Genomic DNA, 141,807 nt, shown 5'->3' on the forward strand with positions numbered 1-141,807 from the left:
TGCGCCTGGGACCCAAATCCTGGACGACCTGCGTTTGCGGGAGGCGTGGGGGGCGCACAGCCCTGGGCCAGGAGGCCCCTGGCTCTTGTCCTCCGTACCTGGAAAGGTGCCAGAGCGTCCTAAAGAAATGTCGTTAGGTCCTCCGGGCTCTCTGTCGAGGGTCTAGCTAATTCCTTTCCCTTCCTAGGCTGTCGGTGGCCTGGGACTCTGTGGACCCGCATTCCCAACGGGCCCACATGTGCCGCCACCTGGTGGCCCCTCTCCCACATTGCAGCTGTGATGGAAGCTGGCGGAGGCAGGAGTTGGCGGAGGCTGGGTCTTTGATGCAGGGGAAAGGGGTGGCCAGCATGTTAATACCTGAGCGCAGACCCTGATCGGGTGAGGTTAGTCAAGGGATGGGAAAAAGGAAAGGGAATGGTAAGAGTTGAAGAAACCACTTGGAAGGGAAACAACACAAAAGCCCCCAGTGTGTGTGGGGGGGGGAGGGCAGGAGAGGGAGCGAAAGAAATCCGACTGGGTGCCCTGGGGGCGGAGGGGGGGCTCACAGTTTTGCCGGCATCTCCTTCTCTCCCCACAACTTTAACAAGAGTTGACATCTCAGGGCTCATTTACCCCTCAAGCCTGTGTCTAGGGTAGGTGCCCCATCACCCAGACTTTATCCACAAGGAGCTCGGGCACAGAGAGGTTCAGGGACATGCTCAAGCTCACACAGCTAAGTAGGAACGCAGGCTGCCCGGCTCCAGGACACCTGTGTTCCTCTCCGCACCCTCCTGCCGCCGAGGCCTCTTTTCCAAGGGTCACGACAGACAAACTTCCCACATCAGCCTGGGAGACGTCCCCCGGGGAGGCAGCAGAGTGACAGGGAACCCCGCGTCTGCAGAGGGAACACCTGTTTTGAGCCCCACTCTGCCCTCTGCACCTGTTTGCAAACATGAAAACCGGGGAACCACACACCAGCCCTTTCGGACTGCTGTGAGAATTCAAGTTCACGCCTAGCACGGCGTTGTGCGAGCTGACACAATTTCAGACCAATTTTACCTTATAGAACGCCGATGCTGGATTTCTGGACTATCCACAGAATTGGAGATTTGTGCCAACTTTGGATCGAACTTGGGAGCCATCCACGGATGTCCCTGCTTATTGGGAAAAGATGAGCCATACCTCGGCCCACCCTGGGCCCCTGCCACCGCTATCTCCTCCAGCCACGGCTTGACATGGCTGCCACAGATCCCCTCCGGCGGGCCTCCTGAGTTATTTTTATCCTTGCCTCACACCTGCTCTGACAGCTGGTGTTGTGTCCATTTACCAGATGGGGCAGCTGAGGTTAAGGGAGGTTAGGTGACTCGCCACAGTTGCACAGCAGCGAGTCACAGATGCATTTGAGAGGCTAACGCTCTGCTTCCTGAACCTCTGGGCACTCGGCGGGCAGACACTGAGCCAGGAGACACCCCCCCCCCCCCGCAGGTGAACCATCGGGGCTTTTTTAGTACTGAGCATGACCCCTTCCCAGAAGACGTGGGGGGGGGGGGCACAGGAAGGCGTGGCCGCCATAGAAACACAACAAACACACCCGAACGAGAAAAATAGCTTTTTGTTTTAATTCACTTTGATTTGGATCATTGGAAATGTTCAACAATAAATAAAACAGAGCAGAGGCTGAGGAAGGCAGACTCTCGCTAACTTCCTTCAAAACGCACCCCGGTCGGCCCTCAGCTACAGAACAAACACAGGAGCGAGGCAGGAGGGAAAAGAAAGCAAAGTTTACACCACCAACAAGGAATCAGACGCGGTCACAAGGAACAGAAAGTGCTCGAGAAACTTTGGCTTGGACGTGAATTCAGTGATGTGCTGGCGCGGCGGGGGTGGGGTGGGGGGCACGTTCATGTCCTGGGGGAGGGGAGGCAGGGTAAAGCTGGCCTCGGGCTCTCGGCCATCCACAGGTGGACACAGACGGAGTTCTGCCCAGGGAGAGAGGCTGAGCCAGGCAGGGGGTCAAGTTCAACACCAGTGCAGATCTCATGGGCCGAGAAGGAAAGCCGGGGGTGGGCTGGCCGCAGGGGGCCGGGAGCAGACGGCCGCTTGTAGGAAGCACATTGCTACTCATCTGGCGAGAAGCCGCTAATGCCCGGATGCCAGCACACCGTGTGCGCCGCCCTGCGGGTCTCTGCAGTTCCTCCACATCCCCTGCTCCTCTCTGTCCCCCAGAGGCGGCGGGCCGGTCTTCGGGACGAGCAAGAGGAAGGCTGACTCCATCTCAAGACCTGTGAGCCCAGACCACAGGGGAGGCTGACCAAGCGGGGGCCTGTGGGCACGTCTGCTTCCAACCAGATGTCCATGAGGGGCACAGCGATAACCCCGGGTGTGTGTGTGTGTGTGTGTGTGTGTGTGTGTGCACAAGGACAGCAGCTGGCTGACAGCACATGTCGAGCAACCGGCCATCTCGCGCTGGACAGCGGCCCCTCAGGGCTTACCCTTCCCTGGAGAGAGCATTTTTGGTGACACCCACATGGGTTCTTTTCTGTTTCCTGTTTTAGTGCTCAGGCTGCCTTGACGAGAACAGTTAAAGCAGACGTCAAGGTTCTAAGCATTCTCTGCGACTCAACTGCGGCCTGGACCCAGATGCCCAGTCCTCTGGCCCCCAGCACTTTACAAGCATCGCCCTCCCCGCCTTCGTGTCTGGCTTCCCTATTTTAAGTCCTGCTTTCTTGTACCCGGTTCTCCCGCTAAGCGCAGCCCGTGGGGCTCGCTGGGCCACACCTGCTGAGGCCAGAGTCTCAAAAGGCATCAGTTTAAGAATTTTCTTTTCTGCCTGATGATGGCTCTGGGGGCCAGGAGCTACAAGCCCATCCCGCTTTCTGCCCTAACTGGGGGGGGGGAGGAGGGGAGCAGGGCTCCGGGGGCATGTGAAAGCGGTGCTGGTTTTGCAGGACGTGACTGCGGCTCAAGAAAATCAGCGTCCTGGCTCTCTGGGGCCTGGAGAGGGTGCTGAGATCGCTCTCCCTCCTCAGCCCTGCTATTTCTGGCTTTAGGCTCTGCACTGATGAGCGCAGCAGGGACACCTCTGCTCCGTGCCCGGGGCCCAGGGCTGGCCTCCAAGGAGCCGAGGCTGGGAGCCCCACGGTGAGCGGTGAGAGCAGTGGACACTCTCGAGAGCTGGCTGGGTGCTTCGCGTTACCCACCCACAGAACACTGAGCGTGCCGATTCTCAGCCATCCTTACCCTCTGGGGTATAGACACTAACTGGCTTAAGCCAATCAGTGCATTCAGTCCCAGTCACAGTGACTGGAGCATATTGGGTCTGCCAAGCCAGTGACCGCAAATGTGTGCAGGGCGCTGGGAAAAGCAAGGTTTCTCCTCTGCTGGAGGGAGGGTGGCAGAAGGCGGGCCCCACCACGGGCAGCCTGAGAACGAGGCCGGTGGGGAGGAGGCAAAGACCCCCCCCTCCCCCGTCACTGTTCTCAGAGATGCTGGATGCAGCCCAGCTGGGAAAGCCCACCTCAGGGTGTTTGAAACAGAGCCAATGACGTCCTGTTTTTGCTCAAAGTGTTTGAGTCGGGCTGTCATAATTCTTGGTTCACTTTGGCAACTCGCTTCCCTCCTCTGGGCCCTGCTTCTCTGATCGGCCTCCCGGAAGGGAGAGACGGCCAGGACCGGGCAGCCTGCACCCACTGCCTCCCTGCAGGCACCTGTTCTGACTGGGCGATGCCTGGGAGCGGACTGGGTGCCCTGAGTCCGTCATTCCGGTACGGACTCGGGAAGAGCTCAGGAGTCCCCTCTGCCCGGTCTCAGCGGCCGCTGTCCTCGAGGGCTGTCCCCGAGACCAGTCAGCCAGCCGACAGCATTTATGATAAGGACGACGACCTCACGGTGGTTTATGAGCCTTCAACAGTCACGAGAGTCTTAGGTTCCGGGGGACTTTAAAGCTAGAACACGTTCTCTGTTGTTATTTTATAGACTACATTCCGGATTCTGAATCTCTGAGACTACTAAAGGCTAAGGAATCTGTCCCCACGACAATGCTCACATGCACAGGCTTGGGACCACTTCTGGGGACCCTTGTGACCTGCCTACCGCCACCTGCGGCCCTGAGCTCCCCACGTGCCTCCCTCCCTGTTTGTAGAGGGAGAGGCTGCAGCGGGGAGGGCAGGGAACAGGCGTGGCTTCTGAGACTGGCATGTCTCACACCCCCTCCAGGAAACAGTCGCACCTCCTCAAGGTAGCAGCTGCCTGTTAGCAAATGCTCTCAACAGGAAAAGTGGTTTTTCTGATGAAGAGTCAGTAACTGGAGCTCACAATCACTCCTCTTACACCCGTGACTCCACTCCCCACCTGGCCCCAAGGAAGTCCCGCTGAGCTTTGAGCTTTGGAGATTCTTAGCCCCAGCCAATCCACAATGACAGGAAGGGAGGTGGGGCCGAAGGGAAGGAGGGGCAGAGCACTCCGCACACCTACCAGCCTGAAATCTGCCCACCCGCAAGCCCCCAAGCCCTAGATACCCCACCGCCCAGCGCCCCGAATCTGAAGAGCCCTGCGAACCTAGATTCAAGCTCCTCCACGCCCCGGCTGCCAGGTGAAGCAAGAGCAGGCTCCACTCAGCGATCAGGACCGGCCACAGCGCCACAAAGTGCACACAACGTCCGCTGAACTAAAAGAATAAATCAATAAATAATCAGGAAGGCTGATGAGGAAAGATCAGAGCAGCCTGGGAGGGAGAGAATGAGGTATGTCTTCTCCGGCTCTGAAGGTGATGTTCCCGGGACGGTCCTACAACCCTAAGGAAAGTGCTGGCTGGTGGAGGTTACATGCGTGGCCTTGGAAGGTCATGGGCACCACATCCGACAGTCCGTGAACGCAAGTTAAGATGGTGTCCCGCCTTGGGACAGCACTGTCACCAGAGCTTTGCTCCCGCTCAGGCACCGCCTCAGGAAACTAGGAAAGACGTCCCGAGCCGCAGAGCAAGGGGGCAGCATTGCTGGGGGTCCCCTCTCCTGAGCCAAGGCTTTCGCCTTGTTTCAGTCGATGCGCGCGTCTCTCCCCCAAACACAAAGGCACACGGAAGCAGTCAGATCTGCTCTCAATCACGGTTACAGCCGCAGGGATCCGTCACTCAGGGACATCGCCTAGGAGAAGACACGTGCTGGAGTCTGAAACACCCACCAGGGTCTGGGAAGCCCTTCGGGGCGGGGCGCCTCTCCAGCCACCACAAAGGAGCTTTGGGAAGACAGAGAGGGGTGGGGGTGGGGGTTGTGGAGCCAAGTGAGGGAGGGGCCAGGCATCGTGCAGAGAAAGGCGCCATCTGGCCCCCAGGTCCACATGGTCCATCGTGGCTCTGTCCTGAGGCCGTCCCTGGGTCCCCGGGCAGAGTCCATCCTGGAAAACTGTCCTTTACTTTAGAATACAGAGTCCCAAGTGTCCGCCCCCTCCCCGGAAGCCAACGTGACCTCAGTGTTTGGAGACCGGACCCCCTGACCCCCTGCCCGCCGCGTCTCCCCACCTTCCTCTGGCTCCAGAACAGCAGGGAGGGGCTCTCCATGGAAGCCCAGTTGGGACACTTACTCCGCAGGCCCGGGGCTCGGGCACCTTGCCGAGGAGACGCTGCCACATGTTGGCGGGCAGGGGCTGCACCCCACCCCCCACCCCCGAGGCTGGCCCTCGAAGCTCCCGGGACAGAACGGCCCCGGCGAGAAGCGGGGGCTGGACGCGGAGAGGCGAGCCTCAGTCCTCCTTTGCAGCGTCATCTCCCCTTGAATATCCGGATTTTATTGATGGATGCCAAGGTGGCCGTCACGTTGGACTCGAAGTCCCCGTCGTGCACCCCGGTCTTGCGGAAAGCCCCCGCCGAAGGGTTGTTCTCCCAGTAGTGATGCCAGTTCCCCTTGCTGTCTGCCCCGAAGCCGTACAGGTCCACCTGCGGGGGAGAAGCGGAGGTCGGGACCGGACACCAGGCTTCGGGCAGAGCCTCTAAGAAGGGCAGGCACCCCCGACTCTCCAAACAACGCTTCCAAAGACACCCAGAGCCCCTTCCCTGTGGAACCCGCCCAGTTCCTCACTGGGACTCCCAGGGGCTCCGTGAAGCAAAAGCAACGTATGTAAAAAGTCAAGGCTAAGGTCAGAAGGCACGCTAGGAGGCTGGCACGTGGGTGGCCCTGAGGCTGCCGGGGGCAGGACAGCTTCCTCTCCTGGGAGGGAGGCTCCTGGGGCTGGGGGGGGGGGGGGGGGGGGGGGGGGAGGGGACAGCAGGGCTCCCAGCTCTGCCACCTGCTGGTGGAGCCAGGGAGCGCCAAACCACTATTCTGAGCCTCACTTTTCTCATCCGGAAAATGGGCCAAGAGGAATGACCACGTTGAGGCAGGTGGTAGATGCTGACTTTTTTCTTCCCTTAAGCTAATATCCATGTGGCCCAGGGGCCCTCACCGGCCAGTGGGTGGGGGGCCATTCCCACATGTGACAAGCGTGTACTGAGCACTTCCTCCGTGCCAAGCAGTGCGATAAATACATCCAGGTTCCTCAACAGGGCCAGGCATCAGGTGTCACAGACCTCGGAGCCTGTGACTCACCCACGAGCACCGGTGAGGACGGGGGCTCACATCAGGGCTCCCGCGGCACAGAGGACGGCAGGGCCAATGACTCAAGGGACCTGAGACGGCAGGTGACATTTGAACTGGGCCTCGGGAGAGGAGTGGAAGATGTCCAGGAAGGAATATGCCCTCCGGGAGAGGAAATGCTATCTGGGCCGCAGCAGCGCTGAGGGCAGATTTGGGAGGGGGGGGCAGGAGACAGCTCTGTGGCCCGCTGTCCTGAAGGCCAGCAGGGTAGCAGCGGCCTGGGGGCAGGAGGCAAGGGGAGGGGGCAGGCAGCCAGGTGAGGCGAGGAGGAGAGGCAGCTTTGGGAGACCCCAGGCTTCTGGGGACAGTGCGGGGTGGGGGAGAGGGCGGTGACAGAAGGCCCCTCTCCCTCCCTGGATTTCACCCAGAAGCCAGGAGGGGGGGCCGGGGATGGTTGCCCCACCTGACGCAGGGGCCAGGGAGGAAGTAGGTGTTGTGGGCCCCTCTCCTCTGCCCAGGGTGGCAGGGAGCACCCCACATCAGGCACGGGCAGGGCCTGGCGGACGGTCAGGCAGGTCCACAGAGGAAAACACAAAACACGCTGGGCATGATCACTGGTTCTCAGCCTCAGTGAATAGTGGAACCCCTGGGTGCCTGGTCCCCACAGTCAGAAATCCTGGTGAACACGGGCGGAGTGTGGTGTTGGTGCTGAGATTTAGCTCTGGGGATGATTCTAATAGCGGCCTAGATTGAGACCCCAGCCCTCCCCCCTTCCAATCTGCTCCATCACTCTGGCCCCTACTCCGAGCCTCCACCCACGGCCTGTGACTCGGCCTCCGGAGCCCACACAGAGCGAGGAGGAACTCTCGCCCCAGAATCTTCTCGTGAATGCCCAGAGCAGCGCTGCAAGGCCCAGCGCAGAGATGAGGGACCGGAGTTTCCGGAAGGAGAGCTACGCGGGGCCAGGGGTGGGGCTGGAGGTCAGCCCGACGGCAGCCATGCTCGCTGATGCTCTCAGAAATGTGGAACGGGGTGGGGGGTCCCCTGAGTGGGGGCGGCCCCAACGCTCTCAGAAACGTGGAACGGGGGGCGGCCTGGCAGGCACGGGGTGGGGGGCGTACCTCATCGCAGATGTGCAGCGAGAAGATGACAGACAGGATGCCGGTGGACGGGTACCGCCCGTGGCCCTGCAGCCAGCTGTCAAAGACGTACTTGATGAAGGCCGGGTGATAGATCAGGATCTGAAGGAAGACAGAGGCCCCCGTGAGCACCTGTCAGGTGCCCCGCACCACTGTGCCGCGGGGGACAGGGCGGCGAACGGAGCCCGCACCCCTGCGCTCGGGGGCCTTCCGTCTAGTGGGAAGGGCGGCTAACCACGGAGGCAAAGAGTGCTGGCGCACAGCTGCGGAGCCGGGGAGGGAAATCCAGCAGAGAGGCAATAAAGTACAGGGGTGGGGAGACGGCTGGCTGAGAAGGGGACATCGGGTGACCTTCAAATCGGGCCAGGGAGGTTCCAGGGAACGGCGTGTGGTGGGGACAGGGACGCCCGTCACAGGGCAGAACACGGGCGCCGAGCCACCCACCCATCCTGCCGAGTGTGGGTCTGAGTGACCTCGGTCTACATGTCTACAACACGACCCTGTTTGCTGGCTTTCCCTCTCCTCGTGGGAAGTGCTCAGAGAGGCTCCGTGATGGGCCTGGTATCACACAGTCAGGTGGCCAAGCCAGGAGGTGTCTGGTATCAGCCCTGCCCTGGACTCCACCGCCACGGCTGCCGTGAGGACAGCGAAGGGTACTTCTCAAGGCGGTAGAGGGAATGCGTGTCCAGGAAGCCCAGCGCCGGCCCGCAGGAATGGACTGGAGCCCAGGACCATGCAGGTCTGTGGTCATCATTCAGCCGGGCCTCAAGGTACTGCCATTCACCCACTGGGCCCTACAGGGATGCCATATGGCTTCCCCCCGACCCCCACCCCTGCTCCCTGGTCAGTGCACCCAGTGCTGGGAGGGCTCCAATTCCAGCCATACCACCAGCAGGCTGTGTGTTTCTAAGCAAGTTACTCAGCCTCTCTGATCCTGACTCACCATCTAAAAAGGACAGCACATGCAAAGGACCAGTAGAACGGACGCTTCATTTCTTTCATGTTCCCGCCCTTTGCCCATGTCTCCGCCAAGCCCGTACCAGGGGCACCCTGGGGACAATGGAGCTATGGGGCCGGGAGGTGAGGTCTGGCTTGGAGAAGCGCACGCACACCACGGAGGCCTGGTTCTCAAAGAGCGGCCGGCGTCAGCAGCGCTGGCGGGCTGGTAAAAGCCCGGATTGCTGGGCCACCGCCTTCTCCTAGAGCTTCTGACTCAGCAGGTCTGGGGCGGGCCTGCACCCTGGCATCTGTGACAGGGTCCCTGCAATGCTGCTGGTCCGGGGCCCCCACTCGGGAGGACTTTCCCAGTGTTTCGAGCAGGGAGGCTGAGCGGAGGCCCAAGGGGTCTCTGCAGCCAGGGTCTGCGCAGGGGAGAGGGGTGCTCTCTGCAGCGTACAGAGCCTTCCAAGGGGCCGAGCCCGACTCACCTTATTCTTTTTCACTTTGATCTTCGCGGGGACAGGAACGTAGGTGCTGCCAGGGAGAAAGAGGAGGTGTTACTGTGCTGGTGGGTGGGGAGGGTCAAGGCCGCCTGCACAGGGCTGGGGGCTCCGGATGGGAGACACTGGAGAGGGAGGGAGGGACGGCCTCCCTGCCTCAGCCCTGCCCTCCTGTAGCAGTGGCCTGCTGTAGACACTAGAGGGCGCTCTTGGCTAATCCAAGAACTTTAAAATGCTGCTTTCCCCCAGGAAAATCAAGGGGTGAGGGGAGAGGGGCGACTTGCTCCAAGTCAGAAGGAGCACAGCAGAGGCCGGAGCCAGGAGCACCCATTCCCGCTGCCGCGGCGCTGGCTGATGAGCCCCACGAACGCCCCCTTTCCATCTGCAAGGTTACATGTGCCCTAAGGTGAAGGGGCCTCCCCCGCGCCCAGCGGACTCACTGAGAGATGGTGCCCGTGGTGGTGGCACTGACCACCCACTCCAGGTCGGTGGTCTTGAAGGGGACCAGGACCATGCTGACGTTCTCCCCCAGCTCCCTGAAGCTCTCGGGGTACACCAGGTGGTGCGTGGTCTTGCTCCCCACGTCGGCCTCAAAGCCCGCTGTGGGCGCCTTGTTCATCCTGGGGGACAAGGGACAGAGGGTCACGCACCGCATCACACGGGCACGGCTGCGGAGGCTCCGCGAGCCTGTGAGGCCACCGCGAGTGCGGCGCCCTCCGAGGCGGGGCCCCAGCTTCCTCAGCTTCAGACACAGCACAAAAGCTGGCGCCGTCTGTCTCCTCTCCTACGATCCGAAGTGAGCCCGACCGTGGGCTCTGCAGACGACCTACGACGCACAGGAACCGTCCTGCCCTAGTGACACACCTGGCTAACACCTCGGTGACAACGGCACCTGGCAGGTGTTCCGTGGCCCTACTTTGCGGTGGAAGAAGTCTGCACGCAGAGAATTTGTCCCAGGACAGAGCCACCGAGTGTCAGCCTTGAAGGCACGTTTGTCTGACCAGCTCACCCTCACCGCGGACATTCCTGCTGCCCGCCGGGGACACTGAGGCTCCCAGAAGCCAGGCGAGTGGTCTACAGACAAACGCAGAGACCACAGAAACAGGAGACTGTTCTAGAAGGCGCCTGGGGAGCAGCAGCCCCACTGCTGCCTGTCCTGGCGCTGAGGCGCTTGCGAGCCCGGGAGCCGAGGGAAGGGCGTGATGTAGGTTATCAGGGACACCCAGGACACATGACTTGCTGGAGGATGTCTCACTTGGCAACGGGGAAACGATTTACGTTAAAAACGTATCATTTTATTGTGGCCTGGATTGTAAAACGAAACTGAATTCTATTTTTTTTTTTAACGTTTTATTTATTTCTAAGAGAGAGAGAGAGGCAGCGTGAGCAGGGGAGGGTCAGAGAGAGAGGGAGATACAGAATCCGAAATAGGCTCCAAGCTCTGAGCTGTCAGCACAGAGCCGGACCCGGGGCTCAAACCCACAAACCGTGAGATCATGACCTGAGCCGAAGTCGGACGCCCAACCGACTGAGCCACCCAGGCGCCCCAAGATGGGACTGAATTTTAAAGATTAAACGAGACTCTTCAAATAGATCGTGCCCTCTCGCCAGGCACCTCCCGTGCCCACTGGCTGCCTCCCTCGCATCGTTTCCCGTCTGGGTCCAAAGAGATGTTGCGAGCCCAGTTCCTTCCTACAACGCACGGCTGGGGAAACCGAGGCCCTCGGGAGGTAGTGGGGGGGGCGCTGGGGTCCGCAGGGAAGCCTGTCCAGGCCAGGACAGGGGCCCCGACCTCCAGACCCTGAGCCAAGGCGCCACTGAGCTCCGAGGGGCAGGTGCTCACCTCAGCACGAAGTCGTGGCCGTCTATCTGGGGCCCGTACCAGGACGCCCTCAGGTTCCCAGAGTTGCCCACGACGGCGCAGCGCCGGCAGCCCCCCAACTTCTTCTCCAGCAGGGGGTCCACGTCCCCAGGCACCACCTGGAACAGCTCCTTGATGGTGTCGTTCAGGTTAGTGGGTTGTTTCTCCCGCTGGAGCCTCTGCGGGGGGAGGACGGAAGGAGAAGGTGAGTCCCCCTCTGCTGCCTCTGGGGGGTCTGCTCAGCCACCCGGCTGCCGGCCCGAGCCCCTGACTTGTGCTCACTGGGCCCCAAGCCCCCCCTTCATGTTCACTGGGCCCCAAACCCCACCTCGTGCTCACTGGGCCCCAAGCCTCCCCACCAGTGCTCACTGGGTCCCGAGCCCCCCCCAATGCTCACCGGGCCCCTGCCCCCCGCCCCCCGCCATGCTCATTGGACCCCTCCCTGGCACCTTCCTTTTTGCTGCACACCTGGAGGCTGAGGAAGCACAGACAGCCACCCCCGCTCCGGAAGCCCAGGGGCCCCTCTAGGAGATGGAAAGAGATCCCTCACTCCCTCCGCAGATGTTTTCTGAGCACCTACTGTGTGCTAGCGACTCTGCCAGCCACTGAGGCATTGAGACGGGATAACATGAGAAAGCCACAGGAGAGAAGGGTCAAGTGACCCTCCATGCCCACCACCCCCGCCTCTGCTCCCTTCATCCTCCTGCCCATCCCCCCACTCCTCCGCCCCCACCTCCACCAGGGACCACTGGGCCCCAGCCCTCTGCTGGACGCATCAAGGCCTCCGTGTCTGCCTAGCAAATTGCTTTCACCTCTAAGACCCAGCTCAGCACTTCCGACCCCCTCACTCCTGGTAGAACCCGGTGGCGTTTCCTAAGGAGCACTCCCTCCGGCCCTGTCGCCATGCCACCATGTATACACCACACCGCACTACACCGTGTATACACCACACCGCACCGGGCACACACCGCACCACACTGGGTATACGCCGCACCACACCACACCGGGTATACACCACACCACACCGCGTACACACCACACCACACCGGGTACACACCCCACCACACCGGGTATACACCACACCGCACCAGAACTGCAAGCGGGTAGGGTATTCTGGGGCCCAGGCTGGTGGAATCAACATGCCCCAAATTCCAATCAGGATTTGAACCCAGGCTTTTAAAATCCGAATGTAAAGTCTCTCCCACAACAGGGCCCCGGCCTCAGACCCTTGGGAAAGCCCGGCCGCTGGAACGGCAGGGGCCCGGAGGAGGTGGCTGTGGGGTGAGTCCCAGCACCTCTCGGGGCACTAGGCAGGGGCAGTGGCTGGGCAACAAAGGAGAGGCTAGAGCTTGCTTTGGCTGGACATCAGTGGCGGCGCAGATGGGGACACACGCAGTCCCCCACCGCCCCGTGACGGGGCAATCGCGTCTCCACAGGAGAGGCCTGACGGTAAGCCCAGGCGGTGTCCTCGCACCTGTCACGGGAGCGCCGCGGGCAGTAGGTCCTGGGCCGCTCAGCTCACCCGCTCGGAGGTTATGAGACATAAAAACGAGGGAGAGAGAGAACGACAGCGGCTGGTGAGCAGAGGGAGAAACCGGAGCCCGCGTACGCTGTTGGTGGGGATGTAAAACAGCGCGGCCGCCACGTAAGACAAACACAGAGCCACCGTGTGAGCCGGCAGCTCTGCCCCGAAGCACATCCTCGCCAGCGGAAAGCCGGGTCCCCAACAGGACCTTGTCCTTCACGTTCGCAGCAGCCGCGAAGCGGAAGCAAGTCGGATTTGCACAGACAAGTGAGCGCACGGGACAGGTGTGGAATATCACGCGGGCATAAAAAAGAAGGAAAGTGATAGATGCTACGGCGTGGCAGGGCCTTGGAAACACGCTTCGTGAGGTAGGGCAGGAAGACAAATACTGAGGGGTCCCTCTTCTGCGAGGTCCCTAGAGGCGTCAGACTCATAGAGACAGAAGGTGGAATGGTGGCTTCCGGGGGGCGTGGGGTGGAGGGAGGGGAATTAGCATGTATCAGGTGCAGGGGTTGGGGACATGACGAAAAAACGCTGGCCTTAGACGGTGGTGAAGGTCACGCAACAGCGCGAATGTACTTAATGCCACTGAGATGGCCAATCCTGTACATTTGACACAGTGACACAGAACAATCCCCTGCCTAACACCTGCTCCTGACAGCACCTCCCGGGAGCTCCGAGTGGGGAGTCACTGAGGACTTTGCCGGGACTCAGGGAGAGGACTCAGTAGGGCTGGAAAGGGCCCAAGAACCTGCATTTCCAACAGCTCCCGGGCGATGCTGGCACAGGCAGAGGGCCCCATCCAGATAGCAGGCGTCCCCAGAGATGGCCCCACCCGGGAAGGGCCCCTGTGCACCCAGAAGACGTGCTCAGGACCAGTGTCTTCACACTGTGTCATCACCTCAGAGCCCGACACCGTCTGTAGGATTAAGGGCAGCGTGGCACTCTCTAATCCAGCGCTCAGCAATATTTACTGAGCTCCTAGCGTATCACACGTGTGTGCGCTTTGCCTTGGGGGCCCCGGGGTTTGATGCCAACAGAAGACGGGACTCAGGAGCACAGCCCCACATCGCCTCACCCGGCTGTTACTACCTGACTCCTCACTGATAGCTCATCGCAGAAACAGAAAAAGAAAAAAAAAAAAAAACAAGTTCATCTTAAAGGGAAATCTCACATCCCCACCACAAATGGAAAGCAAGGATTACTTGGTAGAAAAAAAAAAAGTAATTGCAGAGAACAATGTAAACAAAGTAATGTTTCATTCCGGCTCCGACGGTGGCTTGCCCGGGCAAGCTGCCCACCCTCCGTCAGAAGGAAGAGTTAGAAGGAAGACGGGCAGGTGCTGAAGTGCATCAGGGAACATCGGGTCAAGTTAAAGTCCTTGCAAATGCAGACACCGCAAGACAACGACAGCGGCCTCATCTGACGCCCTCACGTCACCTAGAATCACGCTGCCGGCCACGCAAGGTGGCACGTGGCCCCACATCAGCAATTCGGGGTCTGCTGTGGTGCTTTACTGGAGACCCCGAGGCCCAGAGAGGGGAAGGGGCGAGGCCTCCGGGCACCGGCATCAACATGGCAGCAGCTAAGCCCAGAAGAACCTGGGTAGGAAAGACGGGCTGTGTTCCTGCAGATTAGAATCCGAAATCGCCCCCCCTGCCCCCCCGCTCACCCCCCCCCCCGCCAGCTGGCTTGGTCTGGGCAGGGCCCTCAGTGCCACATCCCTGCCCTGTCCTCCTCGGGAAGGAATATCCCCATTTCCCTGCCTTTCATAAGTAACAGTAAGAGCACTACCAGGCTGCCGAGTCAAGCATCGGAGAGAATGTTGAGCTCAAAGTTCAAAGGCCCCCTCCCCTTCTCACTGGTCCTGAGGAGTTTTCCAGGACCCCGGTCTGCCTCCAGCCCCTGCCCCAGAGGTGCCGACTGGGGCCCGGCTCCTCGAGGACGCACTGCATCTTAGGGCACGGCCAGGAAGCAGAGGCCAAGTCCAGGATGTGGGTGAGTGGGGCCGGCGCTGTCTGCAGCCAGGGAGGGCGGGGACATGGTGTCCCATGCGGGGTCCCCCTCAGCGGGCTGAGACAGGGAGGCGCATGCCCTGGGCACGCTCTCGCTCAGAGCACAGCCTGGGAAGAGCCTCGCTCAGTGCACCTGCCCTTGCGCTTGACCCCACGGGAGTCCTGGGGGCGGGAAGTGTAGCACAGACTGTCCAGCCTGGAGGCCTGATGTCTGGCCTCCAGAGCCCCTGTGGCCACCCATGCGTGTGCTGCAGAGTGGCACCCTCTCCGCCCACCCTTCCTTCCTTCTCCGTCCAGGAAACCCTGCCCTTCCTTCCTGATCCAGCCTGCCATGCGGCGGCAGGAGAGCCTCCCCAAACCCCCCAATACTGATCTTTGACTTAAGCACGTGCCCAGACCTCAGGGCCCTGAGCACGGGCGTAGTGTGACCCACAGCTGCTGAGGGCTTGCCTGCCGGCCCCCTCGGAATCCGAGCCACAAGCACAGGCGTGACATACAGCAGCCTGCTCCCTGTGTGTTTGCTGGGCTTGCTGAGGAAGTGAATGACCTCTACCAGAGCCGACACACACTCACACACCCGTGGGACCCATCGCTGCTGAGCCCCCCATCATGTGCTCGATGCCGTGTGACCTGGGCAGGTTAGAGCAGGGACTTGCTGGACTTTGAAAGCTCATTGTCGGTGAGAGTGTGCCTTCTTGCTTTTTTTTTTTTTTAAGTTTATCTATTTATCTATCTATCTATCTATCTATCTATCTATCTATCTATCGGGAGAGAGACAAAGAGTGAGCAAGCGAGTGAGGGAATCCCAAGCAGACTCTGCACCGCCAGCACAGAGCCTGACGCGGGGCCAGAACTCACAAACTGCGGGATCATCACCTGAGCCGAAACCAAGAGTCGGACACTTCACATACCGAGCAGCCCAGGCGCCTCATCCCTTCTGTGGTTCTTCTTACAGACCAGGCCCTGCGCTAAGAACGTCGTAGGCATTTTTTCATTTATTTCCTATAACCAGCCTATGAGAAAGGTGGTATGAGGCACCCATTTTACAGGTGAGAAAACTGAGGTGCAGAGGGGTGGAGTGGGTTCCCCAGGGTCCCCAAGATATGAATAGCCGGCCCTGACTCCACAGCATGTCCTTGCACTAGAATGTGATCCCACGGTGCCCCTCACCAGTGAAGAACGGAGGTGAGACGGCCTCACCGTGAAGGGGTGTGGTGTGGCGAAGCCCGGGGGTGGGCAGGCAGTGCCTGGAAACCTTGGCCCGAGTGGCACGTGGCACCGGATGGGGGCTACTATTGTCAAGTGCACTGAGCACGATGCTTGGGGCAGGAAGAGGTCTTCTGTGGTCGGGGCAGGAGCCGGAGGGTCCCACTGTGTGTGGCCTGTGTCAGGAGTGGAAATGTGGCGGGGACACAGGGGACCCTGCCCTGGGCCTGGGACAGAGACGGGAGGAGAAGGTCAGCAGGCTGATGGGGGGCGGGCACCGAGCCCAAGCGGGACCCTATGTGATGGCCTCTGTCTTCTGCTGCCTTCAGGGCTACGTCTGCCTTGTGTTTTCCACCTGCCGGGAGGCCCCGGAGACCCACGGGGACCTTGAAGCTCAGAGACGCGGGACCCCACAGTTCTGGCCTCAGACTCCTCCTGGCTCAGCCGGTCGGCCCTGGGCCCTGACACTTGCGTTCTCCCGAGTTTCCCACAGCCCTGGGAGAGGACGGATGAAGGCTCTGTGGGCCCAGCTCCCCCGTGACGGCTGAGTGGCCTTGGCCAGGACCGGCTGGGCGTCCCCGGCACAGACGAAGCCGGGAAATGCCGACTCAGCCGTCTGCTCCACACCCAGGCTCCCAGGGGTCTGGGGCGCCCTGAGCGTGGGGAGAGTCTGGGGCTGCATCCTCTGTCATATGGCACGAGCCACCTTCCGCTGGCTTCTGCTGGAAGCTCTAGGCCCGGCTCCTTTCTATTGATTTCTATCGTGGAGGGCTCTCTCTTCCCAGCGCCGGCCTCTTCCAAGTGGCCACCAAGGGCTGAGCTCCAGAAAAAGAAGGGCTGCAGATAAGAGCTGGGGGTGGGAACGTGGGCGGACAAGTTGATAAACGCGAACAGTCACTTGGCAAAACGATCAGCCTTGGGAAGTGCTGGGGAAGAAAAAAAGCAAATTCAGTACTACTTGCCCATTCGGCCAGCGAAACGAAATAGAAACGTGAGAGGCTGATGTTCGCAGCGTTGGAGAGAACGTGGCGCGGCGGCTGGGATACCCTCAAGCCGAGACTCCGCATGACGAAGAGGTTCACCGGGAAGCACTCCTGATAAGATCCAGAAAGTCAGGAGCAGAATCCGGGGACCCCGATGCCGGGTCCTAATTTCTAAGTGCGGAAGGCACAGAGCACGCTCTGAGACGATACAGACATTACAGCAACACACTGGTTTGCTTTTTTGTACCTCTTTATACATTCTGGGCTCCGCCAGCCTGAGAGTTTTAGAAACTGCCCTCCCTGAGGGCCTTAGGGAAGGAGGTAGCTGAATACTGTCCCGGCCCTCCACTCTAGAAGTTTCTCACCAGTATTTCTAGGTAATGAGGGCTGGATCGGAATGCGCTGTTGTGCGCAAGTCGCTCTTCTTTTCTGAGCTTTCTCTTCTCTACCCCAGTGGTCTCAGGGGCAATTCTGCAGCCCCTGCCCCTGTCGGGGTCATCTGAGAGCACCTGGAGACATTCGGGTTCTCGCGGCTGGGGGCTGGGTGACACCAGCAGTTAGCGGCTAGAGACCTGGGATACTGCTAACCATCTTGTGATGTGCGGGGCGGTCTCTGAAACAAAGGGGTGTCCAGCCCCACATGTCAAGAGTGTGAGGGTGAAGCCCTGCCCTAATCCTGGCCACTCTTTGGTCCACTGCCTCCCAGCGCTCCTTATGCTCGCTGCTGCCACGACTATGGCACATGCTCCGGATCCTTCCATGGCCAGTGCCTTCCTTACCTGGGTCTTAGCTCTAGCCCTGCCTCCTCAAGGACCTTCCCCGACGACCCCACTACAGAGGCCCCTGCCCCCAGCTTCTCTCACAAACCTCATGAGACCTTCCCACGGCATTTCCACCTGTGCCTGCCTTCTCCGCTTCGGATCTGTCTCTCTCGGCCAGAACAGAGTTCCAGGAGAGGCAGGACCTCGCATCTCGACATCCAGCAGGTGGAAGAGCAGCCCTGCATGAACGTACATCCACATCCTAACTCCCGGACGCGTGAATGGGACCTTGTGGAAAAGGGTCTTCACGGCGGGCATTAAGGATCCTCCCAGATTTAGGGGCGCCTGGGTGGCTTAGTCGGTTAAGCGTCCGACTTTCCGACTTTCGCTTAGGTCATGATCTCGCGGTTTGTGGGTTCGAGCCCCGCGTCGGGCTCTGTGCTGACTGCCAGCTCGGAGCCTGGAGCCTGTTTCAGTCTGTGACTCCCTCTCTCTCTGACCCTCCCCTGCTCACGCTGTCTCTCTCTCCTAGAAATAAATAAAAAACACTAAAAAAAAATAAATTAAAAAAAAAGGATCCTCCCGGATTTAGAGGCCCCTGAACTGAGGAGCAGGTGGCTTTATAGAGAAGGGTAGAGAGAGACTGGAGACCTGGAGCGACTCAGAAGAGGGGTCGTGTGAAGATGGGGTGCAGAGCCTGGCGTGATGTGTCTGCTGCTTTAAACCAGCTTGTGGCAATCGGCTACGGCAGACACAGGAAACTAACACAGAGCGCGCTGCTCTGATTTACACGCAGCGGATCCTCGATAAACAGCAGTCGGGGGAACGGAGGAGAGCCGGGCGGGGCCCCGGGTGCCCAGCCCCGCGCAGCCCCAGGCCCACACCCCGTCCCGGCACTCACCAGCCACCAGCTGTAGGTGTCTTCCTCCAGGAGCGCGTTCTGGGCAGTGAGCAACGGCTGCATGGACCGGTTGAACCTCTCATCGAACCAGGGCGAGACCTTCTGCTGCCCGATGCAGCGGGCGCAGGTGCACGGCCGGTGGGCGTACTTCATGAACTTCTTGAAGTTCTCGGACAGCTCAACGACCATCTGCTTGGGAAACCAGGTGGTGCTCACCATGGTGTGGGAGTAGTTGAGGAAGAAGGAGGTGAGGAAGATGAAGAGAACGAGGAGGGTGAGCCCTTTGAGAGTCCTTTTCCTCATGGTCACCATTTCTGCTCTCCAGAGGGGGCGCCTCCCAGGGATGCGCCGGAGGAAATCACGCCCGGGAGCCGAGTGGGGAACGTGGGAGGAAAATCCCAGAGACAGAGGCTCGATCACAAGGCAAGGTGGGGATTCCCAGGGCGACTACGGCCGACCTGGCTCCCGCTGGGCAGTGGCCGCCCCTGTGCGCCGGACATCACCCTGTGAGGGTCGGAGGCTAAGTGACCACTCGTGGAGGGGACGCAGGGGTTGACTCCTCTTGCATATAATCTGTCTTTTCAGGAAATAAGCAGGCTGCTTCGTCAGCAGCCCTTAAACAGCCGATAATGTCTCTTGAAGCTTTAATCAAACTTAATAATATGATTTCCGTTCCCATCCAAAGGGGTTGAGGGGTAGTTAATCTTTGTGACAGGTGCGGGGACTCTCGGAGGGGGGTGGTGAGGACCTCGAAGGAAGGGTCACGGTGCAGGACAGGGGGAAGCTGTCTTTGCCACCATCCTCCGGAAGGGATGCTGTGTGATGATACTTAATTAGAGCCCGGTTTTTCCCATGCTGTCACCATTAAGCAGCCTGCTTGATGAAGGCACGGAGGGCTGTCTGTCATCTGCACAGAAAAGGAGGAAGCAAACAGGATGAAATCCTATTAGCTTGTTATAGAAAACGACTTCTTTCTCCTCACCTCCTCCAGGATGAGCTCCATTACCTCCTGCTGTGTTGTTAAGCCAAAGAGATGGGAGGCTACAGACGATTTATTTACCTCCTCGAGCCTCGGGGTGTGCATGTGGGTAACGGGGATGGTAACGCCTATTCTGCTAGGGGACACGGAAACTGCCCCGCCCATCCTTCCTGCAACCAGAGCCTGGGACATTCGAGCATTCAACCGAAGTCTGTGGAATGAGTCAACGATGCACGTACAGTGCCACACACACACACAGAGACGCTAGGTACGTGTAAGTACATGCTGCCTTCTCGCTCCTTCACCCTCTCGTTCATATTCTGAATGTAACCACAATTCTCTGCTTCTGCACACCTCGGCATTCGACCTCCGCCAGTCGGCCCCAGTCCTATAAAGTAGGCTTTCGATGGCCCAGGTTCAAGTTCTGGTTTACCAGCCCTGTGGCCTTGGGAAGTCAGGCAGTCTTCCTGCCCTCTGTTTCTTCCTCTGGAAAATGGGAGAACAACATTGCCACTTAGGAATGGTTATAAAGAGGGGCGCCTGGGTGGCTCAGTCAGTTGCATCCAACTCAGCTTAGGTCACGATCTCATGGTTCGTGGGTTCGAGCCCCACGTCGGGCTCTGTGCTGACAGCTCAGAGCCTGGAGCCTGTTTCAGATTCTGTGTCTCCCTCTCCCTCTCTACCCCTCCCCCACTTGTGCTCTGTCTCTCTGACTCAAAAATAAGTTAACTATAAAAAAAAAGAAGTGGTTATAAAGATAAGATAAAGTGACACATGCTGAGCCTCTGGGATCTATTAGGTGATTGCTAAACTTTCACTTTCCTCTTTCCGTGCGTGACTGAATGAATATTCTTGGACGGTCCACTAAAAGCTGGACATGACGGTCAATCGTTCTTATGTATCTATTTCCTCCAAGAGTCATCAAAGTGTACTGCCAGCCAGACAGGGGCTCCCCATTTTGATCTCAGAATAAACTAAGATTCAAAGAGACTACATGCCTTTCTCAAGGTCATGGGGAAAGGAGGAAGCAGAGCCTGATCCAAATCCACGTCCCTCTGAATCCATGCATGTGGAGGGGCGCTGGGGGGCCGAGAGTCCATGCGGACTCTGGTCTCTGCTTAGAATGTGTCCCCTGCCCCAGTCCTAATCTCTGTCTGGTCAATTTGTCCCCATCCTTAATATGTAGACGCCACAGGACACATTTTTCTAGAAAAGTAACAGCTGAAGAGCTATTACCATTTGGTAGAAAAAGGGTGGGGGAGGGTCAAAAATCAAATTAAATCCATCGTGCGTTCCTGGAGACACCAGGGTTCATATGTGCTTCAGCCTTCTACAACCTTCTCCACTCTTCACTCAGGGGGCAGGGCCATCTTGCTTTGCCTGGTGCACCATTTCTCACGGTTCAAGACAAGCTCACGCATACTGGTAATCTACTGGTGCCCAGAGCGGTCCCCTCCACCCCTCCACCTCCCGCCCTTCCAGAAAGAGGCAGCTCTGTCACCTGAGTTAGATTAACGTGCTTAGTGTCAAGGGCAGGCTCCACTCTAACTCGGCTGACACAGGTCCAGCCCTCCTGGCCCATGGATGTCCAGAATGTGTGCTAATTCCCCCAATCAGACCAAACCCCCTGACTGGGAGGGGGGGAAGAAACCTGATTTTGCTCTGGCTGTTTGATTTTTGGACATAAAAGTCAAGCACTGGGTGTTATATGGAAACCAACTTGACAATAAACTATTAAACAAAAAAAAAAGTCAAGGTCATGCTGGCCAGCTTAGACGAAGCGAGGGCTGAACAGGACTGAGGCAAGCATGCTGAGTCTGGTCCAGCCATACCTGCAATCCACCCTAAGCCGTGATATTTTAGGGACACGAGATAGATCACAAATCCCCTTGATTTTGTAAAGCAGATGCTTCTAACTCGAAGCAACGTGACCGATCCACAGGTCACAGCAGGTCCTGCCTCTGGGCTCCCGCCTGGGCTGGTCCCACGGTGCACAAAGTCCACCCTGCCCTGCTTAACTCTTACTCTTTCCTCGGAATCGCCGGGTGCTGACTCCTGGAGGAAGGCCCGCCCACTCCCGGCAGGAACTGAGTCCTGTCCAGGCTTCCACAGCCTTGGCTCTGCTCTGTGTGTGCTGTTTCCTCATCCGCCTCCTCCCTGGGCGGGAGGGCTCCATGAGGGTAGGGACTCAGTCTCACTCACTGTTGGGCCCCATGCCCTGGGGCGCGAAGGCTGGGAAAGGCCAACATTTTAGAGGGGAGATCCGAGCAGAACAGCACAGACTGAGAATCAGAGGATTCTGACACCCACTGGGCTGTACCACCCCCTTGCTGTGTGACTGTGAACAGTCACCCGCCCTCTCTGAACCGTTTCTTCAACTGGAAAATGGGGCTGGTATCCCAGATGGTTTCCACTTTGCCAGGCTGTCACCCCGTCAGGGCCTGTCCAGCCACCGGAGTCACTCACTACGTATTTTCTAGGGTCTGTGATGTGCCAGGCTCTGGGGCAGGTGGTAGGGACGTATCGTGACGGAGTCCAAGGCAGGAGCTCGCCAGGCAGCTGCACCTGGATCGATGACAAGGAGAGGAACAGGCACGTGTGAGGGCGGGCCGGAGAGCACGGGGCTGCGGAAGCCACTAGAAAGACTAAGTTCGCTCAGAGTGACAGGGAACCCACCGGAGGGTCTGAGCAGAGGAGCAACCGGGTCTCACCGCAGGGTCTTGGCAACGAGCAGGGTGCCAAACGCCCCCACGGACTCTATGCTGATGCCAGGGACAGAGACAGGGCCATTCAGATCGGTGACTGCTGAACTTCGTGGAGCAAATGACCTTCTGAATGAGCAGTCCAGGTCCCTACAGAGTCCTGGCTCCGTGGGAGAGAGATTCATGTCCTAAGCTGGTGCTGGGGCGCAGTGAGTGCGGGGAGCAGAGGGCAGGCTGGGCTGCAGGAGCTGGGGAGCCCGGCCACCCTCCTCCCGTGCACCCACCACATCCCGGTAGCCGTGTCCCCAAGGCCCAAGTGGTGGCTCGGATCCCGCTACCTGCACTGGTGCGAGTTAATCTTCCCAAAGCCTTCACATGCGCTGCAGTGGAAAAGCAGGAACACCCTTCCGCCCAGGCCCCAGGGAAGAAACAAGGAATGCGCGACTTCCCTGTACTCCAGTAAGTGACACATCTGTCACACACAGGCGAATGCCAGCCCTGGCTCCCGGCCATGGGACCCGGAGCAAGATGCCCCAGGCCCAAGATCTCTGCGCGCCAAACATGTGGCAGGGGGAGGGGGAGGCACCCACACCTCCCTCGGGAAATGGCGCCCCAGCCTGCCGGCAGAATGCCGGCCACCTCACGGCCACGTGCAGGACAGGCACGCCTCGTTCAGTCGCACTTTGCAGATTCGGCGCCTTTTACAACTCGGACCGCGGCGTCCGCGTGCCTCGCGGTCTGTCAGTGCTATTTTCCCAACCGCGTGTGCTCACTTCGCATCTCTGGGCGACACTTTGCTAAGCCTCGAAGTATTTCAAATGTTTTTGTTATGAGATTCGTTACAATGACCTGTGACGAGTGATGACAGTGGGCCGAAAGCTCTGTTGATGGTTAGCATTTTTTAGCAGGAAAGCAGGAAGGTATGTATCTTGTTTCTTAAGACATAACACCACTGCACACATAATAGACTCCTATGGTATAACTTCGTACGCACTGGGAAGCCAGAACACTCATCTGACTCACTTTGTGATGAATCCACTTCATCGCGGAGGTCTGGAACGGAACCCACGATATCCCCGCGGGATGCCTGTACAGGCGAAGCCACGGAGAACGTGTACCTGACGGTCTAAAGGGGTCACTGGAACAAAGGTGACACACATTAGTACCTTCTGAAGGATCCAGAAAGCCAAGATTTCCCTAAGGAAGGTCCTTAGCAAAGATGAGCCCGTCTGGGGACAGCAAGATGCTGGCAAGGACCAGCCCTGACGGAAGAGCTGTTTTAAATGCTTGGAAAACCAGGTGACCGAACAGCACAGCTTTCTGACGGTTTTGTTCAAGCCTGCCACTAGTGCATGGTGCCCCTGAGGCTGGGATGCCCCCTGGCTCTCTGCGTCGCCCCCTGCATGAGGGGTGCAGTGAAGTGACCAGGTGAACAATGAGTCGATGGTTGGGTCCATCAGCACATTTGATGACGAGGCTCTGCACTGTCTACCGTGTGACCCCACATCAACTGGGCCAAATGGATAATCACACTTATTTCCCTGATGTGGGAAACTGAGGTTCAGAGAAGACAAGTGACTTGTCTAAAGTCACACAGCAGGATGGTGGCAGAGGCGGGGCTCTGCCCCAGGCTTCTGCCTCCTTCTGGATCTTCCTCTATTGCCATAGTGACTCCTCTGTGTCATCGATACCTGCTTGCATCTTCATTATCTCCTTTCTTGTCATTTCTTTGGGCTCAAAATCCATCATCTTTCCAATTTCTTGAGACAGGTACTACGTCATCCACGCCCACTTCCTCTATGACTAATGTCTTCGACATTAGGGACCGCATTCACGTCACTTACTGTACTTTTCAGTTCTGGAATTTCCATCTGAGCCAAATTTTTATAGGCTCTTATTTTCTTCAGGTGAAATTCCCCCATCTTGTCCATATTCTTGCAATTATTCATCACAGCTGTTTTAAAGATCGTGTCTGTGCCTCGTGACACCCGGATAACGTGCGGGTCTACTTCTACTGTCTATTTTTTCTATTTCTCTTTGGTCATTTGGTTCTGTCTCCTGGCAGCCCGGTAACTGTGCGTGCCAAACGCGCCGAGGCCCTGGGGCAGGCTGTCCTTACTCAGAGCGGAACTGGGCGGGGAGGGGGAGGGGGGGGAATGGGACTCCGTTCCAGCTGGTGACCGGGATGACTGGGACCACCCTCTAGTTTTCACAGTGACTGGTTATTTCTGGTTTGCCGTCACTTGAGGCCACAGCCCTTCTCAGAGGACGGGGGGATGCCTACCAAGGCGCCACCTCCTTGCCCGCTCTCACCTCGGATTTCCGTCTCCCCTGAACTGTGAGGTTTTAAAAAGCGGGGTCCCGCCTTTCAGTCTCTCAGCTGCCGTTCTCAGCTTGGCTTTTCAGGCTCTGACGTCATGCAGCCGAAGTGCTGTGAATGCCTCGGAGGGAAGAGGAGGTGCAGGATAAGCCCTCTTTTCTCTGTGGTTCCTTCAGCTCTGGGTCCTTGGTCGCTGAGGGGTGGGCTGCCATGCTGGTCCTGGGTTCCAGTTTTCATTTAGCCAGTTTGACTCCCAGCCTTGTGAGACTGGACCGTTGTCCCCTGCTTGCCTCTGGAGCCTCAAGAGCCAGCCCGTCCCTCATGCAGGAAGGCAGCAGGGATGTCAGGCTCACGCCCTCCATCTCCCTTCTCTCACGGGTCTCTCAAGCCCTGGCTGTTCTCTTACTACCTTCAACAAGCTGGATTTCTTTTTTATTGTGTGTGTAATTTTTTAAAATGTTTATTTATATTTGATATACTTGGGGGGACACACAGAATCCGAACCAGACTCCAGGCTCTGAGCTGTCAGCAGAGCTCGATGCGGGGCTCGAACTCACCAGCTGTGAGATCATGACCTGAACCAAAGTCAGACGCTTAACTGACTGAGCCACCCAGGCGCCCCTGAAAGAGCTGGATTTCTAGCCCATCCGGCTTTTAGAGTTCTCGGTGGGAGAAATGGCCTGCAAGCTTCTGCCACAGCTAGCAACAGAGGCCACAGTGCCTTTCTTCTGCCTCCCAGGTGCCTGGTGCCTGGCATGGCTTCCTGGTGCCTTGGAAGATCTGGAGGAGAGGGTGGGGCCCAGAGCACCCCCAGAGGTGCCACACTAATCAAATAGCCTCACACCAGCGGAGCAGGCAGATGGCGGGTGCGGGGTCGTAGCGGCATCTTCCGTCGGCCGCCAGCACCCCGGCTCCGTCTGCCTTCACTTCCCCTCCACGCACACCAGCTTCAAGAGGCTCAGCGAGAAGGACTTTCCGGCCCCACCCATCCTGACAACATGACGAGCAGTTACAAGGAATGAGCGCCCACGAAGCTTCTGATCACTGGAACCCGGGTCCCACTACGTCCTGGCCTTTGGCGTCCCGGCTGCTTCGCACGGTGGCCCGGGGTGGCGTGAAATAACAACCAGCCGGGGAGGGGCCCCGAGCCTCCCATCAAAGAAGCTCCCTTCTTCCCTGAACCGCTGTCCCTCCTGGCCCCGTACACTGGACACTGGGGATCCGCCTGGTCTGAGTCTGTGAGGCACCTGCTGGTGACGCACGGCCAATAGCTGTCCGAGGAATGACACGGGCAGACCCAGGTTCAAACCCTGATCCCTCCCATTCCCAGTCGTGTGCGCAAGGGAAAGGCTCTGGAACTGGTTTCTGGATCCACGAAGCGGGACCCCTGGTGCCCACTAAGAGGGCTGCGGGAGACTGAAGGACGTGCGCAGAAGCGATCAGCCGGTCTCCGGCACAGTTGGTGCCTCATAAACATCAATTCTCTGTCCTCCCTCAGGTTCAGTTCTTCATTTATTTAACAACAACAACAAAAATCTAACAGAGCCCCTGGCCTGCCCTCGCGGCAGCGTTATTTAAAAGAACAAATGAAATCAGACGTGAAAGAACAACCCCAGGGGCTTCATGAAAATGAAGGTTCCAACTTGCTGGGTTCTGCCTTCCCTTCCTGGAGAGGCTGCTCCCTATGCTGGTGGCCGTGACCTCTGAGGACCTGCAGGGAAGGCGTCCCAGAGCAATGGAGAGGCAGGGGCTAGGTATCTGCAGCCCACACGGCCCAAATTCTCCGTGCAGAGGTGAGTTCACAGAGCATCAACCTTGTCTACAAGCGAGGGCGTCAGGGCGTCCTGTTTCTTGCCGTCCACACGGCCCGCAAGGCGGGGTCCGATCTACTGAGTGAGGACTCGTTCCTCCCGCCCCGGTACCCTCTCCCCTACTGCAGGGCCTAAAAGTCTGGGAACCACATTTCTCAGCTTCCCCTGCCCGGAGGGCTCCGGATGCACTTGAGATTCAGGCCAGTAGTAGTGGGACAGGCAGGGCCACCCTCCCTCACGGCGACAGACGCCGCTTCGCCGTCAGAACGTTGGGCCCAGAACCATCTGCCTCCCTCGCTTCCGGGCTGCAGACTTTGCGCTGGATTCCTGTAGTTTCCTGGCCTCTGGCCCTCCGCCTGGAGCAGTCGGGCCAAAATACCCAAGGGCTCTCTGCTCCTGACACCTTTCCAACAACTTCTCAGGCACCAGGTCTCCCAAATCCAACCCATCTGCTTAAAGCCTCCGCCTCAAGGGGTGCACCTACCTCACAGGGCTGGGCCGAGGAAACCAAGAGTCAAGGGCAGGTCACCTGCTTAGAGCAGCGCAAGGGCACATCCCGGGCGCCACCTGGTGTCAGGCTTTATTACTGCAGCGGGTGCTGTTTTCTCGCACAGGGTACACAGCCCACCTTACATCCTGGCCCCATTTCTTCTGACAGATGTAGGGGCTGAGCTCACAGAGGGGAAATGACTCGTCCGGTGACACACAGCAATGGCGCCAGAGCTCAGAGGAGAACCAGGCCCCAGGGTCCAAGACATGCCTGCTGCGCTGGTGTGGCTTCCACCCGTCTCAGGGAAGGAGCTCAGAAGGCGGCACGGGCTGAACCCAAGCAGAGAATGAGGCAGAGGAGGCCCGGGGGGAGGTCTGGGAGCCGGTCCAGCTGCCGCAGCCAGGGGCCCGGCCCTGCAGGGAAGTCCGAACCTGAGCCCCTCGACGCGGTGACCCCAGGGACAGTACGTGGGCTTCCTGAGCCTCAGGTCTGCCATCCACAAATGGGGGGTAAAGTCCACCCCTGCCTCTGAGGTGCTTAACAGGAAGGAGGCATTCTCTCTGCCAGAGCCTCTCCTAAGCAGGAGAGTGGACCACACTGCCCGAGCCCACCACAGCCCTGCTGCTGGGACCGGGTATTACCTCCATCTTCCGCAGCGGGGACAGAGGCTCGCAGCAGTCAGGTTACCTGCCCGAGGCCGTCCACTGGTAGGTGGGGAAGGGGGTGCAGGCAGAGCCCAGCGGGTGGCGTCCGGGGTCTGTCCTGCCCTGAGCCTGGCGCCAGGGCTGCGGGAGAGGGAGAGGGGCCCCGCCAGGCAGCGTGGGGCCCAGCTTTGCACCCAGTGCGGGGTGAGCGCAAGACCTCCCTGCTTGTTTGGTTCTCTCCGTGGGGGGCTCACCCCAGCTCCTCCCCGCCTGCTCTGTGTCAGCCACAAAGCTGGCAGCGATATACCCACAGCCCAGCCCGGGCCTGGCCCGGCTCCCCACCTCTCCCCACCCGGGGCTGGAAGGACCAGCCAAGCTCTGATCGTTCCCTACACAAACTATTCCCCCAGGGGAACCTGACCACAGTGAGGGGGCCCTGAGAGGGGGCCCCGGGCACACAGAAGTAAATGAGGGTGACAGGCTCCCCAACACCGCGGAGTGGGGGTGGCTGCTTCTCCCTTTCCAGAGTAAAACCCAGGTTTCCCAATTAACCCGGCCAGCAGCTGTGCTGACCTTGAGGCCTCTCTCCCTCCTATGATTCCCAGAGACAGCACCCTCCCCCCCCGCCCCCCGCTGTGGCAGGAGCCCTGCAGTGCGGCAGGGACACTGAGTCACCTCACGACTTCAGGCCAGTCCACACCGCTGGCGCTCAGTGCCTCATCTGTACAATGGGACAGTCATGCCAGACCCTGCACATCCCAGACTCCGTTAAGAGAAAAAAATAATGCGTAGGAGGTTAGTGGGGACAGTCACTTCCTAAAGGGATGCGCTGCCCCCGCGTTATAAAATGTTACCCAGAACACTGAATATTTACTAGGCGTCAGAATCCATGCTGAGGGTGTAAGGACATAGAAAGTGTCCAGAACAATCCTGACCCTCAGTAAATGCTAATCGTTATCAACATTAATATTAGGGAAGTTTCACCTTGCCCTGGGGCCATCGTAAGTTTGAGAAGCTAAGAAGGGATGCGTTGTGGAGGATGGGGGAGGGTTCAGACTGAAGGAGCGCCCTGTGCGAAGCTGAATATTTAACACACACAGTTTCTGTGCACCAGACGCCCCCTCCGATTTGCCCCCCGCCACCCACTTTGCAGATCCCCTCTCCCCCTCAGATTCTCTCATGCAACAATTACTGGGCACCTGCTATATGCCCGCTGCTCTGTTATGTGCCTCACAAAACAATGGTTGAGAAAGCAAATGTCCTTCTACCCTGCCCTCCTGAAACTTAACATTACGGAGTGGGGCGGAGGCTGCGATTACCAAAATATCACACAAAGAACTGGGAAAGGTGGTGGTGGCTCAATTCTACGAGTCGGCTCAGCTAGGCCATGGCGCCCAGTTGTTCGGTCCAAACCCTAGCCTAGGTGGTGCTGTAAGGGCAGTTTAGAGATGTGGTTGCCATCTATAATCTGCTGACTTTAAATAAAGAAGATTAGCCTCCAAAATGGGGGTGGGCCTCATCTAATCAGTTGTAGCCTCCAAAATGGGGGTGGGCCTCATCTAATCAGTTGAAGGCCTTCGGTGCAAAACCTGAGGCTTCCCGGAGAAGGAATATCGTCTCAAATCTGTAACACAGAGAGGCGCCTGGGTGGCTCAGTCCATTCAGCGTCCAACTCCTGACTTCAGCTCAGGTCACAATCCCAGGGCCGTGGGACTAAGCCCCACATAGGGGCTCAGTGCAGAGCGTGCTTAAGATTCTCCCTCTCTCTCTCTCTCTCTCTCTCTCTCTTGGCCCTTCTCCACCACTCTTGCTCTAAATAAATAAGTAAAATATAGTTTAAAAACACCTGTAACAGGCTGAATCCACAGGCTGCTGGCCTGCCCTACAGAGTTGCAAGTTGCCAGTTCCAAAATACATCAGCCAGTTCCTGAAAATGAATCCCTTCATATGCTTACACCTATTCTCTATTGGTTGTTTCCCTAGAGAAGCCTGACCGATACATCGGCCTTCAAGGGCTATAGAGGAGCCAGCGTGGGGCGGAGCCGGCGGGTGTCCCTAGGAAGTGGTAATGGCCTGAAGCCTCCATGACAGATGGGTAGCTAGGCGGCTGGGGAAGCTGCAGGTGCGAAACCTCTCTCACGGAGAGCAGGGGGGTCTGGGGGAACTGAGAGAGAGAAGGCCAAGCAGGGAGAAACCCAGAGAGCAAGAGGGAGCTGGAGGGCGGGCGTGGGGCCAGGCCCAAGGGCTGGGGCGGCCCTGGAGTCCCAGGAAGCCCTTGCAGGGTCGGACACAGTGAGGTTCCCAGCCCAGGCCCAGGAGGTGACGGGCTGCCCAAGCCCCGCTGCTTGGAGGCTAGGTCAGGGCTGACGGAAGGGCAGCTCCCACGCTCAGGGAGCGCGGAAGGTGTGCACCCAGGCCTTCTGGGGATTCCGGCCTGGGGCTGGGCCTCTGGGCTTTAGCTCCACCTTCCCCACAGGCTCTGCTCCGGGGCGCTGGCCTCAGGGCCCGCATCATGGGCTCCTGCTCTGTGGATGTGGCCCATGGGAACGGACACAGGCAGGAGGCTGGAGAAGCAGGGGAAGACTGGGGGCACACCAGCTCTGCCTCGGGGTCTCAGCGACATCTCCGTCCTCGACCTCTCACCCCCTCAGCCCTAGAGCTGGAAACACCCCATTGCTTCTGTCCCTGGGGACGCTACCGCTCTGTGGTCCCTCTGCCCCAGACCACGTCCTGCTAAATAACCCTTCCCTCAGGCTGCCCTCCGCGGCCCACGCTGAGTGCACTGCGTCCTGCTGGCGGGTGCAGCCCCCTCCCACTCCCCGGCCGGTCCTGGCGGGTGCACCCTGGGAGGGGCCCCCCACGGGCAGCCCTGCTCCCCACTTCTAGGAGCAGCCCTGGCAGCCTCAGAGGATTCCCGTGAAAAGCTGGTTGGGGCCAGCTGGATGCCCAGAGCTTTGGCCACCCTCCTACCTCGGGAAGCTGATCTTTCTGGAATCTTCCCAAGCCCGCTCCCACTGCTGCCCAGGAACTCCGCCAGGGAGATGGCAAAGACCAGTACCCCCCCAGGCTCACTTCAGGTTCCAGGTCCCACTAGGGGGCACTCTAACCCACTCCGGGCCCAGTGGACTCCCCAACACTGCCTCCTACAGAAGACGTGGCCACTGCGGGCAAGCCACAGGGTCAGGCCCTGCCAGCCCAAGGCCGCTCCAGGTGGCTTGTCCCCTACCCATTCCGGAGCCCTTCCCTGCCACTAATTCGCCTGCCCCCCCATCCGCTGCCCCCCCACTTCTGTTAGACCCCAAAGTCAAGCTCTCAGAATCCTCATTGTTTTGCCAGAGGAGCACCTCTAACCAGCTCTGTGGCCACCAGGAGGGTCTCTTCTATATCTCGGGATCGGCTTGGCCGCCCCAGCCGCCTCCCCCTCGGACCCACGCACAGTCAGCCCATCATCAGGCCGTGTCCACATCTGACTCGTCTTCCTGCGGGACCCCTGGGGCAGGTACCCTTCACTCCGCTCTGCAGGGATGGAGGTAGTGAGGCTCTGAGCGGCTACGCTTTCCCAAGTCTCCATGGCTCCTCAGGGACAGGCATGTGCGAGAGGGAGTGCGGGCCCCACGGGGAAGGCGGTACTATCAGTACCATTTCACAGATGGGAACGCTGAGGCCCTTAGGGTACTTTCTCAAGGTCACATGGCCTGGAAGGGCCGGGCTGATGCCGGAGCCTGCTCCTCAGCGCTGCCCAGCCTCTCACCTGGCCTCGGACCTCACCTGTGGGGACGCCTGTACTCAACTGCCCACACCAGGGGGTGCGCTCCCCTTCACCCGGAGACAGGGAGGCCAGACTGGGCCAATGCGTGGCAGTTCACACATGTAACTCTCTGCTCATGAGGGACCAGCACCTCCAAGGGCCCCAGTGACTCGGAAGTAGTGGACTGATGGCAACTGGAAAAAGAGGGGAGGCTCCGTGGAGGAGGTGACCGTGGAGACTCAGGAGGGCGAAGAGGTGGGGTCCTAAAAAGCGCGTGGCGGCGGCAGCGGTGGTGGCGGTGATGATGGGGGCATCTTGCGGTTACGGAAACCAGGGTGCCTTTCTGGGTGGCTGCGGTGGGCGGGGGGGAGGGAGTCATTCGGAATGTGGACTTTGAGATAAAGGCATTGGGAGCTGCTGATGGTTTGTGAGCCGCTCACAGCAGTGATGCCAGTGGCATATGGAGACGAGACTGATGGGGCGCACAGAGCCCCCGGAGTCTGAAGACCGGCCCTGTCTCCATCTTGGTGCCTTTGGAAGCCTCAGTTTCCCCACTCCTTCCTGCGCAGACTCAACCGTTCGCCCAGGCCCCCCACACGCGGGGGGCTGCAGACAGGTTGAGAGTGCACCCTTCTTGCGCTTGGAAATCCTCCAGCCATTATCCCAGTACATCTCGCCCACTCCTTTGCTGGGGTGGCGGGGGCGGTTGGGGGGTAAACACAGATTCTCTGGGACACAAATGGTGGTTCAGAACATGGGGCTGGAGAAGCACCCGAGAGAAATACGATTAAGCAGGATTAGGGTCATGTGAGAAGGAGTAGATGTATTTTCATATTTTGAGCCGCACAAAAGGAATTTAAATCCGCAAATCTTCTTATGGGTGTAGACTGAGCAGTGCTAAATTCAGAGTCCGAAGATACCTGTGCAGCATGCAGAGGTGTGTGGTGGCCGGGGCTGCGGATGCACGTCGAGGCTCACACGCGCCCCCAGGAAAGAAGAGATCTCCCCGGTCTAGGTGGTGCAGAAGTCACAACGAAGGAAGAACCATTGAGAACTCTGAGGGCCCCACCCCAGCCCGGCTTCAGGGGCCTGTCGTTGCTTCTCAAGGGCTCCTGGATGTGACAGGTGGAGTCCTGGGGGCTGGTGGGAAGGTTTAGATAGCTGACAGGTAGGTAGCTTGAAGAGAGAACGTCCCTCCCAGGCCCCGACTTCCAAGGAGAGATTATGGCGAGAGGAGCCCAGCACCCACTGGAGTTCAGAGACGGGCAGGAGCCCCAGATAAAAGCACGAGTCTGGCACGAACTATCCCTAGAAACTAAGGTTGAGGGGTATCCCGGCGGCCAGTGGGGTCACTGGGATACAGCTGTCCTGTCTTAGCCCCCCAGGGCCCCACTTCGGAGGAGAGGAAGGGCAGCAGCATCAGGAAGAGCTGCCTGTTCAACTCCACGGCACGCTGGGCCCAAGTCACCTGTGTGGCTCCCCCTCCCCCTGGGCCCACACGGGGGAAAGGAGGGACATCCTGTCCTGCTGACGAGGGGCTTCAGAGCACCCACGGGGAGGACTGGGAACATGGGTGCCTGGAGCAGGTGGGAAAGGATCACATCACGGGCCGGAGAGCTTTCGGACCAGGTGAAACCAGACAGTGCCGGTGAGGCTCAAGGGAAGGTGCGGGGGGCGTCCCCAGAGCTGGGAGCAGCCAAGGCGAAGCGGGACTTGGAGCCAGGGCAGAGAATGAGGTCACGGAGAAATCCACGCAAACATGCTGGGCTTCTTCCCAGGCACAGATGCCTGTACCTAATGGCCACAACCATGTCCCAGTCCCCGCCGGACCTCATTCCATCCTCACCCCAGCTCTACAAAGGGACAATGCTTCACCTCTCTCAGTGAAGGCGAAGGGCAGCACGTGCTCAAGGGCACCCAGCAAAGGACGGCTCCTGATTCAACCCGGGGTCAAGGCCTGCGCTGTGTGTGCCGTACCTGCAGTGAAGCCGTACACGGCGGTGTTTGTGTCTTCAACCACGTAGGGAGATGCCACGACTGGGGACACCCAGCCAGCTCCCTCCCCTTAGATGGCTTCCTGCCTGGTGTCCTGAGCCATGATGGCGATGATGAACCGTCATGAACCATGATGAGGATGGTTTGAAAATGCCTCCTCAGTAGCACTTATGGGCCACAGGGGCCCAGACAGCTTAGAGGACCTACTCAGGGCCACTCCCCCCAACAAACAGCGGGCAGACCCCACGACCTCAGCTCTAGATGCCACGTGGGATGCAGTTCCAAAGCCTGATCAGATGCATGACCTTGGACGAGCCACTTGGCCACACTCTGCCCTCGTGTGCAAAACCAAAACAGCAACAGCACATGCCTTTTGACTTCTTAGGGAACCTGCACGGAGGTGATGGCCCATCTGATTGCTTCTCCGGATCGATCCTCTTGAGAGCAGCCCCTGACTTTGTGCCAAGTGCAGGTCTAAGAGTCCTTTCCCTGTTAACTCATCGAATCCATTCAGATGTCCGTATGTCCGTTTTACAGATGAGAAAACGGAGGCCCAGGGGGGTTAAGCCGCTTGGCCCAGAGTCACCCATTTCATACATGTGAAGCTCAACGGTGATCCGGGCAAGCACAGCTACAAACCCGGAGCTTCTCAAGCTAAGTATCTGCACTTCGGGCGATAGAGCCCATCACCTCCCTGAGGGTGCGTCCACACAGGCAGGGGGACTTATGCCCCTTCTCCCCCCACGAGGTGCACACAACTGCGACTCACCCTCAACCAACGGGGGAGGCAGGCAGAGCAGGAGAGAGGGGACGAGCGAGCCTCAGTGGACCACAGGACAGAGAATGCCCTGGAGACCGGGGCGCCAAGCGGGCACTCGACACTGGGAGTGTCCCGCCCACCCCCACCTGCATCTCTGCTGCGCGCTGGGGCTGGGAGACCGCACGGCTGGTCCCCAGCCGCCCATCAGAGGTCTTCCCCCTCCGGGAACACGGCACCTTCTGCAGCACCTTCTTGCTGTGCCCAGTTTGCTTTAAAGCAGGTGTCCTTCTATCTCCTCCCGTGCAGTGGGGAGAGGCGGACTTTGAAAAGGCTGGCTGTCAGCCCGGAGTCTCAGAGAGACCAAGGCTGGACAGGGTGGCCTTGGCCCGACGCTGGGCGCAGCAGAGCGCACACGGCACAGGGCAGGAATGGCGACCCGAGTGCCAGCGTGCCTATTTTACAGCTGTGGGACCTCAGGAAGTCTTTCTTGCCTTGGGGTGTTCTGGGCTCACACAGGGACCTCATGGCTTTGTGGGGGGGTCGCCCACTTAAGCTGCCTTTCTCTCCAGGTGTGTAGCGTGGGGTGGGACGAGAGGCCAGATCTGGAGATGGACTGTCCCACAGGCTTCCTTTCTCATACTTTTCTTTTGCCTTCTGGGGTCCTGACCCTATACACCTTCTCCTTCCCTCCAGTGAGGGACCACACCATCCCTTACTGGGGAAGACGGTGCCAGGCGGGTTTTGCATTGGTGTCCATGTGTGTGCGCGCGTGCACGCTGTGGACCAGAGCTACATAGTAAACATTTCTATGATCCACGGAGAAAAGGAATAATCATCAAAAAACTGGAAAGACGAGAGCGATGAGGATGAGTTTGCTTCCTCTTTGCGGTGTGTTGGTTTGTGATAACTTCAAGTCCACCTCTTTATATGATTGCAGCAAAGCTGTTTGGATCTCGGAGTGAGCTGGCTGTGAGGACGCGGTCATTACCATCTGCTGTCCGTAAGCACACGGGAGCTCAAGCAGTGGCCAAGCAGCAGGGGACTTGGAGATAAAACATATGCAGCAGCGACTATGACATAACGGACATTTAAACTTTAAATACCAGAGGGCGCCTGGCTGGCTCAGTGGGCTGAGCGTCCGACTTCAGCTCAGGTCATGATCTCGCGGTTTGTGGGATGCACAAGCCCTGCATCAGGCTCTGTGCTGACAGTTCAGAGCCTGGAGCCTGCTTTGGATTCTGTGTCTCCCTCTCTGTCTGCCTCTCCCCTGCTCACACTCTGTCTCTCTCTTAAAAATAAACATTAAAAAAAGCATTAAACTTTAAATACCAAGAATTGTGAGGACTCACTGAGTGTTTGGCTGGGCAAAGGCTCCTCTTTGCTGACCTAAATAGCTCTCCAAAGATTCTGAGACACTTGCTCCTGCCTTGGTCGGGCCATTCCCGGTCGGCAGTGGCGTTAAACCGGGCAGGCATCTCCGGATGAGAAGGGACATCTGTTTCTGCCTTGGCGAGGCTCTCCGCGTGGACAGGGGCGTGACCCGCCTGACAGTCCCTAGGGCACTAAACTTCGGAACCGCCCACCTCACCCGTCAACACTGGTGCCGTCACCCCCTAGCTACGTGCCCCGGCATTGAGGGACCCAAGCCGGCAGCTCTTACTCGAAAGGTATGACTCCACAGGCAACCAGCTTCTAGAAAGGTGCGCCTCAACTGAACCTGGACTTTACTCCTCCTATCACCCCTTTGCCTGGAACAGCGGTGTAATCGATCACCGGTTTGGAGTGTGTTGCTTCTTTAATAGCTTATTAAGAGACATTATTCCCTATCCTACTGGCTTGTGAAATATTACGTTAATAAATTATAACTCCCGCAGTGAGGCTGTGTTAAATTATTGGCAGAGACAATCTCAGTATTGGAGAAGAACTTGCCTCGAATACAATATTCTTGCTAACGCAGATAATAAGCACATGGTCTTCAGATTCAACTTCTATTTACGAGGCTCTCACACTATGCCTGGCTGCCAGTCCTCTCCCTCTTTTACAGATGGGCAGCCAGGCCTAGTGACATAAGGGCCTTCTGATAAGCCTCGACCTGGACCCAGCACCCAGAACCTTCACTCTCTCCTGTTAGGGGAGCCCAGCACTGACTGAGCTATAGACTGCGAGCACTGAATGAGCTATCATCTTCCCCCAAATTCAGAAGGGGTCACTCTGAGCCCAGGCTCTGGGCAGGGAAGGTGTGAGGTCTTCCCCATTCCTAACAGGCCCCCGTCCACACCCAGGAGCCTCACGGCACCTGCCGGGATCCACGGAACACTAACAGGCTAGCTTCTCAGTTAACAAGAGGAGATTAAAAGCAAAGCCCAGACCGAACATGCTTTCCCGCTCCTCCAGCCCCTCGGTGCCTGCGGGATCCTCCTAGAACTGGTCCTTGCCTACTTTCCGACTCCGCTCTCCACGCCTTCTCTTTGCTCGCTCTGCTCACCGGCCCCGTGCCCGGCTGTAAGATGACGAGCCCAGGACCTGGGCACAGGCTGTGTACCCTGCCCAGGTGCCCCACCCACAGGCGGGCCCGACGTCCGTCACTTAACTCAGGATGCTGGGTCCCGTGTCAAGTTACCGACAGACTCTCCCTGAACATTCTACCACACTCTGCGTCTCGCCCATCTGCCTTCCAACCTTACATACTTATGAATAGCTAAAAAGGTTCTCCGTGCAACGAGGTTCCTTGAGTGCACTCTCTTTCATTCCTCGTCATGGTACTAAAACAGTGATCTTACATCGCCTTGAATAATCACCTGGAAGGCAGCTATTATCCCATTTTACAGATAATAAACTGAGGTTAAAAGACATTGAGCGACTGCAATTTACACGATCTCACCGTTGGTAGGTATCCGACCTAGGATCAAACCCAGACTTTTTCTGTGCCAACTTATTGTCAAGAGACACTACTCCAAAGGCCTCGTGCATTCCCACGTGACTCACTGGGTGGGTTAAGAATGCCAGGCCCTGACTGGCCCTCCACCTGGATTATTTTTCAGGGTTATGTTTGTAGTGACCCATTGCAAAGCAGGAGGTAGCCTGGGACCAAAAGACGGCTTGCTTATTGTTTGCTACGAAACGATGAACTTTATAATCAGTATAATGCCCTTGTTGACGGAGCAACTTTCTGGCTCGTGCCTCCCCCAGCTGGTGAACTTCGTGCCTCGAGTACCACCGGCCCGGGAACCTTACCCCAGTTCCCCCCACTTCCCATCCCCACAAAATTCACGTGAGACAAGGATGTGCTGGAAGGAAGGAACCAAAAGAAAATCTGATTTGACTGAAGGCCAAGCCGGTGAATCTGGGGCAGACGTTGTGGAAAAGAGAAAACACAGAGAGGTGAGAGTGTCTCAAATGTTTATACATTTCTGTGACCTTGAGAGTCAGCTCGGCCATGAACTCTCTGGAGGTTGACTGAATGAAGAAAGCGCTCAGGTCAGTCTGAGCCTGAACTGGTCCCTGCCAGAGAGTGTGCATCCCTGGCACTGTACCCATCTGGGGGCCTGTTTAATGGGCAGATGGACAGAGGGATGAGCCAATGACGCTGAACGTTAATAGGCTGGCTGGGCGACTCCCGCTCTGACTGCTCCTTGGGGAGGAAGCAGGAAGGGCTGGGCTCTCTTACGTATAGGAGCTTTCAGTTTTGTTGTTTTTTTAAAGTAAAAAAAAGTAAATTTTTTTTAATTAAAAAAATTTTTTTTTCATTTAAATTTTTTTAAAATTTAAAGTAAATAACACTTATCTAGAGGAAGAGAGAGAGCACAGGGGAGGGGCAGAGAGACAGGGAGAGAGAAAACCCCAAGCAGGCTCCGGACTGTCAGCACACAGCACGAGGTGGGGCTCGATCCCACAGACCACGAGACCACGATCTGAGCCGAAATCGAGAGTCAGATGCTGGAGCGGCTGAGCCACCCAGCTGCCCCCACACAGGGGCTTGGTGAGCGTCCCTCTTGGGAAACATCCAAGGAGCCCACAGCCTCGTAACCGGGCAGAACCACTTTCTGATTATCCTTTTTCCAGCTGAATGGGCTCCGGTTAATGGAACACTTCCTAAGACCTTCTGGGCCCCGGGAAAGACGGATGTCCTCTCGCTCTGAGAAATGCATTTCTGGCACCATGGCCACAGGGCGCACGTCAGAGAAGGCAAGGACTGCTCGAAGCTCTCATCTGAACGCCCGAGGCAGGATCGCCGAGGCCACGTCCCCTACACGGGACGTCCCTCCAGGGACAGCTCCAGGCTTGCAGAATCTAAGGGGAGCTGCTGGAAGGCTCTGTCCCGAGGCCTGAGGCTGCCCGCCTCGGAGGCGAAGGCATGTGGCCTTTCAGGATCACTGAGGAGCCTAGGGAGGACCCCACCTCTCTGCTTCCTTTTCCAGGCAGGGAAACCAAGGCTCAGGGGCATGACTGGTGCAAGGCTGCGTGTGCGTCCGCGGTGGCGGCAAGCCCGGACCTGTGGTCCCTGACTCCAGACACGTCCCTTCAGGCACACCCCGCCCGTGAGCTGCCCCAGCCGGTGCCTGACACGTGTCAGCATCAATAAAGACGGCGGAAGGACCAGCCTCCAGCAGGACCTGGGTCTGCCCCGCGCCACAGGCTGCCAGCGGCCGTGCCCGGCCAGTCTTGTGTCCACCTCTGCCCCTCCCCCCCGAATATGATGCTATTTCAAATGTCAACCAAGAACGAACTATACAAGATGGATTAAGGAATAAGATGAGAAGTTTCCTATTAGACTTACACCTTCCTTCTGCCCCATTCATTCTGTTCGATTTTTTTTTTTTTTTTTTTTTTTGCTACACAGCCATGACCCCCTACCTCACCCCTGCAGACACTTAGAGGTGACAGATGGAAGAGACAATAAAAATCAGTAGCTGTGTTGGTGGGAGAGTGGGGAGCCAAACATACAGAGAATCAAAGGGTTTTCTGGTATAACAGTCATGTTCCCTAGCCCAGGGCCTTTGCACATGCTGCCCCTCCTCCCCGGCCTGGAAAATCCTTACCCTACAATCCACACAGCTTGCTCCCTGGCTGCATTCATGCTTCTGCCCAAATCCCCTCCTTGGGGGGGCCTTCTCTGGTCCCTCTAAAATAGCATCGCTGTCAGTGTTCCCTGGCCCAGCTTACATTTCCCTTCGAAGACTCAATCACAAAAGGACACCTCATTGTACATGGAATTCCTTCTCTATTTGTCTGTCTTCCCCCACCAGGGGACCCGGGACCTCACCTGTGTCCTTTACCACTGTGTCCCCCATGCTGAGAACAGCGGAGGGCCCTCAACATGCGTGGGCCGGAAGCAGGGTGCAAAGTGCTCAGAGAGCAGAGGTCCGTTTGGGTTTGGGTTTAGTGGGAGGCGGTGGGGGAAGGGGGAGGTCTTGGTCATTTCTGGGCCTCAGTGTCCTCCCATGGAAAATGGGCTGCTGACAGTGACACCCTCAAAGAGGGTGGCCCACAGACGGCCCAGGGGAGTGACCCAAGCTCTGTTTGCCCGGAACCGGGCAGACCAGTCACCTTCGGGGAGGGGCGGCAGAGCACGGCCTACAGACTTCCTCTGGCTTTTACAAAAACAACAGAGCCAAAAATACTACAAAACCACACCGTGCATCTGTGCAGCCACCGAGAGCTGTGGCAAGCAAATGTGCATCCTGGCCACTGGGGTCCTCTGTGGCGAGGCAGGATGTGGGGCTCACAGCATGTGACAGGCACCCGGCTCGGCCCTGGGGCCCCGGGGGCTGGTTCCCAGAGAGCCTGCAGCCTCTGAGTGACTTCCATGGAATACCGGAATGTCGGACAGAGGGGGGCTCACCCCTCCTGGAGTGAATGTGACTCTGGGTTTGTCCCAACCAGGGCCCCCGTGCACAGTGGGGTTGTTTTTATCAAAATACCACCCCCTTCTCAGTCAGGTCCCTGCCCTGACGACTTTTCCTTGTCAACGCAGGAGCAGAAGTGCCGGCATGAGCATCATCAAAGTCTCACTGCTGCTCTGGCCGGGAAACCATAGCCGAGGATCCCATTGTACGGATGGACAAACTGAGGCCCAGTGAAGGTAAAGGACTTGGCCAAACTCACACAGTGTGACGTGGCAGAGCCAGACCCAGAATTTTCCAGACTTCTGGACGAGGACATTAGTGAGCTCGTGGTTTCCAAATTTTCTTTAAACTAGAACCTTCCCCAGGCAGAAACTAGCTATTGAAACAGCATTTCCAGTTGAGGCGGGGGTGGGGCCCCCAGCCCAGGTGCTGGGGGCTCACTGCCACCCCCCCCCCCGAAAGATGGCTTGAAACCCAACGCCACACCCACCTCTACCCCGACTCTAGAGTTTTCTCAGCGGACTCAGGAGACCAAATCAGGCAGTTCATCTGCTGTCATGTTACTAAGTGGGGCTTGCTCATTCTCAAAAGATTTTCAGAAGCAGATTCTAGGAAATCTGAAAACAAGTGAGTGAGGGCCTCGAGGGTGAGGAAACGGGCCTCTCGGTGACGGGAGAGGGGAAGCGTGCCAAGCAGCAAGACCAGAAAACGGCGACGGTCCGAGTCATAGTCAGGGTGCAGAAAAGGCTGCTGCAGGTTAGCCCCTGGCCAGGCGCCGGCTTCAATGTGGAAGGAGGGCGCTGGGGGCCTGGGCTGGTGCCAGCCCCGGGCTGGACCCCACCTCGGCCACCTGCCCCACCTCCTTCCCACCGCGAGGTCAAGGATCCTACTTTCCGAATCACAAAAGGCATATCCACTGTGTAAATGGTCTATAGGTACAGTCTGCCCACGAAATGTATGACACACTTTAGGACGGGTCACACAATGCATTTCTCAGGCTGCATGCGCTGGTGACTTGATGCGTTTAAATGTAGCAGAAAGGGGAAACCCTTGATGAACCAGAACTTTCCAATGATTTGAGGAACATCCCATTCCCTGAGCGCGGCCCAAACACATGGGATTAGGTGCCTTCAGGGCACCTGGGGGGCTCAGTCAGTTGAGCGTCCGACTTCGGCTCAGGTCATGATCTCACGGTTCGTGGGTTCGAGCCCCGTGTCGGGCTCTGTGCTGACAGCTCGGAGCGTAGGGCCTGTTTTAGATTCTGTGTCTCCCTCTCTCTCTGACCCTCCCCTGCTCACGCTGGCTCTCTCTCTCTCAGAAATAATTTTTTTAAAAAAAATTTTTAAAAAGAAAGAAAGGACCGCCTTCAAAACATCCTGTATGTCTAGGGAGCCGACTGTGTCCCGGGCAGTTGGAGGCACCAGGAGAGGCACGCACGAACTGGGTCACGGGTCCCCCACACGTGGCTGGCGGGGGACAACCCTTTCAACGCAGTTTAAGGCAGAGAAAATAAGCAATTAGGAGCACAGGATCTGGAGGGGTGCCTGGGTGGCTTAGTCGGTTAAGCGTCCGACTTTCCCTTAGGTCATGATCTCGCGGTTCGTGGGTTCGAGCCCCGCGTCAGGCTCTGTGCTGACTGCCAGCTCGGAGCCTGGAGCCTGTTTCAGTCTGTGTAACACCCACTCACTATGACCCAACCCTGCTCACGCTGTCTCTCTCTCTCTCCTAGAAATAAATAAAACATTAAAAAAAAAAAAAAAAGGAGCACAGGATCTGGAGTCACAGAGAGCTGGGTTCAAATTCCAGCCACTTACCAGCTGTGTGGTCTTGGGGAAGTTCCTTAACCTCTCTGAGCCTCAGTTTCTTCATCTGAAAGACAGAAAAAAAAAAATACTCAGACCTACTGCAGGGAGAAGGCATGAAGATCTCTCCAGACTATGCCAGCAGCAAGCTAAGCTCACATACCCAGTGTTCACAGGAAGCACTATTTTGACGGCAGAGGCCCATCTGGCCAACAGAAAGAGAACAGTCACCTTCAGAGCGCGGGGTCAGGGCAGGGGAACTGAGTGGGGAGGCTGTGTGCTCCAAACTGCGGGCGAGAGCTGTGTACCGCCCGATCTGAGACCACTTCCTGCCCCAGATCAAAGACCAGGGGCCAGAGGGCGCCTCGTTCGGAGATCTCTGGTGCGCCTGGCTGGGTCCACACGTGCTGTGCAACCCCATGGCAGTCAGTCCCCAAGGCAGCTCTGGCCTCCCGTCAGACTGGGGACGGGGGTGGGGGGGAGAAACTGAGGCTCAGACACACAGAGTGGCTTGGTGAGGCCACAGGAGCAGTGAGGGGCAGCGCGGGGCCGGAGGCTGTTCTTCCCTCATGATGGAAGACAGGCCGGGGCAGGAGGCATCTGCAACTGGGCTGGTGGTGAGTCCAGGATCATGTGGTGGCAGGGGAGGGTCTGCCTCTGGAACATTCTAACTGGCAGGAATCAGACAGCAGGGCATTTTGTGAAGGGCGATGTTACTTGAATCTGAGAATCAGGAAGTATTATTATTATTCTGGATTTTTTCCTAAATGCTCAGTGGAGGGGGGGCCCTCCCGAAACAGGACTAAGGGCAGATGAACCCCCCCCCACCATGGTACTGATAATAAGCCCTCATTTGCAGTAGCTTTGGCCACATGCCGTCGCGGCCCGTCACCTGTGAGGCATGCGAAATGCTTTCCCTCTAGGAGTGGGGATGAAGAGAAAGTTCTACGTCGTTCTAATTTTAATATGCATGCTGCCAAGGCAAGAAAAGGACTTTCTGGGTAGTCAAGACCACCTGGGCTTTCTTCACTCCCTCTCACCTGAGTGAACCCGTGCCCACGTGCCTGCGCTCGCTGACCTCTGCACGTCAATAATGGATGGCCCAGGGGCGCCCGGGTGGCTCAGTCGGTTAAGCGTCCAGCTTCGGCTCAGGTCATGATCTAACAGCTTGTGGGTTCGAGCCCCATGTCGGGCTCTGCGCTGACAGCTCAGAGCCTGGAGCCTGTTTCAGATTCTGTGTCTCCCTCTCTCGCTGCCCCTTCCCTACTTGCTCTGTCTCTGACTCTCAAAAATAAATAAAAAACATTAAAAAAAAATGGATGGCCAAGAGGCCCAGGTCTTAGTGTTACAGAGCAGCCACCTTGGCCGGCAGGAGGGAGTCAGGGCGCAGGACGGGCTGGCCTGCCTCTGACTCTCCACGGAAGCAACACGAAAGGAGACATTTTTTAAAAAGTATAAAATAGTTTAATTTGAAGTAATTTACTTTCCAGGATAATCAACGTTGTGTTCTTTGCACCCTTTCTCCTGCCACAGGTCGGGGAGCATTGGGCAGGGGACATGGCCTTGCATAACAAACACTGGGTGAGCCTCAAGGCCATCAAGGCAGTGCATCTTTCAGTGAGTCACTTTTCCACTGTGCCTCAGTTTCCTTACCTGTAATATAGGGAGAATGATAGTGTCTGGTTTCTGGGTTGCTGAAAAAGATTACGAAGGCCAACATATGTGAAGAGTTTAAACAATGGCTGGTATACAGGGAGTCCTCTCCATGGGAAAAGCTGCCATCGTCATCATCCTCATCACCATCTCCCATCTCCATCAGCACCACCATCACCATCATCATCATCACCATCATCACCATCATATCAATCGCAGTAGCATCACCATTATATCTTCATCATTATCGTATCATCACCATCATCATCACCATCACCATCATCATCTCCACCAACATCATCACCATCTCCATCATCTCCATCAACATCATCATCTCCATCAACATCATCAACATCTCCATCTCCATCATCATTTCCATCAACATCATCTCCATCATTATCTCCATCAACATCTCCATCTCTATCATCATTTCCATCAACATCATCATCTCCATCATCATCTCCATCAACATCTCCATCTCCATCATCATCTCCATCAACATCATCATTACCAACACTATCACCATCATCTCCATCACCATCACCATCTACTCTGTGCCAGATGCGAAACATCTTATGGAAAGTGTCATTGCTCCCATTTTCCAGACGAGAAAATTGAGCCTGCGAGAGTCAAAATGCACAGACTTAGTCATTGTGCCAATAATTAATTAGCAGTGAGCTGGGAAGAGGCACATGGTGCCATCCACCCACACTGCTGAGCTGAGCCGCACCACATCAACTGGAAGACTCAGAAACGCAGGCTGTCCCTATGTCCTTTGCTGGTGTTTTCCCACTGGTGGATCCCTCTGCCAACCGCACAGCCTTAGATACATCCCTCCCTAAGCAAGGCCACAAATGCATTAGAAGAAGAGACACACGTGGAGTCTGGAGTGTTCCCACTGAATCCCAATAGGTGACTCTAAGCCTGGTGGTGCTGGAGTGGCCACTCAGCATAAAAACCCAAACCCATAAACAAAACCCAGAAACTTCCGTGGACACAAAGTGGCGAGAGTGAGTTCTCCTGAGGCCCACTCACACCCAGCCCTGTTGGGCAGGGTCACTATGGTGCTTTCTTGGTGGGCACAGTAGCTGTGGCAGGGGGGCTGGAGAATCACTGCAACTTTGGAGTTTACAACAGCATCTTTGTAAAAGGAAATCTCTCGGAGTCCATCCTGGTTCTGGATGTTGCCCAGTTACCTTGGCATGGGCGCAAAAGGCCATGAGAAAATGAAAATCTGCTGAGATTTGGCTGGCGAAACCTTTGGCCATTTTCTTATTTTTTTCTAAATTCCAGTAGAGTTAACATACAGTATTATATTCGTCTCAGGTGTACAACGTAGTGATTCAACAATTCTATATGTTACTCAGCACAGCGTCATTTACAACAGCTGAATCACGGAAGTGGCCATAGGGGCCATCAACAGCTGAACAGGTAAAGCAGGTATGGTGTGTATACACAACAGAATAGTATTCAGCCATGAAAAAGGAATGAAGTCTGGCTATTTGTATAACATTTGTCTTGATGGTGGGTCCTGGTTGCCTAAGACAGTGACACACCTCAAGTCGCAGCAGGTTAGTGACACCCAGGGCTCCCCCAAACCTGGCTGGCTCCCATTAACTCCCTCCTGCTTCACTGTGGGAAAACAATAATGTATTTTCTGAGCACCTAGTTTGTGCCAGGAATTGGGAGAGGTGACAAGGACCTAAGTAAGGATAAACGGAATGAGGAATCACCACTGAAGGAAATGCCCCATCAGTACCCTTCGGGCCAAGCCACCACCAAGCATGAAGAGTAACCTGGCTCCTATTCAGTGTTTCCTTGTGAGGCCCTACGCCTCTGCGGGACGGTCCTTGGAGAGAGGGCCTATGGGTAGGTGACTAAGGTCAGGTGCAGTCACACACCCACAGACCAACGTCCTTGTAAGGAAAGGAAGAGCCGCTGAAGAGCACGCACAGCGCAACCACTACAGAAAGACCAGTGAGGGCACGACAGAAAGATGGCTGCCTACAAGCCAGGAAGAGAAGTTTCCCAAGACACCACCCTTGACGGCAACTTCACCTTGGACTTCTAGCCTCCAGAAAGTGAGAAAATAAGTTTTTGTTGTTTACATCACCCAGTTGTAGAACGTGGTTATGACAGCCCCAGGAGATTCATGCAGGGCTAGAATTTCCATCCCCATTTTACAGATAAGGAAGTTGAGGCATGAGGAGAAATACCTTCCTGAAGGCCACCCAGCTACTAAATGACAGAGCCAGGGGTCAGACCTATGCATGTGGCTGCAGAGGTCGGCAGTTTATGGCCAACTGCATGACACGAGTATGTATTTCCTGACTCCTTGCCCCCTACCTTTCACTGTGAGGAGACTGTACCTCCCCACTTCTTTGATGTTCGGTTTGGCCAGCTCTCTTGCTTTGGCCACTAGGATGTCAACAGATAGGATGTGTGCCATCTATAAGCAGAAGGCTTAAATTTGATTATGGGGGTGGGGGCACCTGAGTGGCTCAGTCAGTTGAGCATCCGACTCTTGGTTTCAGCTCAGATCATGGTCCCAGGGCCATGGGATCAAGCCCCATGTTGGGCTCTGCACTGAGCATGGAAAATGCTTGAGATTCTCTCTCTCTCCCTCTGCCCCTCTCCCCCACTCACATTCTCTCTGTAAAAAAAAAAAAAAAAAAAAAAAAACATATATATAATATAATAAACTTGATTATCATTTTTGTTTTTTTTTCAGTTCTAGCATGAGTCTGGCATGTCCTAGATAATGACTACCTTTGGCCCAGGCCTTAGAGAAAACTCAAGGCACATTGTTGAGCCACAGCCACCCTGCAACTGACCCATCGTTTACTGGTAATATGAACAAGAAACAAATATTTGTTGGACGTCACTGAGCCTATTTGGGGACTATTTGTTATGCAGCAAAGCTGACACATGTAGGGCTCATTCTGCAATTATTCAATCTCAAACCAACCAACATTCACTTTGTAAGAATGGAGTAGGAGCGGGGTGCCTGGGTGGCTTAGTCGGTTAAGCGTCCGACTTTCGCTTAGGTCATGATCTCGCGGTTCATGGGTTCGAGCCCCACGTCAGGCTCTGTGCTGACTGCCAGCTCGGAGCCTGGAGCCTGTTTCGGAGTCTGTGACTCCCTCTCTCTCTGACCCTCCCCTGCTCACGCTGTCTCTCTCTCTCCTAGAAATAAATAAAACACACACACACACAAAAAAGAATGGAGTAGATGCTGAGGAGATCTGACTTCCAGCTCTGCCATTCACTTCTCTGTGCCTCAATATCCTCAGCTGCAAAATAGGGATAATAACAGTACCGGCATCCGGAGGCTGATGCAAAGAGTCTGCAAGAGATGATATCAAGTTCTCAGCATAGCGCCTCACCTAGTGAGGGCTTGCTGTGGTTGTCAAGGATGATGTGTGATGTGTTAAAGCTGGAGAAACATGGCTGGGGTCAAATCAAGTGCTCCTCTTTCAGCACATCCTTACAGCTGGTGCTCCCTTGGCCAACCAGCATGGAGGTCTACATCCTTACAGGAGGAGGCCCAGAGGCCGGTCCTCCTCAGGAAGACAGCAGAAAGTAGGATAAGGAAGGAACAGGGAGGCACTTGGGTCTTGTGAAGGGAAAGCAGGGCTCTCCCAGGCTCAGAGTTGTTGTGGAAGCATGGGGTGGAAAGAAGGGTAGAAAGGTACCTTGAAGGGCTGGTTCCTTTTCCCCCTCTCCAGTCCCACATCACAGATGAGAAATTAAGGCTCAGAAAGAGGAGTGTCTTCCCCAAGGTCACACAGCTGGTTAGCATCAGAACTTGGACTAGAACCTTGGTCTCCTGAGATCAGCTCAGGCATCATTCCGCCGCCTCCGGCTCACTTAGGAAGAAACGAGGCTCATTCTTCATGCCGGCTTGGGAGGCAAATGTCAAGTTTCTCTACTCTCGTGGGTGGATTTACCAAAACTCAACCGCATTTCAACAAGCTTTCCTTTGAGTCACTTCAAAACACCCCCTTCTCTTTCTGGGAAAGTCAAGCCTATTCACAGACACCAGATCCTGGAACGGGCAGTGGGGAAGTCAACTGTGAATACACGTCAGAGTGTGCAATAGGAGTTGGTGTTGCCAGATCTGTTCTTTTGAGGGTCCCTGTTCACTGGTCTGCATTACCCCAAGCCTCACAACAGGCACTGTTGGGGGAAAGCTTAGGATGATAAAGTTCTCCTGAGCTGCCAGTCAAGAGCATGAGACTCGGGGCTCTGTGTCAGAGAAGAAATAGACAGTGCTGGGCAGGGAGGGCTTCAGGGAAGAGGCAACCCTGGCCCTGGATCTAGAGAGTTGGGAAGAACGTGATAAGGCAGAAGATGAAAAGAATTCCAGAGTCTTGTAGGGCCAAGTTTTGAAAGGGAGCAAGGAGAATAAATGTATCAAGTTTTTGCTTTTGGTTTTCTTTTGTGGGGTAGGTGGGGGGTGGGGAGGTTGATGTGCAGAGCTGACAATGAGTACAAGGCAGAAGAGTCCACAATTGGAACTTTCCAGGGAGGGGAACTCAAGTGAGCTTCAGTTTATTCTGAAAAATGGGGAAACTGAGGCCAACTGCATAGGCTCCTGGAGGGTAGCGAATAATAGAACACACATGGAGTATCTGGGTGTAGGCAGGCGGGTGGTTTACAGCTGCACCCCCAACACAGCAGGCCCTGCTGAGAAACAGCCCCCATCTATGGGCCTTAGAAGCAGAATTACCGGCTGCTTCTGTGCTGGGCTATCTTTTCAAGGATGTATAGAGAATGGAAGGTGGGGTAGTGTGTCCATCTGGAGCAGTATCATAATGTCCCCCTCCAAGGGGAAAAGTTGGGGAGGTTTGCTTGCAGCCCATTATAAAAGACCAAGGCTCCTCAGCTGTGAAGCAAAGCCACGGGGCTTGGAGAGCAAGTGGAAATGAAGCAAACACAAAGCTCAGGCTGTGGGCCGTGCTGTGAGCAACAAAGTCCTTTGTCTCTGATCCAGGAAACTCATGTCTTCTGCCGGCATCTGGCGTCAAGCTAAGGTCTTAACTAGCAGGTACAGTAACACCTCCAGGTTTCCTCAGTCCTTCACAGCCACTGGCCACAGGTGGCTACTTTCCATTAAAATTAAATACAACGTACAATGTAGTTCCTCAGTTGCATTGCCAAATACCCGGCACTCCATGGCCTCATGTGGTTGGTGGCCACTGGACTGGACCATTCCTGTTGCTGGGACAGTTCTCTTGGCGAGCACTGGTCTAGTAGAGAAGAGAGCAGGGTTTGGGGTTCGATCCCTGATTCTATTACTTGCTGGCTATGAGAATTTGAGCCAGTTACTTCACCTCTTGGGTTTCTCTTTCTTCATTTACGAGGCCAGAGAAACAGGGCTGACTTCATGGATTCTCGCAACTATTTGACAAGACAACCCACACAAGGTATACCCAGCCTGCGCCTACCATGAGGGCTCCCTACCCGAGAGCTAACACGTTTAGGCCTTGAGTGAATGCCAGTTCCCCCCTCACACCACAGCTGGGGGTAGTGGCAGGTGACAGGTGACATGAGGGATGCGACAGAACAGGAGGGAAGGTGGCAAAACCCCGGGGGGCCTTGGAAGCCAGGCCCAGAGGCCTGGCCTTACTCTAAAGGCAAGTGGGAGCCTTAGAAGATTATATACAGAGGGATGCCTCTTCTCCCCCAACCCAAGCTAACAGAGACAATATGGAGAGAAGAGAGGTCACAGGTTTGGGCCCAGAAGATGTGGGTGAGATCCTACCACTGCTACCCACCAGCTGCGAGGCCTCGGGCAAGGTGTTTTACCCCAAGAGCCAGGGCTTACGCCACAGCGGCATTACAGGACCCACACCGCAGGGTTACTAAGTTAAGAGAAAACACTTGCCCACGGTAGGGACGGGAAGACCAGAAAACCCGTGACTTTTCTCCTCTCTGGGCTGGCCTAGGGGACAAGAAGGAAACCTGAGTGGCACAGAGGGGCAGGAGCTGGTAACCAGGAGCTGCCAGTGACCTCCGGAGTCCCTTCGCCTGGGAAGGCAGGTTTCAGGTTTTCACTTTCTCAGCCAGGGTCAGGCTACTTAGAAGGCTCCGTGTCCCTACAGAGCAGATGCCATTGGCTCCGAGCCTGCATGGTCACTCCCCGCCCCACCCCCTTCTGTGGCCATCGACTCCTCTGCCCAACTAGGCAGGAGCTGCCTTCCACACCTGGTCCCCTTCCCCCGGGGCAGCCCCCGACAATGACTGAGGTGCCTGGGGTTACAGGATGCTGGTGTCCTTTGTCTCAGCATTGAGTCAATCCTGCGGTGGGTGGGTGGGTGCACTTCGTGCCCAGGGTTCCCATGGAGTCAGCTAAGGGTTGACTACAGCTTTTCTCCTCCCCACTGCTCTGTCCTGTTCCCCTCCCCCCTCCCCCTTCTCCTGCAGCACCTCCTTTGTAATCCACACACACCGGAATGCCTGCCTCAGGCTCTGCTGGGACAGGACTGAGTTCCCTGCATCCAGCTGGTCTGAGCCGTACCGTCAGTAAGAGGAAGCCTCACGAGGCCAATGTTCTGTAGTTCAGAGAACTTTGCAACCGCCTGGTCCAAACCCTTGGCTTCATACGGAGCAACCAGAAGCCACCACTCATTTAGCAAAGCCTCACAGGGGCCCGGAATGTGCCAGGCTCTGTTTTGGATGCTGGAGATTCAATGGTGAACAAGGCCAAGGCTCTGTCTTCTTGAAGCTCATGGATCAAATCAAACAGCAGGCCACAGCGAGCACGGCCGCAGCCCCCCAGGCCGGCACCACCTTTCACCCCGGATATCTTAACAAGCGCCAGCTCCGCTTTCCAGACGCTTCTCTGGGCTTTCCTGGGAAGGCGCCCGTCAGCCACAAGGCCGATAAATATTTCATCATCCTTCCATTTCATCCCACATCAGATGAAACACGCTGCGGGAGGCGTGGGGGAGACCTGCTGGGCGCCATCGGAGATGGGCTGAGGCAGAGGGAGGGCTTTCGGAGGGGCTCGCTGCTCTCAGATGTGGGTTCTGCCGCTTGCCTGCCAGCCAGCCTGACACCAGTACTGAAAGCACCTGGAGCCTCAGTCTCTTCGTCTGGAAAATGGGCACGTCGGTAGCCGCGACACAGTGGAGTGAGGGTGGATCACAGACTCGCACGCAGGGCACAGGCGTCTGATCTCATCACCACTGACAGCGCTGTGTGCTTGGACTTGGGGGGAGAGGGGGTTCTCCTCTGCTCGGGGGCAGCCACCACAGCCTGGGGACGAAGGGTGAAATCGCTCAGGAGGGATGGATGACGGGATGGAGTCGGGAGTCTGGGGAGGCCAGCCTCCAGTTCTTTCTTCCTAAGTCCTCACTCTGTGAAATTCCCAGTAATAACCAGTGACTTTTCCGATAGGAATTTAAGTTATCAACAGAGGTGCTCATGGCCACAGCCGACAGAGGGCAGAGAGGATGGAAACCCTCGCCATTCCCGGCGTTATTATCCAGTGCCCGAATTAAATCCTTCTGATACACCTGCGCATCGTGGCAGTAAGTACTCATCTCAGGGGGTTTTAAAAGATCAGCAGACACATCCTGAAAATTCTCATCAAGCCAAAGCCTGTTAAACACAGAGAAGCAAAGTTACGCGGGCTCGGGGCTGTCATTAGCCGCGTGCGGGGAGGTAGATACGCAGGGAATCTCTAAGTCCCTGAGGAAGTAGTGAAGATGAATACAATGGAAACGTTCTGGCACATCTAACAACACAGGACCTACTAGGTGTCCCACACTTTACATATACAGCAGCTAACACTAACTACTCACGTGTGAACTGCTTCAAACACTCGAGGTGGGTTAAGCCATTTCATCCTCCAAACAACCTAGGATTAGGGGCCCTGTGTTCCTCCCTCGTTAGGCAAGTACAGAGAGGTGAAGTCACTTGTCCAAGGTCACACAGCCAGTAGATGGCAATGTCAGTCGCTGAATCCAGGCTGCCAGGCCCAGGGCTGGCGCTGATGGTGGCATCACAGTGACTTAGAAGTCACCTCCCCTTCCCCTTGGCTACAGACCACAGACCTTGTTACAGTCACACCCACTCTTTTTTGTTTGTTTGTTTTAGCTTTTCTTTCAAAAAAATGTGACATATTTATTTTGAGAGAGAGGGAGAGACAGCATGAATGTCAGAGGGGCAGAGAGAGAGAGAGAATCCCAAACAGGCTCTGGGCCATCAGTGCAGAGCTCGAGCTCACAAACCACGAGATCATGACCTGAGCCGAAATCAAGAGTCTGACGCTTAACTGACTGAGCCACCCGGGCACCCCGATCACTTCCATTCTTAAGGGGCATCCGTCAAGGTGCAGAAAGGTAAAGGGTCTCTCTCTGTGAGTGCACTTGGAGAGCCCAACCCAGCCACGGTCAGCAGGGGAGGCAGGCCGGGAGGGAAGGAGAAGAGCCAAGGGACCCCGCAAATCCAGAGAAGCAAACGCATCTCCCCATTTGCCCCCTGCAAAACCTGCTGGGGTTTTTGAGTTTCTCATTAAGATTTTGGACAGCCAAGCTGTCGCCTACGTGCAGCACCGGGTGTAAGAATACCCGCAAGAAAGGATCAGAAGAAATGTCTAGAGGAGTCTCCTCAGGCATGGTGTGAAATTCACGTGTGATTCTTTAACATCAGGCTGACAACTCAGTCCACAGAAGGGCCCAGATTTGGGGGGAGGAGAGGGAGCAGTGGCTTCTGGGGAAGCTGGGGATCCTCACATGGGGTCCCTTCGGGGCTACCTGGGACTGCACACGCTTTTCTAGTGTCCTGAGAACACATTTTCCAAGGTTGGCAGTGAGAACAAAGGCCAGAAGGGAGGGCACAGGACACAGGCAACCCCGAGAACCTTCCTCCACTCTGGCCCCCCCTGCTCGGGTCTCCACGCCTCTGGCCTTGACCCCGTCCTGGGCCCCTGTCTACAGCAGCGCCCTCCCTCACTTCCCCTGGGGACTCGGGACGGCCAATGTACAGGCTCGTGCCAGCATATCTAGCATGCCTGGTCCAGAACCAAGTCACAGAACGAATCACTCACGGGGCATCCTGCTCACACCACCTCTGAGTACTTGTTTCTTATTCTAATCCCCCACCCCCAACTCAGTCTTGAAGCGGGGAGGCTCTCTGTTGAGCATAAAATTCCATATTTACACAAAGGAAAAGACGGAGCACGTTAGAAACGGAAACTGTCCTAAGGCAGCTGAAGGTGAACTATGGTCTGGCTCTCTGTTTTTGTAAATAAAGTTTTATTGGAACAAGGTTGTACACATTTATTTCCATGTTGCCTGTGATGGCTTTTGTGCTCCAGTGGCAGGTAAGAAGCAATGACAGAAGGCTACTGCTCTCAAAACCTAAAATATTTACTGTCTGGCCCTTGAAAGAAAAATAAAAGACTGTCTATGGGGTTAAATGCCCCAAACAACAGTGAAAACTAGAGGTAAACCAGGAAGCACATTTGCAGCACCTGGCTAATCTTCACAATGTATAAAGAGCTCTTAACGAGATAAGAACACACACACAGGACTAGTTTTTACAAGTGGGGAAAGAACGAGAAAGGCAAACCAGCCCGGGAGAAATGCACGCAACCTATCAGCTCTAAAGAGAAGTGAGCTCTAGTTCACGGACAGAGTGATACAAACAGCAAAGACGTGTTATTTCTTACACACCAGAATCACAGGACTCGAGAACGAATAACCGGGCTGACCAAGCCCTAGTTCATTCTCGGCAGGACCCTCTCCCGTGGCGTGCACCATGCTCCCAGGCAACAGGGCATTCGTGTGTTTTGCTGTGGTTTCGGGGTCACTAATGAGGCCAGGGTGCCCCGGAGCCACACTCACCAGCCCTCCATTGAGATCCCCCCCTACCCGCCACGGCACACAGGGTGGATGCGTGCTGGGCAAGAGAAGCAAATGGCCAGGGGTCACCGTGGCTGCCCTTCTTCCTCTAACAGCTGTGCAGTCTCCTTCTGGGGAGTCCCTGCCTTCCCGCATGTGCCTGCTCTGTGGGACTGTAACCATAGTGCCTTCTCCCGGCAGAAGCGAAGGGACCGCGGGAGGCTCCTGACTTGGGCATTCTCCGGCAGCGAGATTCTGCCCTGGGGCTGGGACCTCTGAGGCTAGAAGGAATGGTGGGGTGGGGTGTCCTATGTCCTCAGGGCCCAGATGGAGACGCAGGGCACAGGCAGAGCCCAGGTATGACTTGGGTCTATCCTGCTAAGACCCTCAAGGTCCGCTGGGTTCCCGGCCTTGCCAGTGCAGGGCTGTTGGCCGTAGGAGGCTCACCTACAGCTTCCGCAGAGAGGGAAGGAAGCCTCCCGATTTCCGCACAGGCCCCACCGCCAACCCCAAGCCCTACCTGGGAAATCTATCTCCCTCCTCACCATCCAGCCAAGCCCTACTTACACCTCCCATACCAGATGACCCACCCCGACTCCTCGCTGTCTTTCGGTGGGATCCTCCTCCCCGGCCATACTGTTTCCCCCCGCCATTTTCTGGACCCTCTCTGTTCTCCCTCCCAGGCCTCAGCAGAAAGGTGTGCCTCAGACGGTGGTCAGGAGCTCGCCTTCCCATGCGATGCCAGCCAGCTGGCCCTCCCTCCAGGGACCTCCCCTACTTCCTGACAGCCGTGGGTCACCTCCTTCTGCTTTGCCTTACACACTCTCCCCTGATCTCTCTGGTCCAGTCCTGCTAACTCCATATCTGTTCTTGGATTCTCCAAGTTCATTCCTGCCTTGGGGCCACTGCACCTGCCGAATGCTCTGACTCCTCCCTATTATTCCCACCCGGGCTCAAAAGGAATTTGAGGCCAAATATAATTTACCGTTCCTCTAGCATTTTCTTTGGCAATCTGGATCCATCGGCTGGACCGTACTCTCACAATAAATAGTTCTGTGATGTCAGCAGGGCGACAATTATGGAAATGGCCAGCCGGTGTCAGAGCCAGGACGCAGTGAACTAGCACTGGATCATTACTCTCATAATTGCAAGGCCAGGTTCATTTTCCTAGGCCACGGGGCTGACCACAAAGGAGGATAAACACCTCCCACTCTGTCTGAGACTTCAAGGGCAGACTCTTAAGAATGCCAGCTCAGGGCAAGGGCACGTTCTTCGATCAGACTCCAGGCACTTGGTTGCACAGACCTACCGAAGAGGCCAGAGGTATTCTCTGCACTGTCAGGGCGGAGTCTGTTAGCTCCACACGTCTACAAACTACCCGCGAACTGCCCTCCCCGGGCAGCCACAGTCCCTTGCCATTACTGCCCACGGGCGGGCCAGCCGCTGACTGCTGACTGTTAGCTGCTCAGAACGTGCCCCGTGCCAAGCTCCTGGCCAGACTTTTGCCAAAACCATTCCAGGGTCCTCTCTGGCAGCGCGGTGGCCAGACAGGACCATACGGGTTCAGAAGGCTCCGACTCTGCCATTACAAAGCTGTGTGACTCAGAGAAAGTCCCTTTGCTTCTCTGGGCTTCAGTTCCTGCCTTGGGGAAAGGTAGCATCGAGGAGTCCGTCAGGGTGGTGGGCAACATGCCAACACTAAGCCACAAAGGGCTGTGCTTTACATCCCTCAGGGTCCCCACCTGAGGGAACCTCTGGCCAGTTCCCAAATCCTGAGCCTCAGTTTCCCAGTCTGTCAAATCTTGTGTTAAATCAGAGGGTATGGAAACTGCTGCCTCATGGCATGTTTCATCTGGGCCATACAGCAATCGACGAGATTTTGAGTGAGCTGAATTTTTTTTTTTAAGTTTATTTGTTTGGGGAGAGGGAAAGGGCAGGGAGAGAGGGAGAGAGACAATCCTAAGCAGGCTCTGCAAGGCCAGCACAGAGCCCGACACAGGCTCAAGCCCACATACCGAGAGGAGAGATCACCACCTGAGCTGAAATCGATATGGACGCTCAACAAACTAAGCCACCCAAGTGCCCCTGAATTAGCTATAACTTTAAAAAAATTTTTTTTAATGTTTATTTATTTTTGAGAGAGAGGCAGAGTGCAAGTGGGGGAGGGGCAGAGAGAGAGGGAGACACAGAATCTGGAGCAGGCTCCAGGCTCCGATCTGTCAGCACAGAGCCCGACCTGGGGCTCAAACTCAGGAACTGTGAGATCACGACCTGAGCCGAACTCGGACATTTTCAACCGACTGAGCCACCCAAGTGCCCCTAGCGATAACTTTTAAAAGTCAGAAAACTTCCCATAAAAGTCTGCCTGTTTGTCACCAACCCCCACTACTCCCTACCGCCCACCCGGGCCTCTTTATCCACCTGTGTTATCCCCGTGACCCCCCGTGGGCCTAGGAGACTGTGACCCCAGGACTGGACGTTCCAAAGGCCTCCACGACTCCTGCTTTCCAGGACTTTCCTGATCTTCACGCGCCCCCAGATGCCGCCCTCCAGCCCCCCGGGGAAGGGAGTTGGGGACCGCCAGCTTCCGGCTGGGTCCTGCACCGCTGCCTCTCGCGGTCCTGGGAAGGGACAGGCCCCGCCTTTGCCAGAATTCCAGCCGCCGTTAGCGGAAAGAGGACAGCCCCAGACACGCACCAGGCGGCCGTCAGGCACCAGGGCTCCCGCCGCTGTCCCAGCCTCTGTAATTACCCGCAGTGTGTAATAAAGCCCCACCGAGAAACCTTAGGAAGGAGAGTTTCCTCTGATCGCAGAATTTCAGGGCAGGAAGGGACTTTAAAATGGCATCTAGACCAACCCATCATTACTGTCTTGCTGTTTGCCCAGCACCGTCGGGAGCTGAAAATGTTAAGAGGCAGCGAGAGCAGCCCCGCCCCGGGCGTCCTCTCAGGCTGCGGCGGCCAGTCGAGTCAACAGGTAATGACCATGCAGGATGACCAGGGCTCCAGTCCCCAACAGCCACCCGGCACTCAGCTAAATGAGCTGCCAAACACCGCGTGTAAATAATACCTCCGAGTTCTCAAGAACGCCCTCCCAGGAGGTGCTGTTTTTAACACCTGGTTTGCAAGGGAGGACTCAGGCTCAGAGAGGTTAAGACCCTCGGTGGAGGTTGCACAGCCTGTACAGGGATCCAGCGGTGTGAGAGCCCTGAGCTGCATTTGTAAACGTGACCTCATCCTACTTTTCTGGAAGGCCAGCGTGGGGAGCATTCAGGAGGGGCCTGGGACCAGAGCCCAGTGAAGGGGCAAATGTCTATCCTTACCTCCAAGGACAAGCAGGCGAGAGAGTGATCCTGGGGGTTTGGGGGGTGGTGAGCGGCCAGGCCGAGGGCAGGGAGGGCCCGGAAGTCCGGGGCCTCGTTAACCATCCAAGAAATGCAGATGCAGGCAGGGTGAGGCATCCCTGGCCACCTACCAGCCTGGCAAAAATCAGGCAAGCGTCTGTGGTGAGTGCAGACACAGGGCCTCACGGCCGGGAGAGGGAGGGCGCACTGGTCGGCCACCCTCCGGACCACCCGGCAGTCCTGGGCAAGCTGCATCCAGGCATGCTCTCTGCCCCCGCAATTCCACTCCAAGGTGGAATTACTGAGCTGGCCAGAGTATGGCGGAGACCATTAAGCATGTTCCAGAATGTTCTCACATGTGTTAGAGGGAGAAAAAATCTGGTGCCTAGAAATTTTAAAAAAGGAAAACCTGAGGGAAATGTATCTGCGATAATATCAAGGTGGCAAAAGTCGGAAACAGGACGATGACAGAACTACCTCGTAGGGTGACCCGGGAGGCGTCCGGGAATGGAGGCCAGGCACACGTTAAGATTCTAATACATGAGGGCGCCTGGACGGCTCAGTCGGTTAAGCGCCCAACTTTAGTGCAGGTTATGACTCACGGTTCCTGAGTTCGAGACCCGAGTCGGGCTCTGTGCCGACAGCCCGGAGCCTGGGGCCTGCTTCGGACTCTGTGTCTCCCTCTCTCTCTAAATAAACATTTAAAATAAAGAATCTAATAAATGAATGTGGCCAAATGCCGTGGCTCAGGCTCCCTTGAGAAGGTCTGTACACTCCCTCCCACTCACCATTCGCTCATTCACTTCCTGGGCACTGAAGGCGGGCTGTGTGCCATGGAACATTCCAGGTGGTGTGACCACAGCATGGGAGCAGAGTGCGTGGAGCAGCTCAGATCCCAGGGGCTCCAAAGACTCCACCAAGAAGGAAAGGCATTCTGGGTCAGAGGCGCAGAGGCCAGCGATGAAGGAAGCCCGGGCCCCGCAAGGCGCATGCGCAAACCACGTGAGCGCGGGCATTCCCAGGCCAATGACGACGAAGATGGAAGACCGGACCCCGCAAGGCGCATGCGCACATCACGTGGGCGCGGGCATTCCCAGGCCGATGACGACGAAGACGGAAGAGCGGGGCCCCGCAAGGCGCAGGCGCCGTGTGGGTGTGGGCGTGCTGTGCACGTTCCTCCATCTTGCTCGGGACAAACCTATTCCAGCTTACCAGAACCTTCTGTGTCCTGCCGCTTCCGGCTTCCAAGTGCTGCTAGTCATTCCAGCGTCAAGGAACTGAACCTAGACCATCATGGCTCCTTAGAGCTGCTGCAAGAACAGGTGTGGAGCCTGGCCCACCCGGGACCTTCCCTGGGAGTCGGGAGTGCATGGGTAGGAACCCCCTTCGGGGGCAACGCGCGCCCCCTGCGAGGAGGCTGTGTTCCCACTACCTTTGCCAGACGTCCACGGGGCATTCATGTGGGTCACCAGAGGCCCCCAAAAGCGCTCTTCCTTCCGCTCTGTAATTCTCCTCCACTGGTTTGACGTGCAGTTTTGTGCCCAAAGAGGTTTATCACCATGTTATTTTTTAAAAAATTTTAACATTTATTCATTTTTGAAGGACAGAGACAGTATGTGTGGGGGAGGGGACAAGGAGACGGAGACACAGAATCAGAAGCAGGCTCCAGGCTCTGAGCTGCTAGCGCAGGGCCCGACACGGGGCTCGAACTCACGAACCCTGAGATCATCACCTGAGCCGAAGTGAGACGCTCAACCTCCTGACCAGGCTCCCCACCATGTTATTTTTAAGAGCAAAATTCCAGAGAGTTCCAACGTGCTCCACCTTAAGGAAAGTATTAAGCGCAACGTGGAATGTTCAAATACCCATTATATGATGGAAAAGTCTGCGTCATTAATAATGTTCAAGAAGAATTCAAAATAACACAGAGAAACATCTGCTATGCTCTTAAATAGGAAAAAAACAAAAAACAAAAGAAACCGTATCAGAATCAGAATTACGGCCTTACCAATACAGGAGCCAAAAATACAGAGAAGGAAAATACTCTAAAATGCTAAAGTAGGTACTTTCTGGGAGGGGTGGCCCTACAGGTTATCCACCCCTGCCCCCTGGGCCACTCCACTTTTCTCTACTTTCACGATTTTCTTCACCAGTCATGGCTACTTTTATAAGAGTACCAAAAACAAAACAAAACAAACCGTGAAAAAGAATGGCACCTTTAAACCCAATGCTGGGCTGGAGTTTCCCCAGAACCTTGACCTAGAGCTGTCCCAGAGGCTGGATTTAACAAGGAAGCCTTCCAGGATTTGGGATTTCATTTCCAGAGGCTTAGGCCCAAAGCAAAGGGGGAAAAATAGGAAGCAATAAAGAATGCCAGCAAGGGACAGAAGGTAATGCATGTGTGACAATGCAGACCCAGAAAAATTTTTTAAATTAAAAAATAATAGGTAAAGTACAAATGGCTCCCAGGAATGAGGGCACGGGGAGACTGTCCCCAACTCCCATGCTCCCCAGGGCTCCACTCAACCCCACATTCCCCAGCTGAAGAGCCTGTAGACTAGTGCCACTGCGGAACGCAGACGGGTCCTTCCTGGACTTGGGAAGCTTCGACACAGGCTCACTGTGGTTGGATCTCTACCCTCCCTGTGGGAATGTGTCGCATCACATACCATAGGTCATAGCTGAAGGTCTGGCTCAGAGAGGTCATCCCACTTGCACGAGGCTGGTCTGGGACAGAGCAGGAAACGGGACTCAGGCTTTCTGGTCTCAAGTGCTTGACCCCACGGCACAGCTGGCGCAGGGTCCAAGCACTGTCATCCACAAACCTGGGCTCAAGTCCTTGCCAGGGAGTCACTCGGTGGCTGTGTGTCTTGCCCGCCAGCCCCTACCAGGAAATCAAGTTTCATGTGCAAACCGGAGGTCGCCCAGTTCCAGCATGGCCAAGGTGCTGGGAAAATGGGCGTTAGAGCATAGAGACCAAGAGACCAGGACGGAACTCAGGAGAGCTGGCTCGGCTTCGATATTCTGCAGAATGCTTCCAAACTGCTTTCTGGCCAAAGAGAACCGGCATTCTGGCCAACTGTGCTCAATGGCTGTCTGATTCCAAACAGATGCGTCTGTGCCGTGCCCTCATTCCTCTGTGGTCTCCCACCCCCACCCCTGTCTTCTCCCCTTCTCCCCCCAATCTGGGGCCTTCTGCCTCTGGACAGACTAAAGGGGGCTGCACAGAGTGGGGGGGGTATGGTGCAGCACAGCTCTTCCTGAGGGATTGCTAGGTCTTCCTAACACCACAGAGGCAGACTCTGGGTTCTAGACCTGCATTCGCCAAAAGACTAACAGACCCTGCTCTGAGGCACGCCTCTGTCACAGCACGCATCAGGTCACAACCCAGACAGGTGCGAGACCGTGTCTCCCCATATGCCCAGAGGCTCAAGCCAGGGGCCTGAGCGCGTGGAGTCAGGGCCAAGATGCCTGAGTCTGATCCTGTCTGCCAAATCTTTGCTGGGACCACTGGCCAAGTATCTCGGCATCTCTGTGCCCTTTCCCTCCTCTGAAGCAGGGCTGGTGATGCTGAACCTAACACCCGCCTCAAAGCCGCATCTCGGTGGGCCGAGAGTTTACGCAAAACACTTAGAAGAGACGGGCCATCGACGGCAATCCACAGCCAGCCACCCTTCCTGCTCTGTGTCAAATGCACAGTCCGCTCTCATGGGATTCCTGGGACTTCCCTAAGGCCTGCAGGGGGCCCGGCACTCTCCCCAGATAATGGATGGTTGACCACTCAAAAAATAACTCTTTCTAACGGGAGTTGAACAAGTCTTAATCATCCCAATTTTTCAGATGCAAATCTGCAGCACAGAGAGGTTAAGACTTGTCCGAGGTCGCCCAGCCTGTAAGTGGCACAGCCGGGACACAAATCCAGGGGGCACCCCCCTCAGACAGAGCTCTTCTGCACCAGTCAGCACTCCCACGTGCAGCGGGCATCACCCTTCCGCAGGTGAACGGGTCCGGCTGCTTCTCCCAAAGGTGGCATTGAGTTGGAAGGCTGGCCTGGGTTTCTGAGCTGACGGCCATCCCCAGCCCTGGTGTCTCCTGGACACCAGACAACTCCCCAGCCTGTGCTGTTCGCTCTCCCATCATTCACTCCCCAACCAGCACCCAGGGTCTGGGTTCCTGCAGATTGTTCCAGAAGACAGAGTTGATGAAGACTTACAGCCTCCGTAGAAAAAGGCATCCACTGAGGAGCCAGGAGCCTAATTGCTGTGGGTTCCTGATATATAATTCCATGTCAGAGAGAAATGGAGAGAATACTGGGGCTCTGGGGCACAGAGAAACCACTGTAAAAGCCTGCAATTATAGGGCAAGAACAAAAAAGTGAGCAGCCCCGGGCACCGGGGTGGGAACAGCCCGACATGGTTTCCTGAGGTCACAGTGGTGGCTCCCAGGCAGTCAAGAGGCTGGAGTTTTGCAGCTGAATGCAGCGGGCGGGCTGTGCTGCACTCCTGGTGCAGAGCGGGTGACGGGGCTTCGGGGGTAAGTGAGCAAGTGGCTGCATTTGCCGGGAATGGAGGCCTTGGTGACGCTGGACACCCGGACACATGGTTGTACTCAATTCGCAGAACACCTCAGCCAAGGTGGGCCTTGCCGCCCCAGGTGCCAGATGAGAAAACAGGTCAGAGAGCAAGCGGACTTGCCCAAGCCCACCTGAGTGCTCGTTCTTGACCCCAGATCAGGCTGATCCCAGGCCCAGGACACCCATCCTGGCCAACTCAGGTGCACGTCTGCATAGTCACCCCCCAGGAGAAGGGGCTGCTTCTCAGCAAAGGATGTGGCGAGAGGTCGTTTTACCCCAGGTGGAGGGAGGGACCTTGCCTCTGTTGATTACAGGTGAAAAGCCCAAGGGGTTTGGACCTGTGGATAAAGCGCTGGATGAGAAACCGAATCCCCCACCTTTAAATCTTGCCTCTAATACAAAGGCTGTGTGGTCCCGGGCAGATCACTGTGGTTCTCTGTGGCAGGGTGTCCGCAGCTGCAGCGGTAGCTTCCCTCCCTCCCTGGATCCTGTCTCTTGCACGTTAGCTTGGCATGGGGGTTATGGGCAGAGGCCCCAGCGTCAAGTTGCTAAATTCAAATCCCAATTCTGCCCCTGGGTTATGTGAGCTTAGGCAAGTCACTTTTCTGTGACCTGGTCTGCCTTGTATAAAATGTGGATGATACTACCCAGGGCAGAGGCTGGTATGACGATTAAATGAGACCATGTGTGTGGGGCACAGCAGGCTCTGCCTCAGCGTATGGGGAGACTCATGCAGGAAACGGCTTGCCCGCTGGTGGGTCTCACAGCTCAGTGCCTCCTTTCCAGGGACCAGTGGCAGATGGGAAGCTCTACCTGCCCCAGCCCCCCATCACAGCTCCGCGGACAGCTCAATCCAGGTGGCCCTGGTCAAGGCTGGACAAATCTGTGGGTCTGTCCACTGGCTTCCAGAAGAGAGGCATTCCCAGATGTCAGAGTCTAGAGGGCTGAATGGACGCCTCCCAGGGTGGCCTCCGGAGGTGCCCTCCCCACCCAGAGCTCAATAAAATCATTCCAGAAATGGTGTGCACCTAAAGGAGGTGCTTTACTTTAGGGAGGGGGTGGGGGGGCCCGGCTTAGACACCCGGAAGGAAGGGGTGGGCCTAGCCCAGAGGACTAGGCTCAGTACCTGTGGAACCATCAACCCTCACTCACTGAGGCACTTGCGTGTCCTGGCTCCCTGCCCTGTGCCAGGCACAAGGCTAGGCACAGAGGGTGCAAAGCTTAGTTCGACCCAGCCCGTGTTCCCAAAGAGCCCAGATGCAGAAGCGGGGACAGAGGAATCAGCACACAGTGCAACGCACGGGCTAATCCAGCTGTTCTCTCCACAGCCTAGACGGGGTGGAGACCAAGGGTCAGTAAACCACAGACCCTGGCTCAAGCCTGGCTTCCGTTTGTGTAAATGAAGTCTTAAACTAGAACACAACACCCATTCCCGTATGCACGCCTGTGGCCCCCTTTTGTTCTATAGGGGCCAAATCAGAGCAGTTACACCAGAGATCATCTGGCTCACAAAGCCGAAAATATTTACCATCTGCTTTTTTTTTTTTAATTTTTAAAATTTTTTTTAAAATTTATTTCTGTGTGAGAGAGAGACAGCGTGAGCAGGGGAGGGTCAGAGAGAGAGGGAGACACAGAATCTGAAGCAGACTCCAGGCTCTGAACTAGCTGTCAGCACAGAGCCCGACGCGGGGATCGAACCCACAAACCGTGAGATCATGACCTGAGCTGAAGTCGGACACTTAACCGACTGAGCCACCCAGGTGCCCCTCATCTGGCCCTTTAAAGACAGAATTCCCTGTCCCTGCAAGCGTGGGGCCACATGGATCCTCCTGGCCCATTAGCGGTTCGGTCCACCGTGGTGAGATGGCAGCGGGCCGCGGGGAACAGGCTGACGGGCAGAGGCCAGCACTAAAGCACACGGGGCATCAGTGTCAGTTTCCCAAGGACATGGTCCTGCTGTTGATGGTAAGGGCTGGGCAGACACACTTGCCAAGTGAAGAAACGGGGGGACCCTCCTGGCAGAGGACGCACAGACCTTGCAGGTGCTGAGCTGCTCGTACATGCAGGGCAGGTGGAAGGGGCAGTCGATGCTCAGGAATGAGGCACCAAAGCCTCTGAGCAACCGGTCCCTCCTGACGGGCCGAGCAGGCAGCCAGCGAAGGACTCCCCAGCTCTCCGGCCGCAGCACACCACACCATGGCGTGCAGGCCACCCTTTCAGAAGTGAACCCCGTCCTGCCCCGTAGAATTTAGCATCTTCCAGGGGAATCTGACAGGCAAATGCCAGGCAGCACATGCTGAGCGTCAGGGAGGAGCGGAGGGAGAGCGCGAGCCGGGTTCTGGAGCAGGAGGGGACGAGTCCACTTGAAGACAGGATGGGAAGGGTCCCGGAGGAGAGCCAGCATTCGAGGAGGGCCCTAAGGGCCTCCGATGTTGGGGGGCTGGTGGTGCTCCTGAACAGAGGCAGGCGGTCATGCAATTCAGGACCGCTTGGCGGGGAGAAAACTGAAAAGACCCAGCTGATGGGGAGACCTGATTAACTTGCATCTGCAATTGGGGGGAGGGCAGGAGGCCCACATGGGAGGTCATGGGCACCCAGAGGAGGGGTCGGGGCCCAGAGGTGGGTGCACGGGTGCTTTCCCAGAGGCAAGGTTGCGATTTGAGGAGCTTCGGGGATTAGCCATAGGAGGTCACTGCGGTCCCTCAAGAGGCATGGTGTCACACTTGGGAGATGCTGGTCACCCACAGGCCAAGGACGCCACAACGACAGGCCTCCCTCCCTGACCATCTGCCAGCCGCTCACTTGCTCTGCAGGGGCTCCCCAGGGTGTCTGCTGCTCAGAGTCCCCAGGGATGCCCCTGCCCCCTTAGGGTTTGGCAGTGACCGTTCCTCGGGCTCCATGTGGACAAGGCTCTCTCCTCGAAGCGTCCTGAGTGTGGCCAGCCCCAGCCACCGTCCATGGGCAGCATTCCAGTGATTCTCGCTGAGTACTTCACACCCTCCTACAAACACAAGACTCCATTTCCCAACTTCGGAGTTTTAGCAGAAGTCCCCTCTGCCAGAATGTACATTTCACAAGGGATCGCTTGTTTGCTGAGGCATCCCCAGCTCTCTGAAGTCTGCCTGGCACAGGCAAGCACCCGGTGGACACTCGGTAATTGAACTAATGAAGAAGCCAGGGCAGCAGTCTACATGAGAAGCAGGTGGAAGAGGCTTCAGGGCGAGATTTCCCTGATTCCTTCACACAAGTGTGATGCAACAGGGACATAATCCACACCAACCGTGTATCTTTTCATTTTTTGAACCTATGTGTTTACTTCCAAAGGCTAAAGGGATGTATGTGTCTCTGTAATGCTCACACCTGCGAGCTTCCAGACAAAACTATTTCGGGACAAGACTCCCAGCATGCGAGGCGCCCCGGACTGAGCACAGCAGGGCGCAGGGGGAGGGGGTTTCAGGAAATCCTTGGGCCCTGGAACCGCAGGCTCTTTCTTTGATTTCTGCCCTGCCCAGCGGCCAGATGTTCTCGGTTGGGCGGCCAAATGAAGACGGTCACGTCACCAGCAAACAGACGAAGAGAAGATGAGGCATACAGGCAGAAGTTGTCACCAAGCCCTGCGCTGGTTTCCAGGGAAGCAAGGAGGGGAGCAGTCTGCCGGCCCCTGGGGCTGCACAGCTGACCGCTCATCCAAATCCTGCACTTACGGTTCTGCTCTGTGGGGCACTCCCTGTGCACAACCATGGCTGTGCCCAAAAGGTCCCGCGCCCCGGTAAGGGGACCGAAATACTGCCTAAAGAAATGGCGGTGTTTAAAATTCTGATTCTTAGAAATGATGCAAAATGGGTGAGTTTTGGGGCACCTGGGTGGCTCGGTGGGTTAAGTGTCCGACTTCAGCTCAGGTCATGATCTCACAGTTCATGGGTTCAAGGCCCGCGTCGGGCTCTGGAGCCTGCTTCGGATTCTGTGTCTCCCTCTCTCTCTCTGCCCCTCCCCGACTTGTGCTCTGTCTCTCTCTCTCTCTCTCTCTCTCTCTCAAAAATAAATCAACATTAAAGAAAAATTTGAAATGCATGACTTTTGTGGTATTATCTTTAAAAATACTTTATTGGCTTCAGTGTATATATAGTACGTGTTATATACAGTACACACGCATGTATGCATATTCACGTACAGTACATACATATACACACACATATAGCATGTATATGTATATGTGTGCCTAGACATATAGCCCACACAGCATTTAATATGTGCCTGGCACTGCTTAATTTCCATACCAATCCTCTGAAGCGGGCCCTATTATCCCATTTTATAGAGGATGGAAGTGAGGCACAGAAAAGTCAAATACATTCTTTAAGGTCACTTAACTGGTCCCAGATGGACCTGGCATTCGAGGACCCCTCCTCCCACAGGCAGCCTGCTTGAAAGGCCACACTCTTAACCACACTTCTACTTTTAAATTTTTTTTAATGTTTTATTTATTTCTGAGAGAGAGAGAGAGAGACAGCATGAGCAGGGGAGGGTCAGAGAGAGAGGGAGACACAGAATCCGAAAAAAGCTCCATGCTCTGAGCTAGCTGTCAGCACAGAGCCCAATGCGAGGCTCGAACCCATGAACCGCGAGTTCATGACCTGAGCCGAAGTTGGACACTTCACCGACTGAGCCACCCAGGAGTCCCCATTAACCACACTTCTTAAATTATGTTCCCGGAACCACTGGGCATCACCAAGGCCCTTCCAGAGAGTTCATGACGTCAAACCATTTTCACAACAACACTAAGCTTCATTTCCTTTTTCGTCTCTCACACGTACAGGGGGGTCTCCCAGAGGCAAGTGACAAGGGATTTTACCATAGATTAAGTGCAGAAGCAGACAGGAGAACCAGTTGCTTCCGTTTAAGCCAGACATTGAAGAGATTTGTAAACCAATACCAATCTTCTTGCTAATTTTCTGTCTAGGAAAGTAGTTGTTTTTCATTATATTTGTGTTACCATGTGATTAATTTATTACTGTTATTTTCATTTTATCTATGTATTTGGTTTTTGGGTTGTTGTTTTTTTTTTTTTTTTTGAGAGAGAGAGAGAAAGGGAGAGAACAGAGCACAAGCAGGGGAAGGGCAGAGAGAGAGGGAGACACAGAATTGCAAACAGGCTCCAGGCTCGGAGCTGTCAGCACAGAGCCCGATGTGCTGCTCGAACTCACAAACCATGAGATCATGACCCAAGCTGAAGTCAGATGCTTCACCCACTGAGCAACCCAGGCGCCCCATTAATGATATTTTTAAATGAAGGAATACATATGAAAAGTACTTCTCAACTTTAGTAACATGGTACATATGAAGTGACATAAGCTGTGTTGGGGCACCCGGGGGTCTCAGTTGGTTAAGTGCCCGATTCTTGATCTTGGCTCAGGTCATGATCTCATGGTTCCTGAGATCGATCCCAGCATTGGGTTTCTACGCTGCCAGCTCAGGACCTGCTTGGGATTCTCTTCCTCTCTCTCCCTGCCCCTCCCCTGCTTGTGCACTCTGTCTCCCAAATAAATAAATAAAAACTAAAAAAAAAACAAAAAAACAAATATAAGCCACATAAACAAATGCTATTTGGGACCACCAATAATGTTTAAAGAGTCCTTAATGAAAAGGAGTCTGAACACAAGCAGCTTGTGAACCATGGACACTGTGTCACACTCCCCACGTGGCATCCGCGTCCCACAGGGTCCTGGGGAGGCCGCACCGGGCAGCGTGCACAGACCGACCCTTCCTGCCCACATGTCCCCATGTGTCCCCGTGTGTGTGGCCGAGCAGCACAGCTCTGAAAGGATATCTTCTCTTCACTCCCTCACTCACTCTCATATCCATTCATTGACACCACCAAGGAACCAGGCTCAGCCGCTTTAGATTAATTTGTCTTTCTTGACTGTTTTTATCTCAGAGAGATGACTTTGGAGCCAGAGCTCTCTGGATTCCCATGGGTAGCTGGAATTCCAGGACCCCCTCCCTGGGTCTCCATGGGATGTGGGCATTCTGTGCCCCTCCCAGTCCAGTGGCACTCCGAGCTTCAAGACCTGTGGAACCTTCAAACCCTGGAGTTCTGGAAACTTCCTGAGGCCCAGAGTGCCCAGGAGCCAGAGCAAAGGGTTTGCGGGTGTTGCAGACACCAGAGTGCCGGCATCTCTGTTTATGCAGCAGGAATACAGGTCTCCCTGTGATTCACTGACACCCCAGTGGTACAAATGAACGGGCACCTTGCAGGTTCCAGGCTCACCTGCGCACGGCTCAGAGCGCCCTCCCTTCCTGCATCACGGGGCTCACCGCTCCCAAGAACGGAGGCGTCCCGGGACCGAGGCTCTCTCCTACCAGATGCAGGTTTCTCTGTTCAGACTTCCTGTCCCTCATCTGCATCTCCTCCCCTCCCCCCTTCCTCGGGGACCTGGACACAGAGCCCAGCGGGAAGCAGACCCCCTTGCCAACCCCAGACCCCACTGCTGCTGCCTCCAGGCCCTGGTCTCCCCTAGTCCCAGCTGGGATGCACTTTCACCTCCTGTCCCCCAGTCTGCCTTCCCTGCCTTGTTCCGCAGCAAAGTCACAAATGGCAACAGGTGGTAAAACCATTTTCAGGATCTTTGTCCTGGGAACTTATCTCAAGAGTACAGTTCAAATGAAGGAAAATGCTAAAAGCATAAAGATGTTCAACAAAGTACTATTTATAGGGATGATGAGGATATATGTTATACGCATCTGTTACACAGAAACATGCAGTAACAGGAATGCTCAGGGCGCCTGGGTGGCTCAGTCGGTTAAACGTCCGAATCTTGATTTCGGCTCAGGTCATGATCTCAGGGTTCGTGAGACAGAGCCCCAGGTCGGCAAGGAGCCTGCATGGGGCTCTCCCCTCTCCCACGGGCACGCATGCTCACTCTCTCTCTCTAAATATAAATACATAAATATTAAAAAACAGAAATGGTTAAGCCATACAGTACTACCACTTGATGACACACCACACAACCACACAATGCGACGATTGTTCACGTCCACTCCAGAAGCGCTCCCTGAGAGACCCCCACCCCCACCCAGGTACTGAGGACGCAGCAGGGAAGGACATGGCCCCTTGCCCTCAAGGAGGGTCCAGTTAAGTGGCTGTCCATCTGCTTTGCTTTTGAAGTGCAGGGAGCCAACTCCATTCTATTCAACCAATAGAAGGAGCCAATCCATCTCTCCTGCCCCAAAGCCTTCCCTTCCTCTTTTTCTGATGGCCAGTCCCCCAACACAGAGGATATTTTTAGCACCTGTGAGAAAGTGCTTACATGAAGACCATTGAGCAATATGGTGGCATGGCCCTGGGACACACATGGTATGCAAGACGGTGTTTGCCAAATGGATTTCAGACAGGCTGGCTTTGATTCCTTCCTATGTGCTTCTTCCTCCTCCCCATTACCCAGATCAGAAAGTGCGGTTGGCTATTGTGGTTGCTGTGTTTGCTTAACTTAACCTTGCGCATGCACATCTGTAAATAGCAGGTATTTGGCTAGCACACCGGCCGAGCTGTGGGCAGCACAGAAATAGTGGCTAATCCCGAGGTCAAAGGACCATGAGCCTCCAGATGTGGGATCCCTCGTTTCCAGGTCTGATCAAACCAGCAGCCGGGGCTGGTCCTATGCAGCCGGGACAAGCGGTCCCCTGTGCCTGCCTTCATGTATCTGCTCTCAGCCCTGCCAATGCAGAGACATACCCGGCATGGGCGGGGTTTCACTAAGTCCCCGTGAAGAGCAAATGACAGCCCTGCTCCCCAAGGGGCTGCTGGAGTCTGACGGGGAAAGCACACACAGGCCATGCGCTGCAGGCCGTGTGGTCAAGACACACACAGGGGTGTCCCTGAGAATCCCCGGGGGGTGGATGGGGGACAGGCTGGCGGGAAGGATTCCCAGAAGCGGCGATACTTGATTTCTGAAGAGGGAGGATTTAAGCAAAAGATACAAAGAGAAGGGTGTTCTAGGTGGAGGGATGTGTGTATTCAAACCGCATGTTCCAAGTCCTGGAGACTGAATTTAGAGTGAACGTTATTTATGATAAACATAGAATATATCTGTATCCACAAAGGTGTATCTATAGCCATAGCCACATCTGTACCTATTATCTGTAGTTGAAATACTTGACAATTAGCTTTTTCGATTGTGATGTAGATAAACACCTGTAGTTAAGCTTTGGATTGCCCGAACACGCTTTAAAGTCATCCATCTCAAAACAATGCATCACCAGCTATAGAACTTGATAAACAGAGGCCGCCCCACCCATCAAGTTCCCCTTTGAGAAAGCCCAGGGTGACTATAGAACTGAAGGCTCTAGTGACCCCACTTTTCCCCTCCCATGCCCTAATTCCTGCTTTTATGTTTAAGTTCACCAATAAAGAGTAAAGCTGCAAAAAGTGGCACCAACCTCCAACCCCCAACCCCCATCCCCCATAAAAGCAGAAGCCCAGTCCCTCTCTCTGTCCCTCTGTCCTTGTGACCTTGCTGTGCGGCCCCAGGCGTGCTGTGTACCCTCAAGAATTGGTAAGGAATGAACCTTGTTTCTCAAAGTTTCCTGACAGTGGATGCTATCAGATGGGGTGTCTGCAGTCACAGGGAGAGCCACATGGGCTGGCTTGGCCGCAGCAGGGACTCTGGTCAGGGCCAATGTCCCGGGGGTCCACTACAAGCAGCAGTACCCCGGGCAGTCTGAGAGCGAAGACCGACACAGAGCGGTACCTGATTCACAGCACCGGCAGTTAGGGCTGCTGTGTGTCCAGAGGGGGCCTAAGCATTTTTACACAGAGTGACATATTTAATCCTCACAACACCCTATGAGGTTGGCACCATTGTCATCTACTGTGTCCATTTTGCAGATGGGGAAATGGAGATCAAGATAGGTTAAGTGGCTTGCCCGACATGGGGCAGGGTGCAACAGAAGTGTGATGTGAACTCAGGGTAGCTTAACGGTCTACATTCTTGGGCATCTGGTTGGCTCAGTTGAGCATCCGACGTCAGCTCAGGTCATGATCTCAGGGTTCGTGAGTTCAAGCCCCGCACTGGGCTCGATGCTGTCAGTGCAGAGCCCGCTTCAGATCTTCTGTGCCCCTCTCTCTGTGTTCCTTCCCTGCTTGCGCACTCTCTCTCTCAAAAATAAGTAAATCTTTAAAAAAAAAAAAAACCGTCTGGGGCGCCTGGGCACTCAGTCAGTTAAGCATCCAACTTCAGGCTCAGGTTATGATCTCACAGCTCGTGAGTTTGAGCCCCGCGTCGGGTTCTGTGCTGACAGCTGGGAGCCTGGAACCTGCTCTGGATTCTGTATCTCCCTCTCTCTCTGCCCCTCCCCTGCTTGCACTCTGATTCTCTCTCTCAAAAATAAATGAACATTTTTAAAAAACAGTCTAATACTCTTAATATTATTCTTAAAATTACTGTGTGGTTCGCAGAAGGTGGGGCGGGGCGGTGATAAAGCCCGGGTCCCAGGTGGGGGCCCAGGTCATGGTGAAGCTTGTCTGTCCTGCTGTGGAATCTGGATTCTGTCCCAAGGCCATTAGGGACACGGCGACTGAAAAGAGGAAGGACGTGACTGAGTGCCCTATAGGAACAAAGGTTATTGGTCAATGTCCACGTGCTTATCATCCAGGCATGACTGGAATAAAAGTCAGTCGTTGGAGGCCGACTTGATCTGTGGGCTTGGCTTCCAGAAGCACATAGGAAATGTCCATGCTTCTGGTGGCCCCCCTTCTTGTGGCATGAGCATTGTCAAGGCCTAGGGGCCCGGCCGCAGCGGTTACCCCAGCGTGTCCATCCTCCCGTGGAAAAAATTCCGCTGCAGCCAAACACCCGCCCCGGAGCCGACCTCGAGGGAGGCCAGGCGACAGCCTCAGGGCTCCCCCGCGGCCCACCGCTCAGGCCCCGCTGTGAGTAATAGCGCAGGTGCAGTGTCAGCACTGACCAGGGGCCAGGCACCGCGCCCCGCTCTGCGCGCACAGGCCTCCCCCTACGGACCCTCCCGCTGTCTTCCTGACCTGACACATGGGGATCCGGGTCACAGAGCCCCAACCCGAGGGAGGAGTGGCCAGGCCCATGTCACCCTGAGATCTAGCCTAGTGAACCCTCAGAGCTTGCATACCCTCGCTGGGCCCCGCCCCTCTGTGGGCCCCGCCTCCCCGTGGCCCCGCCTCCCCTGTGGGCCCCGCCTCCCCCGTGGGCCCCGCCTCCCATGCTGGGCGGGGCCAGCAGCATCATATCAAGGGAAGGAGGCTCAGGAGGTTAAGGACCGGCTGCTGGCAAAGGCCAAGTCACAGTGAGCTTGTGGTGAGGCCTGTGGCTGGTTGCTTTCCTCCTTCCAGCCTGACTGTCGACTAGAGCACCCAGGGAGGCCTCGCACTGCTGCCAACTGCCCTGGTCCCAGCTGTGGATGCCTGACTTTTCTGGAAGATACTAACGATGCCTGCACAGTATGCCTGCAAAGCCTCCCTCAACAACTGTGAAGAGCGAGCTCCCGGAAGTCCCAAGGGTCTGTGGGTCCCCTGCTCCGTGTTACAAACGAGGGAACAGGTGCAGGGAGGCACCAGTCCGAGGGCACCAGCACCACCGAGGGAGCTAGGAAGACTGCAGGAAGCTACAGCGTGCAGTGTGCTGGGAGCAAGCAGAACTGCCCTGTAAGGGGTATGAGAGCAAAAACCGGGTCCTGGCTCCTCACCACTGGGTCTCTAGTGTTCGACACTCAGAAACTAGCTGCAAATGGTTATGTGGACAAATAAGCCTGTCCAGGAAGGGGTGTGGGGGGAGGCTGGGAGGGAGTTCCAAGCATTGTTAACACGCAGTTAACATTTACTCGTTTTCCATATGTCCCACCTCAGCACCTGCAATCGAGCGCTATGATGTGCGGCTAAAGTCCCCTGTGTGGACAATCCACAATTTACGGAGTTCTGGGACTGTACTTTAGCCCTTCTCCCAACCTTGCCTGCTCGTGGGGTTTCTGACGCGCTGCTATGAAAGAATCAGGCAGCGAGGATCTTGGACAGGCAGCACAGCAGGCGGACTGGGCTCCAGGCAGACCATGTGGCCCGAAGCCCAGCTCTGCACTTACTGCCAGCTGTGCATCGGCGGCTAAGTTACCTAGCTACTCTGGGCCTCGGTCCCATCACTGGTGAAACACAGAGAATGACAGGAGCGTGCCCTCAGGGTGGCTACGGGGGTGGGGGTTAAATATGTCAGTGCTCTGGGCTCTTAGAAGAGCATGTGACCCACCGGCAGACCTTCTGGCAGACACTCTGCCAGCACTTATACTCGCGAAGTTCGGGTGATTCCTTAGAACACAGTCCTGGAAGTAGGATCATAAGGAGATCGCTTGTAGAATGGCAAGGAAAGTGCCTTTGAAAGTCCCGGCAGCACTAAGAAGAAAAAGGTCTTTAGCTCTAACAGATTAGCCCTAGAACAAGGGCTTTGGAGGACCTGGAAGGTGAGGAATTCCCACCACCAGCCTTCCTGGGAGCTCTGTTCAGCCTCCTGCTGTGAGGCATCCCCTGTGGCCCCCCCATGAGACAGCACTCTCACCCCACCCCACACCGTGGGAGGTCCTGCCCCAGGGAAGTCCCTGGTAGCACCCCACTTAGCTGGGGCTTGTCTTTCATTTGAAACTCATAATTTGTATCATTATTTCTTTCTTTTTTTTTAATACTTTTATTTATTTCTAGGAGAGAGAGAGAGAGACAGCGTGAGCAGGGGAAGGTCAGACAGAGAGGGAGACACAGACTCTGAAACAGGCTCCAGGCTCTGAGCTGGCAGTCAGCACAGAGCCCGACGCGGGGCTCGAACCCACGAACCGCGAGATCATGACCTAAGTGAAAGTTGGACGCTTAACCAACTAAGCCACCCAGGCTCCCCTGTATCATTATTTCTTAAAGAGAACTCACAGATTGTATTAGCTTCAGGCCTCACCAAGCTCCAAACTGAAACTGTATACACCACTGATTTGTGCATTTGTCTGTTCCTCCCATTAAAGTATTAATATCTCGAGGGACAGAGCTCTTGTCTTCCTGTTTTATCCTCCCTCCTTCCCCCCACCCCCGCCCAGGTTCTAGGCACAGTGCCAGGGACCCAGAGGGTCTGCTGCATGAATGAATGAATGAATGAATGCATGGGAGGGAAGGAAGGAACAATGCAGCCTGAACCAAAACCTCTCTACTAATTCCACTCACTCCTGGATGTCCTCCTTAAAATCGTCCCGTACAAGGTGCTTGCCACTTCTTCAGAAGGTCAAAGCCGGCCCCCAGGGCTCCTCTCTTCCACGGAATCAGCCCCCGTTCCCGAAACTCTTGCTTTTCTCTTAAAGGTTATCAGCAGTAGAAATTCCACCTGGGTCTCACTGCTGCCCATTTCAGGACCTCTGACGACCAGGACCATCTCTTACCTAGTGAGGCCGCCTTGGCCTCCAGTCCACTTCTGGGCCCGCTGATAACATTTATTTTTTCAGAGCAAATGCTTAAGTCCTGAGGGACAATGCCCAGTACACAGCTCTTTGAGCCTGAAAAGATACCCTGGAGCAAACGGGCCTGGCTTTCCAGGGCAAACGCAGATGATGGGTCCCCGTATGTCCTCTGCCTGGCAGCCTGGCTTCCTCACCCTCACGGTCGTGCTCTGCCTGGGCAGTGTCGCTGGGTTCCAACAGCTCCTCGGAGTGCCCCTCCTGGACCAGCATGCTACATGTGCTCTCCGCCTGTCCCCACCCCCCCAACCCCCATCCCCCACTCTGCCCTCTGCATAGTTATGTCCCTGCTTACCGTCAGTCTCTTCCCCTTCCCCACTCTCTGCTAGGATGTGAGCTCCCTCTGTCTGCCCGGGACAGTGCCTGGCACATAGAAACAGCTCAGAAATAGATGTTCCTGTGCACGAATGACACTCAACAAAATCACAACCTACAAACGTTCTGCTGGGAGCCAGGGAAACGAACGTGTTTAAGTTAAAGCCTCTGTGCTTAAGCAACTCGGCCAGGGATACCACACTGCAAGAGAGGAAGTGCCCTCTCCCCAGAGAGGCCCACTTCCCCATTCAAGCCCTCAACCTGATCAAGGTCTGTGCCAGCCCCAGACAGCAGCCACACACCGCCCCTCCCCCCACGAAAACGTGCATGCGCACATACATACAGGCCCCCGCGGATGCACAGCCCTGCACCCCCACGTGCCTCTCTGCACACCCATTGTGTGTTTCACCCCTCCATCAGAGCCACCGCCTGTAAACAATCCTGGGGAGTGAAGGAAGTGACCACCACCAAGCTGTCGCCTTCCTGCTACTATGAATGTCAGTGCCTGCTGCTATGGGCGTCAGTGATCTCGGGGCCACGGGGACAAACACTTCCTCCGCCTTGGCCTCTGGTTTTCTTCTGGGACGGCAGTATCTCCCCAGGTCATCTGATCAAATGCCAGCAGGCAAACAAGCACTTGCTGTAAACTTGCCACATTTACTAGCTGCGTAACTTCGCGTAAGCTAATTACCTTCTGGGAGTCTTGCTTCGTCATCCATACTTGGGTCACTGGGTTGTTACCAGAGGTAACGGTAAGGGAAGAGTTTGGAACAGGGCCCAACCCATAGTTTAATAAAAGTGGTGGCCTGTGGTATTGGCAGTGGGGCTGGGTGACTGTTCAGCGTCATTAAGACAGATGTCAATGTCGAATGTTGTAGCCAGTGTCTCCAGTGTGGACTCGTGGTGGTCTTAATATATCAGTTGATTTAGAAATAGTCTAGATGATGTACCTATGTGTGTAGATTCACATATATATGACGTATATGGATGTATATGCTGATGTGTATACATATGTCTATAAATACAGAGGCGTGTATATGTGTGTGTATGTATGCACGAATCTATAAGCACACACACACACACACACACACACACTGCCCATTTCCCAGCTCTGTCTGCTTAGAGGCCCTAGAGGCAATGCCACGTCAGTAGCAGTGGACACACCTTGTGACTAGATCCCATTCTCCACCGAAAGGATCCAAGGCTCCTTGACCAACTGCTGATCCCATCATTAACCAAGTGATAAAGCCAGCATCGCGGGAGGCAGTGGGATGGACGAGCCTCCGCCTTCCCATGTGAGGCACTCAGGACCCGACAGGAATTCTGTGGGAAGCCCGGCGAAAGAAGAAAATCTAAATCTAATCACGGGGGAGCATCCGACACTGAGGGAGATTCCGGAAAATAATTGGCTTCAATGTGTCAAAAACGCTAATGTCACGAAATACAAGACTAAGGACGTTTTCCAAGCAGGACACACACCAAATGGGTTTTCTTTTGCTATGAAGGACTTCCCTGAAGGCAACTGGTGAAGTCTGAATAAGGTCTGAGGATTAGATACTAGTGGCAAGTCAATGTTCAGTTTCTGACTTAGTTGTATTGTGGTGACAAGAATTTTCTGATTTCGGGAAAAAATAGAGGAAAGGATAGAGCAAAAATAGTACAACGTTAACACTTAAGGAATCCGAGTGAAGGGTACCTGGGAATTTGTGTGGCTGTTTTTGCCACTTATCTGTAAATTTGCAATTATATCAAAATAAAGTAATTGAAAAAAATCTTTAATTGAAAAGAATACTCGGGGTTCATATACTGAGAAAAAGTGACTACAGCGTTTAGCACAATAATCTGAAGCTATTATCATAATAATTATCGTTACCAGAACGGTGCACCCAGCACATAATAAGCTTAAAATGTATAGATGGTATTATCACTGTTAACATCAGCACCATCACCACTGTTTTCCCTGGTGTGCTTGATACTAAGTGCTAAAAACTCAATACCCTTTCTTACTGTGACTTCTAATTACTTCACATCTGCCTTAAACTCCATTGTCTGAAGGTCCGTTATGGAAACACATGTTTCAGGTGCTTCCAGTACTCACCTGCAATGGTGATGACCTTGAAGACCAACTGAGAGAAGAGGCAGCACCCATTCGGATCTACATGTATGGACACACATCAGCTCAATCTTTTTCCATCACCCAAATCTCTGCTTTGTGCTTGCTAGTTCCTGGGCAACCCAAGGTCAACTAAGCCCAGTTCTTCAAGACACAACCTAGGGCCTCTGCCTATAGACCTCCTAGATACCTAGAGTTTCTTCTCTGTTCTCTCTTCAGACCCCTCCATAAACACCATGTATCCCAGGGATTGGGCCTCTTATTCTGCAATGCACACTGCCTCATTCGACAAGAAGAACCTCCTATTATACCCCCAGTTCTGACCCATCCAAGATGGCGGGACCATGGCCAACCCCAAGCTTCTCCCATGGGTCTTCTGTGCTCAGGAACCAGTTCTGAGATGTGGTAACAGTCCCAATCATCATCAATGTGTTTAACATGTTCTTGGAAAGTAAACCCACAGTCCCTTCCCTATTACCTTTTGTCTCCATAATTCCTCATTCTTCCAAGACTCAAAAAAATCATATATTGGGATCATTTTCTCCCTCTCTTTGTTTCTTATCTCCCTTGGCCCTGTCTTCAGCCAATGGAGACACTGGCCATTGCTTCTTCCCCTTTGCAGGAGGCCTCATACTCTGTGTGACCTTCCTACGACCACAGAAAGGCTCATATTTGTATCAACTTATTCGTATATATAAAACTGATAAATCCCAAGGTCCAAGTGGCTTAGTTTTCACATGGAAATATATACAGCAACCACAGGTCGGCTGTCCAAAGAAATTTTAAAAGTAATTCCATTTTTATAGATAAGTAGGTAGACACATATATAGACGCCCTCACCAAGAACCATAAAGGACAGTTATGCACGCACACATACGAGCACCAACCTTCTTCCACAGTGCTTGCAATTATTTCCAAGCTGAGTTAGACACTGGCAGAGTGAAGAGAGACATGCCAGGGTGATCAAAGTTTACCCAAGCCAGCCTTCCTCACTGATGGAAACATTCTCAATGTCCACAGTCCAAAATGGTAGCCATGGGTCCCATGTGGCTACTGGGCACTTGAAATGTGGTGAGCATGAGGGCTGAATTCTTAATTTTGTTTAATTGTCATGACTTAACATTTAAGTAGCCACATATGGAGTGGCCAGATGTGGACAGCTTAACTCTAGCCCGGGGCCTGGCACACGTCTTCCATTAAGGACCAGACTGTAAATATTTCAGGCTTTCAGGCCACACAGCCTCCGTCACCACTGCTGTTGTGATGTGACAGCAACCACAGACATATTTGGATGGAGGAGTGTGGCTGGGTACCAATAAAACTTTATTTACAAAAACCGGCCAGGCCAGTTTTGCCCTGTGGGTCATAGTTGTGGGCTGACAGGCACTCTAGCACAGAGTCATTCCAGACCTTCTTTGGGACACCAGACACTGGTCATACAAGGCTGTTCCCAATCCGGTTTGTAAGTATTGCTTACTGAAAACACAGAGGGCTCTCCTTTTAAGAAAAAGACATTACTTGATGTTCTAATGGCCCCACATCTTTCCCTTTAGGAGGAAGCGGTCCCTCTTAATGGAAGATCCCCGGAAGAGGAGGCCAAATTATAAAGGGAACAAGACAAAACATCTTTCCTCCGCTACTCAAATTCATCTGTGGAAGAAACCAGAAAGGACAATACCTCTCACTCGTGCGAGGGGAAGAGCACAGTCACTTACCTAAGTAGGCTGAGGTGGGGGACCGTCCACTTCCGGTCCTCAAATGAAACTGTCCTGGCCACAAAGCTCAAAATGTCTGCTCACCACGGCCCCTCGCGATGATAGTTACTTCTGGCATTTCCAGGTCAGAAAGGTTGAGTCTGAAAATGGTCCCAACTGAAAGGGAAGACGAAGAGGAGGAAAGCTTAAGTCATTTTTGACATTTTGCTCATCCGCGGTCTTTTGAAAATGACTCAGGACGATTAAAAGGCACTCACCATTGCTCCACTCCCCCGCCCGGTGATTTATACATCAAGTATTTGTTTTTTGAAATAAACACCTATCCTGTTCAGTGCACGCAGCCAAGTACCAGAGACAGAAAGGTGAGTAAACCTTTAAGAAGCTCAGGCTGGTGGAGAAAACAGAAAAATAAATACCTCACGGCAACACCATACGAGGGTGCGAACGATATCTGGGAGAGCGACGGGAGAAGAAATGACCGACTCGGGTTGAGAAGAGCAGATGGACAGTTTTAGCTGCTTCTTGCTCAAGTGAAATGCCATTTGGCAAAAAGAAAAGGTTTGGGGAAAGTGTCCCTGAGGAAGAAGATAAAGAAAACTGTGAGTTCGGGATTAGGATGCCCCAGGTGGGCCGGGTGGGAGACGGTTTTGGAAGGCCTCACCGAAGAGGAAGAACAGAGGCCCTCAATTGAGTTCTTACTGTGTCCCAAGCACTGAGGGCCGCAGAGACCACACATTTTCTCACGAAATCCCTGGGGTGGCCTCTGTGATTATTCCCATTTTATGGATGGGCAACTGGAGCTCGGAGAGCTCCTGTGAGCAGCCCTGAGCAGGATGCCAAAGGCAGTAAGTGGTAGAGAGCAGCCCCCAGTGGGCCACCCCCATTCTGTCTACTTCCATAGTCCTCCTCCCAGCCATCAGGACGTTTGCTTGGCATTTGCTTGGGTCCCCGTGTACACACGCTCCTTTGCAGTGTGGTTTTGCTCTCTCTCCCCCCAGGAACTGAGGTCCATTTCTCCACCCTCTGAATCTGAACTTGGCCTTGTAACTTGCTTTGGCCAATGAGCCTTATAACAAAAGACAAAAAGCTTAAAAAGTGCTTGTCCACAAAACTTCCCCTTTCTCAACTGCTAGGAATCATTCTGGGGCCATGTTAACCCCCGAGCTCGTCCCCTGGAGGAAGGCAAGCACCACGGGAGAGGCCCCAGGCAACCCAGCCAGCCCGGCTGAGCCCCCAAGTGCGTGGACCATGCCACTGAGCCCCAGCCAAGCTGCCGAGACCACAAAAAGTGTCCAATCAACCCACAGAATCAGGAGAAATGACAACAGTTTGTTGCTTAAGGCACTAAGGTTTGGAGCTGTTTGTTACGCAGGGAAGGCTCACTGATACAATTACCAAGTAATCTTTACACTGCCGGCAATGGTGATAACACGCGATAAGCTTGCAACTTAGAAGGAAAGATCAATGGGTGATGGGCATTGAGGAGGGCACTTGTAGGGATGAGCACTGGGTGCTATATGTTAAGTGACGAATCACTAAATTCAACTCCTGAAGTCAGTATTACACTGTATATCAACTAACTTGGATTTAAATTTTTAAAAATAATGATAATAAAAAAGAAAAATCGGCCTGTGTTTGTGATTGCCCAGGGAAGAGGAAGGCCAGAACTAAGGCATGGCTGTGGGATAAAGGAGAGGTGGAAGATTCAAGAGCTATTTTAGATGTAAGGTCAACAGGATTTAGCTACAGACTTACCCACTATCTGTCTAAAGGCGTCTGGTGTCGACAATAAATAGACTCTATTTGGAGCTCGCTGAGGGGATGGGATATTTCCACGGAAGACACGCAAAGTAGCCTGAGCCAGAGCAGTCCGGGTCAGTGTCACAGAAAATGGAAGCACCCAGAATAAAACTTTCTTGCGAGCCCCTGTTGTCTGAAAGAGGAATTAAGGTGGGGAGGGGGTGCTCTCCGCCCCAGCCTCTTGACCGGACCTGCCATTCCCACCTCCTCAGATGCCAGTCCTACTCTGAGCAGCCCCCAGAGGGATCCGTGTAAATTGTAACCTAGACCTTCCTCCCCCCATCACCAGCTGACACTGTCCTTTATCCCTCTGTGCTGTCCACATACTCTTCAGATTTCAGTACCAACGGCCCTTCCCAGGGACATCTCTGCCGGCTGCCTTGACAGGCCAGGCACCGCCACTGCCCAGAATCCCCTGCGCTCCCAGACGGCATGTGCCACTGGCCTGAGAACTCCCTGGGCTCACAAGTATGCCCATCCTACACACCACTCTACCACCACCACCGGGCACACCGCTTGCCCCATGGGAGAAAGCCAGTGCCTATTTCCTGAACAAGAGAATGAACAAAACCATTAATGTGTCACATGCTCAGGAGGCTTTCTTTAACATACTCCCCTCCACACTCCAGGCTGGGTCACCTCCAGGCACCCATGGCTTCCTGTGCTTATCTTCATTCGTGTGCACCGGATGCCCGGCCCCAACAGGCGAGCTTGCAACTGCAGGGCTTTTATAAACCACAGCTGTTCCTCAGGCGTCGCCCACCTTCCTCGGCCTCTGTTCTCAGCTCCTGACGCAGCACTGGGGCGCTGAATATGCCAGGCAGGTAGTTACCCTGCTCTGCACCTGCTGGGCCCGGGCGCAGCCTCGTTCCGTAATGAGAACCTCCTTGCCTTTGCTTTTCAACACGCACCCCGAAAACCTCTTCCGAAATGGCTCTCTTCCCATAGCACCCTGCCCTCCAGCATCACCCTATAATTCCACGTGCTTCCCTATCCTTCCTCTCCCAGGCCATTCACCCCTTCATTTCTATCTGTCCAACTGGCAGCCACTAGGCACTGGCCCAGACCCTCGGCGGCCAGCTGCTGGGTTTAAACCGGGAGACTGGGAAGCGAGAAACACGCCCACCAACTTTACCTGCCCCGCGGGAGATTAGGGCCCATAAATCATTCCTTGTTTACCCCTCACAGGGCGTCACCACTGGCAAGCCCCCTGACGTTCTTTCCCGTCATGCAATAAAACATGATAAATCTCGTAAGGGGGTTTGTTCTCGTTTCTTTGGGGAGCAGAGGAGGGGACTGGAAGCCAAACTCTACGTCCCCAGGAGTGTGGCTGGTCTGCTTAGTAAATCACGGCTTTCTCCTCCACGCGAGAAGTGATAATCTGGGGAACTGTGAACACTGGACCCGGCTGAATAAAATCCCTGCCCTTTTAACATACAGGCATCTTCTCCCGGAGGCCGGTGGCCATGTCATACTCAAAAGTGATGGCAGACAAACAGTCTTTCTCTGAAAGGTCTTTCTCTGAAACGGTGTTTTTCTTAGTTTGCCCCTCGGGAAAACGGACGCTATACCTGCTTCAACTGCTTTGCAAGGCTGTGCTGATAAACATGCGGGTAAAAACCAACGTGACATCACTTTAGTAACAATAATGATCAAGTAAAACCCGTAGTAGTAATAGTGGCAGAGACCACCTGAACTGGCTTAGGGGCACTTTCCCAAACCAAGCCCTTGGTTCTCAAACGCTCTGCTAATCTTCACAAGGATGTGATATGAACTATTATCGGCATCATTTTGCCGACGGGTAAGCGGAGGCTTGAGGAGGTTAAGCAACTTGCTCAAGATCATGGTCAAGACTGGAGCCTGAGTGATAAACCAACTCCTACCTGGACCGGCACGGTGTACTTCACACGGGTACTCACTGAGCCTCAGGTGCGCCCGGCGGGCTCGGTGCCCAGCCCTGGCAGGGACAGCAGCACACCCCCGGGTTCTGCCTGTGAGGAGCCCACCATGGGGGGGGGGGCACACCGCCTGCAGCCACGACACCCTGCACCCCCGGGGGGGAGCCGGTCAGTGCACGAGTGGGTGGTTTCTTAATATGAATTTCCGTCCGGAACACAATGACCGTGACCGTGGAGAGCGAGATCAACACAGAGACTGTCTGGCGGATCTGTCTGCAAAAGGGACAGGTGACCCAGATGTAGGCAGGTGCAGGGACAGATCAGAAGCTGGCAGTGAGATGACCCAGACACGCCTGGAGTAGGAGCTGGGTACCCGGGCCGACTAGAGGCTGGAGGAGCCAAGTGGCCCCCCTCTTCCTGACGCAGCCACGTCTCCCCTTTCTCGGCCCAGGGGCTGACATGAAGGGCACTGCACCCAGCCAGAAAGAAGCATGCATGCTTGTCCCCTCCCCCCAGGGCAGGGCTCCAGCTGAGGGCGAGTCTCGGACTGAGTGGATTTCTGAATCCGGAGCCTAGGTGCTGGTCGGCTTGCTTGAGAGACACATTATTATTCCCCACAGTGAGTGGGTGGGTGCAGACGACGAGGTGCTAAGCAGCCTGTGAGCGTGATTTCATCTGGTCTGCACAGCAGTCCTCTGGTGGCGGGGGGGGGGGGGGGGGGGGGGCAGGCTGATCCCCATTTCACAGATGTGGAAACCAAGGCTCCGAAAGCGCTATGCCGTTTGCCCAAGGCTGGCTGGGCTCTAGAGGGTGGTCTCCCCAGCTCACACCCCACAGACCTGTAAGTGGCGGGGGCTCACTGGCTTGCACCTCCTCTCTGGGCTCCCTAACAGTCAGCGGCTCCCAGCTCTCTGCAGCGGCTTCAGCTTCTGGCTCCTAGCACCGAGTGTGGTCTATTCTCCAAGCCCAGAGAGATAAAGACAGGAGTACCTCTCCCGGGGGCAGACACCCCAAACACGGCTGGCGATGGGGCTCAGGCCACACCCTCCCATCCACCGCAAGCCTCAGCCTGTTGGTTTTCCAAGAACACGGGTATGGCCACACCTCTTTCTAGAAGCAGGTAAAGAAACCTCAGTTGCATCTTGTTACAAAAAAATGAAGGTTGCTCAGAACCCCCACACCACAGCCTTGCCATTTCCCTCCCTTACACCCACTTCCTCCAAGCACGTGAAGGGGAGGTGCCTTGCTTCTGTCTCGGGGTTCCTCCACGGGGCCCCCTGGGCACTGGCTCTCTGCCCCCTCACTGCCGCTGTCACCAGGTCCCCACCATCTTCCAGCCTGAAGGCGGTCTGTTCTCTGGGGCTTTCCCCCATCCTCTCCTGCCCTATTTATCCCAACCTCCAGCCCGGAAGATGGGTATTGCTACTGCAGAGCCTCAGTGGGAAGACTGAGGCTCGGACCTGGAAGCCACCTGCCTGGGTCTCAGAGATGGCAAACAGTGGCCCCGGAGCTCTGCCCCGGAGCCCGTGTTCTCCCGGCCCTAGCCGCCCCCTCCGCCCCCAGGCCCCCCAGACAGGAGGTGCTCCCTCGGCTTCCCTTGCTGGGGAGCCTGAATTCGCCTTCAGAGCAGGTAGACACTGGAGGCCGAGAAGCCTCCTCTGGGCCCCCGGGCTTCTCCGCGCCGCCCAGCGTGGCGCTCTGAGCTCGGAGGGACTGTGAAATACGACGCCCAAAGTCTGTTTTCCAGGCAACCCCGGCCTCATTAAGGAGGCGCAACTCGGTCCTTCTAAACAACAGTTTGTGGACGAGGGGAAAGGAGGAGGGAGGAAAGAAAGAAAAAGGGAAGGAAGTGAAGAAAGAAAAGTTCTGCTGACCATGGAAACCTTGAGCCAGAGGACACGGCTTGCGTCACTCGGAGTCCGTCCGCGCTGAATGTGACCCGGAGCGCCACCATCAGCCATCCTATTTACAGCCCTTTGAAATATGGCTGGGGGGGGGGGGTGCTTTGTTCTTCTGGCCTCTTATCTGATTCTCAGGAACAACGTGGAGGCGGGTGGGAGGCGGGTTGGCAGGGGTGTGTTAGTGCGGGCGGCCAGACCAGACACACCGGACCCAGGATGGGTTTTTTAGGGCAGAATCCGGTGATGTGCGAGGGGGGGGATAGAACAGCCCCCCAATATGCGATGCAACCTGGGGGACCTTAGGTCAAACGGCCAACCTCAACGAACCTCCGCCTTCCCAACTGTCAAAGCACTGATAACAACAGCAGCCGCAGAGCCCTGGTCAGAACGTGACATGAGCCCGAAACGTCCAGAACACAGTATCTCCTGGGCAGAAACTCTGGAAGGGGAAAAGCGCCGCCAGCCGCCAGAATTCACAACACTCAGCCCAGACCTGCTCAGAGGGAGGTCTACGGGAGCCCGCGGGCAGGGGTGGTCCGGGAGACTGTGGGTCTAAGCACGATGCCAGCAGGCCAGCAGCGGGGGCTCGGGGCAGCGGCTCACACAGGAGAGCCGGCCGCTGGGGTCCCTGGCCGCGGGCCTGGGGGGGACAAGGGAGGCTCGCTCTCTAGGACACCCTGAGCTTCCCCAGTCGGGCGGAAACGCGGCGGTAGAGGCAGGACTCGGCAGCGGCAAACTGCGGGCTGGCTTCCCGCGCTGGCTCTGCCCGCTCGCGGGCTGAGGAATCACACAGGCCGGCCCTCTGCCGGAGCGGCCTGCTTCGCCGTGAATGTCTAAACTGGCACATCCAAGTCTTAGGAGCCCAGGGTCCAGTGCCACACCCAGGCTTCAGAAGCCAGGCCCGCTTCTCAGCCTTAAATTCAGACAGCCCCAGAGCTGCAACCCTACTGCCTCCTCCGGGAAGCCCTCCACGGTTGGAAGTTATGTGTGGCAAAGAGCTTCCTAATCCACGGAGGTGTCCAGAGGCCCAAGGGCCGCGTGTGGGGCACAGATCTCGCGATCACTAGCAGTGTTCAAGCAGACACAGAACCACCACGTGGGAGAGTGGAAGTGAGAAAGCAATTCATGGGACCCTGAGCAAGGGGTTTCTCCTCTTGAACAAGGATCGTGATCAAAGCACATACTTAGTAAGCACTTCGAGTGGGTGCTCTGCAGGGCACCGTTCTGAACCCTTTCGAAGTACCAACTCATTTAGTACCTACTGGGAGGTGGGTACTATTACCCGTATTTTATCGATGAGGAATGGAGGCACAGAGAGGTTAAGCAACTCGCTCAAGGTCACACAGCTACGAAGCAGCAGGGCCAGTACTTTCATTGAGTGAATCAATGAGTGACTCAGTAGATGAATAATTGAAATCTTGGAATAGGGGAAGGTTAAACAAGGGCACCGCTAAGCCTCTGCAAATGCTGCAATCTTACAATTCCTTCTTGTTTCATGCTCTATAAACGTGCAACCTCTGTAACGCGTTATCACTCAATCTACTCAAACACACCTTCCTCCCACCGGCTCCGGAAACTGTCACGGCTTCTGACACCGCGGCTCACGCTCAGAGAAAAAGAGAAACCTCCTTTACTTCACCCCAGGGCAGACTCCCAAGGACGCGGAGATATTCCGATATTCAACACTGTGTCCGGGGCCAGTAAATTTGTTCACCTTCTTTAGACGTTTGGCCTGGTTTCGACATCAGTTTAATGTTTATGATCCTGGAGTTCACAGATCGCTTTTGCTTAGTTCCGTTTGTTCCCTGTCATAGGTAGAGACAGAAATATAGCAGCAGACCTTATGTCAGAACCGATGCTTCACACCCCTCTGAAAGGCGTGTTTTTCAGTCGAAATTTCTAGTAGGCGGTGGAGCGCAACCTCGCTGGCTTCTCATCTCCCCCTTTTCATTTTACTTTCCTTTTTGGCCAGAAGACTGAGGTTTCAGATTTAAGATTTTGCCTTAGGAACAACCAGGAATACCCCCCACGAGGACATTCTTGTTTGTGGCGGCTCGTATGTTTCCCAAGCAAAGGTCTTTATTCATCAGACTCTCCACCAGGTAGTAGGATTAACAGTGTTTTCAAGGAAGAACAGCTGCCCTTTCTCTCCATTGTGAAGATGTTATTAAAAAGGAATTTTCCAGTGTTGCAACAGCAACTTCTACTAATCATTTTCCTTGGAGCAGGTGGCTCAAGAGGCACCTTCCCTGGGAGCTGGGTGGGTCTGCACGCCTGACGACAAACTGTATGCTAAGCCTCTCTGCTCACAGTCCAGTCTCCGACCCGCGGCCCCCAGACCCTCCTCCATCCCGGGCACCATGCAGATCTCTGAATTCAGTCTATGACTACGAACCAAAGGATGAGTGCTTGTGATCAGCAACACAGGGTCCGAGCGGAGGCATAAAGATCCAGCAAGTCTATCAGATTAGCTCAATGCACCCATCCAACCGGAGCCAAATGGTGAAGCAGAGAAGAGCCTTAGAGACCCGCCCAGTGGGATGCATGCGGGGGACAATCAGGACCTCCCTCCCTCCAGAGAAGACGCCACAGACCTGGGTGCCGTTGCCACGGCCATTGGGTGGGATGGTACGCAGCATGGGTGGGCCTGGGGACAGACAGGCAGTCTGATGTGTTCTATATCCGCACCTCTTAGGGGGGCTATTTCCACCCTTCCCAGCCATCCCCTCCCCCGGATGTAGAGATGCGGGGTGATTCTGGGAATGACAGCATGGTGCCTGAGATCTTGGATTCCGGGCAGAAACGAAGCAACTAGGAATGGCCATTTTTCTAGCTATGGGACTTTGGGCAAGCAGCTTAACTTCTCTGTGCCTCAGGACTTTGGGCAAGTGGCTTAACTTCTCTGTGCCTCAGTTTCCACTTCTGTAAAATGGGATCGGGGGAAAATACAAGCAGTGGGTTTACAGGGCTGTTATAAAGACGAGTAAAGTAACATTAAAGGAAGGGTCAGGTCTGCTGATGGAATGTTTGCGTCCTGGCCCGGCCCCTGCGGAGGTGCTAACAGTGGAGGCGCTGACGGAAGGCATGTGGGAACCCAAGACCGCCATCGTGTAGGTTCCGCAGGTAAACTCTTGGGGTTTTGTAGAAAACCCATCAACTGGAATTACGTTCTTTGAAATCCTCAAGGACAGAAGGCACACAGTAACCTCTTTGCTGCCAGGCAGTCACGCAGTTTACCCGGCAAAAGATGCATAAGCAGGACTCCTAATTCCCAGGCTCCTCCGGTGGTTTCTCTCCCTTGTTCTTAAAGATCCTGGTCAGGCCTTTGTTCCCTGACTTTGACGTGACATGCTTGCTGACTCCCTCCCCTTGACGAAATTATTTACATGCAAAATAACTACACGGTTGGGAAATCACCCAACTAAATGCCTGAGTTATTTGTGGACAGCTTCTTTCTGGAAGTTCCACTAAGATGTCCCTACCTGAATCTCACCAGCAGAACCTTGCCCGGGCCCCTCCCCCAGATCCCCGCCCCCTGCACCTTCGTGATGGGGCATTCTGGCTTCCTAACGCCAAAGCTCGTTCTCGGCCAAGTCTGGTTCGGGTTCCTCTGCACCCTCTTTGCGTGAACTGTAAATGGCAGCCGTGCCCGCTGTCTTAACGGTATACGGTCCTACGGTGCCTTGCGCTGTGTCGTGTTATGATGATGATAAAGGTCGGGTCCCTTAAGTGGACTCGAAGATCGAATCAGGAGACTGAGACTGCGGTTATGCTCCTTTGCGGCTGTTCTCAGACTCAGCCAAGCCGAGGCAGGCGGAGCGCAGGGTGAGGTGGCGAGAGCCAGGCCCCGAGGGACAGGATGAAGGGTCAGAGCGGTGCCATGTGTCTGTTCCCAAGCACGTGTCCTTGTGTCGACCAGGTCCCCCGACTCCTCTGTACCGTTCAAGGTGGGGGTTAGGGGGTCGGGGCATTGAGGGATGAGCTGAGCTGGATGAGGGATGGGGCGGCGAGGCCACCGTCTTGTGCGTGCGGTCGTGTGTCGGAAGCACGGGCTTATGACTTCCCGGGGGTGACCCACTCTGCCCCTGGGTAACTGCGGGCACACGGAAGATCTGCGTGCAGAGACCGTGTGACCTTGGGGAAGTCACTTCCTCGGCCACACGGGGAGAACCTTAGCCCCAGGGTAGCAGCCAAACAGGGTCAGGGCTACAGATGCCAATGGCCGTGAACCAGAGGTCGGGGGTTTTAAGAGGTATTTTAGCCCTCAGACAGCTGGCAGGTCTATTAGTGCGTTTCTGCAATAGCACAATAAAGAAAGGGAGGGGGACACGGCCTGCATCACTGGGCCAAGCAATGTGAGGCGTTTATTTTGGGCTCCAGTCTAGCCTTCCAAGGAAAGAGGTTTTCTTTTCTTCTTTCCTTTCCTTTTCTTTCCACTGAGCCTTTTATTTCTGAAAAGGTAAATGCCCAATTAGATGGATTTTCGTTTTTCCTGTGGAGTTGTTTTAGGCTTTTTGAGCATGAAACAATATTTTGGAGTCATTCCACCTTCTCAGAGAAGAAGCTGGGTTTGCTTTGGTTGGGTTTTTTGTTTTTTGTTTTTTTTCTTGGTTGGGTTTTTCTCAAGAGCCCTCTGCTAAGTAAATATTCATGAAGGGAATTTTTAGCCACTCTGGTCTATTAGTTCAATGTGGACTCAAATGGGTTTGTTGTTTTTTTTTTAATGTAGCAAAATCTATCGCAATGATATCTATTTGGGTTTGATTTCTTTTATCAAGGTAGCTGGTCAAATTAAAAAAAAAAAAAGGATTTTTTTTGGCATACCCAAATGTGGACCTACCAAAAGTCATTCACAACCCCCTTTTTAATTCCATCAAATACTCTGGAACTAACATTCTTTCCTTCTCAACTACTCTGAATTGCTGAAATTGTTTAATTTGAATTTATATTCTCTTAAGGGCTCCAGAATCAGGCTTTGTTAGGTAACTTACATATTTTACGTGAGAAAAATAAATATACACATATATACGTACGGAGTCAGAAGAAATGGTCCAAACATCCCCAGATGCTTTTGGAAGGAAAAAACTTTTAAGGTAAAAATATTCAAATAGTATTAGCTGAATATCACACAGGCTAAAAGGACAGAAGGGAACACTACCGTCCCCCACACCGCATGTCTGAACCCCGACCCTCAAGGACAAAGGCTAACATTTGTTGAGTGGTCCTTTCACATCAACCCTAGGGAGTATCCTCCCCATGACAGAAGAGGAAACTGAGACCCAGAAAAGGCAAATAACGTGATCACCTAGAAATATGTGATAAGCCTCAGACCAAAGCCTTAATTCCGAGGCTACTCTGCTTCTCAGAGATGCTACTGAAGGCCTAAAGGTCTTCATAATAATATTTTGCAAAAAAAAAAAAAAATGTTTACTTATTTTTGAAAGAGAGGGACAGAGAGAGATTAAGAAAATGTTTTCTTATTTTTTGAAAGAGAGAGAGAACAGGGGAAGCACAGAGAGATGGAGACAGAAGATCTGAAGTGGGATTTGTGACGCGGGGCTCGAACTCACGAACCAGAGGTCATGATGAACCCAAGTCAGATGCTTAACCCACTAAGCCACCCGGGTGCCCCAAAAGAATCTCACACTTGACCTTTCTATCTTACTAGGGGAAGGGAGCACAGCGGTTAAAACCTGCGCTTCCCCCAGAGATACAGCCTGGAGCCGGGGAGTTCCCTCCTGCCTCCAGCATCCGTCCTTTGGAAATCACAGCAGAATCAAATAAGAAGGCAGGTGAGTGCGGGATGGCCTCCAGGGCGGCTCTGCCCCCGAGAGGCTGCAGCAGGGAGCTCTCTGGCCTCTGTCTGCAGCTTGGGCTCAGCTCCCGGGCCCCAAGGATTGCAGAAGGCAGGGAGGACACAGCAAAATGACAACGTTATCTCCCAGGCTCCTCCCTGCCAGGTTGCGGAGAGAGGCTTTCTTCAGAGCTTTCTAGCAGCTCCCAGTGCCCCTCACCCAGCCCCCCGTTGGCCTCTTGGATTGGGGGCGGGTAGGAGATCGTAGGGGGTGGTAACTGGGCCCAGGTACTGCTATATCCTCTGCTGACTTCCTAAATGCTGCTCCTGGCTGTGTAGACATTGCCCTTCTTAAACTCTCCGCTCAGTCTGTGAGTGCGTGTTTCCTACTGGGACCCAGAAGGCTTCAATGTTTAAAATGCCTGCCTCTGTGCTGGGCAAACCCTAAGTGCTTACTAAAAAGCAGATGCTCTTCTATTATCAATAAGGCAAGTTCACGGCCTCCTCCTATGGGCCCCTCCCAACTCTCCCACGCAGGGTGGGAGTTCTACACCGCCATCTACCAGTTGAGGAAATGGGAGACCCCAAGAGGTTCAGTGATGCACCCCAGTCCTCGGCCAGGGGCTGCCCTGCCTGGATCCACCTGACTCAGTAGGAAACATCCTGACACCAAAGTCCCCTCTCTAATACTCGTCCCAGCATTAACCCTGACAAACTGAGTCCACTTCCGCATGTGTCCAACTTTGACACAGGTCACACCTGTCGCTGAGCCTGTCAGAACACAGGAGGGGCTCAGGCATGGAGCACCCTCACCCATGCACGTCCCTGCCGGGCACCCCCCTCCCCCCATTCCTCCTCCTGGGAATTCCCCATGTCAAGCCCTGGGGATAAAAAAGAAAGCTTTCAAAGTTTTTTTTTCCGCAACCCACAGGAATGAGAAAAGCATGCTGTTACTGTATAACCCCGTCATTTGGCCTCGCTTCTCCCAGTGGGGGCTATTAACAAACATTTAACATCAACACCAGCCTTGTGTGTCAAGTGTTTTTCCATAAGCTTTCCAGAACTTTCCGCCTTCAGTCACCTCTTCTATTTCCCCCATGCTCTGTTTGATTTCGGCGCCTCCAGCAAGAAGTACTTCCAGTGCTCGCCCGCCCGCACAGGCTCTTAGCTGGGGTACCCGGCACTCTCCCACGCAGGACCTTTCGTCCACACCGTGCAGCCCGAGATAAGCCACTTGCGCTTGAACTCTAGCCCCCAGGGCCTGCCTGAGCTCACACAGGGAGACGTGGTCGTGTACCTGAAAACCTGGGCACTGCCCCCCACCCGCTGCCTGCCCTGCCTTTAAAAACCCCCTCTCCCGAAGCAGCCATTTAACCCTGACATCAAGTTTAAGGACAAGGATGAAAGATAAAGCACAGAATTTTATTTTCTTGAAGAGAAAGCAAGGCAGCTACTGTCTGTTTGACACACCATCACCGCAATGCCCATAACCCCTGGGAGATAGCAATTCAGGTACCTGCACTCTGGCTGGGCAGCAACGATGAATCCCACCCGAGCAAACCAGAAATCAACACCTCCTGCGGGAACAGGGCCAAATCACTGAAGCCCTGAAATCCCAGTTCCCTCACCTCTGCAGAACCACGCAGAACAGACCTACATCCAGTCTGTGATTTCATTTTACTTTATTTTTCTTGGGCACGCTGGGCGCGCACCACTTTAATTAAATACCAGTCCTATGTAGTCAAGAAAATACCTTCGCTTTTCCTGTGGTGTGACTCCCCTAGTTATTCAGGCTTTGTCGCCTCTGAATTCAGGCAGGTCCCTTCTCTGTCCCAGCCCTCTCTCAGTACAGGCAGGCTCTTAGCCTGTACAAACCACACTATAACGGACTCTTCAAGTGCGCCCGTGCGCCTCCCCTCCATGCCGTGACCTCTGGGGGATGGTAAGGGACATGGATCGATCACATGTCCTTCCAACTCTGTATTTCCAGCATCGTGCATGGTGACCAGAGCCTAAAAAGTTCCTAATAAATGCTGATCAACTGAAATCAAAATAATCCATCCGACAACAAGATCCGAGAAACAATCAAACCCCAGGCTTCCCAAGGAATGTTAGTTTCCAATAAAGAAAGAGAGACTTGAGTGTAGGGAAAAGAATGGAAGTATGGGGAAGGAGAAACACAGCACACCTGTTTATTTGGAGATTATGAGACCAGCCGCTATTCTAGATCACCTCTGTCACTCGGGGTCCCCTGGCTTCCCCTCTGGGCTTCAGTATTTTTTAATTAATATGAAACAGTTAACATGATTTCTATGAATATTTTCAGCTCCTGGAGAGGAAACCCCAGTCCTGGTGAAGCCGTCAAGGTTCCTGCTTGCTATACACATCATTGGGACTCCCCAAAAACGTCACCTCGGCTCTGCCCAGTTGCAGACCCCCGGAGTCTGAAACTTCTGGGGCGTCTTCTCAATGTCCAGTGCCGAGAAGTGCTGGCGAATGACTTCACCAAGCAGGCGTGGGCTCTGGGAGTCGGAACATTCTCTGCGAGGAAGGGAAGGGAGGCCTCATTGAACGGGGTGGCCTTGTTGTCTTGTGAGGCCAAGAAGGCCTGGAAGCTTCTGAGGATGGAGCGGGAGCAAAAACAAGTAGGGCGCAGACTGTCTTCTCCATGAAAGGCTTTACCGGCCCCAAGGCCATGTCAGCAGAACTCCAAGCCTCTCATTTTGCAGAGAGTGAAACTGAGACCAGAGCGCAGAACGAATAGGTGCCAAATTACAAAGCAATTGCGCACTGGCTCTGGGACTTCCTCTGGGGCCCAAAGTTGGGCTCCGGTGCCCAAATCCGAGAAGACAGCTCTCAGATCCTTGGGACTGCAAGGTGGGGGGTGAGGGGGAGCGGGGAGTAAAGGTTACACATGCATTCCACAACTGAACAAAGTGCATGTGAGCCTGATTCTAGAATTCTCTGTGACCAGGCCAGCTCTTCCACTGGTGGGTGGTGCTCGTCCTTTGTGCTATAGGATTTACTGTGAAGCAGGATAAGATAACTGATGGATTTGTTTTACTTCACCGTGGTTGGTTTTCCTGGTGTGGGAAGGAGCCTGGGGAGAGGGTTAAGGTTTAGATCCCATAAGGCAAAGCCCTGTCCAAATATAACTCCTCTGAGTCAGCAGCCTGCCACACAGACCGAGGGACTCGAGCGAGGTGAGCTGACCAGGAGGTTCAAAGACACCCCTTCCTGGGGGTGAGGGAGGGGTGCTGCTGAGAACTTGTCTGCAGGAGACATGCTGGCCTGGGGGTTGCCTTGGGCAGAGGGGAGACAGAGCCCCTCCAACCCCTGAGGCTCCAGGATCTGCAAGGACCCCCTCACTGCTGGACCCCACCACACCTAGGGGACCAAAGGCTCCAGACAGCCAGTCCTGTGGCCTTCCCTGACTTCGGGGGGTTGCTGACATGCCCAGCTGGGGGCATGCCTGGCCTGCCCCTGGCGCTGGAGCACAGGCCTGAGGTCAGCAAGCAGGCTACTCAGAAGTCAGCTTCCGCTGCGGGGGCAGAGCCCACGGAGGGTAATCCACACCCCCTAAAAAAAAACCCTCTGCCATTTCTTCTGGCAACACTTCCTGTTTTCTCCGTCAGCCCCAGGGCTCAAGAGGCCTCCCCTGGCCTGGCCTGCCTGCTGAGTGAGGTGAGGGGAAGATCCTGCTCTGGCCCAGGCCCTCGCCTGGCCCCAGTGGTAAAGCCTGGACAGCAAATGCGAGATTGGCAAAACTCAGGGACGGTACACCGCCAGGCTTGCGGGGTTGTTCAAAGGCGGAGGAAGGGACCCCCCTACTCATTCTGTTATTTATTGATTTGTTCGGCAAAAATAAATTTTTTGGAACAGGAGATTCCTTTCCCCAGACTTGAAGTTGCTGTATGTGAACATGCGCATATAGCACGAATGTGTACATCCATGTGTGCACACATATTTGCACAATTTTATGTAACACTCTGTGCAACACATTTGTATGGTAATAGTAACGACCCCATTTTACAGATCTGAAAACTGAGATTCTGAGAGTTCAAGTCTCACACTCCAAGGTCAGAGAGAGATGATGAAAAACCCGGATCTGTGGGGAGGGTGGGGGTGTGCTTGAATGGTGAACTCCGGTCGATCTTTTCAGCCAGCTACGGGATTTCAGAAAATGGCCAGGCCATGGCTATTGGGGAAGGAAGAGGAGGTGCAGGAAGGTACCTCCAAGGAGCCCAGGCAAGGTGCCACAGCCTGCGCCCCTTCCCCACCTCGGACCGAGGCCGCAGTTCCCATAACAGCCTGCAGGGGGCAGTGCGCCTTGCCTTTTGAGAACCTCCTGGGCGCGCTTACGCAGCTCCGGGGAAGGGACACCAGGCGGCTCCGCCCTCCACTTCTGAACAGTCCAGTTTTTACCCGGCACATAGTAGGTGCTCAAAGCACGCCTAGAAGCCGAAAAGGCCTCGATTAGGGGAATGAACGTAAATTCGGTAGTAGAAACGGGGAGAAGCAGAGAGGGGAAGTCCCGGCCCCTGCCAGCGCATTTCCATCTGGAGGCCTTTTCAAACAGCCTTAGTCCCTACTGTGTGTCAGGCGGAGTGGCGACCACTCCTGGACCACCTGGTTCTCTGCTAATCTCGTTCTCCCCTCCCCCCCCACCCCCCCCCCAGCCAAATACACACCGCGGGCGCTCGCTGTCTCGCTAGGGGACCATCTCGGCCCAGATCCGCGTGGCGAAGGGACCCCAGAAGGAGCGAGGAGTCTCTGGAGGTGGGCACGTGAACGCCAGGCGGACGCCTGATAACGGCCCCGCGGCAGAGGTCGCTGCCCTCGGGGACCAAGCCCTCTCCCTCTGCGGGACGCGCGCAGCCCGTGAGACGCAGTGACCCGCCCAGCCCCCACCGCTCGCGCACTTCGGGGCGCGCACGTGTCCGCCCGCCGAGCGCCCCCACCGAGCCCTGCGAGAGGCAGGCGCCGGCCAGGACCTTCGGGGAGCAGGCTGCAAGGACTCGGGGCTCCAGCCGCTGCAGACGCGGGTCCCCGGAGGCCCGGCCGCGGGCGCACGGAGAGGCCAGCCCGCGCGCAGCCTCAACCCCCGTCTCAAGTTCAGCCGCGCTTCCTCCCGCAAGGTCACGCTCAAACACACTCACGCTCAGCGAAAGGAGCAGCCCAAAGTTGCGCCGCGGTCCCGATTCCGAATCCGCGCGCTCTGCCCCGGGGTCACCGCTGCCCGGGCCCCGCGCGCGCTCTCCCCAACAGCGGCCCCTGCCCCGCGCAGGTCACACACCCGCGAGACGCAGACAAGTTGCTAACTTTTGTCAGATTATGTCGCTGCCGCTGCGGCGCCTAACGGGGCTGGGGCGGACCCAAGAGTTTCGAGTTGCCACCAGCGCCACCCCCGCCACGCTCCCCTGCGCCCACCCCATACCTCCCTGCCCACCGCGCCACGTCCAGCTGCCGCGTTCCGGGCGCCAACTTCTCCGTCGTCTCCGGAGCAACGTGGGCCGGTGGCGTCCCCGGGGGCGACGGCCAACTCCCGGATGTCCTCCCGCTCGCAGCGGATCTGGAGGCTCGATCCGTACACTGTCCCGCCGCAGCTCGACCCGGATCACCCGCAGCCTCCGCGCGCCCCCTGCGCCCCTCGCCCCACTCGAGAGCTCCGGGGTCGGCCACCCCGAGGGGACTCATCCCACCCGCGGGCCCCCCGGCCGCTTCGCCCTCTGGCGGCCCGGACCAGGGAGATTCCAGCCTGGCGCCGGTGCAATGTCACTGGGGCCACCCCGGGGACCGCTGCCTCGGACCTGGCGCAGGCTCCCCGCTGAGGTCCCAGCAGCAAAAGACCCCGGAGCCTCGGACTCCTCCTCCGAAGCACCTCGGTGACGCCGTGGCGAGGGACGGGGTCTCCCTACGCGTATCTTCCTCCGGGAGCCCGGGGTCTACAGTCCCACTTCCACTGTCAAGCCCTCCTAGACCCCTCCCCACCACTTCTGTTCCCGGCTCCCGACTATCCCCCCTCCACTTGGAGAACACACTCGAAACTGCCAGAGCCCCAACTCGGGCGGACGCAGCCCCCCGCGCACCCCGGGGCTGCGCTGGGCTCGGCGCGCTCACTCACCGCAGCTGGAGACACGCTGGAGTTTCCGCGGCTTCGGGGATGAGGGGCTCCGAGGAGACTACGGGGGGGGTGGTGTCCCGAACACTGGCCCCCTTCCCGGCTCACATCGCCCCGTCCCCCTCTCCCCCCTCCTCCCTCCTCTTCCTCCTCTTCCTCCTCCTTCTGGTCTTTGTCTTTGCAAAGTGTCGAAACTGTCTGGCATAGTGGAGCTCCGCCGGCGGAGGCTGGAGCCGGGGCAGCGGGGAGGCGGGGTGAGGCTGGGAGCGGCCTCGGGAACACCTTCCCCCGGGTGTAACGGGAGGGGCGCGCTGGCGGCCGGGGAGGGGCCGCGTCCCTGGCCGGCCGGGGCCGGGAGCCGGGCGCGCCGGAGCGGGGCGGGCGCCGGGGCCGCGCGCGGCCCTCCCCTTCCTCCGCCCAGTGCCCGCCCCCTGGGCCCGCTCCCCCCCACCCCGCCCCCCGCGCCCCCTCCGCCCTCGCTCGGCTCGGCTTTCGGCTCGCTCGGGGCTGCCTGCGAGCTCCGGAGCCACGTGGGCCGCGGCCGCGCGGCGGGGGCCGGGCTGGGGAGACGCCGGCGGCGGCGCGGGGCGCGGATGGCCGCCCCGGGAGGGCCCTGCGGGGACCGCTCCGCGCCGAGGCCGCCGCCCGCAGGCTGGAAGGACTGGGGAAGAACCGCTAGGAGACGCGTGGGGTCAACCCCGGGGAGGAAGGCGGCGGGCGCCCACCGAGCGGACGCGGCGGCGCCCCGAGGAGCCCAAGTCGGGCGCACCGTAGAAAAGAAGGGGTCGACACCCTCTTGGCGACGGGGCAGAGCCTTGGACTTCCTTTAAGGGCGCGGGACTCGAGGTGGGATTCAGGGAGGGGGAGGGGGGCGCGCGGCGGGGCTGGGGCCCTGGGAAGGCCGGAGCCTGGGCCCTGTTCGGAGCCGCAGAGCGGCCACCGCGGCGCGGCCCCCGCCCCGGCCCGCCTGCCCGCCGCAGTTTTGTCCTCCCGGCCGCGGAGGCTGCATCGCGGTCCGGAGCAGGGTGAGCGCCAGGCCCGGAGACGCCAGGCAGGCGCAGGTCCCGGGGCGGCCTGGGGCTGGGGCTTCTGGGACCGGACCCCCTTTGGGGCTCAAGTTTGCAGGGGGGGGGGGGGGGGGGTGTTGCCCTTTCTCCTTCACAGGGAAGTGGGAGCAGTGGAAACATCCTGCCCAATGGCCGACTGGCAGCCTTAGAGGCATTAAAAACGTGTGGTTGTACAGCTTTTATTCCCTTACAGGGGCTTTACCTCTTTTGGAACTTTTCTAAGCAATGCTAAGAGGAAAGAAGAACAGCGTGGCTTAGGGGGCACTTAATTTCTTCAAGCTTCCATTTCTTCCCTTGGAGAGGTCAGCCTTTTGCAGTGGAAGGGAAAATAGCTCCCTAGCACGTCATTCATCCGAGTGTGCTTCAGACCAGGCCAGCTGGGTGGGACTTGCACCCATTGGCTGTGTGATCTTAGGCTGGTTACAGAATATAAGCTTAGGTAGCCCTGTGCCTCAGTTTCCTCTTCTGTGAAAATGGGCCTGATAACTGTATCCCATAAGGTTGTTCTAATAATCTAGTGAATCCATCCATGTTGAATCCTTAACGATGCTTGTCATATAGTAAATGCCCAATGAACGTGGGCTTTCCATGGATGGAGCCCTCTGGCCTGGGCTCCTACCCATAATGTGGGGACGCCCCCCCTCCGGGGGGGGGCCATGGGTAAAGGCTGGACCAGGAGGCTTCTCAGCCTTGAAGGAGGAAAAGGGGAGCTATTCAGAGCAGAGAGGCGTAGAAAAGGAGCAGATTGGAAAAGAGGAGGCGAGAGTCCGAAAGTTCATCACTAGAAAAATTAAGGAATTCGTCATTAAGACTGCACCATTTTATCCTAAGTGAGTCTGGCGAGAAGGCCACATTGGGCAAGTAAATGTTCCCCAACACCGAGCTGCTGGTTCCACTTTGCAGCCAAGAACCAAAGAAGGCTCTTAATTTCAGCCCTGGGTTCTTGGCAGTTACCGTAGGTGACTCCACAGTGAAATGGAAATGCCTAATTAAGTGACTGTATAGTGAAGCATGCATAAATCATCACGTTATCTACAAAAAAGATTTACATCAGAGACACCTTTTTCCAGTCTTGGATGGGTTAACCTGGCCAGGCTCTTCGTTGCCTGCTTCTGTTCTGTTTACAATGTATTTCTTACCAGGTAACAAGAGAGGGCCTCCCCCCTCAACCCCCCTTCTCAGGTTTGTGCTAGAGTTGTGATATTCCATGGACGCAGCACTTCGAGGCCCCTGGACCTTTCCGGGAGCCCACATCCTCCAGGGCTGTGTGTCGGGGGGGGAGGGGGGGTTGGTGGGTTGGTGTGAGGGCATTCCTCATTGTCATCCTGAGCGTGTCTGCCTACGTGCCCTGCCCAGTACAGCAGCCAGAGTCATTACTGGGAGTGTCTGCACAGTGAGTGCCTCCAGGGAGCCCTGACATTGATTTAATGCTCACCCCCCCCCCCATGTGTTCAGAGCAACTGCAAAGCTCTGGGTAATAATGGCAAAGGAAATTGATTTCATCCTCTCCCCACCCCCATTCTTCACACATCAGAATGGAAGGATCCTAATGGGCCCTCATGCTATCTGGGTGATTGGGCAGAAAAGGGCCGCCTTGCTTATCAGCGGTGAGTTCAGAGCTGCCGGGCACGGACCGGGTGGTTTGTTGTGCGCAGCACTCTGCTTGCCGCGGTTTGGGGGCCCCAACTTTCCTTAGGTAAAAAGATGTAATAGGGGGATGTACTGTCAGAAGCTAGAAGGAGAAAGACAGCCAGGCTTCCCGGCTCTGGCTCTCTTCCCTCCCTCCCTCCTCCTGCCCCCCCTCTCTGTTCCTTCCCTGCCCACAGTCTCCTTCTACTAAGTCCTGGGGTTTGCCCTAAATGTTTCTTGGTGTCTGCGGCTCCAGCCCCTCTGTACGGCACGTGGCAACTGTCTAAACAGCCCTTCTAGTTTCACAGTTTCCCTTTCCACTGCTCATCTCTTCTGGATTTTAGTTTTTCCAGAAGAGGAATCCGATTGGCAGACTTCACTGGGTCCTGGGTCAACAACCCAGCGGTGAGTGGGCCGCCCAGGCAGCAAGTGCCTCTCTGAAGAGTAAGCACGTGGAAGGCGAACTTGCGTTATGGGGAATGCAGGACGAATAGCCTTAAGCCTCCTTCCAGTTCTCAGAATCTTGGGGACATTTGAATCGGCAGAACTATTACTCAGAATCACACACTGTACACTCACTACTCACATATGATAGACCCAACATCCATGCTAAGGCAGCTTGTTAATCTTGTCCAGTCATGACCACACTAATCTCTTTACTGGAAGTTGGCTCAGGAATATGTAGATTTAACCTCTGTTCAGATCAACAAGATAAAGAGTGAAATCTACTTGTGGTTTCTAGGAAACGAGTCCTTAAGAGTTAAGGCCTAGGAAGCTTCCCTTTATTTCCAACAGGACATGAACATGAAAGTATTTTTAACTCAGTTTCTCTAGAAGACCTCAGGTACCCACGAAGGGAGACAAACTGAAGCTAAATAGATCCCTGGTCACACCGTACCTGAAGCCTACTCTAGACTTGCTGTTGTATTAGTCAGAACAGCTATTTTGTTTCAGCCGCTTTAGGTCATGGTTCTATTACTTGCTGCCAGACGCTTGATAACCATACACAGCTACAGCCAGGTTCATTTCCGCCCGCCCCCCAAAGCCCCTTCACTGCCCCCAAGGCATTCCCAAGCTCAAAATCCTTAAATCTTCAATGGATCCCGTTGTCTGAGAATGTCAATCCAAACTTCTGAGCCTAGTAGTTAAGGCCCTCCTTGATGCGGTCTCACTGAAGGTTTCTCACTCATCTGGTCCCAGTATTTCTCTTTATGAGCTTGTATCGCAGACGTGATTCAGCCCAGGAACTCTGGTTCAAGAGCATGTTGTTATGTCCTTGGAGTCAGTATAGACCTCCATCTTGCTGGGCCAGTGAAGATTTCGCTAACTGCCATCCTGGGGCTCCTGCAATATACACAGATCCAGACATCTAACGCCAGGCTCCGACTGAGGGAATTCTGCTTCTCAGCACGGATCGCAGTATCCGCAGAGTTTTTGATGTTCTGGGCTGCAGGACCCTTAAAGAACCATGACTCCTAGATGTTGCAGACATTGGGTCCGGCCCTCCTGGATGTGTTCACTACCTAGTGCTACTGTAACAAATGACCACGAGCTGGTGGCCCCAAAACAGGAGACATGGATTTTCTTACCGCTCAGGAACCCAGAAGTCTGAAATCAAGGTTTCGTCTGGATCATCTCCCTTTGGGAGCTGTGAGAGAGAATCTGCCCTGTGCCTTCCTCCCAGCTTCTGGGGGCTCCTGGCAATCTTTGGCCTTGGCTTGTAGATGATCCCTTTGATATCTGCTACCCGTTCACATGGCTGTATGTGTGTGTGTGTGTCTGTCTGTCTGTCTGTCTCTCTGTCTGTTCTCCTTCTGTAAGGACAGCAGTCACCAGATACTTGGGGCCCACCCTAACCCACCACATACTGGGCTAAATTGGCACGGCACAGTCCCTGCCCGCCAGAAGCGCACAATTTGGCAGGGGACGGACATGGCTGGTGATTTCACCACAAAGGGGCGGTGCTGTGATGGGCTAATGGGGGGTGGGGGGAGGGTCGTGAGGTCACTTAGCGGGTGTTGGTTCACAAGCTCCGGAGCCTTGGGAGTGAAATCTGAAACTGCCCCCGCGCACAGAAGACAGGGAGAGATGGACGAGAGAGGCGGGTCTCCACGTTGGTCAGTGGCAAGTCACATGAGCAAGAGAACGTACTTAGAAGTCGGATCTCGAGTGCGTCAAGATGAATAGATCTCTGAACCCACCTTCTAGAGTCTTAAAAGTTTAGAGAGAGGCCTTAATGTCTCATCCCTCTGGGGGAACGGTGTGGGAGAGACCACACGTACCTTCCAAGGCAGTGAAGGTCCTCCACTTCCCCGGGGCCAGCTCTCGCGTCAGCTGGCGGTCACATCCCCCTGATGACTCCCTCCATCAGAGGGCAGCTGCTGGGGACAGGTGTCTTGGGACCTCAGGGGGAACTAGGTGAGAGTCTGGGGGAGGGGTGCAGGATGCACGGTTCACGCACCACCTGGTAAGCTGTGCGGAGCAGCCTGGGCTCTGCCCTGACTGCTGCCCGGAGCTCAGACTTCACATACTGGGCGGGGGCAGTGGGGAAGCGGCGACATTTGCATGCCGGCCAGAGGGTTCAGGCAGCCGCACGAGGCCGGGGACGGGGTGTCTGAACGGGAAGCAATGCTCATTGCGGTAATCCAGCAGAGGTCAGGGGTCTGACCTGAGGAAGGAGCAGAAGGGAGATCTGGGCAGGCAGTAGCCGTCTTTCATGGTGAAACCAGCACCAGCACAATCGGGTTAAAAGACAGAAAAATATCTGGTCCCTGAAGGCATGGCCACACGTTCATTCCCTCAGATCCCTTGTTTTGTGAGGGAGAAAATGCAACTGTGCTCAGCCCTATTTCTCAGTTCCATGGTGAGATTTTTTATTTTATTTAAAAAAAAATTTAATGTTTATTTTTTTAAATTTTTAAAAAATGTTTATTTCTCTTTGAGACAGAGACAGAACATGAGCAAGGGAGGGGCAGAGAGAGAGGGAGACACAGGATCTGAAACAGGCTCTAGGCTCTGAACTGTCAGCACAGAGCCCGATGCAGGGCTCGAACCCACAAGTCATGAAATCGTGACCTGAGCCGAAGTCGGACACTTAACCACCTGAGCCACCCAGGTGCCCTAATTTTTGAGAGAGAGACAGAGTGCAAGTCACAGAGGGGTACAGGGAGAGAGAGACACAGAATGTGAAGCAAGATCCAGGCTCTGAGCTGTCAGCACAGAGCCGGAGGCGGGGCTCGAACTCCCGAACCGTGAAATCATGACCTAACCTGAAGTTGGGCACTCATCTGACTGAGCCACCCAGGCACCTCGAGATTTCTTTTTTACTTGAAACCCAACGGCAAAAATAATTGACACTGAGTGGATGGTGGCCATCTCTAGAATATGGCACCTTGGACTATGGACCGTGGAAGGAACCATTTTTGTGTGTCCCGTTTCAGTTTTCTCTGGGACTTTGATTTGCCGCTTACTCTGGTCACCAATCCTGCATAACAAAACATCCCTGAAAATAGTATGTTCAGGACCAGGTAGCAGCACTAGATTCACAGGCAGCGGGTGCTGGTGGAGACCTGGTGTGGCTGAGATCGCCTAGGGATGTTGTAAAAAATGAAACAAGGTCAGAGCCCTGAGGACATGGCGATTGTCAATAAGTGGTTATGGAATAAATCATTCACTCAGGAACATAACTCTAGGCAACCTGCTAGGTCAGCGGCTCTTCATTCTAGCCTAGAGCAGGGGAAGATCATAGCTAAGTCTCCAGTTACCTCCTGGATCCAGGCAAGGAACCCTTAGGGTCTACTTCTCAGCCTTCACAGCACACAAGGATGCCTCCAGGAGCCTTACTCTAACTCAGATTCCTGGGTCCTACTTCCAGAGATTCGAAATTCACCCACCTGACAGTGGGTTCTGGGAATCTGCCTTTTGGAACAGCTTCCTTCTGAAATACAGCTACGAGGGCCCGGGGGACAGCACCCCATTCATACACTCAACCATAAATCCCAAAGGCACCATGGACAAAGTCTTTCTGATAAGATGTTCTGGACCCGGGTCCTGGCTCTGCTACTTTGCAAGCCCTTGGCTTTGGACAGTTTCCCTTTTCTGACCTCAGCTTTCTTGTCTGTACCCTTAGGAGGTTGACTTAGAGCAATGTTTTCAAACTGTGTTCTGTCAAACCTAAGGGGATCGCACATTGGGTACCCACCTCCATTAATCCATTTAGCAAATGTTCATGGAATGGGTGGATCCTGGGGATGTTACAGGATCCGTGATTAGTTACCTTCGTGGAAGTTATTTCCAAAGAAGCACAACAAGGGGTGAGAGGGAGCTCACAGAGACGGCTTACGATGTGCGTGCCCTTCTCCTTGAATTACTATTTGGACAGACTGTTCCTGGCATTGAAACTATGGGCTTTGATCATCTTAAGGGTCCTTGCAGCAGGAAACCTTTTGTTCTATGATGTTTTCCCGATGATTTTATTTCCGAGTAAAGTCAAAACAAGCAGAATGCAATTACTGGATGTGAAATATGTCAAGGACCCCAAGGTTAACACTTGCATTCTTGAAAAGAAATTTCTGGCTCTTCAGGGATCGCAAATAGTCTATATCAAGGTTCTCTGACATTTAAGAACCAGCACCTTAACCTGGGAAACTGAGTGAAAGAACAGACTGGGAAGCTGAAAAGCAACCATGTCTGCCTGCTGGAGGAAACCGCAGAGCAGAGGTGAGGCGGGGGGAGGGGGTGCTCCGAACCCATGAGCCTTCCAGATTTTGTCTGCAGAATGGGCGGATGGTACCCGGCCCCCAGAGTTGTTTTAAGGAGACAGATTATATATAAAGAATTATTAGCCCAGTGCCAGATACTTAGTAAGCATCCAATAAATGATGGCCGTTATTAATTTAAGTATCTTTCTTATGCATATTATACTTGTCAACATTCTTACAAATGTTTTATAGATGAGAATGGAAAAGTACTCAGCGTGGCAGTTGCCAAATATCAGCACTCTGCCAGGCCAACTGCATCACTGGGGGAAGAAACCCTGTAATTCCCTCCTCCTTAAACTACATGCCCATGGTGGTGGCCTTGAGGTTTGGAGTGTCCCTCCGCCCCACGCCCTCACGCCAGCACCGCCCCCCCCACAAAGGAGAGCAAGTTACTTCTCAGTACAAAACAAGCCAATATCCAAATTTGGGATAGAAGTTTTCCACGTATAAGAAGAATAGAGATGGCAGCCATAAATATTGCGGAGAAATTACAAAGAACCCTGAAATCATTTCTTTGTATTTTTTTGTAGCTGAACAGGTCTTTCCCGGAGACTAAACGTGCATGCATCTTTCTCTTCTCTCTCTTTCTTGATCCTTAAAACAGTACAGTTGGGAATACCTCTATCACTTGGTAATTTATGGGGTGCAACTGTGCATCTGAGCCTGGGGAAAACATGTGGCCACAGCTTCCTTATGTCTAAACTAAGGATAACGATAGACTTCTCCCTCTGGAATGAATAGGATGGTTATTAGCCATGCACATAATAAGTGTACAGTAAGTTATCGTTATTTTCGCGTGCATTGATTTACTACGTATATTGGTGTTCACTTATGTATTTTGCACTACAGGCTTATAAAATATAAATTAATGCTAGCTTCTCGCATTTAACGATCTGCATTTAATGATCGTGGAGGCGGCTACACCTACCGTGGTGGTGTTGGGTTGGGAGCTAGGGCCCCAGCTTTAAGGGGTAGAAGATCTGCTATCGATTTAGGGTATCAATTTGGTAAAATCGTGTAAGTCATTTCAGGTGTCTTAGGACTGTAGCCTATAACCAGACACGGGGGGAAGGTGGAATTCCATCAGGCAGCCAAATAGCTGACTGGTGAAGAATCCTGTCCAGGGGGGAAGGATCCAGAATTTCACCTACGCAAATCAGGCGGTGGTGTCTATAGCAGTTAGGATTGTGTTCCACAGCGGAAAACCCCACATCACAGTGGCTTAATCGGGTAGAAGTTAGTTTCTCCCTTCACCAAGCCCTGGCACACAAGGTTGGTGTGGACTTGTAAAGGGTCAGGGACCCGGGCTCCGGCCAGCTCGTTGCTTCACAATGGAGCGCACCATCTACCCCAACTTGATTTCCTGGTCCAAGTTGGCTGCTCCACCCCAGACATCAACTCTTTATTCCAGGCATCCAGAAGGAGATAAGAACATCCTACAAATTGCCCACAGGACTTCCACTTACATCTTCCAGCTGCCTCGCTGCAAAGGACCCTGGGAAACCTATTCCTAATTCTGGGAAAACACACTGTGGGAAACCGGTCTTTGGGGACAGTTAGCAGTCTGTGCTGCAAGGTTAGAAGAGGTTAGGTCATTCAGCCTAGATCCAGGGGCGGGAGCGCAGAAAATAATCTCAGGTGCACCGTGTGGACTTGGAGTTGCTTGTTGCCATAGTGACGAGTAAAGCCTGAGCCAACTGTCGTGAAGAAAAAAAATCGTCCTTGTCCCTCTTTTAGGTGGGGACTCGCTTGTGATGGTAAAAGGACTTGTTTATTCTCCTAGTGCTGAGCACTTCCACGCTGGCAAAGCTCAGAATGTATTCTGCGGAGTGAGGAGAACGTAAATCCCAGAAGTCAAGTCTGTGGGGAAACCAGCATAAGGCTGGTATTTGAGGTTTGTCGTATAATTTAAAAAATACTCTGATACATCAGAGTCAGATTAGCCTGATAAAGCCAATTAAAATGTAACTGAGCAGTGACATAATTTAGGCTTGTAAATCCTCATTGGAAAAGTGTTTTTAAACATTTGACAGTGTGCCCTGTTTGATCGTTTAGAAGATACCGAGACCCTTCACACTTGGTTATAAGTTGAATTACTACTTCACGGAATGTTTTAAATCCTTAGGAAGGCATTTATCTTATCAGTTGAAGCAACTGAAAGGATTTAATGAATTGAATTGTTATCTGGGCCCATTGTTTGAAGTCACTTAGGGTTCTTTAAACATGGGACAGGAGACTCATTGAAAGTAATTGTTAAATATAGTCTGTGTTAAAAGAGGCTTATAAGTTGAATTGAAAGATCTAAGGAAAAATGAGTTTTTTACTGATTTTCCTATTAAAACGTTTTTAAAACCTCAGTTTTCAATTGTGTGAAAGTTGTGTCATAACAATAACAGTATAATAGCAATGATAGTGAACTCAAAATACCAAGTTCAACTTTTTCCTATTTTTGCGTATTCATATACAAAATGAAAAGGCTCTGCTCTGGGGCGCCTGGGAGGCTCAGTCAGTTAAGCATCTGACTCTTGGTTTTGACTCAGGTCACGAGCTCACCACTTCCGGGTTCGAGCCCCACGTTGGATGGGCTCTGTGCCGGCCTTGCGGACTCTGCTTGGGATTCTCTCTCTGCCCTTCCCCTGCTCTCTCTCTCTTAAAAATAAATAAGTAAACTTTTTTTTTAAAGGCTCTGGGAATAATTTTTTTTCTTTTTATAATATAACTTTTCTGTTTCCTTGTTTATTGCTTCACACTAAATCCTATGTGGAACCTCCTGTTGGCCTTTGTGTTGAGAAATGGCTCTCCCCACTCCAAGTAGATTGGGGAGGCTTCCGGAAAAGGGATCCCCCTTGTCCTCAGTCACAAGATGACAGGTGTCACCCCCCTCCGAGGCCCATCATACATGTCACTTCCCTGAAGAGACCATTCTCTATTCCCTTCCACGTCAAGCACTGGACTTTACCTTTCGCTTCCTGTTTCTCAGCGTAGTGGAAAAAAGCACTGATTCAGGAACCAGATTTTGTGTGTTCTAGTCCCGGCTCGGATGCTGCCTAGCTGTGTGACCTTGGGTTTATTACTGAACCTCTCTGAATCTCAGGTTTCTGACCTCTGAAATCAGCATCACAATAGCGTCCACTGTAGTATTTAGTATAGTTGTAAATATCAAGTACGTTACTAAAACTCAAAGCTCTTGAATAGTGGCCGACAGATAGTAAACCGACAGTATACGTTTATTATTATTATTATTATTATTATTATTGGCTAGTTGCTGAGCTTCCCATTCAGCTGTGTAGAATGAACCCACATATTTCCATTGAATTTCTTTTGTCCTCCTTCCTTTTTAACCGTGGACTATTTCTGTTCCTTGCAAGCAACATTTTCTGGTGGAGACAACCCTGGTGGGAAAAAAAAAAAGATCCCTTCAGTGCGGGGGAAGGGAGCCCTTGGGCCTTCACCTGACACGGCCGCTTAAGATCCCATCTGTGGGCCATGGACGTCAAGGGCTCCTAAGTGTGCGGGCTCTGACATCTTTTGCTTCGGCCGCCCCTGCAGTCCTGGCCCTAAGGGTTACGTGCTGAATAATGACCTCAAACTCTGAGCAAATATCCATCAGGGTCTGTGATGTTCACGAGAGACTCTGCTTGTTAAGACAGGAACAAACTCATAGTTTTCCAATATATTCAGCAAGGGTCAATTGAAGAAAGACAAGGAGGGGGGGTAAGGGGAAGAGGAAGAGGAGAGGAGGAGGAGGGGAGGAAGGGGAAGAGGAGGGGAGGAAGGGGAAGAGGAGGGGAGGAAGGGGAAGAGGCGGGGGGAGGGGGAGGGGGGGGGGGGGGGGGAGGAGGAGAGCGCCCCCCCACCCTCTCAGGACTCCCTGGACCTCCCGCCGACCCACTGGTTCTGTTCCCCTGTGACCCACCCCCCGTCTGTGGGATGAAAGTGACCCCCCGCCAACGGGGCAGGCGGGCCCCCCTGCCTGCCCGCGGCGGCCTCCCCACCCCGGACCCGCTCCCCCCTCCTCTCCTTACTGTACTGTGTCCTCGGTACGAGACTCCTGCTGCACCTCCCCTGTTCCACGCCCTCTCGTGCCCTGTATTTTGTGCCTCGCCTTCCCTCCTTGCCGTCTCGTCCAGGGGGCACTGCCTGCTCGATTCAGGCCTCGGATCACACCCCGTCTTCCCTGAAACGGCCCCTCACTTGCCCACACTGTTGTGGGACCCCCTCCTCTGGTGCCCACGGCGCCTCGTCCATCACCCCGCGTCTGCACCGGGCGCGTGCGACCTCCCCGAGGGCAGGGGGTGCGCCGCTCCGTCACGCTGTGCCCGCCCAGCCTCGACCCGCGGCTCAGAGTGGGCGGCCCTGCATATTTGCTGAACATGGTCTTCCCAGACCGCTGTCTTTCTCTCGTGTCCTTCCCGCCGTGGGCCTGGCTGTCACGCGCGGCTGGAAGTAGGTCTCCGCGTGAAGCGTCACCTCCATGTTCCCCTAGTGCAGCTTCCTTTCTCCCTGCTGGCTTTCCAGGGACACGACAGGCTTACGGAGATCCTCAAATAACCGTGTGCTAAATGGAATAAGAGGGCGCCTGGGCGGCTGCGTCTAGCTCTTGACTTTGGCTCAGGTCATGATTCCACGTTCATGAGATCAAGCCCCACGATGGGCTCTGCGCTGACCGTGGAGATCTACTTGAGATTCTCTGGCTCCCTCTCTCTGCCCCTCCCCAACTCGTATGCACGCACACAGGCTTGTACATGCACGCTCTCTCTCTCAAAATGCAAATAAATAAGGACAATAATAAACCCATCCACTTACCCATCTGCGTGTCCACCACTCCACGCCTCCCATGCCCTTAAATGAAGTGATCTCCAGCTAACAGATGGGCTGTCATGCTCTGATGGCCACGAGGGACTGGCCAAGCTTTCCCAAGAAGCAGGAACACGTTACTCAGAATCTGTAGATGCCAGAGTTTGGTGTCAAAATGAGATGATTCTGATACCCAGGAGCAAGGACTCTGGTCCTGTGATACCATGACAAAAAGAAAACATGTCAGTGCCACTCTCTGGGGACAGCATGGCAATGTCAAAATACACTCACAGCAAATGCTCTTAACTTGGACCGAAGGGAAATATCCGGACTTCTGTTGAAAGGAGGCCCCAGGCAGGGAGACGATGTGTGGGTGCATGGCTCCCTGGCTAACTCCCCTGTGCCCACCCCCGAGTGATATCTCAGCCTGACCCCCTTCACACCCAGGAGCAAGGCAAAGGCTCTGAGTTTCTTCCATTGCCGTTCTTCTATGAAGGTGACAAAAGAAATCTTATCTGGTTTATTTTATGCAATAGCTTAATACAATATGAAGTGGTTTGTTTGTTTATTTAGAGAGTGAGAGCGAGAGAGAGAGAGAGTGAGAGAGAGAGAGTGAGAGAGAGAGAGTACACGCACACACGCAACTGGGGAGGGGCAGAGAGAGAATCCCAAGTAGGTTCTGCGCTTATCACTGCAAAGCCTGATGGGAAGGCTCGAACTCATGAACTGTGAGATTATGACCTGAACCGAAATCGAGAGCCAGACAATTAATCAACTGTCCCCCCGGGCACCCCACAGTGTGAAGTGTTTTATGGTAACATGACAGACGACATCTTTTGAAAAAAATTTTTTATAACCCAGATCAAAGATTTCTCTATCCAAAGAAGCAGCCACGAGCAAACCAGGACCGGGCACCCACCACGCGCCAGATTCAACATGACCTGGCAGACAGAGGGACAAACACGTGAGCTCTAACCGGAATGTGTTCCTTTCCTCACCTAGACCCTGTGTCCAATCCACCCCTCACACACCTGCCCCAGACCCCTGGGCACCTGCCGCCCTTCTAACCATGAGCCATCGAGCACGAAGAAAGACACCCACTCAACAGTCTGTAAGATTCCAGAAACACACTCAGCCCTGCAGTCGCATCTTGAGGCACAAAGCTCGGCTCTCTCTCCAGTCCTACTTTTTCCCGAGACCTGGACTATTCTGTGTGGTGGGGTTTCCAGTCAACCAGACCCAAGTTTGCGCACTGACAGCTCACTCTGTCACCACGCACAAGTCACGTAACCTCTCTGAGCCTTCTCGTTCTCATCTGTAAAATGTAGGGAACTCACCGCAGCCTCACAGGCCTCTTGGGAGGGTTCATGACGGCACAATTTATATAAATCTGAAGACAATTTGTAGAAGACCTTAAGACCTTCCGTGACCCACAACGATGGTGGATTCACATCAGTGCCCAGGGTTTCCTTAGAAATCGGAGGGCCAGGACTGGCCAAGTCCTTTATTAACTCAAACCTTTCATTTTATGTTCTCTGTGATTCAGAGGCACACCCTCCCTCCCTCAGAGCCCTGCAGGCAAAGTCAAGGGAGAGTCATTCATTGACTTGTATGTTTAATAAGCACAAAAATACTACTTACAACATATCACACACTGTTCTAAGCTGTTTGACAAATAGTACTCTTTTTTTTTTTAAGTTTATTTCTTTTGAGAGGGAGAGAGAGATAGAGAGCGGGGGTGGGGGGCAGGCAGAGAGAGAGAGAGAGAGAGAGAGAGAGAGAAAATCCCAAGCAGGCTCCACACTGTCAGCACGGAGCCCAACTCGGGAGTCGATCTCACGAACCACGAGACCCTGACCTGAGCCGAAATCAAGAGTCAGACACTTAAGCCACGGAGCCATCCAGGCGCCCCATTGACAAATATCAGTACTTTAAATATTTGCAGACCCTTATGACGTCAGAATTATTACCATCTGCAGTTTTCAGATGAGGAAGCCAAAGTTTCGGAGGCTTGTAACCAACGAGAGAGGTGCGCAAACCCGGGCAGCGCAAACCCGGGCACCGGGCTGCAAAGTCTGCAAGGAACCACTGCTCCTGCGTCAGCTCCTGGAATGCACACGGCCCCTCTTCAGAACCCACCCGCTGCCAAGGGCACCCCCTCTCCCGCTCTCTCTGTCACGCTCTGCCCCCTCCTTCCTCCCTTCCTCCTGCCTTTTACTATCCTAATTAATAATAATGAGAGTGAAATTACCTTCTCTTAGAATCCCACTGAGCAAAGGCTGAGGGAAAGCTTACTCCTATTACTTTAGGAGAGAGAATTCCAGAAACGCTGGAGGAGAGAAATGGGGAGGCAAGTTGGGAGGGACTTGGTGGGGGGGGGGTGTTATGGGGAGGGGCACCCCTGGTATTGTTTTATCACAAGCACAGTCTCCAAGAGGCTCAGGAACTAGGGAGCTGGCGGGGGGAGGGGTGGCGGGGGGCGGGCAGCAGTTCATGGGCTTCCATGTCCCAGCCATCGGAGGTCTGGCCTCATGGGTCACCCACTCACCAGCACTTCCTGGGCCAAGGATGCTGGTCATCTGCAGGCTCCAGGAACCACACCTCGCAGCCGAGGTGTGCAGAGACCCCGGGAGAAGCCTGTCCTGGTGGGAGGGGCTGAGCCCTGCTGAGCCGAGGTGGCAAAGTGACCCAGGGTGTGGACAGGGAGGCCGGGAGAAGCCGGGCTGTGTGCCGGAGGCGAAGGCGTCTGACATCCCCGTCCAGCAGGCGTTGAATCCCCTTGACATCCAGATGCAGCCAGGACTTCCCAGTCCCCCACAGTTTCCTCATTCCTGTTTTATCCTTAGGCTAATTGTCTCTGTAATTTGGGGCAGGTCTCTTAATTTCTGTTGCTTTTCCATTTATTAAATGGGATATTATGAATATCAGATCAGCTAATGAACAGGCTGGGCACACGTCCAAGATTACACAATGGGCTGACGGCAGAGCCAAAAGAAACAGCGTTCGCGGCGACGTCGCGGTGCTTTTCGGACAACACTGTTGCGGAAGGAACTTTTAACCACCTGGGAGCCAGCCACGGAGAGGAAGCCCCGTGCAGACGTCGTGGGAGCCATCTGTAAATGGCGGACATCAGGGCCACACAGCAGGACACACAAACTCCTGGAGGGGCAAGCAAGTGAGTTCTCCTGCTGCCTGACTTCTGAGTGGTCACGGACGGTTTCATGCTCAATTTATAAGCAATGCCCCTGCCTCAAGATGGCATCAGTAGCTGACAAATGCTCCCTTCTTTACCTGATGGTGACACAGCTCAACGAGGCGTTGAAGGCATTTGATCACGCTGATAAAGCGCAAGATACAAATAATGAACATGTATTAAAACTGTGTGGACGCTGGATCTCCAGTACCACTGTTAACATAAATTATGTGTTTGTGCCGTTCTGGGCACAGCTCAATGCAGGGTAACCAGTCCAGCCCCCCGGGTCCCTCCAAGCAGCCCTGGGAGATGGGGACTGGGACGAAGAGCCCTATTTCCCAGATGGAAAAAACGAGGCTCAGAGAAGTTAAGTAACTCACCCCATGTCACACAGCTGGCGTGACGCGGGAGTCAGAATTCCCTTCAGGCCTATGGCTGTAGAGGTGATGCTGTACACTTCTACTCGCTGCTAGCGGAGCCTCAGCCCCACCCAAATTTGGCCCTCGGGGGTACCTGCCAAGCTGCAGTCTTGCCTGGAAGATAAAGTGCAAACTCTGTGGAATGCGCTACCCAGCTGACCTCACCAATCCCACTGACCCCTTCCCACCTAAGCCCCTCTGCCGGCGCTTGCAGGGAAATTGCACTGCAAACCCGATCTGCTACATTCTAGTTCTATGACCTTGAATGAGTTACCTTCAACTCTGGGCCTCTGTGTCCCTATTTGCAGGCTAGGGGGGAGAAACTCTTCCGGTGCAAGGGTCTCACGAGGAACACTGGACATTGTGTGGGAGACGCGTCAATGCCAGGAACATAGAGGAGTTTCGTAAATGCCCATTTTCTTCCCTTCCTCCTTCTGAACTTCTGAACTTCAGCCTAGAGCAGTTTGCAACATGAACCAGGCGCGCCCACAGATAGGTCCCTCCCGCACTTTGCAAGAGCCTGGGGAGTGAGCTCAGGGTGTTATATTTATCACAGTATGTGTCTCTCCGCCCCCCTGGGTTATGTGAGGGGGAAGCCTCTGGGTTCACCTGTTCCTAACTGCCCCGGGCACCACTCAGGGTTTCGGACAAGTGCAGGGTCTTCACGGCTAAGTGCCTGTTGCATAAACAAGTGAACGATGCATTGCTGTATTTTCGGGTGCATGGTAGTGGTGCAGTAGTGACATGGAGGCTTTGGGGTTCAGCTTGGTTAGACCCGTGTGTGTCCATTTGGATCTCCAGGGGAACACAGCGCGGAGGGATTAGCTGTTAGCTTTTCTGAGCTCAGCTCAATTCAGCCAGAATTTCCCCACCATAAACACAGAATGGGGAAAGGCCAGGAAAGACCTGACACTCACGAGGAGCGCAGGGCTCTGCCCTAATTTCTGGGCTGATCATGCCAGCTCTTCCAAACCCCTGCACAAATTAGCCACCGAAGAGGCATTTGTTTGTTAATGAATACACATTTGTCCCTGCCCTTTGCCCGGATTCACAACGCAGCAGAAAAAGGAGGCAGGCAGGCTCCAAGATAAAAGAGATTTGGGGTGCTTACCTTCTACATTCTTTCTCTCTTTCTATTTTACACAGACATAAACACAGAGGTACGTGCACACACGCTGTATTTTCCAGGTTAAAGAGGAAGCAATCTTGAGTAACTAGCATGGAAATCTTGGGACTGCCCCTCCTTCCAGCTGGGGTTTAAAATAGTTTCATGACTGATTCGCCTGGTCTGCAGTGGAACATTTCACACCAGCCAGAGGGACGTGCCCAGCCTCCCCCCTGCATCTAGGCTGCCTGCACAGGACAAGTGGGGCCCGGGGGTGCTCCGGATGGGAGTCCTCGCTGAAGTCTCCGCAGCCGGCCTGTTGTTCAGGTCATCAGCACGCAAAGACATCCACCGCAATTAGCGTCATGCGCAGGCTAAGCAGAGCTGTGGGGGCGGGGGGGGTGGTGGAGGTGAGGGCAGACTGGACGCTAACGCACCGCCTCCGTAGTGACCAAGGGTTTATAGAGGATCGCACCTAATCTGCTGTATAAACCCATGAGCCATCCCTCAGGAGTAGCGTGAGGGTGAAATCCACCAAGGCCTATGGAAGGCCGAGGGCAGAAAGACACAGAGAAGGGACGTTGTCCTTATAGAGGGCGCGACTTCTGCAGAGTGCACGACCTTCAACGTAAAGCTCAGTGACCTTGTACACCCAGTGCATCTATGTAGGGAAGTGTCCTCACTCCGGCAGCTCTGGGACTCAGCATGCTTCATGTAAATATCTCTTTATTCTGCTTCCCCCACACACACACTGCCCCCAGCTCCTAACCTACAGGGATTGAAAAAAGACCTTTGAAATGTAGCACTCTGCTGGAAAATAAATGTTTTCTAGAAAATTGCCCCAATTTATTGCTGCTTTTGCTATTCCCCCCTCCTCCCCCTCCCCTGCATATGTACTGTGTATCGTCATCAATACTATGATGCCCATTTGTAAAGAAGTTGAGAAACTCCTCCCACAGGGAACTGTGTTTCTGAGAAGTTATGAAAACATGACGCCATCCTGTAGCCGCGCCCCCCCTGCACCCCTCAGCCTAATTTCTGTGTTTCCAGAGACCCCCTCAGAGACTGCGGGCCTCAGAGGAAAGACTGCTAACCCAAGGGTCAGCTCTACTCCACATTACATCGCTTGCACGTCACCCGGCCCTCCTTGAGCCTTGGGACCCCCATCTGTAAAACCTCAGGAATGGTATTTGCTTTCTCTTTCTCTGTGCTTTAAAGGTAAAGATGCCTCTCTCCTCAAGACCATGCAGGCCTGGCTCCTTCCAAATCCTCAGACACAGTCAGGATGTGGCCAGCCTACATGGAGTCTTTACACAATTAGAGACTGATGGGTGGGTACAACACCACAGCCCACAGAAATGGGTGACCCCTTTGCGAGAAGGAAATTCCCACTTGTTTTTGACAGGTACAGTTTTGCCCCAGAGAGCACACTTGGCCAGAAGAGGGTGATTTGGATTTCAGCCTCTGCTCATCGTTTTTGTGCAGTGCACAACCCGTAGAACTGTATGTTCCAGCAGCCTAACAGGTCTCTCCTACATTGACCCAGACCTTTTACACTCCCGACTTAGCTGACTTCAGCGTCCCTGCCCGGGCCTCAGGCAGGGATCTCCCCACCTCCTTCAGGCTGTTGAGTGGATCCTTGGCATTTGAGGATTTTCCTTTCTTGGTTTTGACTCTTGTCAGATCAGTTCAGAAGGTTCACAATAAAGAGATTGGTTTAGAGGAGTGGTGCTTAGCCCAGGAATAGCCTCTCGTCGGCTATGTGATCCTGGTCTGATTCTTTAAGCTTTCCAACCCCTCATTTGCTCGTCTGTGTAAGAGAACAGGGGTGGGGGTGGGGGCTCTCACCAGGTTTATCGACTGGAAGAGTACACGAGACCATCCGACTACCAGGGAGGCTGCTGGATGCATAGGCCATTCCGGGCCTGTTCTCTGGTCCACGTCAGTAAACTTCTCTCAAATTCTTTTAAAAAATTGTTTTTAATGTTTATTTATTTTTGAGGGAGAGAGAGACAGAGTATGAGCAGGGGACGAGCAGAGAAAGACACACACACAGAATCCGAAGCAGGTTCCAGGCTCTGAGCTGTCTGCACAGAGCCCGACGCAGGGCTCGAACCCACGAACCGTGAGATCGTGACCTGAGTGGGAGTCGGACACTTAGCCGACTGAGCCACCCTAGAAGCCCTCCCCCTTTTTTTAAATTTTTTTTTTTTTTTGAGAGAGAGCACAAGCAGAGAAGGGGCAGAGAGAAAGGGGACAGAGGATCTGAAGCGGGCCTCCGCACTGTCAGCACAGAGCCCAGTGTGGGACCTGAACTCCTGAACCGTGAGATCATGACCTGAGCCAAACTTGGACACTCAACCACTGAGCCACCCAAGTGCCCTCACTGTTTAATTTTTCAGTTAACCTTTCTTGAGTTTTACACAGGAACACATGATTGTGTGTGTGATTGTTCGTGTTTTCAACATTGGAAGATCCATGACATTGGCAGGCTCTGTCTCTCAATGATTTATCTGGAGTCAAAATACAGCTCCCTTTTACTGGCATCCATCCAGTATTCTATTTACATTTAATTTAACTCCCAGAAGTTGGGATCATCCCCTGATGAGGTCAGGGAAACTCAGAGTGGGTAAGTAATTTACCCAATGTCACCCAGCAAATAAGAGGCAGAACAGGACCCCATCTCGGTTCTGAGCAATCCTAGAGCCCTGGGTTTTTAGCGCTGTTCTCTCCTGACCTTCACCTTCCCTCGCTGACACCTGGGGTCCCATCCTGGGTCCTGAGCTGCCAGCTCCCCCCAGCTCCACCCCCATCACGGGGAGGGGAGGAAGATTCTGTTTAGTATCAGCTGCATATATTCCGAGCCAGGTGCCTCCTTTCTCCCAGAGTTCTCTAAGCCCAGTGAAGTCAGGAAAGAAATGTCTGAAAAGGACCATCGTCAAGTCCAGGAAAGACTCAAAGAATAGGAGGCGGTAAGGACTCAGCCAGGCCTGGATCCCAGGCTGCCTAGAATATCAGGGATGGGACCCAGCTCTGTTATCTGGGAGATGAGGGCAGAGGCCAAGGCCACCATGGGGCCACCGGGCACATGGGGGAGACGCATTGGAGTTGTTGCATAAGCGTCTGTGTGCTCCAGGATCAAGGTAAGCCAGAAATTCACACAGACCAATGACGGCAGAAACAAGAGGGGCAGCTTTACCTAATGTGGGTCAGAAATGGTAAGGAGACAAGTGCATCACCAGAAATGTGATATCGATCTCTTTGGGGGAGCGGAACATTCTGTTTTGCCAGAGTTCTGAGGTCAGCCATTGGCTGATAAGACTGTTAGAGGCTTTTCCGATCACGCGATATTTTGAAAATTTGGACCTATCTGTGGTTGGACCAGGAAGCGAGCCTAATCCTGACCATTGTAGCTATTTATCCTCATTTCTAATAGTAAAAATTCTTCTTGGAAACCTGACACGATACCCCTAGGCAGATGTTTCCCAAACTGTTACGGACAGACAGACCACCCAAGGGTCTGGTTAAAAATGCGGCTTCTCACCCAGCAGGTCTGGGAAAGGGTCTCTGAGACACCGCATTTCGGACCAGCTCTCGGGGCGTGCGGATGCTGCGGGGCTCCGGACCTCGCTCCAAGCCGTGAGGCTCTCTGCCCCACGTCCTACGGGCATAGCTGGCCTTGACTTACAGTGACCTCTGGGTTTCACGTAGGATCACTTGGTGGATTCGTTCTTCTGTCGTCGCTGAGTCACAACAGAAAGGGCCCCAGGCTAGGGTGCAGGACGCGAGAGGCCAAATTTAGTCTGTTCCTTGTCCCTAATGGGGTCTTTGGCAAATGATCTTGGCTCCAAGAGCCTCCGTTTCCTCACGTATGAAGGAGAAAAAATAAATATTGCACAGAAAGGCTGGAAAGAGTAAATGAGACGTGTGTAAAGACACATGTATACGTGTATCTGAGCCTGAAATGACTCTCACAGGCCAGCTCTCACTCCAAGCACCCTCAAGGCACCCCCAGCACACAGTGCCCGCGGCGGAGTGTGGGCTCCACCCTTGGAAGTTTGGAAAGTGGTTTTCCTTCCCTTTCCTTTCCTATGCTTTGCTTTGCTTTCCTTCCCTTCCCTTCCCCTCCCCTTCCCTCCTCTCCTTTCTTTCCTTCCTTCTTTCTTTCTTTCTTGCTTTCTTGTTTTCTTTCATTTTCTTCCTTCCTTTTTTTCTTTCTTTCTTCCTCCCTTCCTTCCTCTCTCCCTTCCTTCCTTCTTTCCTTCCTTCCTTCCTTCCTTTCAGTCTCTTTCTTTCTTTTTCTTCCTTCCTTCCTTCTTTCTTTCTTTTTCCTTCCTTCCTTCCTTCCTTCCTTCCTTCCTTCCTTCCTTCCTTCCTTCCTTTCAAGTTTACTTATTTATTTTGAGGGGGAGAGCACTCAAGCAGTGGAGGGAGAGAATCCCAAGCAGGCTCCCCACTGTGAGAAGTAATGTGACTCATTTTCAGAAACACCGGGTAACAGCTGTGCTGTCTAGTTAGCAATAGGTTTACAACCTATTGGAAACATGCACAAACCCTCTCCCCAACATAATGGAGTCCCAAACCCTTAGACACTTCACTTCTTGGTTCCTCTTTCCCTTCCTGTTTCTCAGGCTTCTTTTTGCCGGCTTTGCAATGAGCATGTGCCAAAGAACTGAAGTCCCTGCGTCACAGCAAGAAATGGACATTCATTCCAATCAGACTATTTTTTGCCTTATATGGGCATAGGCGACTTCCAGAGGAGGCTGTGACCCCTGTAGTATCAGCCAATGAGAAATCGGGGGAGGGACTTGCATGCGAGGAGATAAATTGTCTGCTGTAACCGCCCCAGACAACCTGTCCATCACACACCGGCTCCCTTTGCAAGAGTGTTGATTAAAGCCTCACTTCACTTGGCTCCGAGTCTCTGCGTCCCTCCTTTGATTGGGTCAGTGGGCTTATTTCTCACACCCCTGACAGTGTGGAGACAATTCAGGGCTCGAACTCACTGACCGTGAAACCATGACCTAAGCCTAGATCAAGAGTCTTCCTGAGTTGGAGCCCCGCGTCGAGATCGAGTCGGACACTTAACCGACTGAGCCGCCCAGGTTTCCCTGGTAAAACAGTTTCTTTTCCAACACCTGTGCTCACCCTGTCTCCAGCTTGGATTGCGTCTCTCCTCTTCTTCCTTTGCTCTCACCAACTCTCCACTTGGTTGCACTAGTCCCTTGCTCTGTTTGAAGGTCCCCTCTTGTCGGGGTGGGGTCTTTCCAAGCCCCCCCTGCTGCACAGGCCCTGAGGCAGCGACAACTAAACCCCACATAGCCATTCCAGCTGAATGCTAGCTGGGCAGAGAGGAAGGAAGCTGCCACAGGACGTCCACTCCAGACCTTGAACTTCCTTCACAGGCCTCGCTCACTGGTGGCTTCCTCCTGCCTCCTGACAGTTCATTTTACAAGCGCAAGCCCCCCTCACTGCCCCTCAGAAAGCTGCTGGTGTGTGGCGGGAGGGCCCTCAATGCCCTGCTAGAGGACATCACAACAACACTAGGAAGCATTGAACCTGCCCTTCTTCCAAATGCAAGACTTCTGTGTGTGAAAGGACATTATCGACAAAGCGAAAAGAGAGCCCACAGAATGGGGCAAATATTTGCAAACCATATATTAGAAGAGGGTCTAGTATCCAAAATAGAGAATTTTTACAACGTAACACACACACAAAAAGACAGACGACACTATTAGAAAGTGGACAAAGATATGAATCTCTGTTTCTTTAAAAAAGGTATGCAGGTGGCGAAAGAGCACATGAACACATGCTCAGTGTCATCGAGTGTTTGGAAAATGCAATTAAAAAATCATAATGAAATACCGCTTTACACCCATTAGGATGATGCTAAAAATTTTTAAAATAATAATAAAAGAAAGTAGCACGTGCTCGCATGCATGTGGAGAAACCAGACCCTCGGACATTGCTGGTAGGAATGAAAGATGTTTGGCCATTGTGGGAAATAGGTGTGAGATCCTTAAAAAGGTACACATGGGATTCGTATGTGACCCAGCAACTCTGCTCCTAGGTATAGGCTCAAAAGCAGGTGTTCAAACCAATGCTTGTACATGAATATTTATAGCAGCATCATTTTTTAACTTTTTTTTTTTGAGAGAGAACAAACAGGGGAAGTGTAGAGCAAGAGAGAGAAAGAGAGAGAGAGAATTCCAAGAAGGCTCTGCACTGTTAAAGAGGAGCCAGACATAGGGCTCGATCCCATGAACTGTGAGATCATGACCTGAGCCAAAATCAAGAGTCAGATGCTTAATTGACTGAGCCACCCAGCAGTGTCTATAACAGCATTATTCACAACGACCGAAAGGTGGACACAACTAGACATCTGTCAACAGATGTGCGGATGAAAGAATCTTGGCAGGCACACACAGCCACAGAGAGGTTCTGATACCTGCTACCACGTGGGTAAATCTCGAAAACGGTAAGCTAAATGAAAGTCTGATTCCATTTATATGAACTCTCTAGAGCAGGTAAAGGCATAGCTATAGACCCCAGATGGGTGGTTGCCAGGAATGAGGGGAGGAAGAAATAGGGAGTAACCGTTTAATGGGTAAGGGGGTTTAGTTTGTGTGGGAAAGATGTTTTGGAACCGGACACAGGTGGTGATTGCACAAGGTTTTGAATGCAGTAAACGTCACTGAATTGCACATTTTAAATAAAACTGTTACTTGTACAGTATGTGAATTTCACCTCAATGGGGAAAAACATATCAGAAAAACTAAAAGATACCAATAAGTGTTCCTTTTCACAAAAAAATAAAAATAAACTGAAACCAAAAACAACACCTCACACACACACACACACACCAAAAAACCCCACAAAACCCCCTGAGGGTGTCTAACTCCGTGGCTCTGGGTAAGTCCCTTCACTTCTCTGAGCCCATATTCTCTCTCTATTCTGTACAACGGAAAGGACAGCCGCCTCGAAAGTGAACTACTTGCAAATGCATCTAATATCAGATAACACGAGGTTTCCTTTTAAGTAAGAAAATAAAAAGCTGTCACATGCACATTTTATTTCAGTCTGAAGTCAACCCTATCTGTGCTTTTCCTCATTTTCCTCTCTTGTAAACTCTGTCCTGCTCACTACCTCACACAGAGTCATCTCGGCACCCCCTCCCTGACACTGGTTCTTTGAGTTCTCCCCAACTTGACATCTTAGCTCTTTACCATAAATCCCTGGAAAGAGAGGACCACACCCATATTTAACCCCTCCCAGAACCTCAGCGCCTGGTCTGCCCCAACCACATGATAATCACACCAGCATCCACCGTGCTTCTAGTAGTAAGCCGGTTTCTAGGCTAAGCACTTTATCCACGCGGTATCTTAACCAAATTCTGGCAGCAATTCTATGAGGTATGTACTGCCATGCCCATTTTTCAGAGGGGAAGGCATGCAGGAGGTGGCTGGCATCCCCAAGGCCACAGCGCTGACAGGTGACAGACTGGGATGTGTGTGATCTGTTCCTACTGGACCGGAAAGCTCAGTCCCTAGATCACATCACAGGACTTTCAAAAGACTTGCTGCACTGTTTGATTTGCTTCCCGATTGGGTGTTCACTTTAAGAGAAAGTTGGCAGGAGAGGAAGACAGTGAGCTGACGTGAAAAGACATTCACAGTCTAGAGGCTTGTACCTTTGTCCCAGATTTGCTAGTTTTCTCCCTGGACCTCAGTTTTCCTATCTGTTCAGTGGGAGACCTGGCTTGGCCTTTCAGTTACTGTAATGCTGTGAACACCCATAAGAGACGCATTATTGAAGAATGAGAGTTTCAATCTTCCCCAGCTTCTCTTGGAGCGCCTCAGATTTTTCCCCCAAGGGGAAACTGTAGAGTCGTTTCACTATTCGAGAAACGGCCCCCCTTCCGTGAGGCCACCTAACAGGTTGTCAGATGAGAAAATGACCAGATCCTCTCCACCGGAGTTGATAGGGCCACCTCCGTGCTCTGCCCACCTGAGAGCAGCAGAGGGGATTCTCTGCGGTCAGGTCCCCAGGCCCTTTCTGGGGGAGACTCATCCCGCAGCTCACGGCTGAATTCCTCCCCCGGAATTGCCCTTGGTCGAAGGGATCTGCCTCCCCCAAGGTCACATTCCCACCTGCGGGTCGCCTGCACCCAACGACCAAAGCCAGGCCCCCGCACCCTGACTCACTCTACCCTGCGGGACCTCCCAGCACAGAGCTCCCAGAGCGGAGGGCTCGGCCCCATCCTGCTTCCTTCCTGCCCCTGGAGAGGAAGGGGGCCACCGCCTGGTGCATGACCTGCGCCCCAATCTTTCCCTCCGAGCTTGCTTCGCGGGGAGCACGAGCTGGGACAAGGGTGTTACGGTTTGTTTTTGAGGAGAAAGAGGGGCCAAGGGGTGGCACGTCCCAGCTTGTAAGCGCTCTGTCCCCTCCTGGTTTAGGGACGTGGGGGCTGAGGGCTGGCTTCCAGAAGCAGGCTGAGCCCTCTCCGGGGGCAGCAGCCCTGCCCTCGGCGGCGCTCATGCCCGAGAGCCTTGCGTCTCTGCCTTCCCACCTGGCTCACCTCCCCTGTGCCCGCGGGGGCGGCGCACCTCAGCACCCGAAGGGCTGGTGCGGCTCGGCTTCGGGTCCCTCGGGAGCGCCGCGGCCTGGCCTCGGGGGGCTGACAGCGAGGGCGGGTGTCCGCTGCTGCTGTCACCAAACGTGAACAAGGGGACGCCGCTGGCGTTTCCTGGGCGCCTGCCGCCGCTGCGCGCGAGCTCGCCGTGACCCCGGGTGGCGTCCAGGTGGCGCCGGGGACCGCCTGGCTCGGAAGGGCGCAGCGCCCGCCCACCTAACCTCTGGGAAGACCCAGAGTGGCCTGAATCCCAGGACTGTGCTGGGGTGGGGGAGGGGCAGGAGGTGGGAGATGGTTCTAGAATGGACTGTCGGGGGGGGGCTGTGAGGGGGGCCCCACTTCCTTGTCTCCTCCCAGGCTGCCCTCTGCTTTGGTCAAGGTGACCGGGTTGGGAGTGTTCGGTGCCCGAGCACGTGAGCAGAGCGGGAGTGGGGGCACGCACGTGAGCAGAGGGGGAGGGGCACGCACGTGAGCAGAGGGGGAGGGGCACACAGGTGAGCAGAGCGGGAGGGGCACGCACGTGAGCAGAGGGGGAGGGGGCACGCACGTGAGCAGAGGGGGAGGGGCACGCGGAAGGGGGGGGAGCACGCGGCCTGGCAGCGCTGCCGAAGTCAGCCTCGTGCGTCTCCAAACACACCCGGCGGAAACACGCCGTTTTTACCAGAACGGGACAGAAAACGGGGAAGAAATGAGCGCCAGCCTGTGGGGCTCTGCGCCACCCCGGCGATGGGCTGGCCAGCCTCCCCGCCCCATTCCAGCCCCGCTCTGCCTCTGTCTACACTGACGGATGCTGGATCGGGAAGGCACACTTTCGCGTATTGTTTAGTCAGTGACTCTGAGAAGCCAAACTTCTCTGTCCGTTCAAATCACTGGGGGGGCGGGAGGGGGTTAAAAAATGCCGCTACCAGCCCCCCCCCCGGACGGACGCAGCCGGACGTGAGCCCCGGCGTCCGCCTGCCCTGCGCGCGCGAGTGTGCCGTGCGCGAGCTCTGAGAACCACGGGCTCCGCGGGCGCGGACTTTCACAGACACCTTCCCGGGACACGGTTTCTCCTCCTCATGCTGAGAGGTGTGTGTGCGTGAAGCACGGATGCTCCTGCCCCGTGGGGGGGGGGGGGGCTGAGCGCGTGAGGAGGACGCGGGGCGACACGCGGCCAAGTGGCGGGACAGGCGGCTTCGCCCCGGGGGACAGCGAGCCGCGCTGAGTCCCCGCCCGCACGAGGCCGCCCAGGGCTCCTGCTCCGACGGGCGGCGTCCTGTGAGCTGCAGGGGATCCCGACGGCGTGGACGCCCGTCGTCTGCATGATTCACCTGCTGCAGGGGCGCCTGGGCGGCTCCCTCGGCTGAGCGTCCGACTTCGGCTCAGGTCATGATTTCATGGTTTGTGGGTTCGAGCCCCCCGTCCGGCTCTACGCTGACAGCTCAGAGCCTGGAGCTTCAGATTCTGTGTCTCCCTCTCTCTGTGCCTCTTCCCCATTTGTGCTCTGTTTTCTCTCTCTCTCAGAAATAAATAAGCATTAAAAATTTTTTAATAAAATATTTTTAAAAATAAGATAAGATAAACTGAACTGAAAGGAAATTAAAAAGGGGTGAGAAGCAGAGTGTTTGGAGGCAGGCTGGTGCAGGTGCAATCTCGGGTGACACCTCCATCTGACCCCCAGTGTCCTCACTTGTGGCCTCCCTGAGTTATGAATGGTCGAGATGAGCAAGACGGAAGCCGTCCAGCAAGCCTGGTGCAGACGATTAGCTGGTGCCTCTTGCGGTTGCCTGACCCTTGATGGAGACGTCTGTTGCTTGTGGCCATTCCGAGGGACCCATGTGGCTTTCCTGCAGGCGAGGGGGGATGGACAGCTTCATCGTTTAGCTTTCTGTCCTGTTTCTGTCCCGTGTGTGTGTGTGTGTGTGTGTGTGTGTGCGCGCGCGCGCGTGCTGCTTTTTGATTTGACATATCTTTTAAAATCCAGCAAACATGGCGATGATTGCTTCGGGTGGCCCTTACTCAGTTCCGTTTGTCCCCACCAGGGTCCCCATGCTTCTCCCTGGGACCGTTTGCCTCTAGTCCAAAGAACAATCATTCTTTGGTATTTCCTTCTGTTCTGGCTTGTCTGAAACATGCCATTTCCATTTTTCAAAAGCCCTTTGGGAATTCTATGGCCCATTGGGAATTCTAGTTGTCAATGTCTTCTGGAATTCGAGGATGTCGTTCCATTGTCTTCTGGCTTGCATCCTTTTTGTTGAAAGGTCAGCTGTAAGTCGTACTGGTGTTCCTTTGAAAGAAATGTTTTTCCTTCCCTTCCTTCCTTTTTTCTTTCTTCCCTCTGTCTCTCCCTCCCTCCTTTCCTTCTTTTTCTCCTTCCTTCCTTCTTTTCTTTCTTCTTTTCCTTTATTCCTTCTTTCTTTCTCTCCTTCCTCCCTCTTTCCTCCTTCCTTCCTCCTTTCCTCCTTCCATTCATCCCTTTTCCCTCCCTTCCTCCCACCTTCTCACCTTTATCTCCATCTCTTTCCTCTCTTCCTTCTTTCTTTAAATAATAAAGTATCCACAGACAGAAAATGCATTCAGCATATGTATATATATGACTGAATGAACTCTCACATATTGAATGAACGCTCACATACCCACAGAATCTGCAAACAGGTAAAGAAGCAGATCGTGGTCAGCTCTTCCAAGAGCTTTCCTGCCGTATCACTTCCATTAACTCCCCTCCAGCCATGTCTTAACCATGTGCCAACCCCCACTTGCAGTGCCATCCCCATAGATTAGTCTTTCCTGTTTCTGGACTTTATATAGACGGAATCATGCATGCTCATGCATGCCCTTGTCTCCGGCTTCCTTTTCAGTGTGATGTTTGTGAGATTCCTCCATGCTGTTGGGTGTACTCATGGAGGCTGTGTTCTCAGTGTTGGGTCATATTGCATGGGAGGAAGGTGCCACCATTAATTTACCTACTCATTCTACCATGGTTGGATCTGGCTGATTCCCAGTGATGAACAGGGTTTCTACGAGAATTCTAGCACATGTCTGGGTAAACATATCCTGGAGTGGAATTGCCTCATTAAGGGATAGGCGTGTATTCAGCTTTTGTACATGTTGCCAGACCAAGAGATCCAACTGGTGCATCCCTCTTGACAATGAATAACTTCATCTTTAACATTTTAGCCACTCTAGAGGGTGTTACACCATGCTTTGGGCTCCTTGTTGACACCCTTAATGAGCTGTTCACGGGCCACCACAGACGAAACCAGAGGGGTAAAGATGTAAGCCATGGCAAGAAGGAGGCCCCTAACAGTCATAGATCCCAAGGCCAGTAAAGCATTATTACTTCCATTTTGCAGATGATGAAAACGAGGCCCAGAATGCTGTAGTGACTTGCCTAAGGACACACAGCCAGTGGAAGACAGGCTGAGATTTGTCTGACTCCTGGACCCCAGCCAAAACAGGTGGGACACTTCGCTCTTCCCTCTCATGTCCGGGGCACCTTACTACCTATTCATCCTGAATTCCCCCGCCTGCCTTTATGATCTTGGCTCTGGGCCTCCCTTTTCTGCGCAAAACTCTCAGTGAAGGCAAGTAAGTAACTGGAATGTGGTTTTCTATTCTCATTCTGATTTGAAAACCAGCAGATGGTGGCTCAGAAAGATGAAGTGACTTCCGTGGGTTGACAAAAGGAGAGGATACATTTCTGTTTTGTTTTCTTGGCACGAAATCATGTTTGTCTTGTGCCATCAAGTGGAAAGTGTTTTCAAATGGTGTGTGTGTGTGTGCGTGTGCACACAGGCACACATGCAGATGCATAAAAATACTTATATGGGCTCACAGGAAGGCCCCAATCAATGCCCCAGCCTGGAGGGCAAGAGTGTACATCTTGAAGAAGAGTTTTCCTTTTTCGGGGTGCTGCCTGGGATTCCAGGAACATGAGGAAATGTGATTGCAGTTTAGTCTGAGCTCCTGGGTATGACCCAGAAATAGAGGCGAGCAGAGGCCCCCGGCTTGTGATGGGTCACATCTATCCACCAAACATGTACTGAGTACCTGATATTCAGCAGGCATTGAGCTGGGTGTGGGGGGATGAAGATATGCAAGACATAGTTCTGGCCTTCACAGAGATTTGGAGAAACAAACACCAATATGTGTACCGACCATTCCGTGTGAGGAGGGCTCTGATTGTACAAGCAAGGCAGAGACTCTGTGAGGTCTGGGTCTTGCTTTTCCCACTTCCACTGGTTCCCTTGTACCTGGTGCAGTTGCAGGCATGCAGTAGGCCCTCATGGACTTGACATCTGGTGAGCGTGAGGGTGAGACCGACTTTATTCAAGAAATCACAGAGGTAGAAGTTAGCTACTATTAGAAGCTAGGTCCCTGTGCACTTACTTATTCGTTATTCATTCATTCTTCGTCTCCTCAATGTTAACTGAGCCATGAGCTCTGGTGATGGTCATAGTAGAGGAGGGCGGGAGAATGAGTGACAGCTAAGTCACCACAGAACTTGGAACAGGCTACACCAGGGTCAAAATTGCATCTGGTTCCAGAAGAGGGAGGGCCACATTTAGCAAGGGAGGGTGGGTGTCTTTCCAGAGAAGGTAGCACTTGAACAGAACTTTAAGGGCAAATGGAAGTTTCCGGAGGCTCGAAGGAGATGGGGTGAGTATGTTAACAAGAGTATAGGGCCGTTACAATGGAACTTCCAAATCCTCTACCAAGAGGCTCCCGATCTTGGTAGAACTGACAGCTCATCACAATGCAAGCATGTGTATGAACGTACTTTACAGAATGACCTGAATGACCCCCCACCAAAGGAGACTACGCAGAATAAGAGTAACTTGACTGTTGGTACATTTGGACACCTCAAGTCCACAGCAGGCGTTGGCTTTGGGCGGACACGTTAACACCCTTGACACCACAATTGTATACAGAGATTCAGTGAACAATCCTTCAGTTAGTGCATGCGAGAGAGATGAGGTCTTAGAGATTCCATAAACATTGGGTTCTATATTCATTGTTTTACTCACTTATTCATTCATTAAAGTGGGTCTTTGATAAATGCAATTTCTTTCTTCCTCTTTGCACCAACATTTTTATTAGAGAGGCATTTTCACTCAACCCTACAGTTTGGGGCTTGTCAAAAATTAATTAGTCACAGGCATCCCTGCAGGCACAGAGCAACATTCTTCTTTCTCAAATCATCAACCTATAAAAAGAGTCACCCTTTGAAATGGACCAAAGGGACTCTGTGGCTGCCATCCTATCCAGCCTCTGGATTCTGTGAGGGGAGGATTAAAATCACCTGAAACAAGAATAACAAGATGGACCAGAAACAAACAGCAGAAAATCTCCCAACAAACCCATTGCTCTTTTAGCTGGAACTGGGTTCTGGAAGGAAAACAGCCTGAAGAACATACACAGCATTTTTAATGATAAAGAACTGGTCAAGCAGGAGTAGAAGGTTTTAGAAACTCTAAAGAGACTCTGGTTTAATAGTTTGGTCTTGTCCTGCTCATGACCCGCCACTGAGAACCCAGCCTGAGCCAGTCCCGGTGTGAACTTGGGGAGTCAGAGCTAGATTAGAACCAGGTTTTCCAAAGAAAACAGGGCTTGCCTGTTAAAGATGCAGACACTGGAGCACCAGCCCTGAGCCCTGGTGGCAAGGCCTGAGGACATTTAGAAAAACAGCATGGAATTCAAAGTCACTGTCGATGGTCATGGTAGAGACAGGTGAGTAGGGAGGTATTGCCAGGGGGCATGGACCCTGCCTGCAGTCCTCACCACAGGGCTCGGGGCTCGGGTTAGGCTCCCTGTGGGGTTTCACCTTAACCATCAAGGAGGAGCTGGCAGGTGAAGGGTGAGCAAGTGCCAAGTGTGGACAGAGTATTCTGAGAAGAAGAAGAGCAGGGGTGGACACAGGCAGCTCAGCATTGCCTCGTGCGGGGGCCGTGGGGAGATTAGGCTGGAGGTGGAGGGGTGGCCGGATCATGGCGGGTCTTGGAAGCTCAGCTGACATCTGGCTCTTTACTCTTTATCTCTTGGGAGACATCAGAGGGCTTTGGCAAGAGCATGATAATGTCTGCCGTCTACTTTGGAATGAACATGAGGGAGATAGTGGAGAATGTGCTTACAGGGGCAAACCAGGGCCAGGACAGTGTTGGGGGAACATCAGGAAAAGCCTGAGCTCAAGGAGGGGGAGCTGGGTCCTCCCAGGGGCAGTGGGAATGCAACCACGGAAGTGGGCAAGAGTGGGGGATTCATTTCCTTTGGGCAGAATGGGGGAGGTGTGGGGCAGACCCTGGGGTCTCTGACTGCATGACTGCACGGAACCTGGGGCCATTCTATGGAGGACAGAGAAGGCAGTACTCCAGGCTCCTCCTGGTCACCTCTGGTCCTCCAAATCCCTCTTGACTTGGATGGAAGCCCTGAAACTAAATCCCGAAAGGTTGGCTTCACATTTGTTGCCTGTTGGAAGGCAGAATAAATGGCATTCAGTATTGCAGAGAATGTGATTCAGAGTTTGTTTAGAACTCTGAACTCATCAGCTCCTAATCAGAGTTGACCTTCAGAGACCATCTTAACGAAAGAACCAAGAAGAGAGTGTCCACGTGTTAAGACATTGGGCCCTGGGGGACTATCCCAGGGTCACCTCCATCACTGCCTCCCTTATGACGATGGGCTCACTATTTAATCTCTCCTCCTGTTTCTTTATCTGTAGAGTTGGGAGGCTGCTCCCAGTCAGCAGGAAGGTCATGAAGATTAGACAAGATGGTGGACACAACATGTTTAAGGCCATGGTGGGCTCCTTCAAGCTCAGAAAATATTTCTTCTTCTAACCAGTTATTGTGGTGATCAGATTTCTACCCCGTCTCTTCTCACTGGGAAAAACTGAGAGGGAAAAGGAAGTGGTTTTTTCAAAGCCAAACAGCTACTCAGTGGAAGAGTGAGGTCTGAGTCTTAGGTCATGGGGCGCCTTTGAGTATCGTCCCTAGCACCAGGTTTCTTCTTCCAGACCTCAGGGGTCAATAGGACCCCAAAGTAGCCAAGTGGGTGGTGGAAAATCCTTAGGTGGATTCTTGGATTTATGCAGTTGAGTTTCCCTGTGGAATTTCAGAGCAGTAAATAAAAGCCAAGAACATTCACCACTGGCCTGACCAAGAGGCTGTTGAGGTCAGTGCAGAGTCTGGCTTTACAGTCAAATCAAGGCCAGTCAACAACAACGAAAAAAGATACATTTAACTCCCTATCTTATTGACACAGTGATAATCGCCATGTTAATCAATGTTCCCTCATTAGTTGACACGTGTCAGTGGTTGGATTCAGATTCAGTCAGTTTAACTAGTGTTTCTTGAGCTCCTACTGTGAGCGGATGGAGTGCTGGGCGATTTCTCAGGTTCGTCCTCACTGAGGCCTCACTACCTCCATCCAGATGGGGTGGGGGTGGGATGGCCATTTTACAGCTGAAGAAGCCGACTCAGAGAACAGTGTCAGAGCTGAGCCAACACGCGGCATGGCCGGGATGGGAAGGCAGGTGCTCTGGCTCCATGGCTGGTGTCCTTTTCCACTACAGTGGATGCGCCTTCCCAACAGAACTGACGGGTCATTCAAGCTGTGTGGATTTCACCCCAACCCGTCAATCCTTTTCCAACACCGCCCTTGTGTAGTCATTGCCATGAGCCACACTGTGTCCATTTAGTTGAATTGTGGTCAGACTGGTTGCACCTGGGCAGACACCGACATATGGATGATCTCATTTCTTCCAGCACCTGCCAGGGACGGAAACAATGCAAATCAGGGCCAAAGACTCCCCCTGCCTGTATGTGAACCATCAGGGATGTGCCAGTTGGGTTCTCTAGGAAGGCAAGAGAAGGCAAAGGCAAGACGACTCAGGATGTATTACAATGAGCCATTACTAGCTGCCAGGTCCTGTGGAGCACAAAGTTCAGGGGACCGAGGGGGCTGGGCTGGGTTCGGATCCCACTTCTGGCCCCTCGTAAGTGAGAGAGCTCTGATGCCAGCGTCAGCTTATCGACTCCACATCCCACTTCCGCACCTGACAAAAGCTTTCGGGGATTGTGGTGAGGATTACAAACAACGCCTCTACCGGAAGCCATATTCACACTCGGCTCTTAACCTCAGACACCAGGCACAGAGCTGTGTGGTTGAAAACACGGCTTTCCAAGCCAGGCTGCTTGGAGTCAAGTCCTGGCAGTGACCTTGAAGCCGTGCGTTTGGTCTAAGTCTCAGGGTCCTAACCGAAAGAGAGGGGTAGTAGTAGCCCTCGCTTCGGAGGTAATTCTGAGATTTAAATCTGTGCAAACACAGCTCAGCAGATGCCAAGGCACCTGGTAGAAGGGGGAGGTGCAATATGGGGGGAGAGGGGAGAAGTCCAGAATTTTCAGACAGGAATCGAGTCCTATTCACCTAACACACCAGAGTCGCTCAGATCTGGCTCAATTCCTGCTGCACAGGGTTCCTATAAAAGAAAGGATTCATGCATGAAAAAGTGCTTCAACTCTGAACATCACAACCTTAGAAGGAAAGGTCAGAGTTCATGGTTGTGGCCGTGGGCATGGCTGTTCTATCCTGAGCATTGTGTCCATGTCTTCTGGCTTCGAAGACCATCCTGGCACATGAGGAAAGCATCCGTTGGGCACATGGGTGGGGTTCCTGGGTGTTTGCTGAGTTGTGTAGGCATCTGTTGGGGGGACTGATTTCCCAAGACCCTGGGTCCTCTGACCTTGACCAAAAAAAAAAAAGGGGGGGAAAGTTTATCCGTTTGCAATATTCTTCATCTAGCACTTTTAATATTTCAGCTTGCCATCCTTTTAAGAAGAAATAGAATCTAAATTGTTTCCAGGAAATATTTTTCTCCCCCTCTCTCTAGATTTCTTCATTGGCACAGGGCCCTTCAGCAAAACTGGAAGTCAAATCATGAGCGGGCATTGTGAGATGTGCACGTTTCCTGGGAGAAAAGATGAGAAGGAGTGGCTGATTCCTCGAGGCTTCTGCCTCCACAGACACACTCTTGAACGTCCACAGCCTCCAGTTTTGAGCCTGGAGCACAGCCTGGGCCACTCTCGGCCACCCATCCTGTGCTTCCTCATGGTGGCTCTGACCCAGACACAGTCTCTGCCTCTGAATATTCTACCTATACAGCTACAGGGACCTTGGACACATGGCCCCTTGAATGTCTGATCGCTTTCCAGGCCACCCCTTCCGTCAAGGACAGCCTCTGTCACACGTCTGCTGTGCGCATCCTGGACACTGAGCAGAGCCTCTCCTGTCCTCGCTCCCTGGGACCCACCCTCAGGACTCTGATCAGAGCACGTGACTTTCCCCTGGCGCACCACGTGGCCCCCAGGCTGGCCCCTGGGCTGCCGCTGCCCTGGGCATACAAGTCCAAGTCCATGCTGCGGTGTCCATGGGGCTGCGTCGTCTCCCATTCCACCTCCTCCTTCTGCCACCATCATAGGGGCAAGGGGCCATCTGCTGCCCCTCACAGCCGTCAGCCGGTTCCAGACTCAGGGCTTTGGAGACATTCTTCCCCCCGACCCCAGGCATTCACTGGGCTCAGTCCTTGATGACCTCAGCCTCTGCACAGCGTCATCTCCTCCTCTGGGGACCTTCCCAGACAACCCTGTAAATGTGGCAACCGCAGCGCCCCCCCCACCCGCCCTGACCATCCTTGGTTTATTTTGCTCCCAAGCATTTTACTTACGGCACCTGCCCTGTGTGTTTTCCCCGTTTGCAAGCTTACCGAGGGCGTGAAGTTCTCCCCCTTCCGTCCCGACGCTGCCTCAGCTCTCAGCAGGGCCTGACTCCCGAGGTTCCTTAAGGATGTTCTGGAGAGAATGTAGTTTGGAGGGGGCTGGTGTGCCCCATCCCCTGTTCTGCATACTCTGTATCCCACTGAGGGCGGGGATCAGCCCAGGGAGAGTCAGTCAGCCCAGGAACTGCAACGAGGAAGCTCTTCTCATCTCTGGAGTTGCTGAACTGCTAACAAGGGGCCTCCTCGCTGGGAGAAGCCATATTCTGTGACTTCAGGCCTTATGCCGGAGGAGGAGGAGCTCAAGACAAAGCCAAGCCAAGAGGTGGTGAGAATCCTGCCTCAGGGCCTTTGAACTGGCTTTTCTTTCTGTTAACTCCTCTGGGTTCATCCAGACCTGAAATCTCTCTTTCTCTCTCTCTCTTTTTTTTTTAAATAGCCAGTATGAATATGGATTAGAAAGAGTCCTGACTAATTTCAGTTAAAATGCTTCCCCCGCCCCTCCCCCACCCCCGGAAGTTCTCCTGCTGCCCCTGGGAGCCCAGGTTCGCTTTCTCCTCTCTTGCCCTGCACTTTCTGTCCTTCTCCACGAAGGCTCTCGTACTGTGATGTGATGTGTTATCTGCCTACCCCACCCCCCACCACCTTGGGCATTCTTTGAGGGCACCGTATCGGAGTCCTTCTTACACATTCCACATGAAAACAAACATAAATCAGGACGTGTTGAAGAAACACTTGGGTGAGTAAAACAGCATGTGGCTTTTCCCTGGTGAGTTTCATTTAGGGCTTCATCTGTTTTCAGACACATCTGACCCGAGCACCTTGGGCCTCTGCAGGCTTCTCCATATTGATGTCTTTTTCTTTTTAATTCTTTTTTAATGTTTATTTATTTTTGAGAGAGAGAGCTTGAGCAGGGGAGGGTCAGAGAGAGAGGGAGACACAGAATTTGAAACAGGCTCCAGGCTCCGAGCGGTCAGCACAGAGCCTTATGTGGGGCTCCAACTCACAAACTGTGAGATCGTGACCTGAGCCGAAGTTGGACACTTAACCGATTGAGCCACCCAGGCGCCCCTTAGCACAGATATCTTTCTGGGTGTGTGTGTGTGTGTGTGTGTGTGTGTGTGTGTGACTTCTTAAACAGCTGACCCAAGAACAAGCCGACGGATTGCTTTATTCTCTACCAGACAGCAGCCTATGTCACCCTGGGAAGTGGCATTTCAAACAGATGAATTTCAGCAAACTGAGCCCTGCAGCAAATTAGAAATTCCTTTTGATTAGAAAATACCTTTCATTTCAAACACAGAGACTCAAAGAGTTTATGTTTCTAACAACCGCTTCGCGGGCTGAATTTGATTTTATGGAATGAAGGGAAAACCAGGGGTGGGAAATAATTTTCTTCATATTTGTCCTCGTGGTCAAAGTGCTCCTGAGTGGGGGATGATAGGGGTGAGGAGGCCGGAGCGAGAATGGCATCGATTCCTGATTCGAGGGGGAGGGTGCTTCAAACCCCTAAGTCACAGATCAGGGAGCAGTCGGAGGGATGGGGGAGGGGGTCTGGTTTGACAAAAAGTGACAGTCAACTCCTGGCCTGGAAGCCCCCTGTGTCCCTGCGTTTTCCCAGGATTCCGTGCGCAGAACTCTGTTCCCATCTTTAGGATCAGGCATCTCAGATCCCCGCCAAGCCCAGCTAGAGGCGCGGGAATGTCAACAGCTTCGAGCAGAACATGAAATTAAGTCATGCCTCTAGCAGACCTCAGGGTGAGGGCATCCTAGACTCCTTGCTGAATTATTCCTCTGGGGAAAGAGGCCCCATCATCAGTCCCCACGCTCCCAGGCAGGGAGCGGCCTCAGGCCTCCACCCCCACTTGCCCTGTGCCTAGAAAAATCTAAAGCACTGTTTCTAAGCCTCCCAGCACAGACTGCTGGCACGGGGGATGGGGAAAAGGCTCTAGGATCCCCTTGCGCTGCGATCGGAAGATGGGGTCCCCCTCTGGGCTCTGCCACCCACTTCGGGCTTTCTTGGAAAAGTCCTGAGGCTCTTTGACCCTGGTCAGTGGGACCCTGCATGGGCAGGTGACCTCTAAGACCCCTCCCGGTACTTATCCCTCTAAGCACCGAGGTCATCATGCCCTGTGGGATTTCTCTCTATCACAATGGACTCATCTAAAAATTAGAGCTCTTGTCAGCCGCAGGGGGAGATAACGAATGATCCCGAATCAGCTAAATTTGTAGCAAGAGGAGCTATCCGGTCCAGTCTGTCTCTGGGAGTACCTGTGACCTGTTCAATGGTAAACTTGGTGAGCATTGGCCTCCTCTGTCCTCAGCCCCAGGGATGGTGGCCTGACTCACCCACATTAAGTCCTGGACCCTGCCACTCCTAATTGGTTCCCTAGCAGCCATCAATTTCCCGCTGCAAATCCTTCTTGGCCACTGCTCTTACAGGCTGGAGTCCCGGCTCTTATTCTTGACTTACCAGCACCTTGTGTAGCTGGCTGTGGGCTGCCTCCAACCTCGCTTTATTTCTAGCCACATTCCCTGCATCCCTCTCCGGGATGCCCCTTGCTTATCTAGACATCTGCCCTTACACCCAGTGCTCTTTTGGACTTTGGCCGCCATTTTCCCTCTTCTCTGGTCAACAAACTCTTACTCATCTTGCAAGAGCCAGCTCAAATATCCTGTTCTCTAGGATTCTTTCTGATCTCTCCAGACCCACTGAACATACTTGACTTATGTTTTCCCAGAACCTTTGCTAATAGTCATCTGTCTCTCTCACCCCCAATCCCCATTGAACCTCCACCCATCTCCACAAGGTTCCAAATTTCCCTGACAAATATTTACTGAAAAGAATTTGGCACTGAGATAGAGATAGACTCAAAAGTAATTGGTCCCTCTCCAAGAGCAATATGCAAATAGTTGGTCACGGCACAGTGCAGACAGGGCTGTGGTGGAGGAAAGCACCAAAGTTAGTGGGAGCATAGAGCACCCGACTCACCCAACTGCAAATGCATGCTTAAACACCATTGATCTTCCCATTAGACTCGAGTTCCTATGGTCAGGGGCCTGGCTAATCGTCTTAGCACCCCAGCTCTTGTTAGCTTGTGGGGACATTAAGGCTCATGAGTGTCTAGCGAGATGGGGTTGCCAAAGAACCCAGCCGACAGGCCAGGCAGTCAAAAGAAATGGTGTCTCATAGTAAGTGTGGGATTCCAAATTTAGACAAGTGTTACAGGTATCTGATATCTGACTCCTGATACAGTTTTTTAAAAATGTGTATTTATTTATTTTTGAGAGAGAGCAGGGGAGGAGCAGACAGAGAGAGGGACAGAGAATCGGAAGCAGTCTACACACTGTTAGCACAGAGCCTGGCATAGGGCTCGAACTCATGAATGCTGAGATCATGACCTGAGCTGTGATCAAGAGTTGGGTGCTCAACTGAGTGAGCCACCCAGGCTCCTCTCCTGATACAGGTTTTCATAGCATTTATTGAGCCGTTACAGTTGGTCATGCACACGTATTTACGCAAGTGGTTTATTAGTGTCATTCTCGCTCCCTGTGGGGACCTGGGTCGTGTGGATCTGACTGTTACAGGTTTTGCATCGTGTCTGTCCCAGTGCCTGTCACAGAACCTTGCATTTAGCAGGGTTTCCCCAGTATCTGCCAGGCGATGGGTGGAAGGGACGGGGCTTCCCTGGCTTAGGTGGAGGCAGCGATGGTCGCTCACAGGTCCTCTCTGCTGATGCACAGCAGAAAAAGCTGGAATCAGCTGGTGATGGTTAGACAAATTTCTTCAGTGTCCTGACGAAACAGGCAGCAGACGCTGAGGGCAAGAGTAAGGGCAGAGTTGGGGCAGGAATGGGGACCCCACTTAATCAAGCTAATTCACACCTTTCTTGAGGCAACACATCCCAGAAGCCACACCTGCACACAGTTAAGACTCCAATCATTTGTATCCATGTCCTCTAAATATGTACATAGAAATAATGCATATATTCATGTTTCTATCATTTATTTCTACTAACTAGATGTAGAGTATTTCCATCTATTGAAAACACATAAATTATTTGTTTTGTTAAATTATAGATGGTGTATTTACAATGCGCACATACAAATGGTGAGCGCGTGGTATAAATACTGAATGCAGTCTGCTGACATTTTTCAGCTGGGTGCTGTGTGCCAAGCTCTGGGCCAAGCGCCCCACCTTCCTTCTTTCACTTCATCCTCACAGCTATCCCATGAAGCACTTCCCACACAGTGGTTTTTAACTTGCTCTTTTTATTTATTTAAAAAACTTTTTTAAATGTTTATTTATTATTTTTGAGAGAGTGAGATACAGAGTGTGAGCAGGGGAGGAGTGGGGGGCGGGGGGTGGACACAGAATCCGAAGCAGACTCCAGGCTCTGAGCTGCCAGCACAGAGCCCAACACGGGGCTTGAACCCATGGACCACGAGAGCTGAAGTCAAATGCTTCACCGGCTGAGCCACCCAGGCACCCCTAAACAGAACCTTTTTTAAAAAAATAAACTATTCTACAGAAACTCCAATCCTCAGAACAGGTAGGGGTTTGCTGTGTGGTTGCAGAAGACCCAGTGACCTGCTCAGCCTTCCCACCCATGCCCTGCACAGAGAGAAGACACAAGCATATGGGACTCTCAGGCTAGAAGCTCACTGTTTGCCAGCTGTGTGATTTCTGGTCAGAGGCTTAGATCTCAGCGTTCCAGCTTCCTTTACCTCTAGTACTTCCAAAAAGCTCATTGTGACAATAAAATGAGCTAATGTATTTTATTTATTTATTTTAAAATTTTTTAATGTTTTATTTATTTTTGAGAAAGAGAGAGAGAGCATACGCATGTGTGCGTGCATGTGTGGGAGAGTGACAGAGAGAGAGGGAGACACAGAATCCAAAGCAGGCTCTAGTCTCCAAGCTGTCAGCACAGAGCCTGAAGTGAGGCTCGAACTCACGAACTCTGAGATCATGACCTGAGCCAAATTTGGATGCTTAACCAACTGAGCCACCCAGGCTCCCTGATTTGTTTGTTATTTTTAAAGTAGGCTTTATACCCAGCCTGGAGCCCAATGAAGGGCTTGAGCTCACAACCCTGACATCAAGGCTTGACTGAGGTCAAGAGTCAGATGCTTAACTGACTGAACCACCCATTTGCCCTGAGATAATGGATAATGTATCTTTTTAAAAAGTTTTTTAAATGTTTTATCTATTTCTGAGAAAGAGACATCGTGAGCAAGCGAGGGTCAGAGAGAGAGGGAGACACAGAATCTGAAACAGGCTTCAAGCTCTGAGCTAGCCATCAGCACAGAGCCTGATGCAGCGCTCAAACCCACGAACCGTGAGATCATGACCTGAGCCAAAGTCAGATGCCCAACCGACTGAGCCACCCAGGCACCCCATCTTTTTTTAAGCTTACTTATTTTGAGAAAGAGAGAGAGAGAGATCAAGAGAGAGAGTGAGCACAGAGGAGGGGGAAGAGAGAGGGAGAGAGAGAATCCTAAGCAGACTTCACACTGTCAGCACAGAGCCTGACATGGTGCTCAATCTCACAACTGTGAGATCATGACCTGAGCCAAAATCAGGAGTCAGATGCTTAACTGACTGAGCCACGCTGAGATAATATATCTGCAAAAGAAAGAGAGAGAGAGAGAGAGAGAGAGAAAGAAAGAAAGGAAAGAAAGAAAGAAAGAAAGAAAGAAAGAAAGAAAGAAAGAAAGAAAGAAAGAAAGAAAGAAAGAAAGAAAGAACCAGCTCTTAGTTTTGCCAATTATCTCTACAGGTATTTTCATTCTGTGGAGATGGGAGGATGATGGCGGTTTGGTGTAGTTGCCGTTTGCTTTGGTGGTTCGTTCATTCTCAGTCTCCCTCCTACGCCACTCCACCAGCCTCTGGGTTCCCCTCCAGTGGCAACCAGCGTTACTAGTTGGTTTCTTACCTACCGTTTCAGCAAGATTTTGTGAACGTATGAGCAGCTATGGGCATTTATAAATCGTACTTGTGTAGCTGTAACTCCTTATTATNAGGAAGGAAGGAAGGAAGGAAGGAAGGAAGGAAGGAAGGAAGGAAGGAAGGAAATGCTAACTCAGTGCCTTGTACCGACTAGATGCCAAATACTGGTAGTTTGAGTTTGATTCCAACTTAAGCTGGGTTCTCTAGAAGTAGACCCTGGCATAATTCATGGAAGTGGTGTATTAGGAAGTGTGTGCATAAAATCATTGTGAGGAAGTAGGTTTGGTGAAGGCAAGAGGTCAAGCAGGGCTATGGTGTCAGGCAAAACCCCACATGTGGGGACACAGTTTCTACTTGCATAAATGTTTAGAAAAAAGCTTAAGTGGAGAGCTACCACCACGGGGGGTTAGCTAGCGAGATATTGTAATGGATCCAGAGTAACTTGTTCTATCACCTGCAGGACACTACTTTCCATCTGGTGCCAATGTACTTTGATCACAAACTCCACTTGCCCCCCAGACCCTTTGCTTCTTACACACACAAGTTAATGATTACTGTCTGATTGTTTTCTTCACGTTCACAAGTGTAAGCTCTTGTTTTCCTCACCTTCACCACATGTGTAAGATCTCGAGAGCTCAATAAATACAGAGGTGAAACCCCTGTTCAGGGCTCTTGTCTCCTCCAGGACATTAGCCTCTCTCATATTCAATTCTGCATCTGCTGTCTTGCTGGACAGGAGGGAACTCCAGACTCAGAGTCTGCGACACTCACAGAGGGTAACTTTTGCTCAGCCTTCTGGGGAGTTTTGGCACCAGGGCAGGTCATCACTTCAAAGTAGTCCTCTCCAGAGGCCTAGGGAGCTGGGGTGTTGATATTCCTGCATTTATCAAGTCAAAGCTGCTCCCAGGCACTCTGCTTCCTGCACTGACCAAAAAAGTGGGCTCCTGCTGCCTCCAGGAAGGCCTCCAGTGAAGTGAGGCAGTAACAAAGGTGCTATTAGGAGCAAAAATGGCTGGACGTCAGATGTTTTGAAATGGAAAGGCTCTCAGAGGTATGGAAGGAGAATCCTAATATGTGCAAGGGTAGCTGCAGAATCCTCATACATGATGGTCTGTCTGTAAGAGATCCTGAAACAGGTTATAGGAGGGTGTTTTTCACCACTTGTGCCTTTGCTGGACCAAGTCAAAGGGCAAAGTACAATCAGCCCTTGCATCCCACTGGCTCTCCCCTTGGGTGTCTGAAATTTCCTTCCTGGGGCAGCTACCCTGGCAAAGAGATGGAAGACCTTGTTCTTCTGCAGAACAGAGCTCCTCGGAGAACTGGAGAATCACCTGTGCTTTCAGCTATAGCTTAAAATCAGGAGGGGGCAGATTTTCAGGTGTGCCTGAAGAAAAGCAATGGAACCACACTGGGGAGCTATGCATGCTGAGATGGGGCTTTCTCAAGGACAACTCCATGCCAGGTCCTTGGATAATGCTCAGTCCTTTGATTCGCATGCCAGCCAGCTCCATGTGACAACTTGCTCTTCTCATTCCCATTTTGGTACATGGAGACCCTGAGGCTCAGAGAGGTTGTGTAACTTCCCTGAGGTCTCAGAGCTGCTCAAAGCCAGCACAAGAATTCCAGGACTGATGCTTTGGACTTTGCTTCCCCATTCTGCCCTTCAATTAACCTAAATGATCTGGGAGTCCAGAGAGAGACTTTAGCATTGCTAATTGGAAAGAGGCTGTGGAGATATTAGCCAACCTGGAGAATATACCCTGGGATCTCCAGGTGCTGCCCCCGGACCTTGCCTAGCTGCTAAGCCTGGAAGCAAATGAAACTTCAAGGAAGGATGGTCTGTTTTATCCACTGAATTAACCTATGTCAACTTATTTCCCACTAAATTCCAAGCTGTGGTATAAAAACTCTAATTAACACTCAGAAACAAGGATGTGTCCAATGGGAATGTTCCAAGAACATGTGCAGATAAGCTTGTCCTCCAAACCCATCCCTAATACTAATGAGCCTCACAAGTTCTCCAAGGAGTTTGTCTGCTAATATAGTACCTGATGATGAGCTCTGTCTCTGCCTAGCCTCAGAGATCAAGGACACATGTCTTTTTATCTCCATTATTAGTGTCATGCCAATGGCCAGAGGGGACCTCAGAACTGTCAGTGGCTCCCTGTTGACCAGGTAGACATCCTTCACAAAGTAACTATGCCAAGTTTGCTCCCTCCCATTCAAGTCTGATGTAAGGGGGTTAGTTCTGGGGCCAATGGACCCACATGTGGATGACATTGACACCGTCTGGTAGTGCCCTTGACCTCAGATGGAAATATACATTCTCAAGGCTTGTGCACAGAGATGGGGGACTTCACAAGCATGTGGGGTTGGCAGTTGGGAAGCAAAAAATCTCCTTCCAGCGGTACCTCAGTTTCCCCCCTGGACTTTGTCGTTAGTTCTCTGTCCCTCAGTTGTCTTAGTTGTAAAATGGGAACTTAATCTTTATAACAACCTTATCTCCTGGATGAAGTAAGTGAGGTAAAGGTTATAAAACACTTAGAACAGTTCCTGACGCATGTAAACTTAAAGAGATAATGTCAGCCCTGGGTGTTTAGATTTCCTCATCTTTGTGATTTCATCTCCCACTGAGCTTTCTGCAGGCACCCTGCCCTACATCTACACACCAGGGCATACAAAGAGTCATAGCTCTTAGACATGGTGGCCACTTTCTCAGTGGTCTCCTGTGTCATCACTCACCTCTTCTATAATCCATCTCACCCTGTGGCCATTGCAGTGTCTTTAAAAAGTAAATCTACTAATGTTACTCTTATTACTTGGAGTTTCATCCCAGGTCCTTACCTACTGATAAGTCCTACCTCTGACTACCTCCCCCATCTCATTTCTAACCACATTCCCCCAGGTTTGTGCTTTTGCAGTAACCTGTGCCCCTTGCTGATTCTGGAACACACAGAAGCAGGCTTTTGTCTCCGAATCTTTGCACCTTCCTCCTCCTCCTCCTCCTTAAGCCTTCTTCACTACATTGTTCCAACTGTCGGTTGAAAGCTTGCTTCATTAGACCAGCTGACTGACATGTGTCCACAGGAGGGGACAGGCTGACATGGAGATTCAAGACCATGGCTTAAAATAGCAGTTGAAGAGCAGGGACAGTTTAACCCAGGGAACAGGCAGCTGGGGATGGGGAGAAGGACTCAATTGGTAATTGTCAAGCTTCTTGGGGGCTTTCACGCGGATAAAGAGCAGATTTGCTCTGTGAGGCTACCTGAGAAAGCCAGGATGAAGGACTAAAAGCCACAGGGAGACACACCTTTTAGTGTAGTCTCAGGGAGAACGTTCCCCCATGCCAGTTTAGTCTATTGGCCCCAAATAGACAGGATGGGGAGAAAATAAGAAAGAGGCAGGCCACTCCAGCTCAGTCGGTAGCAGGTTTAATAAGCAAGGAAACTTACATACAAGGCTTGTCTTGGGCACTGCAAGATAAAGAGGTCTCTGCACCGCCTGCCAGAATCCTAAAAGTTTATAGAGAGGCCTTAACAAGGTCAGTCACATGTACCATCAAGATGGTGTCAACATCACCTTACTCTCTGAAGACTGCGTCCTTGGAACAGCTCCTACTATGGGAACGTGGAGGGGTGGGCAGAGTGCACATTCCAAGGATGGGGAAGGAGTGAGGAGCCTCTGACTGCCTGGGGCCAGCTCACAGATCAACCTTCCCTATGACCTTCCGGCAACCATCAGAACTGCGCGGAGCTGAACGAGCAATATCAGGAGGTTTGCAAATGGAGGCCAAAGGAGCGCTAGGCAAGAGAATCCAGCCATTTCATCTGGAGGCTGGTGAGGTGTTGATTTTGGAAAAATTCTAAATTGCCCTTGTTCCCGGGCATCGTGTCTCTAGAAGCCCCGGGTGAGAACGTAAATAACCTTGGAGAGGAGCAACTTCATTAGCCCGTGATCAGACATCTCATCTTTGCGCGCTAAGGAGACTGGGGGAGTGTGAATGCAGACTCCTTGTTCTCTAAAATACTCGATGCTTCTACACTCATTAAACTGAAGTAGAAATGTTTGGCTGCAGGGTTTGCAGAACATTTCATGACACAGAAAAGTTTCTGACATAGGGTGTCCTTTTGACCACGCCCTGTCTTCCACGGGCTCCAAGGCACTTTGCACATGGATTTATCCTGGCAATCGGCCCAAGATCTTGTACAGATGTGCTTGACTTCTCCAAAAAAATATGTTTCTTATGTATGGAGTTCAGGTCTTATTTATTTTTGTATCCTTAATTGAGTTGAGTGTGCGTGTGTGTGCGTGTGTGTGTGTGTGTGTGTGTGCGCGCGCGTGTGTGTGTTGGGGGGAAGAAACTGGGGTAAAATGTACTATCCGGCTGGGTAATCAGGACCAAACTCTCATGGACTCACATCGCTCTGCCCAGAAGGGTTCTTCATCAAACTCTTTCTTATCTTCTTTCTGACCCCTTGAATCCTTCTAAGTGAAGAACTCAGAGAACAGTGGGACAGGGTTTTCTTCATTTCTCTTGTAAATTCTGCATCCACATATCGTTGTGTGGGCTTTTCCTACACTCACTTCAGTGTCCTGTTAGATATCCAGTATCTCCCAGGCACAGCATTTAAACCCGAGCAGGAAGAACCCCATCGTGATAGCCTCTTGCATTTATGGCCTGTCGTGTGCTGGGTGCTGGGTAGGGGACAGGGCTGACTAAGGGAATGAGGCGAGGATTGTGGTCTAGAGTTGTGCCCAGTAGTCTGGCGGGAAAGACAGAGAGGGAGAGGGAGATGTTTAGTCAGCCAACATTAACTGGGTGTCTGCAAGATGTCAACGCTGGGTTCTTGTTTGCTCAAGGGAAGAAAATAGACACAGTCTCTGACACTGAGGATGTCATAGTGGGGACCTAGAGTGCAGGGGAGAGTAGGGAAGCTGAGGTCAGAGAGGTAATGTGGGAGTGGGGAGCGGATCATTTATGCTCCTTTCAGTGATGGTTAGGACTTTCACTTTCACTTTGATAGGGAGCTGAGCTATTGGAGGTTTAAAGGTGAAGCACGATCTGCTTTATATTTCAAAATAGTCAGTGGCAGCTGTACTTCAGGGACACAGGACAAGAAGTGAGATCAGCCTGGTAGCTACTAAAACATGCAATAGTGGGCAGGCGAGAGAGATGGTGGGAAGTGGTTAGCTTCGAGGTGGATCTGCAGGTAGAGACAACATTTGCTGATGGATTTGACACAGAGGGTGACTTCAGGGTTTGGGAATGAGGTCCAAACCACAACAACAACCCCAAATTACTGCTAACTGAGACGGGGGCAATTATGAGAGAAGAACGTTTGGAGAGGGGCTGGAGATTAGGAACAGGGTGACAAGCACGATTTGAGATGCCCATTAGCTGTCTGAGCTCAGGATAGAGGTCAGACTTGTCTACAGTAAAATGTGGGGTGTCAT

At 53.8% G+C, this 141,807-nt stretch overlaps 1 protein-coding gene and 1 long non-coding RNA gene across 4 annotated transcripts; both read right to left on the reverse strand.

The window, feature by feature from the left end:
* Positions 1 to 1,573: 1,573 nt before the first annotated feature.
* Positions 1,574 to 95,403, reverse strand: ST3GAL1 (ST3 beta-galactoside alpha-2,3-sialyltransferase 1). Of its 3 annotated transcripts, XM_039240192.1 has the most exons (8): positions 95,054 to 95,403; positions 77,537 to 77,692; positions 18,376 to 19,282; positions 10,967 to 11,163; positions 9,564 to 9,743; positions 9,112 to 9,157; positions 7,667 to 7,786; positions 1,574 to 5,908 (listed from the first exon to the last, which is right to left on the reverse strand). In XM_039240192.1, the coding sequence occupies exons 3-8, from the start codon at positions 18,685 to 18,687 to the stop codon at positions 5,735 to 5,737; spliced, it is 1,029 nt and encodes a 342-aa protein (XP_039096123.1). In that variant the 5' UTR covers positions 18,688 to 19,282; positions 77,537 to 77,692; positions 95,054 to 95,403; the 3' UTR covers positions 1,574 to 5,734. The 3 variants fall into 3 exon arrangements, with proteins under 3 accessions (XP_039096123.1, XP_039096124.1, XP_039096125.1); XM_039240193.1 differs by lacking the exons at positions 77,537 to 77,692; positions 95,054 to 95,403 and adding an exon at positions 41,485 to 41,525; XM_039240194.1 differs by lacking the exons at positions 77,537 to 77,692; positions 95,054 to 95,403 and adding an exon at positions 30,673 to 30,683.
* A 10,362-nt stretch (positions 95,404 to 105,765) lies between these two features.
* Positions 105,766 to 109,619, reverse strand: LOC120237045. The gene is made up of 3 exons (XR_005529838.1): positions 109,555 to 109,619; positions 107,313 to 107,517; positions 105,766 to 105,898 (listed from the first exon to the last, which is right to left on the reverse strand). It is a non-coding gene; the product is annotated as an uncharacterized LOC120237045 (long non-coding RNA).
* Between the last annotated feature and the right edge of the window lie 32,188 nt (positions 109,620 to 141,807).

The sequence above is a fragment of the Hyaena hyaena genome, unplaced genomic scaffold, assembly GCF_003009895.1.
Source record: "Hyaena hyaena isolate Hyena2069 unplaced genomic scaffold, ASM300989v1 scaffold_169, whole genome shotgun sequence".
In the NCBI taxonomy this organism is placed as follows: domain Eukaryota; kingdom Metazoa; phylum Chordata; class Mammalia; order Carnivora; family Hyaenidae; genus Hyaena; species Hyaena hyaena.

What these genes read in the sequence shown, in the direction of transcription:
- ST3GAL1 (XM_039240192.1), bottom strand. Translation starts at nt 18,687, where the DNA reads ATGGTGACCATGAGGAAAAGGACTCTCAAAGGGCTCACCCTCCTCGTT. An exon ending in ACACCTACAGCTGGTGGCTG is followed by an intron (nt 11,164 to 18,375) that starts GTGAGTGCCGGG and finishes CTCCCCCCGCAG; the next exon opens with AGGCTCCAGCGGGAGAAACA. An exon ending in ACCACGGGCACCATCTCTCA is followed by an intron (nt 9,158 to 9,563) that starts GTGAGTCCGCTG and finishes TCTCCCTGGCAG; the next exon opens with CACCTACGTTCCTGTCCCCG.